Source organism: Rhododendron vialii, chromosome 3a (genome assembly GCF_030253575.1).
Source record: "Rhododendron vialii isolate Sample 1 chromosome 3a, ASM3025357v1".
In the NCBI taxonomy this organism is placed as follows: Eukaryota; Viridiplantae; Streptophyta; class Magnoliopsida; order Ericales; family Ericaceae; genus Rhododendron; species Rhododendron vialii.
The window spans coordinates 14713899-14858077 of NC_080559.1; the positions used below are offsets into that span (position 1 = coordinate 14713899).

General features: G+C 38.6%; 7 protein-coding genes and 3 pseudogenes across 8 annotated transcripts; 5 read left to right on the forward strand and 5 right to left on the reverse strand.

The window, feature by feature from the left end:
- Nucleotides 1-7103: 7103 nt before the first annotated feature.
- LOC131319207 (probable pectate lyase 12) lies at nt 7104-20159 on the forward strand. Its single transcript, XM_058349367.1, has 5 exons — nt 7104-7806; nt 8387-8844; nt 9251-9693; nt 11793-11998; nt 19825-20159. Exons 1-5 carry the CDS (start codon nt 7676-7678, stop codon nt 20087-20089), a joined length of 1503 nt encoding a protein of 500 aa, XP_058205350.1. The 5' UTR covers nt 7104-7675; the 3' UTR covers nt 20090-20159.
- A 1678-nt stretch (nt 20160-21837) lies between these two features.
- LOC131319323 (uncharacterized) lies at nt 21838-30253 on the reverse strand. Of its 2 annotated transcripts, none has more exons than XM_058349526.1 (2): nt 30115-30253; nt 21838-23588 (listed from the first exon to the last, which is right to left on the reverse strand). In XM_058349526.1, the coding sequence occupies exon 2, from the start codon at nt 23473-23475 to the stop codon at nt 22210-22212; it is 1266 nt and encodes a 421-aa protein (XP_058205509.1). In that variant the 5' UTR covers nt 23476-23588; nt 30115-30253; the 3' UTR covers nt 21838-22209. The 2 variants fall into 2 exon arrangements, with proteins under 2 accessions (XP_058205509.1, XP_058205511.1); XM_058349528.1 differs by lacking the exon at nt 30115-30253 and adding an exon at nt 29034-29054.
- Nucleotides 30254-32373: 2120 nt separating this feature from the next.
- LOC131321130 (methyl jasmonate esterase 1-like) lies at nt 32374-35808 on the reverse strand (annotated as a pseudogene).
- A 4-nt stretch (nt 35809-35812) lies between these two features.
- LOC131318579 (protein RNA-directed DNA methylation 3-like) lies at nt 35813-44886 on the reverse strand. The gene is made up of 18 exons (XM_058348464.1): nt 44584-44886; nt 43689-43942; nt 43448-43603; nt 43146-43304; nt 42937-43020; nt 42335-42435; nt 41890-42255; nt 41726-41777; nt 41505-41660; nt 41267-41410; nt 41060-41162; nt 40819-40968; nt 40677-40731; nt 40521-40579; nt 40073-40142; nt 39389-39425; nt 39262-39304; nt 35813-39130 (listed from the first exon to the last, which is right to left on the reverse strand). Exons 1-18 carry the CDS (start codon nt 44780-44782, stop codon nt 36105-36107), a joined length of 5214 nt encoding a protein of 1737 aa, XP_058204447.1. The 5' UTR covers nt 44783-44886; the 3' UTR covers nt 35813-36104.
- A 3550-nt stretch (nt 44887-48436) lies between these two features.
- Nucleotides 48437-49642, forward strand: LOC131321131 (uncharacterized). The gene is made up of 2 exons (XM_058352140.1): nt 48437-48794; nt 49448-49642. The coding sequence occupies exons 1-2, from the start codon at nt 48437-48439 to the stop codon at nt 49516-49518; spliced, it is 429 nt and encodes a 142-aa protein (XP_058208123.1). The 3' UTR covers nt 49519-49642.
- Nucleotides 49643-64879: 15237 nt separating this feature from the next.
- LOC131321132 (protein NUCLEAR FUSION DEFECTIVE 4-like) lies at nt 64880-69471 on the forward strand. The gene is made up of 3 exons (XM_058352142.1): nt 64880-65184; nt 66930-67588; nt 68443-69471. The coding sequence occupies exons 1-3, from the start codon at nt 64880-64882 to the stop codon at nt 69339-69341; spliced, it is 1863 nt and encodes a 620-aa protein (XP_058208125.1). The 3' UTR covers nt 69342-69471.
- Nucleotides 69472-80672: 11201 nt separating this feature from the next.
- LOC131319003 (protein NUCLEAR FUSION DEFECTIVE 4-like) lies at nt 80673-84338 on the forward strand. The gene is made up of 3 exons (XM_058349091.1): nt 80673-81169; nt 81867-82504; nt 83155-84338. The coding sequence occupies exons 1-3, from the start codon at nt 80862-80864 to the stop codon at nt 84012-84014; spliced, it is 1806 nt and encodes a 601-aa protein (XP_058205074.1). The 5' UTR covers nt 80673-80861; the 3' UTR covers nt 84015-84338.
- A 1079-nt stretch (nt 84339-85417) lies between these two features.
- On the reverse strand, nt 85418-86391 carry LOC131321133 (uncharacterized; annotated as a pseudogene).
- An 8367-nt stretch (nt 86392-94758) lies between these two features.
- Nucleotides 94759-111505, forward strand: LOC131321134 (leucine-rich repeat receptor-like serine/threonine-protein kinase At1g17230; annotated as a pseudogene).
- Nucleotides 111506-123828: 12323 nt separating this feature from the next.
- LOC131319104 (protein NUCLEAR FUSION DEFECTIVE 4-like) lies at nt 123829-132535 on the reverse strand. Its single transcript, XM_058349225.1, has 4 exons — nt 132165-132535; nt 125911-126566; nt 125498-125545; nt 123829-124859 (listed from the first exon to the last, which is right to left on the reverse strand). The coding sequence occupies exons 1-4, from the start codon at nt 132431-132433 to the stop codon at nt 124054-124056; spliced, it is 1779 nt and encodes a 592-aa protein (XP_058205208.1). The 5' UTR covers nt 132434-132535; the 3' UTR covers nt 123829-124053.
- Between the last annotated feature and the right edge of the window lie 11644 nt (nt 132536-144179).

Below are 144179 nucleotides of genomic sequence, written 5' to 3' on the forward strand. Positions count from 1 at the left end.
GAGGAATGGCTTGGTTATCCACGGAAAGGAGCCAATGCAATTGTGTGCCAATGGGAACCCGAGACGGCGGAACCATTGTGAAGATACTCGGGAGACCGGAACGGCGGAACCGAGGTTAGGTGTGTTAAAAACGATTTTGAAAATGTGATATGGTTATGAAAATGTTGATAAAATGTTGGCACGGTCTACGAGGAGTCGCGTAGGAGAAACCCAGAGAATCTTGGACACCAACACTAGTTGAATAATGAATGCGGTTGTGTCGTTGACTGACAAATATGTTTGATCTTTGTGAAAATCTTTGATTTTATGGTTTAATGTTTGTAAGTTAAGGGTTAGTGGGTATGAGTTACTCTATTGAGCTTTTGTAGCTCACGGTGTTACCTTTTGGTGACCCTGACATATTATATTGGTGGCGACGTCGGTATAATGTGTCAGACCTCATAGATGAATAGGGTGAGTTGTATACATTGGAGGCCTTCGGAGCCGAGGAGCTTGTTAGGATGGAAGAACAGGCGGAGCAGTAGTTAGGAACCCTAGTTTCTTCATTTGTTGAATAAATGTACTTTTGTGAGAATTATGATATAATAATGAGTCAGACTCTCTTTATTAATGTAATAAAATGGCTTATTAATGTACCCAAAATTGAGGGCGTTACACATTTTGCGAAAATGTTTGAGATTTTTCTTTATTAATCAACTTTTAGCCAATTAGAACGGAAAAATAGTGCTTAAAGGGGATTAAAACTATAACACATTTTTGTAGGATGTGATCGATAGCATGGATGACTTGTTATAATAAGCGATAAACAGGATTAAAGACCAAAAGCTGTCTGAATAAGCCAACACAGCACACTGTAAGAGATTGGCGTACACAAGGACAAACTTGCATGCACTGATCTGTTTCACGTAGATCACTGCATGTAAGCAGACCTGTGCGTGCTAACCTAAGACCGGTGCACGCGTGTTTGCTTGTTCGGGCAGACTCTGTTTTAATCCTCCTTTGGATTCTGGAAAGATCAGTACTCACTGAGGACAAACCAATCAATTTATATGGAAAGAAAAAACATATTGTTATAGGTCGAATAAATAATAATTGAACAATACCCCATAAACAGTGTGAGAGACAAAATAGTGCCCAAAGGCCAAGTTACCCATGCAAAGCCAACTACTGGAGGCCAGCTTGGACCCACACGCGCTAGTCAAGGGCACGCGCGCGCCTGTTTTGACTGGACTTCCAGTGCTTGGTGTTGCATTCCTGAGCTCTGAGACATGTTCAGAAGCAACCTAGGGGTATTCCACCACAACAGATATGAATATTGAAAGACAACTAGCAGTTTTAGCATGGATGTCACGCCCTCGATTTTTAACATAAATAAATAAACCATTTCAATGAATGATCCTCGCATATGATAAATAATATCTAAAAGAGTTCCCGCCTGATTAATTTATAAATCAAGTCTACAAGTTCAAAAATTTACAACATTGGCACCCTCACTCCAAAATAAGCTTAAGTACAATATGAACAAGTTATTAAGTTACAAAATAATTTAGTCAGAAGAAAATTCTTGAATGAATAGTTATAAACCCATCTTTATCAAAAAAAAATGGATTACAAAGATGATTAAGTAAGTAATGAAGTTAGCTTCAATTCCAAAAAGTCTTCACATCCAAGCATACGATGCATGTAAGTTACTATATAGCGTTTAACCTGAAAAGAAAGATAGGTTGAGCTACATTAGCCCAGTAGAAAAATCTTTCACCAATTCTATGTGCAAATATGATGACAAGTGTAAACGGAAGAAGACATGAGATTATAGTTCAACCAATGGGTAATAATCAACTCGTAGATGTGCCAACGTTCATTACGATCTTTCCAAGACATGCCATCAATGCAATTTACCCTATAGATCATAAACATTAACCGCTCCAACAAACTCGACATGACTCACTATTATCAATCTCCATCATCTGTATTTCACCCTTTGCGTTACAATATAACACCACAAGGGTTACCTTATTACCACCCATTGCGTTACGAAGAACCCTAACCACTTGGATCACTGTATTACCACTCATTGCCTTACGAGACTCACTTGAGTCTTCGTATTACCACTCCTTATGTTACGAGACTCTTTATCCCAACTCTCGACCCAAATAACTACTTCCTTATGTAATATGCGAATTAAAACTTTCTCATGATCATACTTGTACATGAAACATCATACATTATATCAACAGAGCTACCAATATGCCACAAACACTCTCAAGTAATCAATCAATCAACAAGTTATATTTTAATGTAGTTTTTAATCAAGTGAATTCATATTCGTTCCTTACTAACGGAAGGCCAACGGATCAGGGATAACATCAATGAATCAAATGAAGTTAATTGAACATGCTTGGAATAGATTAGGAGGTGTTCAAAAAGGTTTGGAAGTGATTGTGGTTCAAAACAGTCAAATCGGAGCAAACATGGGCAAAACTGCCCAGAAAGCGAAGGAGTATCAATAAAAAAATAATTGTATCGATACGGGAACGCTACGACAGATTCTAAAGCTACTGGAATGTAGATTCCTTTAACGTATCGATACACAAATACTTGTATCGATATGGGGACATTAAGAACGACGATTTTGTGCAGAAAACTTAAAAGTAAGTACAACAAACACAACCAATGATCTAAGGTACAATTTCTATACTTAATCAACGTATAAACACATAAAAGAGGTAAAGAAATCTCTACCTCGATTCAAGGAGCAAAACCCAAAAGATTCGAACGAGCCCTAGCTCCAAACTTTTGAAATCAACCAAGATATTCTTCCTGAGTCTCACCCAACGCGATATGAGTCTAAAATCGTGTAGAGAAGGTGAAATGAGGGTGGATCCTTGAGGTTTTGGTGAGATGGAGTGGAGTTTTTGAGAGAGAGCAAGAAAGAGAGAGTGAGCCGAGAGAGGGAAAGAGGGACGACGTGAGAGAGAGAGAGAGATACAAGGGAGAAAATGATCTCCTACATACCATACACCCACTATATATACTCATATATCCTATAATCACACTCACACCCCCTCAATATTTTATTTTCTCACTTAAATCCTTAATTCAATTAACCACTACAAAAACTATATTTTCTCAATTAAGCATTTAATTGAGCATTTCAAAAATTAAAATTATTTGGGTCTCTAGAATGCAAAACATCAACTGGTTATTTACATGATCACAGTGATGATCTAAAATGAATACAACATAAAAGAACAAGGTCCCTGTCATCGGGCAGATTTGCGCGCGCAGCCACAGAGTCGCGTGCACGAGCCAAGGACCGGCGCACGCAGGTCTATTGTTCACACGGTTTTTGAACCTTGTTATCCTTAGGGTCAGGACTGGTATTGATTACCAACCTTGATCCTGCCAGCCCCCTTTAGAGATCAGAACAGGAAGCAGCAGGTGTTTATACTTTTGTTTGAGTTTGAATGGATGATTGAGCTTTGATATTTGAGGTTGATTGAGGTGTTTGAAGGTGGTTGTGTGATAGATGATTGTATGCTTGTAACCTTTTTTTTTCCTAACCCTTTTGAAGAAAGAGTAATGGAGGTATTTATAAAGCAAACACCCTCCATTAATGGAAACCCTCCATTAATGGGAAACCTTCTAGAAATCTTCTATTAATGGAAACCCTCCAAAAATAGAAACCTTCCAAAAATAGAAAGTATAAGATCGGCTGCAACTTTAACCAGCGCGTGCGGGTCCAAATGACCGCGTGTGGGTCAACGGTCAAACTTTGACTATTGACCAACACTCAACACTTTGACTCGCGTGCTGGTTCTCAACCAACGCGTGCCAGTAGGGTTCTGGAAAGTTTATTGGGGTTTCAAAACGCTCAAAACTCAACCACTTATCATTCCGGGAGTGTTCTTGATCCATTTCATCATCGATGAATCAAAAATCAAAAATAAAGAAAAGCAATCTGGAAGTCCAGATTGGGTGTCTACACTATCTTTTCCATGCTCTGCAACTTTTATTTTTGGAACAGAAATATAACTTCAAATTTCAAAAAAAGTCAATTTTACGGGCCTTGCCACGCACCTCTCACTAGTCAATTAATTCCATTAATTTTCTTCCACCAGAAAAAGTAAAAGAACCATTTCATCTCTTTTTCTTTTATTTTTTTTCCCCCTCTCTTCTTTATGGTATTCTACGTCTCATTCAGCCGCGATTTTGGAAAACGTATCAAAATTTACCCTTTTGCTTTCCATTTAATTATTTTTTTATTAATACATACATATCCTGGGCTACGTTTTGCATCATGTAAGGAAATCAACACGGCAACACCTACCATTTCTATAACAGTAGAACAAAAAAAAACTACAGTATACTGTTAGACCTCTGAGATAGTATATATTAACCATGCATCCAAAACCGTTGAACCTCTGAGGTGCTTTGTCCAGATATAATGAACCAAAGAGAATCTGTTTGGTTGCCTCGAAAGATCCTCCGAATGCCAAAATTCATGCACTAAAATTTCAAACAGTAACTATGTACGAAGGCTTGAATCTAAACATTAAATAACTTCAAATAGTTTCGTTTAAAGGTTTTGAATTTTGGATTCTAATAATTATCTTATTTCCTTTCAATCATTATTCTCTTTATTTATTTTTCAATCATTATCCCTATTTTCAAACATTACTCTATTTTTTTCTACATTCATTACTTACAAATCTAAAATTTCAAAACAAATGGGGTAAATCATGCCCTAGTTAAATTGGCATGGCAGATTATGAAGTTTTATAGGGGTGGAGGTGCAAATTAAATAAGCTAAAAGTTGCAATGAGTCACCAGGCGGGTCACATGTAGAGGGTTGCTAGCATGCCATCTAGGAGCTTATTCTCCATCAATTTGAAGCATAGGTCGGCAGGGATCAGATCCTCCCATATGTCAGAGATCTCACCTGATTGTGATGCCAAATGAGCTCATAAATGCTTGGTTTTAATTATGTATGTTATTAGAAAAAAATCAAATGAATCAAATATGACATGTACTAGTATCATTTTGTCTTAAATACTTTTCACGTCAAAAAATCGTTAGTAAATTAGATTGAAGTAGATTCATTGTCTTATCTCTATTGAATAAGAAAATGATTTTGACACTTCGTATTGAGTCATTGACACTCCATTTTTTTGTCATTATCCTATATATAAAATTACCAAATTATTATTTATTTTGTTAGTGTTCTCCACTTTAATCTGTATTGTTGTACTTAATTTCAAATAGGAAAAAGACAAAAAATAGAGTGCCAAATTGCCAATAAATAAAAGTGGAGTGTCAAAATCAATTTTCTATTGAATATATATGTACTATGTAATAAGAAATCACTTGGAAAAATCTTGTAATAAGAAATCACATGGAGAAATCTTGGTCGCAACAACTCCTCCTCCTTTCGGACAGTAGCCTCGGAAACTGCAATTTATTTTCCATCTTTTCCACAAGGCAGGCCGGCTAGCAGCAACTTCGCATATATATCATGCTCCAGCGACGCTTCTTTGGGCTGGTGCTCCATAGTTCGAATGCTAAAAAGATGTAGAGCTAGCTACAGAGGTCAGTAAATGCAAGAACTTGTCAGTTGTTTTAAGTTTATAAGTTATCGATATAATAGTGTAATTTTCCTAATATCATGCATATTAATTGTGCTCTTTGTGTTCATCTGTCAAACGTGATTATAATAACTCATTTAAGTATATGTTTGGAACTTGAAAAAAAAAAAAGGTTTTGTAACACAAAATTAAGTCGTAGCTATTTACGTACGGGCCGGCCATGGTTATGCACGATAGGAATTGCCTAGAAGTGTGACCTTGATAAAGTTTTCAGAAATAGTATTAGTGTCGCCATAATTTTATATTTTAATTAGGAAGGCTATTTTAGGATACTAGTGCGTGGTGCAAAATTTTAAGAGGAAATAAATCTTGAGGATCCTAGATCACCTATAGGTTTCATCATTTGTTATATATGTTTTATCTCTCCGTGAAAAATATGGCCTATCTTCCATATCCGTGTCATTTCAATTTGTTTTTCATTTTGGGAACTTCTCAGACATAACAAAATGAATATTTTCACTTCTATTTTCATCCGTTTATTTCGTAAAGGCTTATGTGAAAAATAAGGGTGAAAACAGGGGAAGAAAAACCATGGAGTAATTTGCAGCCTTATCCCTAATTGAAAAAGGAGATATATGCTTATAGCTCCAGTGTCCCCAACACCATGAGATGAAACAAAAACAAAAAAAAAAAAAACTTTTATGGACTATTTCACTGTCAACATTTGGGTTCCAATTTACTATAGCGTACGTTCTAGTTGGATCTCATCTCTTGGAGCTCTTGAATTAGATCTGGATTGAGCTCCCTCTTTCCAACCTAATTTTGCAAAACAAGGAACCAAGTTATTGCCTAGCCGGCCGGAGACGACTAGTTAAGTAAGTATTCAAGAAAAGGAAGTACAGAGCTAGAGTGAGTAAAGACGATGTACCTCTCTAAGGTTTAGTATTATAAGGATATTCTGAGTTACTAGCCTTGGCTTCCAAGATAGCTCTAACCTTCTATGATTGCACAAAAACCATTTCTTGGTATGATGTCATGCATGGCGATGGTCGAGTGTCACTCTATTTGGCAGCATGTGACCGAGCCGTGTGGTGGAATGAAAACTAGTGCCACATGGCTGAACCGAACAACAAGGTCGGCCCAAGAGGCCGTTGCCTAGAGTCTCTAAATTTTGGGCAAAAATAGGGCTCTCTTTATATATATATATATATTATTTGTTCGTTTTTTAAACGCGTAACTTGTTGGTTAAGTGGTGAATTGGTTTCATGCAATGCATTGTAAGATTGTAACAATGTGATAGTGAAGATTATACATCTATCTAAGGGGAGAAATTTATTCACAGAGGTTTTGTAAACAGTTTGTTCACGGAGTGGTGCAATCGCAGTAGTTGTCAGCATTAAGGTAATCGGTGAAAGATTATCTAATCTTCATAACTTTCTCTCCGGACGTGAAAAGTAATAAAAAAGGCATTTGGGCCGAGTCTATAAATCAGCACATTGAGCCCAAAAAATGAAAAAGAATAAACAAGATTGCACAACGTAACTTGTGTCCAGCAAAGAATCATCCGCAGCCATTTGGGATTGAAGGGGAAGAAAGGGAGTGGGGGACTACCCTTCTCTCTCTGTTAAAATCTCTTTTTCTCTCTCCAAGTTTTCTCCTCTTTAACCTTTTCAGAATGATTTTCCCCCAAACCCCTAGAATGATTAGATTAGAAGGTAGGAATGTGAGTGACTGAGGAAAGCTCGCAAGGGAGAATTAGAGAGAACACCTACCTCTCTCTCTCTCTCTCTCTCTCTCTCTCTCTCTCTGTGCTTCCCCTGTTTTAATTTCTTCTTCTCCAAATAAAACATAAACTTTTGAAAACCCTAGCATCGAAGTAAACACATTTTTCCATTAATTACTTTGCTAGCCGCTAAACTATTGCATATAAAGACATCACATTTTCCCAAGATTTGCAGCTTCCAAAGTGAGCTGAGCATTGAAGAGGAAGACAGGCATATCTATCTATCTATCTGGATTTCCATTTTACAGAGAAGCAAACAACAGCAACCATAAACCACACACCATTATTGCTTTATCCCCCTCCAAGTATGCTTCCTCACACCTACATTCTCTTTTTCTGCCTCTTAACCTCTCTCTATCCCCTTATTAGAGCCACTTTCAATCTTACCCTCCCTCATCAGCACCCCAACCCTGAAGCTGTGGTTCAAGAAGTACAAAGGTAAATACAACACATCCTCAACATTTGTGAGAAATCCCTATCTGGGTTTCTCCCATTACAGCATTTTCTCAACTGGGTCACCCTTTTTCCTCGCTACATTGAACTAGAGCAACAGGAAACCCCATCCTGGATTTTGTTCACCGAGCTACTGCATTGTTTGTTTCAAAAAAATGGGGGAAAAATCATCTGGGTTTTGCTCATTATAGTAATTTTAAACTTTCATCTATGTTTTTGGACAGAATCACCAAAATGGATTTTGCCCATTTTAGGGTCTTGTTCATTGGAGCATTCTGCAATCTGGGTCTCTCTTTTGCTCTACACAGGCCCTCTAGATTGCTCTCATTTTGGGATTTTTACGATCTAGCCAGCTCACTTTTCCTTATTTTTAGAAGGGAAAAAAAATAAAAGAACGGATAGAAAAGAAAAGAAAACCAAATCTGGGTTTTGCTCATTGGAGCATTTTCCAACCTGGGTCTCGCTCTTTTTCTATCAAATCCATCTGGGTTACCCTCATTCTTGAATTTTCAACAAACTGACACACTTGACTTTTTTTTTCTTTTCCCCCCAAATCAAACGACAGGAAGCTAAATGAATCTATATCCAGAAGACACATGCTGTCGACGGGGTCCCCTTCGTCGTCGTGCCTCACCGGGAACCCAATCGACGACTGCTGGAAGTGCGACCCAAACTGGGCCAACAACCGCCAGAACCTAGCCAACTGCGCCATTGGCTTCGGCTCCCACGCCGTCGGCGGCAAGGGTGGCCAGTTCTACGTCGTGACCGACTCCTCCGACCATGACGCCGCCAACCCGACGCCCGGCACCCTCCGCCACGCCGTCATCCAGACGGATCCCCTCTGGATCGTCTTCTCGTCGAACATGATCATAACCCTCAAGCACGAGCTAATCGTCAACAGCTACAAGACTATCGACGGGCGTGGCGCTCACGTGCGGATTACGGGGGGCGGGTGCATTACGCTCCAGTACATTAGCAACGTCATAATCCACAACATCGAGGTCACCCACTGTGTTCCATCTGGTAACTTTTCTCTCTTCCATTATTATTATTTTTTAAATTTTACGATACTGTTTTGAATCAACTTGTGTGTTTGAATCAGCTTGCGTGCACATCGTGCACATAAATAATCCCGAATCCGTTTAAAGGTGAATCAACCAGAACCAAAGAATTCATAAGAAATTGAGAAAGTCAATAAACACAACTTTAAAACCCTCAGCACGCAGTTGCGTTAATAGCATTGTTCAAAAAATCACTATCTGTTCTCAAAATGAGAAATTAAAAATAGTGCATTACTTTATGAGTTAAAAGAATTTGATTGATAGTTCTCACCTGGACAATCGTGTGGCAGAAGCACACCTACCAACTACCGGACTAACCGGTTAAAAAAAAAACTACCGGACTGACCCTTCAAGTTGTTTTCCCTCAGGTAACACTAACGTACGGTCGAGCCCAACGCACGTTGGGTGGAGAGGCAAATCGGACGGTGATGGGATATCCATCTTCAACTCTCGCGACCTGTGGATCGACCACTGCTCGCTGTCGTACTGTGCGGACGGTCTGATTGACGCGATCATGGGGTCGACGGGGATAACGATATCAAACAGCTACTTCTCGCACCACGACGAGGTGATGCTGTTGGGGCACGACGACAAGTACCTGCCGGATTCCGGGATGCAGGTGACCATAGCCTTCAACCACTTCGGTGAGAAGCTGGTGCAGCGTATGCCTCGGTGTAGACGCGGCTACATACACGTGGTGAACAACGATTTCACCGAGTGGCAGATGTATGCTATCGGCGGTAGCGCTAACCCCACCATTAATAGTCAGGGGAATCGCTATACCGCCCCGGTGGACCCTAACGCCAAAGAGGTACTCTCAATTTTCTACTATTTTTTTCCCCTTTTGTGGCAAAAATTTTACAACCACCTCCAAAATTACATTCCTTCTCCCACAATCACTTACACAAATACATATACAAACTCATTCACAAAACATACACCGGATCTGTGTGTGACCGATATCGAGTAATCTGTGGGGTAGATTTTTATGTATACCGGGGATACCAACCCCCTATGGTATGTTTCTCATTTTTAGGCCATTTTTCGATCAAATTCTGATGATCAATTCCATTCATTTTACAGAGTTCGGTGAGAACCTTTATCATACCAAAAATCGCGTTCATCGAACTTTATTTGATACATGATCGGCACACGTGAAAATCGCAAGAAAAACAAAAAATGGGTTCCGATTCAGTGTGTTTTTTGACTCAGTTTTGATTTTCTTCAATTTTCACGCTTGTTGATCATGTATCTACTGAAGTTCAATGAATACGATTTTTGGTATGATTAAGATCTTCGCTGAACTCTACAAAATGAAGAGAACCAATCATTCATATACAAAATGAAGAGAACCAATCATTCATATGTGATCAAAAAATGCAAAACGTACCGGAAGGGATATCTCCGGTGTATAGAAAAGTTTCTCTTTTAGTGGTAGAATGATTGTTTTACGGTATGTTTTTGATAAAGAAACGACAGAATCTCGAGGACCACTAATAAATGGAGTAATTTTTCTAAAATTATTGATTCGTCATGTCAAATTCCGCGTCTGCGATGTGGACTTTTTGACTTTTGTCTGGATGGTATGGGAACCGTATAATGGGGAAGGAAGGGTTGTTCTACTTGCTTTGTTGGCACGTGAGTTGTACGCGTCGATTAACTCTTAAAACTTGCTTAGGCCTTTGCTTATTACTGTTGAGTTTTGACTTTATGAGTAATGCCAATAATTTGTTCACTAAAACACGGCGATAAAAACATAAATTTTTTTGACGAACAAGTTGAATGCATTATATTAAAACCAAAACATAAACAGTACAAAAGGGGACACTACCGGTTCCAAATACAAAAACTAACAAAAAGAAAATACAGGAAAAAACAACAGAAAACAAAAGAAAAAATCCGCATGGAACCACGACGCCAGAGCCGGACCCATCGAACACACTCGTGAGGAGGGGTCGGAGAGATCGAAGTTGAGAGGCCTGCATGACATAAATTGGAAAGTGTGGATTTCGTCACTAAAATGTCCTTACCTGACTTGCATGTGCTGATGCATGTGCGGTAGCCCACCAATTGGGTTTTGGAAAACACAGGGTCCGGCTCCTCTCCAATCTAATGGTTTGGACTGGATGAGACAGTCCAGATCGAGACCATCCAATGGTAGATTCAATAATTCAGATTTTCTCGTACACTTTTACAAGTCAGAATGCTCTTTTATTGATAAACGTGTAAATACATCCAAACCGTTTACTGTAGCAAATGAAAATGGTTCAATCAAGACCGGATAGGATCCATTTCCAAAACAAAACACTATTTGTTTTCTTTATGAGGCCAAAATATGTGTACAAATTTTTTGGTACACTTTTTCAGATGATGAAGCATAATAGTAGTATTTTCTAAATTTGCATAATACAAGACGAAATAGCGTATCATTTAGGAGTAGATTGATTTAATAAAATTTTCACTAAAAAATGTACGAAGAAAATAACATGTAGGGAATGACTTGGATATCCCCTTGTCTCCTCCAATGGTGTCCCTCCATTGTGCCTCTGTGTGAGAATGGTTATGTCTATTTGTATGAGTTGTTATGTCATTTGAGAGGGCACTGTAATAAATGAATAGTAACTTTGTTTGGGGGACACCATAATGGCATAACAATGCCATTTTGAGAAGTGTTATGCCATTTTTGAAAAGTATTATGCTATTTTTACGGTGTTCTCCCAAAATTAATAAATGACGTAACATTGTTATGTCATTTTTCAACGTGTTATGCCTTGAGTGATATGGTATCCTCCAGACAAGAGGGAGGATACCGTAGCATTATCGTGATACCTTGTGTCCACCAACACGCGCTATTGGGTTCATGGGCTTCAAATTCTGACCCTTTACGTGTGAATTGACATTTTTGGACAGGTGACGAAGCGCGTGGACACGGACGAGGGCCAGTGGTCGGACTGGAACTGGAGAACGGATGGGGACATAATGGTAAATGGAGCATTCTTCGTGCCATCTGGTCAAGGGCTAAGCGCCCAGTACGAAAAGGCCTCCAGTGTCGAGCCCAAGTCCGCTGCGCTCGTGAGCCAGCTTACAATCAACGCTGGCGTCTTCGGTCAGGCCAGGTAATTAATCCCCTTGGCCCGCCACTTTCTTGTTTCTCTGTAATTTTTTTTTATAATAAAATTATTCAATGCTCCTTGGGGCACTACCACCAAATTCTTTCTCCACCACATATTTGTGTGATTTCGATTACAAAAAATATGTGATAGAAAAGAATTTGAGGTATCGCTACGTGGTGGCCCAAGGACATGCAATAAACCAATAATTACTCATAATTTTACAAAGGTTTTGATGGAACGCTCCAAATTTGAATCATGCATTGGTATAACCATAGTCCTTAATTTTAGATGAAAGGGACGGTTCAAATCTCGATCGGCTATTTCTACAATTATTCAATTAATGGCAATCTTACCGGTAAAAGTTTATTATCAAATCTGAACCAATTGCATAAGTGGACTATCCGTATTTGGACCATCCCGCCCGGTTCAGATTAAGGACCGTTGGATACATTTCCTTTTTGCAGCGGCAAATGCCTGTCCTGATTCAGGGGCATTCTCGTCGTTTCGGACGTATGTTCACCTGGTTCTGTTGTAGAATTACCAAACTACCCCTATTGTTGGACCACCCTTTTCTTTGGTGCCTTTTCCTGCATGTGTCAGGCCAACTGGTTTCAACTTTCAACTGGTATAAATCACAATGGGTCCAGAAGCAGAAATGATTCGTGCACAGCAAGCTGTGCACAGCAGCCTTTTTCTCCCGCCTTGGGTCGCATAAAGATGATCGGAGCCGCTCATTTTGTTCAAAATATATCGTTTAAGGTCTGTAAAAAATGATTCTGAAGTGATTTTGGGTGTTTTGTTAACTCCTCAAACAATATCGAACGAAGCTCATTTTTTACAGAGATCTTAAACGATATATTTTGAACATGAGCGGCTCCGATCATCTTTGTGCGACCTGAGACGGGAGAAAAAAGCTGTTGTGCACAGCAGTCTGTGCACGTAGCACAGCTCGTCCAGAAGGACCGTCCTTTCGGCCTTGATTTTGAGGATCGGAGAAGAATATCTTAAGCGCTCGTCCATATTTTATACTACTATATATATTTTTGTATAGGTAACGGTTAACGTCAGTGGTTACTGGTTAGATTACAGCTAAACTGACCAGGTCCTGTTCTAAGATTTTCGAGGTTCTGGGCAGGATTTGAAAATTGGGCATCTCATTTTTTAGTATATTGGAGGCTTTGCCTTGTGGTTCAATGGCAAAGTGCTTGTAACATTTTTTAAATTCATAGGATCATGGGTTCGAGACTCCAAAAGCTTTGTTTTAGCAACCTTTTTGTTGTACACATTCCAAAACTTTTAGATGAAAAATGAACCAGCCAGGGATCAAACTCAGGAACCCGTGCTCCATACACGCACCTTACCACCATGCTACACTAATCTTTTTGTAAAATTGTTCAAACACATAATATTTATTATATTCTACCATTTTGGGAGCCCTATTATTTGGCCCAAAATGAGAGGTCCTAGGTGCCTGGTGGGCTTATGCCCTTAGCCGACCTTGAAGCTGACCATAAATTCATTTACCTGAAACCTCACACGTCATGGCACTTAGGCAACGTTATATATGTTAATCTTTTATTAATGCAGATTTAACAAAAAAAAAAAAAACCAAACGATATATAATCAACATGATTTTTTGCATGAGTGATCTTCTTGATGAGTTTTAAAAAGTACTACTACTAAACGATTTTTGTTAATTGAATTGCGGAGTCCCGAAGAAAATCCACAATAGGCGAAAAAGAGGGTCACCACTCCTAGACAGAAGATCATTTTCCTAGTTCAATTTTGTTTTCTGAGTTCCAATTCCAAACTTGCTGTTTCCACTCTCCGGAAAGTACTGGACCCCACTTCAAACCTTCATTGTGGAATTACTATTAGTAGCATGTAATGTCTGTGTGTAGAGACTTTCTGGAGTAGAATCAGTTTATTCATACAGACAAAAGTGTACAGATTGTGTACAGGTTTTTGATAAGTTCCACACAAACGATTCGAGCCGTTCATTAAATATAAAACACTTTTTGCAAGGGTCCGAATGAAAAACCAGTTCAATCTGATACCTAACAGTTCTTGACCCAATCATCTAACTTTTCATTGAGATTTTAGGAAAATGAAAAGTTAAATGATTGAATCGAGCACTTACAAGTATTGGTTCAAGCTGATTTTTCACGGAGATCCTTGAAGAAGTGTTTTACATTTAATGAACGGCTCGAATCATTTGTATGGAACTCATGGTGAGCCTCACAAAAAATTTGTGCATGTAATATCTGTGTGGAGAGACTTTCAGTAGTAAAAACGATTGATTGGAACTAGTGGGGTTTGTTATAGATACAAGTTTATGTATGTATGTTGGGTACATCGACCCACGTGATCGTGTGGGGCTTTTGAGAATCCAACCCAATCCAAGCAGACGGTTTAGTTTTGTCTGGGAGCTTTATGGACCTAATTTGCTTTAAAAAAATGCTAGTCTAGTCTCATTCTTGCCAGTAAAAATGGAGTAATCACTTTTTGGGGGCAAATTTCACTTACCCCCCTGAGGTTTCTGACAAAATCACTGACCTCCCCTAAGGTTTCTGAAATTTCACTGCCCTCCCTTACTTTTTTCTGACATTGTCAAGATACCCCCTCCGTTAATTTCTCCCCAAACGGAGTTAACTTTTGTTAGAAAATGACTTAACACATCCTTGCCCTTCCATATCTTTGCCTCCATACACACTTTCTCTCTGGCATACTTGAAACCGAGGCCCTTCTCCTCCTCCTCCTTTTTTTTAGTGGTTTCATTTCTTCTTCTCACTAAGGGTGGGTTTGGATTAAAAAGTCAAGTGACTTTTTTTGGGTCTTTATTCAAAAAAATTTGTATTTGTTTGTTTTGTATCAAACTTTTATGAATTATTGATTCGCAAAAGTAAAAAATTATGATCGGAATTCATAATTTTTTGAATAATGACAAAAATAAGTCAAAAATATAACTTTTTTTTTTATACTTATTTTTGTCTTTTTAAAAAAATTTATGAGTTTTGGTCAAAATTTTATACTTTTCCGATACTTGTCGCCGAGACAAATCAATAAGTCACAAAAGTTTGACGCAAAACTAACACATGTGAATTTTATTTTGAATAAAAAAAAAAAGTTACTATTTGACTTTTAAAGTCAAATCCACCCTTAAATATCATTGCCATTTTGCACCTCTACCACAACAACTACCAATCTACCAACAATACAACGGCTTTGAAGGATATTATGTGCTCCACATTAATACAAGTGGTTAACAAACACTTAGGATATAATATGCCTTAACCGGCCAACTTGTGATTTTACTTTTTTCAAAGAACAATCAAGCTTGAATTCCATGTCTTACGTACTTAAAAACTTTGTATTGGTTTTATAGTCCAATAAAATAATTCTTTATTATCTTACAATAAAGCTACTGAAATTAAAGTTTTTATGAAGTGATATAACGGAAAGCATACTAATATATCTTAGTTTCTGGGGATGCCAAAAAGGATGGATAATTGTTGGAGCTCAACTGATTTCGGCTACCAAGGAGTGTGCATGGATCGGGATGAGCGGGTTTAAGGGTGTATTTTTCAACCAACCTGTACTAGGCGAGTTGTAAATTTTTGTACCTATCGCCCACTTATCGACCTTTAAAACTAGCGTGTTGGTTGATTTTTGTGGTGGTTTGACTCACTTGGTTAAGCGGTTTGAAAAACATTCACTCTTTGAGCATTTTTAGAAAAAAATTCACAACTCGTTTAATAGAAGACGGGAGAATGGAATGAGGTGGGTTTAATGGGTACGCTTATTTTATTTTTATTTTCTATAAATAGGTGGGGTAATAAAGTGTGGTGGGGACCTTAGCATTGTAATAAAAGATTTTCAAAGGTGAAAAAGACTTGAGACGGGTTGTAGGATTAAGGGATTCGAGTAATTAGTTCAATTTTTCCCGAGTGTAGGTCTTCTTTTGTCCAGATATTGTGACTTGTGGTGCTCATATTCTTATGATTTTGTTTTTGGTTTTTTTGATTTGCTTCATCTAGGACTTGATTCTTGTAGTTAGTTTGTTAAGGTTCTTGAGATTATAACTTGGTCTTTTGTTTTCGGTATATGTTTTTTTATATTTAACTAAAAACCAAAAAAATTTAGTTTCTTTGTGAAAAAAATAATTTATTTTCTACAAGAACTAGAAATTACAGTATTTTGATTCTTTAATCAATTATAATATAGTCATCATAAGCAAGCTTTTTAGTTATAAAAGTTATTTGATAATAAAATATCAATTAGTTCACTCATATTATTTTGATGTAAAGACAACCAATCAATATTATTGTGGGATAATTAAAAATCTTGACTGCATTGAGAAAAAAAATGAGGTCCATGATTACAAGAGAGGCCAAAAGTGTATTTTGGACACTTTCAAGATAATAAAGCATGATGTCAGCATGAATCATTTAATTCTGTGAGAATATTTAACGGCAATGTAACAGAAGGGGGTATCTTGACAATGTCAGAAAAAGTAAGGGAGGGCAGTGAAATTTCAGAAACTTCAGGGGGAGGTCAGTGAAATTTGTCCTTAATTTTGTTAATAATATCCCAACCTGAATATCCGCCGCTCTGGTCTTTAAAACTTTTTTACTGTATAAAAATATTACTAACACATTGAGGGGATTGGTGCCATTTGATTGTTTAAACCCCCTCATGTTTGACCTTTTGAACACTGAAACTATATATATAAAACCAGTTAACTGCCCACTTCCCTTATTTTTTTAAGGGGTCATTGAAGGGAGGCTCATGAATAACCTTTTTTGGACAGCATACATAATAATGCCCTACTTTACCAGCTTATGATATATTTGTCCTATCTAATGCAAAGTATTGTGCACACAATACTAGGAGTAGATCTGGTTGTTTTGAAGAGTCTAATTGTATTTATTACACAAGACTACTCCCACCTTGCCTGTTTGCCGGGTGGATAAGGTTTTAGGTGAACAAAGAAAAAAGATTGATAAGGGATGGATATGTTATGAGGAAATTAGTTAAGAAGAGGGGTTTAGCTTATACTTGGTCTGAATGGTAGTTTTTTTAAATTTTTTTTGAAAGGTGTCTGAATAGTAGTTGATATGGGTGGTCCAGGGTGGAAAAGAGTGGATAATTTGAGAAATTACTTAATTGCCCTCATTAAGTCATTGCATTGAGAATACAAAAAAGGTTTGAGGGGTATTTATGTCTTTTACTGCACCCGGATAAGGTAATCCTAGGGCGGGGCTGTGTCAGTTGAGAATCGTGGTGGGGGGATAAGCTCTTCCCCCCTTCTCCCACCACCCAGTACCTTTCTTCCTTCTCCCACTCTCTCCCTTCTCTTCTTAACAAACAGGAACGTCCTTTAACCATAGAATGGTTACATATGAAATACCTAGGCAATCCAGTAAATCAAAACTTGCCATTACAGGTAACAATAGATCAAATAATAGTTGGTATTGTAGTTTACCACTTTGTACTCATTTTACAAGATTCCTCCGTACAGTAGATGCCGAGGAAAAAGAAATACCAGAACTTCTCCCTTCGTCTCTTTAATGTCGTCGGTCTCTTTTGGGAGTTTCGGTTTTCTACGGGGACACGCACTAGCTTTGATTTCTAGTATTGCCCTTTAGTTTTTACTTTCAAGACTATATATTTTATTTTTGTAACCATATCATGCCAACCCTAAGCCAACCAGACAAGTAATTCTGAGTGCTACCCAATACCCATCAGTACTATTGTTACAACCCCTAATATTTCAAAGGAAAATGCAAGCGACTGCCTACATACATTGGTCGCATATATCCGTGAATAGGGTAGCGAGGTTTATTGAAAAATTTAGTTTTCCGACATTATGTGAGTATTATTCACCACTCATTGGGAAAACCATGCTTGAGGCTTTCATCTCACTCGGCTCCTAAATGAAAGAAATTTTTTCTTCTTGCGCCAAAGATCTTTATCTTTTTCGAAGGAACTCCATATAAAGTAGTGCTAATATTTTACTTCTAAGAGATGAAAGGGCAAATGTTGTGTTTGTACGTAGCTGGTGTCTGTCTCTTTCTGTGAAAAGTAGACCCAGGTGGGTTTTCCATAAGTCACAAGCCATGCACCAAAACAGTGAGGCATGTGTGTGTGGATCCTCTGGATAAAAAAAGAAGTCTAATTACATAACTGTAGAAGCGGCTGTGGGTGCCCATTTTTTTTTTTTTTGGGAAAGATATCATAGAGTTATAGAGTATAGGACTACCCCACACCCCTCAGCTCATTTAAGGTCTGTATGCTTGAGAATGTGAGTAGTGACTCACTTATATTCTCTACATTCTGCTTTCCAGCCAATTTTTGGGGCCCCCCTAGCTATTATTATTATTAATTTTTTTTTTTTGGACCAACACTTGGGCCCCAGCTTCTGATATTCAAACAACTAACCTTGTCTGTTACAGCAAAAGGTTCCCTCTCAATGACCCATTTGCTGGGCCCCCTTAAAGTATTGTAGAATTACCTTTTAGACCTTTTGCATCTTTAAATAATCAGAACACCAAGGTTCTTTGGTAAAGGTTTGAGGGGGAGGTTTTGGGTTAATAAGTGGAAATACAACTTATTGCAAAACATGTTGAGAGAGGGGGTGGTTCTGGGAACCCGAAGTGAACAAAGAAGGTTTCCTCTAGAGTCTCGTGTGTTTTTAAATCGTGTGTTTTTGCTTAGGAGACTCTCGTAAAAATGCAACGAAAATGATCTAAAAAGTTTAGAAAATCCATCTAAAATCATGGTATAGTAACATTTTTTTGAAATTATATGACCGAATTGTGGCTAATTTAGTTTGGGGAGGGAGAAGGGAAAGAAAATGGGGTTGTTCCATGTGCAGAGTTACATGGAAAAGAATGAAGAGAAGATAATGCATTCAAAGTACTCCTACTTGAGATATGAATAGTCTAACATATATTCTTTCCTTCTTTTGAGCTATGACCAAAAACACAATTGAAAACATCCTTTCTGCTCACCTTTTTTGCCCTTCCATATCCCTCTGCCTAATCCAAGTTCCAAACAAATAAGCCAAACTCTTAGTATATCTTTCAGAAGAGGTCATCAACTAAATAAACAATGAATATGGTCCTAACAAACAGAGCATAGGTGCCATAAAGAGATGAGCTAACTACATTTGACTGCTCCTTTCATATGGGTCCCATTTTTCCCTCAATTGGATCACTTAGAGCTGTTGCTGTTAGTTCATAGACTTGGCACCCTGGAAAGGTTCTTTCTGAGCATGCCAGCATGTGGTGGGAGGCTTATTGCTAACACAATTTGAACAAATTCCTCTCTCCACTTGCTTTGTTAGTTCCACCTCAATAACCACTTGGACTTGGTAAATCACTTTTGATATTGAATCGTCGGGACAAGATCCTCTGTCTCAAACTCTAGTTGCAAGTCGTGCTGATGATAGTGCATTTCAGAAACAGACAAAGATATTTGAGGACAGAGGATCGTTCTTCGATTCTTATAGGTCCCATTCCACTCTCTCTAGAATGTGCCCTTCCTAGAGCATGATTTGATTCTTATCTCTCCCAAGAATATATCTCCCTGTCCTGATACACTTTTAGTCTCAAAATCGTACCCCGAGAGTCTGGTTTTTATGTAGTGCCATTCTAGAGCAGATGAAAGTGTATTGGACCAAGAGCGCAAAGATATCTTATGTAACAGAATAACCTGATTCATTTGAGCCCCATGTCTTCTGCAAAGTTAAAATTATGGAGTAGTTGTTTTTGGTTTTGCTTTCAAGTGTTGATACTCTTTCGTTGGTGTAACTACCATTCTACCAGGGAGAACAGCGTGAGCATATCGTACCCTGGATTCAGTGGCGGTGGCGGTGGGACCAACACGGGCAGCTCCGGAAATGGGAACGGTGCGGGGTCCAGTGGCGATGGCGATGGCGACTACTTTGGAATGATATTCGGGAGCGGCGCGCCACCAACAGCTTTGTGTACAACCACCACCACCACCGTCCTCTTATCTCTTTTGATTATCTTGACTTTATGTATTAGCACCAACCATGATGGTCTATTATTATTGTTACAATTATTATAGTTATGATAGAGATATTTGGAAAACGAGGAAATTGAAATTGAAGGAAATGGAAATTTCAAAATTCGATTCATTGCGAAGTCCCACTATTTTGTTAGCATTGATGGCCATCATGGACTTTATTGGATGAGCTTTGTGGGGTCATTTGCATGTTAAGGTCTTTCACATGGATCTCTTTTTGCTAAGCCTTTTCACATGGATCTCGTTATAAGAGCTTGATGCATGCATTGTACGAGCATATTTCAAGGAAAATGACTTTTACACCCTTTTTTTGTCTTTATTTGGTGTGAATTTACTCCATTGTCCCTTAATATGTAAAAAAGTGAACTTATGAAAGGGTAAAAAGATAAATTCACATGAATAAGGACAAAAAAAAGAGTGTATTTGATAAAAAGAGAAGTGTAGAAGTCAATTCCCATATTTTAACCGTCGGATTTGCTGACCTCTTTGCTTTGACTTTATTTGCTTCGAATAGAATTGGAATTTGGACGTATATATAGAAGGAAAAGGAAGGAAAGAAAGAAAAGGATAGGGTATGGGTGGATGAAATGGCACTTTCGCATCCTGCGTCAAATTCAGAGCCTTTGAACACTTTAATCATCATGTAATATAGCTTTCCATACTTAATAATGTCATTAATAACATGGGGATGGTCCCCTGGTGGCGGATATTGCCAAAACCGTCCAAATAGATTTGATTACTCTCTCTCTCTCTCTCCATGTATATGCACAGCGTAGCATTTGCTGTTTACTGTTCAAAATGAATAGGATACAACGAAGGTCAAGTATAACGAAATTGGTGATTGTTACAGATCAAAAACTAAATACGAACGTAAAGGCACGGGCAAATTATAGCCATGGAGGAATCGGGTCCTCTACTGTTACCGAGAAAACCTGTAAAGTAAGTCTACAAACACAACATGAGGTACAAGGCCCCATGCGTACATGTTTTATGTATGGTTGTGTTAAGATATCTTGAGGTTGAGATTCGAAAGAAATGAACAGCATAACAGCCACAGTTCTGCTGAAAGGGCAGAAATCAGTTGCACTTCGTTGCTTTATGTAAAAGATGCAACAATAACCTAATGAAATTCCAGTCAGGCATTCAAACCTTGTAAACAAATCCTCACTAGAAACCGAAGTATGTCAAACGTTATCAAATGGTGCGCTTACTAACAAAGAGTTGTCCCTCTCTTCAAGTAAAAACCACTACTGAAATGATTGTTCAGATACTTGCCCTTAGCAATAAGAGTAACAGTTTTTATATTAAGCTAAGAACTTGATCGTCAAAATCAAGGGGCAGTCCAAACATATTAATGCTGCAGAGACAATGATAAGGGTCAGAAAGGTAAATTACACTCTATATGAGTGTACCCACAAATCTAGTTCACAAAAGTATGACCATGCAATCCAATACCCCTCCCTACTTCGGAGACCCATTCATAATTCATGCGGATATGTTCGAAAGGTTACTGACCCATAGCATTTGCTTAGCATAGTGTGAAGGGACCATGCAAGTTTTGACCACAGTCGAAATATGCTAAGCACAACTTAATCATCAGTTCTCACTATTCCTGAGTGGATGGAAATTATTACTCAAAGGCTAAACTACAATTTTCTTGAGACTTCTCATTTGATTTTTAAATAGTCCAGACGGGAGAATGATGTAACTCCCCATATCTGCACAAATTGCAATATATTGCTATGCATCTTCATTCCGTTGCACCAAAAAAACACAAAACAAAAAGAAACTCGGACATAGAGCTTATGGCACCCAATTGAACACATACATCAACCGATGGTGGTGAAACAAAATGAAAGTAAACACAATGCGCTACCAGACAGTCTCTAAAACAATGAAGTACAAAAAGTAACCTGCTTCTTTTTCTTCTTCCAAAATTAAAAAAAGTAGGGACAGAGAACCATGGAATTTCGCACAATAACTGAATACACTGGATGGGATGTTCATCAACAATAAATAAAGGCATCTTCTACTCAATCGAACTCTTTCATGGGATCTACTGAAGCATGTGAGTTTTAAACTCCTATGTCTTCATCATACTAGGGTTAGTTAATCCAAAAGTCGGGAACTAGCATCTCAGCAATTTGGATAATAAGGTTACCTCAAGAGATGAGGCAAATTTGTGGATCGAAATCTGTGTAACCTACATCAACAAGGCAAAGGCCATCAGGTGGTGCTGGTGGAGCGGTTGCACGTCTGCATGTGGCATCCATTAGCTTTATCAATGCATCATCGTCTGCACCAGCTGCTGCTTCCCTAATTGCTGTTGACACGAGAACTCGAACCATCCTCCTTAAAAAACGGTTAGCAACCAACTCAACACACATTGCCTTTGTGTATCCTCCATCCAAATCAGAAAACGGTAATCTGGTTTCAGAAGCACGGGCGTGATAGAGGAAGCACTCAGTCGGAGGACCAATGTTTCTAGAAGCTTTAGTATCTCGTGCAAACACCTTATACGATAATAATTTCCCTTCTAATTGATGCAAAAGTTGGTTCACCTTGCTTATTTTAAACGTCGTTGGTTTCTTCTGGCATTCAACACCACCGACATCATCTTTATGAAACTCTTCAATGATCTCCTCACCAATGTGTTTACAAAACTCATATATTTGATTGCCTTGAAAGTCTCTGGAATTTGTATACTCAACATCCTCCTCTCCATCATTTAAAGGGAAAATATACACATAGCGCCTCCATTTGGCACAGAAATTAGGATGAAACACTCTTGACATTTCATCAACAGATACAACCCTTAGCTTTCCTGGTGCAGCTTCATTAATGGCAACAACAATATCTTGAGGTTTAATATCCTTCCTCCAAGTATAGAAAGAGCAAACTTGTTGAAGAGCTGTCACTCCTTTGTCAGTGCGCCCAGCAACTAAAGACGTCCCTTCTATTGGTGATCCCTTGTCCTTCAATTGTTGAGCTTTCTTGTCATCAACAAATCTTCCAAGAGATGTTTCAACTAAACCTTGAACAGTATTCAAGCCAGGTTGCTTCTGCCACCCATCAAAGGATCCACCATGGTATGACACAATTATTTTGAATGTTACTCTAGCCCACCTTCCAGTTCTGTTTTCAGTTGGAACACTAGTAGATTCAGACTCCACATCACCATCATCATGAATAGAATGAATCACAGTTCCAAACAATGTTGACAATGACATGTGACCATTAACGATATTTGAATAGAAATCAAGAACTCGTTGCCATGGCCTAGCATGCATGAATTCATAAGATTCCCTAGCAGTCCACCTAGAGTACTTGCAAGCATCGGTGTGATCGTAATGTAAATGGGCCTTCTTTTGAGTCTGGTTCTCCATCATCTCTCTTACAATCTGTACTAACCTTGAGTTCTTTATCATACACGTGGTCCTCTGGCTCGGCTGTAATTTGACTATATTGCCAAAGCCATACTGTTGGAGAGAGCCAAAAACGTGCTGCTTCAACTTTAGTGCAGAGGCATCAAAGCTTAAACCTAGATTTTAACCCAACAGAGATGTCAAACACAGTATAATGGCAACAAAACATAACTACTCTTGATTAAGTCTTGTTGATTAGAGAGAGGAAAAATGCTTAGGGTGCTAATTAACTCCAACACAAATGTTATACTCTCTCACACACACAGATATATATTGTTAAAGCATCTAACTCAAAACTAATTGACAATAAGTGGAGAGGCCCGCCCAGGCTCATATATTAGTTTTGGAGGTTATAATTTATTAGCCAATGGGGGGCAAATTCTAACACTCCCTCACACGTGGGCTCCTGACCAGCATGTGGAGAGGTAAACAATAGGTCCATAACTTGGGGATCGCAACGAACAACGAAACAAGGTGTAATTAAGGCACAAACATACGGGGTTACTAATAACAAAATCTTGTTCAGAAGCCTCTGAAACCCTAGCGCTAATACCATGTTAAAAGCATCCAACCGAAAATTAATTGGTAATGAGTGGAAATGCATCACAGGTCATATATAGGGGTCGGTTCCATGGACACAATGAATAACACAATATTTGACACAACAATATTCGGAGCCATTCAATTTGTTTAAAACATGTTTTAAGAGTTCCGGTAAAAAATCAACTCATTCGGATATTGGAAAGGGCTTGATCGATTCATTCAATTTTTATCCTGTCAAATTTAGGGACAAATACCAATCAAGCCCTTGCCGATATCTGAATGAGTTGATTTCTTACGGGAACCCTTGAAAACATGTTCTAAACAAATTGAACGGTTCCGATAATTTGCGAGGGACTCCAAAATGGATCCCACCCAAAACTTGTGTCACATGTTGTGTTATTCTTTGTGTCCATGGAACTGGCCCATATATATATATATATATATATATATATATATATATATATATATATATATATATATATATATATATATATATATATATAAAGTGCTTTAGCTCAATGTGATTAGAACGTGATTTTAAGGATTTTCGCGAGATATCAACAAAAATAAAAGACCGGGAAGAGCTTCATCCGAGCAGTTTTCATTGAACGGATCTAAAGGGGGGCATGCGGGGGCATGTGCCCCCACTCGAACGTGTGCCCCCACTCGAAATAAAATATATATTTATATATTTTGTATAAATTAGCATAATTATGAAAGTGTGCTAATTTATAAACATACACAATTGCATACATCTTAAAAATACACATATAAGATTAGTTTTATGCTCGAATTTCATCATATGGTGCATTTATATTTGTTGCTTTACGAGCTGTTTGTCTATTTAGAGCTACTCTTTTTTTATTCTCTTTATTTTTAACCGTTTGGGAGAAATATTTTAAATAAAGTCATTAACAAAACTAACTCGATCATTTTAAAACTTGTCGATGTTCATTTGAAACATATTTTAAATTTGTCTGAGATTTTGTGCTCAATTTTACCTAATTTAACTTAAAGTACGCGTTATAAACTTTTTTAGGTAGTAGTAATGCATGCCTTAATTTTGTACGATCTTACTATGGTTGACTAAAAAAAAAGAACTTTCGCCTTTATGATTAAAAGGTGCCCTCACTAGGCTATATTTCTGGATCCGTCCCTGCATCCACTCATCATGCAACTATACCCACTACATGCATTTCACACTTGTTATATATAAAATGCATCTGTATGTACTTAGGACTCATCATGCAACTATACCCACGACATGCATTTCACAGTTGTTATATATAAAATGCATCTCTATGTACTGAGGTGAGTTGTCATAAAGCTTGAAAGTCAACCACTCAAATACTATTCTTTATATTGTCCCTTTCACAATCTGCCATTCCTCCCAACATTCCTTCCTTGGCCTCCTTTCCGAGGGCTTTTCTTTTTGGCCAGTTATGGTTCTTATTTATCTGCATGCTTCTCACACATAAATGATGTGTATGTAGACAGAGAAGGCAAAAAAAGACACTCAGCTTCTCCATTTCTTAATATTTTCGAGGATCCTTTTCCTCCAACCCATCCTCTAAACATCTTCTTCATTTTAGAGGATGTGTGGATCCTCCCACTATAGAGGAACGGAGGAGAAATAGAGGATCATACAGCAAATATAGAACATAGAACTTAAACCTTTCAATGCAATAAAGTTTTAATTTGTACTTTTAGAATCCATTTGCTGTGGTCTTTAACTTTTTGCGATGAAAGTTAATTACGTAAAAGAATTTAGCCAAATCTTATTTGTTCTTTATAAAGTTTCAAACTAGTTATGGTTGGGAAAACATAATTTGTCTACTTCAAAGAACGATAAAAGACAGATTAAGAAGCAGGAATACTCGCCAGATTTATATGCTGATGTGCTTCAGGATTCCAAATCATAGGGTCTATTTCTGTCCATTTCATGAGTTATAACAAAAAACCCTCGTCATGGTTACTTGTAAGTAATAAGCAACTTGCAAGTAGCTTCTGAGTAGTTCTGACGGTATAAATGTTAAAACCATGTCAATACATGTACAGTCGTTAGGGATGGCATTCGGGGCATTCGGGGCGGAAAATGGGTATTCCGTACCCGATCCCCGAACCCGAAGTATGTTCCATATCCGCCCCGATCCCCGAACGGGGAAGGAAGAATGGAACCATTTCCGAGCCATTCGGTTATCGGGTAATCCCCGAACCGAATGGGTAACCGAATGGAATCAGAATAATATGTTTACCCGAACCGACCCGAACCGAACCGAAATATTTTCAGTTTTCAAGCACTAAAAAAAACTGGCCACTATTATCAATATTGGCTTATCAATATTATCAGTTTTCAACCGAAATATTATCAATGGTTATAAAAAAACTGATCACATCACAAAAGATGGTGAAAATTGGGACAAAGCCCTAAAACGTATGGGTATATATATAGGCAGGGGTATTTTTGTAATTTACTACTACTTCGGTTCGGGGTTCGGGTTCGGTTCGGGTCGGGGTTCGGGTTCGGTTCGGGTCGGGGTTCGGGTCGGGTATTGACTGAACCAAAACCGAACCGAAACCTGTTCGGGTATTCTCTATGCCAACCATACCCGTACCCACGGGAAAAATTTCGGTTATGGTTCGGGGATAATTTCGGTTATCGGTTCGGGTACCCATCGGTTCGGTTCGAATTGCCATCCCTAACAGTCGTCATCTGTCATTGACTCATCATGGAATTGCTACATGTAGGTCAGGACTCAAAATTCACTAACTTCTCGTTCATTTCTTGAGTAGGTACCATGTTTGCACCTAGGAAGTCATAGGTTTTGTATTCCTAGGTACTTACCCTTTTAAGTAACCTCCTTACTGCTCAAATACAGGGCTGGGATCACTCTTTCGTAGGAACGTCTTAAGAAATCGGAATTTATTACTTCAGCCAAGGAAATGTAGCATTATTTTACTACTTCCTAGGGCCTAGCTCATGAGCTTGCTTGTTGAATTTGCACAACTTGAATAGTTTGATTTCGTACTATTTTGAACCCAAAACTGTTTGGTCCACCTTCAATTAGGTGTTCAAACTTCCAACCATGTCAATGCAGGAGACCTGGAAATTCTATTTGGTGTGCTCCAATCGTCCTTGTTGAAAGACTATGTGATAGAATTAATTACTACACATGTCCGGCATTAAAATGTACGTTACATGAGTATGCTACATGCAACATCGCAAGTGTCTCGCTAATATTCTCAAGAGTACACAGGTACTAGGAAATGGCCGGATCTTAACTTTCTTGCACACCTATGTTGCTTTCGTAGGTAAAATTGTATTTATAGATGAATATAAAAAATGCCATGCATGAGAAAGAAATTTTACGCACATTTCTACTTGTAAATTCGACTATTTATACTCGGATGCATATACTCAAGTTGTGTGTCCACTACATCATAAATTTGGAGTTCATGCAATAGAGATTATACTTCATTTCACCCAGTTTTCTTATTCTTTGGTGGTAATGGTATTGGGCCATTGGCTTGTGGGGTAATCCATACTTCTAAACTACAAAGATCTTTGTTCTGTGTAAGTCTCTACTAACCTAAGGCTGCATCATGCAGTCAACAATGAAATCAAGGCAAAGGGTTCACAGGTCAACATCCGAATGCAGCAGGTCCAAGGCAGATTACTTTAGACTTATCAAAGCTTACCCAAGATGTGCAATTTAACTGAAAATTGGGAATGAAACCTGTGGAAGCTATTCCACCAGTAGAGAAGGATGGCATAACCCAGCATATAGAAGTTGCAAGGTAACTGTTATATCACCAATTTCCTAAAGGCGATTTTAGGAAATGGGTGTTATATATTAAGCTATACAATCGCATCCCTCGCATACAACCCTATGCAAACATCCAACCAGGTAGAGAAACAGAGTGCAAATAGAGAAGCATAAGACAGACCATGAGTCCCAAAAGCTTAAGCTATTACAAAACAGTCCAACTATGTATATCAAGTCACCCATCGAAAACAAGGTAAAAGAGAAACACAGGAGAACAAGTTTTACAACTGCCACCAACTTCAAAGAATTCAATCGTTGATGTCTTTCGTAATTCCAGCAGAATGGAATGACAGTACTACAAGGCAGGAGATTCCGTTCTCCCAAAGGAATCGATTCTTGTAAGGAGTTCAAATTGAATTGGGATTGAAAATTTCTTGAGGAATTAAGAAGTGGACAGTTGCAACAGTTGCAAGTAGATATGCACAGTTGCAAGCTGGGCAACAAATGATAACCTAAATGTTGCAGAAACGGACTAACTGCAAACCTAATGCAGTTCTAGCACCACTCTATGGTTGATGTTTCCGTGTTCGAAGTCTACCGTAGAGATAAGTAAATGCATGTAGGGCTTTGGGCCATAACTACTAAAAGAATGAATCTGATGCCTGAACTTGGAACAAGCCTTAATATCTTAATGACACAGGTCAACCATACTTGGGAGAAAAAAAGAGAGACAAAAACAGGAGATGGGGAAGAAAAACGATTTTTGTTTAGTACAGTCGTGCGTATGGTTTAGAAACAAGAAAATTCATGAAAACAGTAAGACATGATGGCAACTTGAAAATAGTGGTTTTCCTTTCTAGGAGACCCTAGATGCAGTTCCCTAATTGTTTTAGATTTCATGTAATTCAGTAATTCCAACCAAGGCGCACACTGAAATATCAAGCTGACATTTGATTGTTGACTGAATCCCCTCAAACCTACTTTCAGTAACTCAGATACAACCATTAAGGTACACTCTTATATTACTGATTGGCAACAAAAAAAAAAGGTACACTCGTATGAGTAATTGGTAAACAAATGGGAGAAACAGAGGAAAAGAGGACACCAGACAAAGAAGTTGACAGACTGGTGAGCTGCCAAATCAAAGTTATCCACAACAAACAAGAACAAACTGTGCTGCATATCACCTCATCAACAAAATCTAAAACCAAAATTTCAAAAAAAGAAAAGAAAATTATAAAATTAACTAACAAAGTTGGACAACTTGAGCTGGGGACCTCAATCGCTCTTGTTGACCCGTAGGAATGACTGAAAAAAAAAACTGTGTTATCCTTGTTTACTCTACGTAAAGGAAGCCTCTTTAATGCCTAGCAAACCAAACAAGTCAGCTCTCCAGGATTGATTGAGGAATGGCAACAATAACTCTTTCCATGAAATGCATGAAATTGTGTACAGATTATACGTACAGGTCTACAAACACTACCACTCTCGTAGATCCTCGGAATCAAACAAAATCAATTGCAACAAGAACAAGATGTCAAGGTATCGCTTTGGAACCCTAGCGTCAGCATCACATGACACCATAGACTTCAAAAGCAACTCATTCAAGTGTCCATCTACTTTCAAGTCAGACCAGGCGTAACCACTGAAAAATGTTCACCGAAACCACCCTAAACACCTCTTCTTGCAGAATTCGTTCAGCTTATACGACCCTGATTGCACCAAATCAACCAATTGAAGAAGTTTTTACTCTCATAATCTCCTTCCTCCGAGCTGACTTCACTGAATCCAAGAATCAATAGAGAAACAACAGCTTTGAAACTTTCAGAATTACAAAACACGGGTCAGACACAGACACCAGAAGTGGGTGGAGCAGCCACAGATAATTTTTTTGATGGCTAAGAGGTGTCCGGGTCGGCTTACGCACACCTTGACTAATCCGGGGACCAATCCCACCATCAATACCGCCTAGTCATTTACCGGAAACGGCTGCGTGACAGAAGTCCGAAATATGGTTCACAAATCAAACCCAATAGTGGTGCATTAGACGGAGGGAGATCAATGGCTCTACTGATTTAGAGACCTGACAATGTCCTCGTCTGAGATTTAGCTAAACTTGATTGAACTTTTGATACACCGTTTAACACTAAACCTAGTCTATGTATATACTCGTTTCACGTTGTTGTTGCTACGGAGAATCATCAGAGCAATTAATCAACCAATTAAAACCCTAGAAATCGATCGATGTATAAGGCAGCAACTGATATACATGCATATATAAATATAAATGTGTGTGTGAGAGAGAAGAGAGAGAGAGAGAGAGACGAATTACCTCATGAGAATTGAAACGATAACTGACAGATTCGGGAGGCCTAAACCATCTGTCCGAGGTCTAGGAGAAATGAGAAACGACTCCAACGAGGAAACACAATCGGTTTGTTGGTTTTGGGTATTTTAAAACCCCTATCAATAATCCCTAAGCTTGAACTAAGGGACCGTAAATACTTTTAGTTTTCAAGAACGAAATTTCAAACTCAAAATTAAATGTGTTTACGGAAATAATTTTTCTAACGATATAAATTTTATTTGATAGGTCTTCTTAAAATATTTGTACGGTGCAAAAAAAAAATTTAAAAATTATTTTTTATTTACATTATTATTTTTTAAAATGTGAAATAAATATTTATTTTAAAAAAAAGTGCTCTTAAACAAGACCTAAAAGTGCTTGAATAGTTGAAAGAAGGCGCTGCTATTTGCAGCCTTTTATTTTCTCCTATAGTCCGTTAAAAATTTTCAATTATACTCGACAGTTAGTTACCAAAATTGAGATATATTTTTATCATCCAATTACCGAAATATAATATTTTTTTCAACAGCTATTTATCGAAAATGTATGTTTGGCAGTTGTTTACCGAAAGTTGAATATATTTTCGACATGTAGTTACCAAAATATAATCTTGTTTTCAACAGCTATTTACCGAAATGTTTTTTATGATTTTCAACAATTATTTACCGAAATATAGTAGGTTATAGAAGAAAATAAAGGGATGCGAATAGCAACGCTTTTCAATGATTATGTTATGTGAACAAGGGCATGAACTATTATCCCTTGAACTAATTATACCCCGTTGAACTATCATCGCTTTCCATTTTACCTCCTTAATCTAAAAATCCCTACAGATTGCCCCCTGAATCTCTCTTTTAGCATCCCTTAACTCCTCCCTCACGCTTCCGTCCAAATTTGGCCTTTAAACTCTGTATATGCACCTGTTAATAACCTACAACAAAAATACTTTTTTGCACTGGAATATTGCTAGATATTCATTTTTATGACTCATCCATAATATATTTATTAATTTCACGTTAATTCTTTTTCAAGGTATGTCCTACAATTCAAGAAGCATGACTCTATTTGATAATTATTTTTGTTGTGTGGGAATTTACCAGGGCTCTAATTTTGATGATCCTAGTATTGATCACCCATGATGTGTAAATTATTCGGAATTGATTGAATATTAATTGGTGCATGTATGAATCAGATTTTTTAATTAAAAAATAGAGGGTAAAAATTAAGACTAATCGTTTGTTCTAGATAAATGAAATATAACAGGTAGTTAGATATGCCTAATTAAGTTGATTTTTTTTTTTACATATAAATAACCTAAACTTCAAAGACATGATAATCACAATGGGACCCAAGAAAGTATCACGGGACAAAGGATTTATGGAGACAAACACGCTCTTTGAATTAAAAGGGCATTTGTAGATATATTGAGTATGAGTCATAAGAGCACATCTCTCAAACTCTAAAAGAGCCACAAAGAGCCACCACACTTTCTCTTCTTCTTTCCCTCCCTCTTCTTTGGGTTTATACCCAACTTTGGGCGGCGGGAGGAGAGGAATCAATCTCTGCCTTCGGATCTGATTTTTCCTTTCCCTTCTCTATCCAAATTGCTAGTCGTTCATCACCCCTCCGATCGCCGCCGGTGGCTTCTTGAGTCATCGGATTCAGAGTTTTGATTGGAATGGGGTTTAGACAAGAGAATGGCTCCTCAATCATGGAAGGAAGTGTATGTTTTATTTTATTTTATTTTTGTCCGGATTCATTCCGATTTCTATTCAGATTCAATCCAGTTTTTGTCCAGATTTAGTCCAATTACTGTCCAAATTTAATTCGGTGGGTGGTTGATTTCCATCGATTTTTGATGTTATCTTTGATATAGAGCTCCGCCATCCTGAGGCGTCTGGTGTCTAGGTACTATACCTCCACTTATGCCGATTCTTATTGATAATGGTATGGAATGAGCGATGACTCTTGCTTACGCTTTAGACATCAGTTTCGTCTCTTTAATTGCTTTTAGTTTTAGGGTTTGACTATGTCTCTGTATCTCTGTATTAAGGAGGTGGGAATCTGTTACTGCCATATGACTTAATCTGTAGATGTATGGCTTTTATAAATGAGTATGCGTCTTCTGTTGAAAAAAAAAAAAAAAAGTATGAGTCATATAACCTAGAATTTTGATAGATTCAAAATTGGGATTTTTTTTGGTCTTGGTAATCAGTTAGTGGGTTAGGACTTGGGAGTTTAATGTTAGAAGGGGGATGAGAATTAGGAGGGCCAAAGTTGAACCACGACCTCATCCGTCATCGATCATGCATGAGAGTATAAAGCGACAACAATGTGGGGGCGACATTCCACTTGCTCGAAAGGGAAATTCACATCCAGGTGAAGGATACTAATGTTTAGGTATTATTCCAATTATGTTCCAAATATTCAAAGTAACAAAAGAAGATTCCTCTCTCCAGTTATAAAAACTTCACCCTCTTTATTCAAATTTCCCAAGTGATAGTAACTTATTTACTAGTAACATTTAACCGTGTAATTTTGGCACAAAATATCCGTTTCCCCTTAATGGTAAATTGTGATCAAGAATACTTTCCAGCATTTCTACTGAGAAGAAAACAAAGCTCAAGTGGCTTATCAGACATCCTAACCATGTGATCACTTCCTCTAATCTCTTCAACTTCGTCAGGTGGATTTTTATCGATCATCCACCGTTGAAAATCCTTCTTCCCCACCTCGTCTTTCTCAGAAACAATGGAAACTCGCCTAACCGAGCCATATTCCTTTCTCGAGAAAATCAGCTCGTTCGACAGGTTTTCTATGTCGTACAAGCGCTGGCCACAGAGGTCTCAACAACGTTGTTGACAGGGTCACATCCTGCCACAAGCGAGGTAATTGACTTTTTGTATATATCAAGACATGAATAAAAGAACAAGATTTATGTGATTGAATTGAAGCTTCTCACCTGAGTTGGGCTAAGTTGGTATACTTTTCTTGCCAAGTACATTGGCACAACAATGTAAGTTCTTGCAGGGTTCTTAGGTCCGTCATCATACGGATATTGGCTATCTAGTACAGATTCTTGTATCCTCAATGACTGTAATGAACAGGGTGAAATTTCAACTTATGTTAGGGTTGGTTTTCAACGAATTAGCAACAATTTCACTATTAAGCAGTTAAGAGGTTAAAATTTTGGGTTCAAAAAGTTTTGTTTAGTCAATTTCGTGGTCTAGACAAGTTCATTGTAACCTCAATTTTGTTTAGAAACTTATTTCTTTCTGGATTCTTGATTTTTCAATAACACAGTTTATTGAAGGTAATTTTCAACGCCAAACACAATGGTGTGTATGTAATTTTACCTACCTCTTGAAACAAGGTAGAAATGTTGAGGCTTGGACCAGGCTTAAGGCAGTGACAAACACAGCCACTGAAAATCTCTCTGGAAAATTCTCCATGGCTTGAGATATGGCTAACCTGCCAAAGCTATGAGTATCACTCTTTCATTTGGTTGGTCTGAAGTTGATGCTATGAATTCATTCAGTGGCTTAAAGTAATCCGAGATTGATGGGATATCTCTCACATGAACGGGTGATCCCAGAAGCAGCTAAATCTAGAGCCGTGACCTTGTGCCCCAATGATTCTAGTAGGGGCACAACCTTGTACCAAGACCATAGGACAAAGTGGTAATTCTAATTGCCTGATGGTGTTCTTGTGACATGAAAAAGGGCCAAGATCACAAGAAAAACTAACTTCATTTGCTTCTTCCCAAACTTTACTTTCTCTATGTTCTGGTTATACTCAGACAAACGATCAAGTTGTTATTAGTCTGTATTTGTAAGGGCTGGAGGCTGGCTAGAGGGGTTTGACATGAAGATGCTTCTAGTTAGCTGAGTTGGTCTGGGCTTGTGAATCCTGAATGGAAGGTTACCAATCACAAATCTTAAACCCGATAATTGAGTTGACATATGAAGAATGGAGGACGTATGTACTCGAGAAGTAACTGCTTTATCCCAGGAAAAGACTTTGACAACCTCATTAGTAAGAAAAAACAAAACAAAAAAATATTCTACTAGTCAGGTCGTGATCTCATTTGTCTAATCTATTGCATCTGCAGCTCATCAAGTGCATCATGGCACTTTGACAATGTTGTCATTTGTATCCATTCTCCTCTGAATTTGACTGCAGGTACAAAATAAGGACATTCAACCCATGAAAGATACAATTAAGCCTTTAGCGAGGAGGCCAATCATGAAAATTCATTTCAGAAAAGATAAAAAGGGGACCTCATTCGCCTTATTTTTCCAACCCAACCAAGTTTGGGTGTACATTTAGCACAAGTAGAAACAGGCCGCGGTCCTCTATGACCAAATTTGGGTGTACATTTGTGTCGGTGCATTTTTAATCACAAATTATGTCTCGAGACCCAATATTTCTTTGTTGAGAATACAAAGGCTCCATTTGTTTCAACGTAAAACAATTTCTAAGAAAAATAATTTTGCAGAAAAATAATTGTTAGTATTTTGTTTTCCCGTGTTTGGATGGCAATTACAGGAAATTTTTCCAGAAAACAAATAATTTCAAATAAATACGTACAAGTACATCACAGTAGGCTATAGCCTATATATGCATACAGAAACTTTGAAGTTTGAAGTCTTGGAACTACTCTACCTCTGGGTTGGGAATCGAGATAATGGAGAGTCTCCCGTTGACTGTAGGTGATACGAAGGAATTGGCCTTCAATATCGAGAACGACACGGTAAAATGACTTACGACACATTTGGAATGATATCATTTGTGCCCCTATGATGGAAAAGATTTTGCTATAAAAAATGTTTCACTCTGTTTTTGTCCAACCAACAACGAAAACTGGAAAAGTATTTTACGGGATAACAAACGGAGCCAAAAGTCACATCCAAATTTTGTGAAAATGTCAGTAGGTTTCATTACAGTGGAATTCTCTTAGAGGACCAGTACCCAACCCTCCAAGTTCAGCAAACCCGAACCTAATACACATGCAAGTAATTCAACAGAACACAAAACAAAGATGCACTAGCAGGCCATCACTTAAGATGCATTAGCAGGCCATCGCAAAACAAAACAAAACAACAAAAGCTTAGAAAATTTTACTGATGTTATATATCCAGAAGAAATCAATAGACCAAAATGTCAGAAAACTCGCACCATACCATAACAACAAAAGCTTAGAAAATTTTACTGATGTTATATATCCAGAAGAAATCAATAGACCAAAATGTCAGAAAACTCGCACCATACCATAAAAAGTCGGAAAACTCCCACAATAATTCTTAGACCTCCTGTCCTGTTTGGACTAGTTGAACAAACAAGATATTGAGAAAAGATGAAAAGTAATAAATACTTGGTGCAAGTAATGTTACAAAACTATGCTGATGCCAGTAATCGGAGTCTACCTGCAAGAAATTATCCAGACTGAGATATTATGCTAAATGAGAGTGTTATAACGATTACAATTTACAAATAGCACAATAACACAAGGAGAAACCAAGAAATATATTGTACAAGTAAACACTGATGCTTTCATGGACAACAAGAATGCACATATGTATATGTCAATGCGTGTATGACAGGATTAGCATCAAGCTCTAAATAGTTCTCAGTTATATAAAATTCTTTTTGATGTCCACCAGTGTCTTTCAACTCCATAATCACAGCAAGCTAAAAACCCCTTGTCTTCTCATAATTATAAACACCAATTTTCACAAAGCACAGAACGAAGTAGAAGGATAACAACCACCCAGCATAAACATCTGAGTCAACTAGAACAAGGAGTTGATAACTACAATTCCAGAAAAAAAGAAAAAGAGAAGATGACCATGTCTAACGTCCCACAAAATCTCATATGGTTCTTAAACATAAACAGAGAGAGTAATAGAAACTAGACACAGAAGAGGGCAGAATAATGAAAAGATGCGCATTTCGCCTCATTTTTCCTATCCATGTCAACGGGAAGAGTTGGGGCATTCTCGAGCGAAATGCCCTTGCTCGCCACATTTGTAGCAACCACCTCCTCCGCCACCACCCCTCCCACCTCCACCACCCTGAGGGCATTCCCTGGCCATATGTCCCGTCTCCCCACATTTGAAGCAAGCATTGCCACCACCAGCCCCACCTCTCCCGCCGCCGCCGCCACCCTGAGGGCATTCCCTAGCCATATGTCCCGTTTCCCCACACTTGTAGCAAGAATTCCCACCACCTCCACTACCATACCTCCCACCTCCTCCGCTGCCACCCTGGCTACAGTCCCTGGCCATATGTCCCGCCTCCCCGCACTTGTAGCAAGCATTACCGCCACCACTGCCTCCACCTCTCCCTCCGCCACCGCCCTGTGGGCATTCCCTAGCCATATGCCCCGTTTCCCCACACTTGTAGCACGCATTCCCGCCGCCACCTCTCCCCCTTCCACCACCTGAACCACCAAATCCTTGATCCCCCCCAGATGGTTTACCCCAGCTGTCATTTTGATCTTTCTTCTCTGCATTGCTCCAAGAAGATCCTCCTGTCTGATTTCCCCAAGAAGATCCACCACCTTGTTTGCTCCACGAAGATCCTCCCCCATCCTGCTTACTCAATGAAGCTGCTCCAGCATCACTACCCCATCCTCCAGTTTTACTCTCTGGTGCAGAAGAGGTAGAACTATTCCACACTGATTTGCTTCCGCTTGCTGGTTTGCCCCAGGAATTTTCTCCGGATCCCATAACAGGAGTACTCTCCTGGGTATCCATGGAATTTCCCCAACTTATTGCCCCTTCCTTTTTGGTTTTTCCCCAGCTACTTAACTCAGCTTCTGATTGGCCTGACTTCCCACCTGAAATGCCCCATTCCCCAGTTTGATTCTTGGGTTCAGCATTGGAACCACCTGAGCCACCCCAACCCGCAGTTTGATTCAAGGGTTCAGCTTCTGATTTCCCTGCAGTACCCCATCCTCCAGTTTGGGATTTTTCAGCTTTAGACCCACCTGTGCTACCCCAACCTGCAGTTTGATTTAAGGGTTCAGCTTCTGATTTGCCTGCAGTACCCCATCCACCAGCTTGATTACTGGGTTTCCCAGACTTAGAACCACCAGCATTAGCCCATGGCCCAGATTTATTCATAGGTTCGGCATCTAACTGGGCCGAACTCCCACCTGTAGACCATCCCCCAGTTTGAACCTTTGGTTCTGCCTTAGAAACACCAGTATTGCCCCACCCACCAGTTTGATTTTGAGATTCAGCTATAGAACCACCTGTATTACCCCAACCCCCACTTCTATTCTTGGGTTCGGCGTTAGAACCACCTGCATTATTCCATCCTCCAGTTTGACCCTTCGGTTCAGCATCTGATTGGCGGTTCCCACCTGCACTACCCCATCCCCCAGTTTGATTTTGAGTTTCAGCAGTAGAACCACTTGCTTTAGCCCACCCTCCAGTTTGATTCTTGGGTTCAGAATCTGATTGGACTGAGGTCCCACCTCCAGTACCCCATCCTCCTTTTTCATTATTGGGTTCAGCCTTGGAACCACCTGCAGTACCCCATCCCCCAGTTTGACTTTTGGTTTCAACACTGGATTGGACTGAGGTCCCACCTCCAGTACCCCATCCTCCTTTTTCATTATTGGGTTCAGCCTTGGAACCACCTGCATTACCCCATCCCCCAGTTTGACTTTTGGTTTCAACACTGGATTGGGCAGAGTTCCAACCACCCATACCCCATCCTCCAGTCTGATTCTTGGATTCGGCAGCTTTTCCCAATGAACCTCCCTCACCGGCTCCCCCACTAGACCTCCAGCCTCCACCTCCATCGCCACCACCCTGACTGCAGTCTCTAGCCATATGTCCCGTTTCCCCACACTTGAAGCAAGCATTCCCTCCCCCACCACCATACCTCCCACTTCCACCGCCACCCTGACTGCAGTCCCTGGCCATATGTCCCGTTTCCCCACACTTGAAGCAACCATTCCCTCCGCCACCACCTCCCCCCCTCCCACCTCCACCACCTTGAGTGCATTCTCTGGCCATATGTCCTGTTTCGCCACACTTGTAGCAAGCATTCCCACCTCCACCACCTTGAGTGCATTCCCTGGCCATATGTCCTGTTTCACCACACTTAAAGCAAGCATTTCCACCACCACTTCCACCTCCCTGAGTGCACTCCCTCGCCATGTGCCCCGTTTCCCCACACTTATAGCAAGCATTCCCACCACCACCTCCCTGAGTGCATTCTCTAGCCATATGCCCAGTTTCGCCACACTTGTAACACGCATTCCCACCACTGCCACTGCCTCCCCTCCCACCTCCACCACCCTGAGTACACTCCCTTGCCATATGGCCCGTTTCCCCGCACTTGAAGCAAGCATTCCCACCTCCTCCTCTTCCCCTTCCCCCACCCGAACCACGACCTCCGTCAAATTTCCCTTCCCTCAACTCATCTTCTGTATTCGCATCAGATTGCTTACTAGCCCAAGAAGATCCACCACCTTGTTTATTCCAAGAAGATCCGCCCCCATCCTGTTTATTCCAAGGGTCTGACCCTCCAGCATTACTACCCCATCCCCCAGTTTGACTCTCTGGTGCAGCGTTAGAATTGTTCCAGGCTGCCTTGTTTCCACTGGAATCTTCTTTGCTGCCCCACATATCTGGTGCTGCAGGTTTGCCCCAAGAACTTTCTCCGGATCCCATACCAGCACTACTCTCTAGGGGATCTGCAGATTTTCCCCACGCTGTTGCACCATCCTTTTTCACAGCCCCCCAACTTCCAGTTTGAGATCCATCCATGTTGGTAGCTTTATTCCAGCCACTTGCTTCAGCTTCCGACTGGCCTGAGCTCCCACCTCCGCTGCCCCATCCACCGGTTTGATTCTTGGGTACAGCTGCAGAACCACCCCATGCAGACTGATCTCCAACAGCTTCCTCATTAGCCACAGCATTACCCCATGAAGAGTTCTGTTTTTTAGTTGCTTTAGTCCCCCAAGGGCCATCATCTTCAACATCTTCACATTGTAAAACAAGAACAATCAGAATCAAAAGAGCACTAGTAACTAAAATTACAAACGAGTTCAGATATGGTTGGTATAGAGGTCATTAATGTTTTTCCAACACAGTCCGGTGATAATACCCTTACTTGAATTATTGTCAGCATTTGCAGAACTGGACTCAGGCTGAATCTGGAAATCAAAGACTCATGAAAAAAATTGGCGGAGGAGAAAAAACACAAGCCAGGACAAAATAACACGCAGATATTAACTTACCGTAAAACCTGAAGATGGGAAAGCAGGCCAAGAACTCCTGAACAAAAGTGCCACCAATATCAGCTCAATTTTCAGAGTAACCAAAATTCAACCAGAACACAATATATACACACATTGATAGAAGGGGGGGGGGGGGGGGTTGGTGTTGGTGTGGGGAAACACAGAAAATTGTCCAACTGCAATCCAGTGAACCCTTAAATGCCATAGGAAATCTAATGGTAGGATGGAAACTTAAGCATCACATGCCAGCTACATTACCGGCAATAGATTACGATTCATATTAGTCACTACATATGTATTGATAACTTCTACCTTGCATGATCTTCGATCAACATATTTGAATCATTTGATAGAATGAGATACCTATGAAACACTAAATCAAGATACAAGTGATCCCTCAATCCCTCCCGAAGTAAAAAGGGTATGATTACAATCCCCTCTTTTGTTCTATTATCTTAAATTAGGTAATATGTTTCCACCCTGTTAAAACTGAAACAGTTCAAGCACACAATTCACATTTAAAGTTGTTTGGACATAACAAAGTCCAAACATGGCTGGACATTTGTTGGATTATATGCCTACCATTCTGCTTAAGAAACACAGGCACACAACAAAATCAGAACCCTCTACAAGATGAGAATGAGCAGAAGAGAATTGAAAAGTGATATGAAAAATTATTATGACCTTTCTGTAGACAGCCCTCCAGCACCCCATCTATCGCCCTCTACTGACGTTCCTGCTCCCCCCATCCAATCTTCAAAATGTCACAGCAAATGTTATCACAACACACAACACCCCTGAGAGAGAGAGAGAGAGAGAGAGAGAGAGAGAGAGAGCAACTCTCCCCAACAACTATATTGACTGGCAAAGAGGTACAAAGAACCCCAACAAACTTTTGCTAAGAGGCTGCAGTCTCATCACATAAAGTAAAGCATACATCCTTTGCCCCATCTAGTAACTGTTTTCAAGATACAAATAAAAGTTCTTGAAGATGAACACAAGTTGGTTCACCCTTCGTTTACGGGAAAAAAAGATACCCTCACAAGATAAAAGAATATCAATAACTGGAAACGTGGTGGTCAAATATAAACCAGCAGTACATAATACGGGCCAAAGTACCATAAGTTCCTACCTGTCGAGCCATCTTGAGTTCCAAGAAGATCAAATGGCTTTGCAGAGTCCACGTCATCACTTGAAAAGAAGCAACACCACATCAGAATGGTGCCAAGAGAACATTAACATAAAATCAAGGTTAGCAAACGCAGTTCAGAGTTATATAAAATGGTACCCCATGGAAATGGCAGAACTCTTCCCACGAACCTCAGCAAGATGTTCACTTTTAACTATGGAATCAACACAAAAGAAATTACAATAAATACTGAGCCTACGATCAAAAGAAAGCCACCAAGCATAGGCAACCATAACCAAACCTGTAAGAATTTTCTGCTGAGAATCAAGCTTTACAGTGATATCAGAACGACGCACAGCCAATACGCGGCAGAGATATCCCTTAAGAGGACCTACTCTAATTCTTAAGGACTGGCCAATAGAGAACATTCCATCTTTATCATCTCGGTTGACTACATTCATAAAAATAGTTTGTCAGGAGAAAGGTGTTAAAATCTTAATCAGTGATCTAGAATAAAAGGGATAAAAAACTTGTGAACATACAATTGCTGCTCTTTTCACTAGCTTGCCAAGCCTTTTTAGGGGATAGAGGGGATTTAGGAGATGACGAGATATCTTCAAAGCCTTGGAACCCTGATTCATCTTCCTGATAACACAGAAAATTACATTACACCAAATAAAAAACCAAAAAATGATGGAGAACCAGTAAAAAGAATTCTACTTAAATACTTGAGTAATAAAAAGTACAACCTTTCCTTTACATGCATCGACAGAAAGTTTAGTTTTCTCGCAGATCTGAGATTTACAACAGATGAAACCACCATTTTCCTGTTCATTTTCATCATATAAAAAGATTATTCCTCTATAAATTTGCTTAACAATCCCTTGACGACCCTGCAATGCATAAAAGATTAGAGTTAGATGCAAATCAGTATCAATAAACTCCATCATACATAGTCCAATTACTTGTCTAAAACAAGCTTCAAACCTGCAATGGGCCCTGTAAAATCCTGACTGTATCATTTACTGATATTGTCTTCATGCGGTGATCTAAGGCGTGAAACTTCTTATCAAAGGATGCATTCTTCAACTGACGCAGTTCAATAGACACCACCACTGGTCCTTCTGAACCCTCCTTCAAAATCTGGGATAAAACAGAAAGCGTTAAGACGCCAACAAGGAATGAAGCACACAAACTACGTCATATACCTTGAAATAATCCTCTTTCTCCGTGCCTACAATAACACCAAAATCCTTCCGCCTGCAATGGCAAAAATAAGAAAAACAAATAAAAAACAAAACAAAGCAATTTACCGTGCTCAGGTAGTACAAAACCTATGTTCTAAAACATAGAAGTGATGGGACGGACTTACCCAAAAACCACAAGATCATGCACTTCAAAACTACTTGCTGTGCCAGCGCTTGATGAACCCTCTCCTTTCCCACCACCTTTGTCCTTCCCACCAACTTTGTCATTCCCACCACCATTTTCACACCTTGTGCGCTTCTTTTTCTCACCAAAAAGCTGGGTAAGCCACTCTTGAGAATCAGGTTCTTCTTTCTTACAAGGCTCAAACTTCAGGAGTTCATCTTCAGAAGGTATTAAACCCCAGAAGTTTAATGAGTCAATTGCTACTTTTTTGTACAAGTAACCATCTTTGAGCATCATCCCGTCAAGAACCTCAAAAGCTTGGCCAGTATCGCGGTCACGCCTATATTGCATGAGAGGCCGGAACTCCCTACAGAAAAGACATGAACACATATAACAAAAGTTGTGGCACCCAAAACTCAATCTGGAAAAAGGAGTGTGCAGTTTACTCAAGTTCAGTAGAGCTGATCAATCTAGGTGTTGGTGTAGCCGTTTTCTTGGAAGCAATGCCTCCACCCTTAGCCGTCTTTTTGGACGCAACTCCTCCACCCTGAAAGCATTTATAAATCATGTATCAGGCATCCCATTAACATAGTGGCTTCTGTGTAGAGTCCTAATATATTAGCTGCTCCTATAGGCTTTTTAGAACATTGAATTGAAAAGAACGATATTTAGATTTTTTTCCCGCACGAATTTACAGTATCTTACCACCTCTAACAAGTGCAATCTTACTTCATGTCAGGCAAAGGAAGCTAGATAATTAAAGAAAACTAATTGAATCCTAGTCAACAAAATATAGTTTCTCAAACAGCAAAAAACACATTGTTCAAACCCGTCACGAAATTCATGATCTAACTCGATACTTCTAAAAATATAATAAACTAAAAAGAATCAATATCAAGTTCACAAAGTGTGCAGTTTCTACTTCTCCAATTTTCTTGGTCAAAAAAGAGAACAAGTTATGAGTTAGGTAATTCCTCCCACCATAAAAAATACGGAAAATGCGTCCATTAGAAAAAAGAGCTTGTCCAAGATAGAAGAATTTCATTACATATTTTTCAGCCAATGCTTGTAGATCAATTCTAGGTATCAGCTTCACTGTAGCTTTCTTCCGTGCATCATCTATAGATACGACCTACAAAAACATCATTAAAAAGCAAATGGAGAACTGAAAACCAGTTACAAAAGTTTAATCCGACAAAATAATAACCAGAAAACAATCTAGTAAAGAGCTCTATCAAATGGACAAACCCAAAGTACCTGTGCTAGATCCCCTTTATATTTCCCACTCTTCACCCGGGCCCAAGTGCCCACTGACACTTCATTGTATTTGCTTCGCACAGAGAGCAAATGAGAAATTTCATTACTTGGGACGGGTGTCACCCGGCTCGAATATATAGAACAGAGACCTTTGCATGCCTACATTTGAATTGACATGTTTCCACATTAGTTCACTCGCAGTAGCATCACCAATAAGAGCAAAAATACTTGCATACCAAGAACAAAGCTAAATATTTGTCATAACCAGAAACTAAAACGACAACAAAGAAGAAGAAAAGTACCTCATTAACATCGTTTTGCCTTTCTGCTTCGATGTAAATAAAGCCCTTCACATGGTCTAGCGCAAATGCAGAAATTATCTGCAACTTGGTTCCAAGGGCAACCAAGTCCACAAACTTCTGCATCAGGCAGAAAGCAGAATGCCTCTCACGTCCAACCTACACAAAAGAAGTTGCTCAGGAAAATAAAGGAAGAATGAGAAGATGTGGAAACATAACCCATGTTTATTTTCCTACACTATACCATGCATTTAATTTTCCAGATGGTAGGTTCCCTGGAAGAAGCTATGACTGCATCTACATCCATTGGTCTTTTAGACCCGTATGCATCTTCTGCATACGTAACGAAACTGGCACCTGGTCTGTAACGCTCTTCCATCATTTTTTCCAGTTCTTCCTCACTCATCTCCTCCTCTTTGGGAAAAAGTGGAAACTGATGGTCTTTTCCAAAATCATTTTTGCCTTTGTCAGTTGTTTTAAATTCATCTTCCAGGAAGCCTTTATTCAGTGGAGAAAAAGAACAAACCAGTCAGCCAAGGTTCAAAGCATAATCACAAATAAATAAAGCAGTTCTACAACCCACGCAAAAAAAGAAAATAGCATTTCACCACCACGTCATCCAAAACCAACAAGATCAGAAGTTTCAGAAGGACATAACAACAAAACGAGAAAACCCCACATGCAATGCAACCACAAAAGCCCCAGCAACGCAGACAAAAAAAAAAACCTCTCATAACTTCAAGTTGCATCAAAACATAGATTCAAAAAGCATTCCTACAGATTCCTGAAAAGCAAATGGATCAGAAAACCTCACATCAGAGCCCTAACCCTAAACACATAGAGTTCGATATCATCCAAACAAAAAACAATCGCACATTAAAAACCCTAAGTTCTGTAAAGATTCAATATCATTTCCGTTACAGAGATCAAAGATTCCTTCCATCAAAGCCCTAACCCTAACCACGCAGTTCAATAGTATCATCCAACTAAAAGCATATCGCACTCAAATAACGACAAACCCACCACACATTTCCCCCAATCCCTGCGTCCGCCAAAAATAAAACCCTAATTCCTTCGAAAACAAAAATGCAGGAACCACCCGACGGAAAACAGCATTTTTTTTTTAATATAATTTTTACCATCCTCGTCGAGGTCACTGTCGTCGCTGGACTCGTCCTCGTCCTCCTCGAGCTCGTACGCGTCGTCGTCGAAGAACTGGAGAACGCCGCGGTTGTTCCTCTTCCGGCGACCGCTGCCGGCCTTCTCGTTGCCGCCGCCGCGCTTCCTCTTCCCCGATGATTCCTCGCCGGCGACCTCTTTACCCTTCTTAGACGCCATCCGAGAACAACGCCAAGGTTGTAACGGAGAGGGGAGAGAGAGAGAGAGAGGAGTGAGTGTGGTTTGCTAATGTGGGAGCGTCATCAGGCGTAGTCTACAGGTGGAATCTGTACCGTTTCCTATGCCTTTTTTGCATCTAAGTCCCTGACGTTTCGTTAATTGCGATTAACTATGTGCTCTAGTGCTCGTTCCAAATTCTCTCTTAAAAAATAAATATTTATTTCTGTTTTACGAGACACGTTATTTTCTTACAATACATCATGTTTAATTCAAAAAAATAAGCACTTATTCTCAAATAAGTATTGTACTTATTTTGAGAATCCGGAACATGATTGTCTTATGTTTTAAGTAGAAGTTTTTAGAATAATGTTTGCACTTTGCAGCTGCTATGAAAAAATAACAATGCTATTATCATACACAAATACTTACACACAGTCAATATTGTGTTTGAGTGGTCATATATATTTATTTATTGATAAAAAAGACCCCTTTCATATGAAAAATACGTGCGCCTTTCAAAACAAAGTAAAAAAGACGTGCATTTTCTTATTTACACGCATCTTAACGAATCTAAGAAAAATTACTATGAACTAAATTTTATTGGAGGGTTATTTTTTAGAGGTTGTGTTAAATGGGTGATTTCGGTGAATTGTAAATATTATGGGTCTTGAATGAGTCATTGATATTTATATAATCTAACTAGCTAATTACACATACTAGACATAAAACATTACTCTTACTCTCTCTCTCTCTCTCTCTCTCTCTCTCTCTCTCTCTCTCTCAGTTTCACTCAAATCTATCCCCTTGATTTCGGCAAGATCTGACGTCGGCGGAGCGGATCGACGCCAAAGCAGTCCACCTATGTGCTCCTTTGTCCGATCTTCCTCATCATGTGCTCTTTTTTTCAATTATCCTGCAGTTCCATCAGCGCTTAGGGTTTTCTTAGGGGAGGGGTGACGCCTCCCCCCTTCTCTCTCTATCTCTATCTCTCTTTCTCACTCAAATCTATCCCCTTGATTTCGGCAAGATCTGACGTCGGCTGAGCCGACCGACGCCAAAGCAGTCCATCTATGTGCTCCTTTGTCCGATCTTCCTCATCGTGTGCTCTTCTTTTCGATTATCCTATAGTTCCATCGACGTTATCAAGTCGACTCTGTTCTTGTCACTTTGGGCATCGCATAAGTTCACACCCTAATGAGGGCGTAGTTTCTTGGGACGGATGTAGTAGTTGGTGGTGTTGTACGATGAGCTGTGGCTACTGTGGTGATCGAGGTTTCGTCCTGTGATCTTTGCTGTGTCTCGGCCAGCCTTGCGACTACGACGTTTTTAGGCAGCTGGACTTAGGGGTGTGGATCTGTTATTTGCTCGTAGGTTTTGCTTTTGTTTTTGTTTATTGTTTTTTTTGTAGGTTTTCTTCATCTGCGTGGGACTTTCTCTCACCTCCTTATGGGTGTGGGTGTGGTGGATTTTCTATGTCGTCTTGATGGCTTTTCAAGGTCGGGGTTGAGTCTTATCTATGTGAGGTCTTGAATGTTCGTTTGTGAGTTTATGCCTTCTTTGTGGTTGCTTTCCTCCGTCATTGGGGGTGGTTATCCGTTCTCAATGTATAATTTTTCGTATTAATGAAAGTCATTCTAAAGTTTGAAAAAAAAAAAAAATACTCGGGTGTGCACATTCAACGAGCTTGGCAAGATTTGGTCTAGCCTTGCACCACAAAATAATGGACCTTATGTGTATCCAAGATCGTCCAATTGATTCAAATTTTTTTGAAATTTTTTATTTCTACGAATTTTAAGGCAAAAAAATTTCTCTACCCTCAACTATTGCAAATATTACTTTGCTAGAATAAAAATAGAGTGGTGCTACAGTTCCCGACGACCAAGGGATCCCGATGCCCCGCCAAGCCCACTCCAGCCACCGGACGGCCGATCCGAGCCATTCAAAAATTCTATAAAAAAAAATCGAGTGGGCTTGCACGAGAATCAACGGCATCCTATGTATGTAGGTACACGATCCAAACACTCTACGGTTTTGTATATATATGTAAAACCATGGAGTGTTTTGGATCGTGCACCTATACACATCGGATGCCGTTAATTCTCGCGTTATAGAATTTTTGGACAGCTCGGATCGGTCATCTGGTGACCGGAGTGGGCCCGACGGGGCGTCGGGATCCCTTGGTCGGGAATCGTAGACTTTTTGAATAAAATATTACAAACTCGAACAAATTGTATAGATACTTTTGTTTCTCGAGTTTTTGATTTAAGTAATATAGATACAATTTAAGCAATATTGTGTGATGCCGATTTCCTCACATAAAAATTGACACAAAACTAATTAGAGTTCATGCAAATAATCGAGCCATTTAATTAGTTTAAAATAGGTTTTCAAGAGTTTCCATAAAAAAAGCAACTCATTCCAATATCGGTAAGCGCTTCATCAGTTCATTCAATTTTATCTTATGAAATTTGGCAGGAACCAACTGAATGAACCGATTAAGTATTTACCGATATCTGAATGAGTTGATTTTTTACGTGAACCCTTAAAAATATTTTTTAAATAAATTAAATGGCTCTGATCATTTGCACAGGACTCCAAAATCGGTTCCACAAAAAAATTGTGTTAAAACTTGTGTCAATTTTTGTGTGAGGAGAACTAGCTCATAGGGGCCGGTTCTACCCATACAAATTGTGACATTTCATCTCAGCCATTGAAACTAATGGCTGAAATTAAAACTTAACTAATCTCCCAACACATTGCCACACACTAAAATTACTCATTTCTTATTCAAAATATTCCCACTGAATCCCACACTGCTACAACCAAACCCTAATTAACCACCACCCTCATACCCTAGATTCACCTTCCGGTTGCCCTCCCTGCCCGGTCTCATCCTCCACCATCACCACCACCGTCGGCGTCTCTACATTGAACAAATTAAACAATTAATAAGATGAGGAAAGTTGCCGGTTCTACATTGAACAAATCTACAAACAATTAAAAAGATGGGAAATATGATTCTAATCGATATTGCAATTTTCATTTAGATCCAACTGAACTGGTTTTGCAATTTCCATTTCGATTTAAGTTTGGCAGAGGGACAAAGTGAGAGAGATAGGGAAGCATCAAGTGAAGACAGAGCAATTTTGGAGCAGTAAAAAAGAGGGACATGGCTGGATCGAAGTGAAAACCAACAACCATGGAACCCAAGTCGTTTAGCAGTGATGTTGATGCCACAATCGCCTGCCTTCGAATGCACGTTGACAGAGAAAGGGGCCGACAGTAGTGATGGTAGAGGATGAGATCGGTGACCACAAAGGGGCGAGGAGGCCGACCGAAAGGTGGATATGGGGTATGGTGGTGGTGGTGGTGGTGTGGACTTCGGTGGAAATAGAAAAGACGAAGAGGGAGGGAGGGAGGGAGGGAGAGATTATGTGTAAGTGAGATAGAGAAAAGAGAGTACAATATAATCTTAGCCATTGATTTCAATGGTTGAGATTGAGTGTCGAAATTTTGTATCAAAAATTGTGTGAGTGGAAATATCTATATAATAAAATAGAGTTGTGTTTGAATCCAAAAGACAACCAACGCTCTAGATTTATCCCTCTTTGTGCATAAATCTAGACCCTTCATTCTACAATGGCAGGCCCGTAAATGCCTGTAACATCCAAGGGTTATCCTGAATGGCATTTTATGGGAAACCTAGCCGCACCATTATTCCTATCCCTCACCCTCCCTCTATCTCCCTTAGATGCGCTCTCTCTCTTGATCCGCATCTCTCTCTCCCTTCAATCGACCCATCACCACAGACCACCGCAACACCGCATCCCTCTCTGCTCTCCTTCTCCCTCCGACCCACCGCAACACCGCAAGCCCTCGGAAATCGAATCCCAGTCGCTCCTCTCTGGTGATCCTGATTGGACACCACTACCACCACCGACCGACGCGACGAGTCACCACTTTTACCACCATCGTTCAATGGCATGTAGTTCTTCACCCCAAAAGGTTTATAGTTCTTCTTCTCACCGAAAAACTACGGGTCTAGGGTTTGTTCATTCCCGTGGTATAGACCTATAGAACACCGATTACATACTTGATTAGGGTACGAGTACTTCTCAGGTTAGGGTTTTTCTCTCTCCAAGGGATTTCTTTCATTTCTGAGCACTGCCAACTGTGGTTGATGTTTCTTTTTGTGGACGAAATTTGTGTACTTTTATGTATTTCTATGTGTATAAATTGGTTCGGTTCTGTTGCTGAGAAATTTGTGTATTGAAGTATGTATCAGGTGTGTAGCTGTGGTTGTTCACGATCATCTACGAATCACCTAGGTTTGTAAGAATTTGCTTAAAGCAAGGCTTTCTTTTTCACAGCCCTATTTTAGAGAGACAGAGAGAGTGGTATCGGAAGAGAAATGAAGCAATTCGAATCACGGCAATTTTCAACGTATTACCCTTTATTCCATGCTTTGCATCCCTTTATTATCTGTCTTCGTCTCCTCCTTTTACTTTCACGTGTCGTGAATAGTAATTTCTTTTTTAATTTGTATGTATCCTTATGCTGACTATCAACCTGAAAGGTTTGTTGATGTATTCGATCATCTTCGAGTCATCGGAAGTTCCTTTCGATCATGGCTAAATTATCCCTTTACCACTTTGCAAATTCCAGGAGCATTTGATCGTCGTTGGGACAACCCTTTGCGCTATCACGAAGAGGATCCAAAGCTTATGCCGCCTTAGTAGAGAACTGTGGGTTTCTTGATTCCAAATGGAAGAATCAATAATGAGTCTCTTTTTTTTCTCGGTAGAAGGTCCGAATGTGATTGCTAAGAAAAAAGAGTAAAAATACGAAATAGACAAAAAAGTATACAATACTTAAATCCTTTTTGTCCCCTATTTATGCAACGTGGGTAAGTTGAATGGCATAGTGTTCCTTGAGCTCCACAATTTTCAGTCCATTACGAGACCAATTAAGTTGCTGCCATTCGTCTACGCCAAGCCAATTGAAGCTTTTCTATTCCATCGGTTCACACCAGCAGAGTGCTCCATTGCCTTTTAGTACTCCATTTGTGAGAGTAAAGTGAGTATTATTATATTGTGCAGCACCCTACAAATGACTCCGTTTGGAGTCTTTGTTGGACTTGAAAGCTAGCATAGATATTTTGAACTGAAGCACCAACCAAAAATCACAAAGTTTGGTTGGGAATCGCATCTTTCTTTAGTTGGGTTTGAACTTTTAATCATTACCACAAAGTTTGGTTTTTATTGGTTGTTTGCGATATGGATGTAGGGGGATTCAATTCTGGTGTAGTGGTTGGATATGTGGTGTTGTTGGCTGTTTGTTAGGGGCTCCTATTCTGATTAATGGAGCTCAGCTAGCACGACCAAGTTGGTATTGAATTTATGATAACATCTGATGCTTGGTGCTTCTTCTGGAACTAAAAAATCTGTTGCTTCCTGTCAACGGTGCTCAATTCTACCATACAGGTGTTGGGCTCCTATTCTGCTAGCACAACCAAGTTGGTGCTAAATTTATGATACCATCTGATGCTTGCTGCTTCTTCTGGAACTAAAAAATCTGTTGCTTCCTGTCAATAGTGCTCAGTTCTACCATACAGGTGTTGGGCTCCAATTAAGATTTTTGCTATTTTCTGCTAGATATGTTCTTGCTGATGGTATTTGTTGCTGCTCATATCATAATTGTTAGGATGTCAATGGGGCAGAGCGAGGGTGTTTTGTTTGAAGCAGTCATGTGTTATGATTCTTAATAGGGTACGACGAATTAGAGACAATGGCTAGCAAACAGAAGCCAACACATGTGGCCAATGGAGAAGAATATTCATGGGTATGACCCTTTGGTGTACCTTCTATCTTAATTTCGGGAAAAAAAAATGGAAGTCAACTAACTGATAAGTTTTGGGACAATATTGTATGACCCATTGACCTGATTTGGTAGACAGAGAATTTTTGTTCTACTTTCTTAAATAGTATTGGGATTACAATAATTAATCAGAGTTTCTACACATACTTTTAGGCACAATTTGGTAAAGAGATATCAAAATCAACTCTTGCACAATGTGCACGACGAGAATGAGAACGAATTCTAAAGCAAAGCACTGCGATCAGTGGAAAGTTTAGCTTTAGAGTTTTGTGGCCTAAAAATATAAAAGGATAAAATTCAGCTTCAGAGGTTAATATTCTTGGTTAAATCAATGTGTCTCTGTGTCTATTTCTTTTAGGTGTGAACCAAATTCTCTCTTTTGATGGTGAGATTTGATTTCAAGTTCTAGGAATTCATGTTAATTTGAGTTCTCTCATAATTTTATTTGAATTACTTCTAGGCATGATTAAGTGGTAGCATCGACGACGTAGAGCGGTAGAGGTCTGGCCTTGAATACTTTTCGAGGGTATGCTTCCACTTCTATTTTAAAAAAAATGGGTGTACTATCTACACTAATGAGATGCTATTTGCGTTGGAAGCTAATATGTCTGTAGCTTTCTTACAAAAGCTTTGATTTGACTATGATAGGATGAAAATTTCACGGATGTAAGTTGGAGTTATTTTACCATTGAAAGCAACTTTGTTGGAGCTTTGAAGATAGACAAAGCTTCATAGTGAATGTGGGTGTTTGTTAAAAAAAAATGTAACTATTATTATGCGATTGGGAATCTACAACTTATGGATTCAACTATACTATGGAGTACAATTGTTTAGTTCTCCATATTGATGTTACTAGCGCATGCCCGTGCCTGAAGGCACGGATTGAACATTTAGCACACGCAATTAAATATTGAACCAACTAAAACGCATATAACAAACTTGAATGCTTAAAACTTGATCAAATCAAAAAATACTATCCAAAACACCGATGATACTAAAAAATGATACACATTAACGAAAATGCTTATAAATTTGATTTCTCGTGTCAATGTACTACTCTGCAGCCCTATAAGATGAACGGTTCAAGTTATGGAAAAAAATGCACGATACAGCCCGCAATGCATTTCCACATAATCTAAAATCTTTGTAGCACCAAGTATTTACATGTTTTTTTAATATCTATCCCGTTTATGAACCTCATATGACTCGATAGCTATGCGCGATTTCGATGATGGCAACTAACTGAAAGTCATAGAATTCCACAACATAATGGACAAAAATATAGTAAATTTCAGCAAGTTCATTAGTGTTCGATTATGAGCACTCCGAAGGACTTTTGTAGTAAAAAAAGAGACAAAGAAAGTAAGACACATTATATCATGATGATAGTATTTCCCACATTCGTTAAAAAAGTAGCACATCAACAATATTGTCTATGCATATAAGACAAAAGCCCTAAAAATAGTTAGCCTGGTCCTCAATATTTTTTTTCAAATGGAAGAAGATATGTGTCAACGTGTGATACCTGTGAGTTTTCCTTTCCACTATCTATGTACACTGCCTTCCCTTTCTTAGCTATCGATTCTATTCTTTGTATTTCCTGTTAAAAGTTATGCAAAATGCATTAGTGTACTTAATAGGGTTGGCAGAAAAATCGGTATTTGTACGGAGACTTACCTCATGTACATTGACGGAAATGTTGTTGTCTCAGAGAGATTGAACCTTTATGTATAAATTCATTTAGGAAATAAAAACTATTTAAAAACATGGTTAGTAATAACAAATATTTAAAAAGTAGCCGTATTCACAATGTTGTGTCTATGCATATAAGTCAAATTTTAAAAAAGTAGCAGTACCACTAATTTTTAAAAAGTAGCAATGTATTTTGTCTTATTTGTATTTGTATGGAGACTTACCTCGTGAACATGGATGGAAATATTGCTGTCTCAGAGAGGTTGAACCTTTACGTATAAAAACATGGTTAGAAGATGCAGATAGTTGACCATGATTTTGATTGATAAGAGTCTTACACTTGTATCTACATGCAACTGTTGTTCTGATTGTCGAGCAATACTTTGCTTTAAAATTCGGGCTCTCGTCGTGCACGTTACGCAAGTGTTCCTTTTGATAGCTCTTTTCCAATTTGTGCCTAAAGTATGTACGGAGAAGAAAACCTTACTACCAAACTCCTAACAAAATTAAATCACTATCAAACTTTAGTTGAGTTAGTTGACTACGAATGAATTTTTCAAAAGAAAGACAGTAGATATGCCAAAGAGTGATACCTGTGAATCTTCTTCTCCATTGCCAATATGTGTTGTCTTCCTTTTCTTAGTCATTGCCTTTAAGTTTTTCTAATGCAAGGGTAAGGACCAAACCACAAAAAAATCACAACCGAAGGATCCATACATGGTTACGGAGATAATACCCAAAAATCTCATTCAAATATTTCAATTGGACAGAAACCTTACTAAATTTCAATTTCAGAAACTTTCTAGCCGAAGGGTACTCGAATACTTTTTTTTTTTTTTGAAGGATTTTCAAGGGATATAATTTTGTTTCAATAAAAGAAAGTATGAAACCTCATTCAAACATTTCAATATTTCAATTGGACAGAAACCTTACTAAATTTCAATTTCAGAAACTTTCTAGCCGAAGGGTAGTCGATCCATACATGGTTACGGAGATAATACCCAAAAATCTCATTCAAATATTTTAATATTTCAATTGGACAGAAACCTTACTAAATTTCAATTTCAGAAACTTTCTAGCCGAAGGGTACTCGAATATTTTTTTTTTTAAGGATTTTCAAGGATATAATTTTGTTTCAATAAAAGAAAGTATGAAACCTCATTCAAACATTTCAATTGGACAGAAACCTTACTAAATTTCAATTTCAGAAACTTTCTAGCCGAAGGGTACTCGAATACAATTTTTTTTTTGAAGAATTTTCAAGGATATAATTTTGTTTCAATAAAAGAAAGTATGAATGGCACGTAGGAAGGAGAGAGAGAGAGAGAGAGAGAGAGAGAGAGAGAGAGAGAGAGAGAGAGAGAGAGAGAGAGAGAGAGAGAGAGAGAGAGAGAGAGAGAGAGAGAGAGAGAGAGAGAGAGAGAGAGAGAGAGAGAGAGACCTACCTGGGAATCTGAGGATAATGTTCCCTCAAGGAGTTTCCAATGCCTACAGCGTCCAATACCCTTCAAGCATTGGTCCACAGAGTAAGAGCAAAACCCGTAATTCTTAAGCTCTCTGATGATTCAAGCACTAATTGGGACAAAATGTTTTCTGCAGAACCCGTAATTCTTAAGCTCTCTGATGAAAAATGATCTTATTGTGGTTATAAACTTTGAAGAAGGATAATCTAATTAAGGATTTGTTTTCTCTTTAAGGGGAATCTATCAATAATTATCTCGTGAGAACTAATGAATCAATAATTCCTTTAATGAATCCGTAATTGATTTCCTTAAGTAAGATTACTACTTTATAGTTTGACCGGATCATTCCTTTTGATTGATTAGGATATTAATGGGAATCTATCAATATATAAATGTGTAGCTATTTAAATAAATTGGGAGATTAGGATATTTAAACTGATTGAAATTAGTGACTAATTTCCAAGGATTTCTCATCCAACGGTTGAAATTTATGTACTAATCCAACGGTGAAAAATATGTACCGCTCTCTCATATTATATAGATAGTTAAGTTTGTTAGTTCTGCATGTTGTGTTACTCTATTAGGTGGATGATTTATATGGTTGACCAATTTTTATTTTTCTTCTTTTGTTCTTAAACAAAAGTACTAAAATTCTAGCAGAAGGGATTAGAAAATTGTTCGTTCTTTACTTGCTGATTCAAGTTAAATAGGTCAATGAATATGTTTAGGTTATTGTTTTTCACATAGTTGGATTCGTTGAGCAGGAGTTGATATATTGCACGTGAGTCAATAATTTATTTGCATGAGTTGATCGTTTGAGCGCACGGGCATTCGCTAGTACTACATATAGGGGCCGGTTCTAGAAACAATACATTTTTTGGAGCCCCACGCGAATAATCGAAGCCGTTCAATTTGTTTAAAACATATACTTATATTGATTAAAAGTTTATATTGGAGATAAAGTCATTGGATGCCTGTTTGATGCTAGCTCCCTTGGTCATTTTAGTCAACAACCTTCTCAAAAGCACCAAAAGTAAGGACAAACCGCACATACTTGTTAGCACCCTTGGCACTATTGATATTTAGTCAATAATTTTTTTTTTGATCATTTAACAAGTCCGCAGGCTTACAAAGAAGAGTCACCTACTAAAACATAAAGAAGAGATAACGGGGGTCTAGACACCCAATTACAAGGTAAATTCCCTGACTTGGCTAATGCAGCAACGGCATGGACAGCTTTGTTGGCTCTGCGACGAGCCCAACTGAAGATGATTCCACTAGCTCTGGCCAACTCCCTTATATCCAGAACCACTGCAGCCACCTCCCACGGAGGAACAATTTCTGAAGTGCTAAGATGGATGGCTTCCCTACAATCTGATTCCACCGTGATTCCTTACCATCTTGAATTGGAGACCATGATACAAGCTTCCCTGATAGCTACCAATTCCCCATGGAGGACTGAGGAGATATTGGAAGTTTTGGCTCTACCATCCATGGTAGCCCTTGTATGATCTCGAATCACCACTGCCACATTGTTGTTTGTATCCCCCTCTTTGAAAGCCACATCACAATTTGCTTTGAATTTCGATACGTCCGGAGCCACCCAACTAGATGCAACATCTGCTATGGGTTGGTTATCCATGTGGACAGATGGAATCATGCGAGTACTTGAGAATTCCAGCTAGGCATAATTTGCCCTAGCCATTACTACCATAGGATTCACCTTTTCATTTCGAAAAACATAATCATTTCTCGCCTTCCAAATGTTCCAAGCAGTGAAGGTGATCTTACCCAAAAAATTCATGGCAGTTGGTTTTGACATTGATTCCAAAATGTGCACAGCCCATTTGATTGTTGAATCTGGCCTCCCTATTACCCCTTCAAACACAACATTGCAACCAAACCACACAGCTCTCGCCCACGGGCAGAAGAAAAGCAAATGCTCAATTGTTTCCACCTCTGAATTACAGATTGGGCAGGTATTTGATTGCGCGCATTTCCTTCTAAGGAGATTCTCTTTTGTGGCCAAACCATTCCTACAAACTCGCCACCAAAAATTCTTGATTTTATTGGGGATTTTAAGCTTCCAAATAGCCCTCCAAAAGATGGCTCATGGTTGAAAAGACGAGCTCGGTTTGCAAGGGGATCTAGCAACTTGAGAATTGGTGGCAATATGATACCCAGATTTTACCGAATAACCTCCGTTCTTGCTGTGGTGCCAAACTAATTTGTCCTTGTTAAGACTAGGAAGAGGATTTTTTGGATCGCCTGAAGCTCCAAAGGACTCATCACAGGGGCTAGTTTTGGAGTATTCCATCCTTTGCCAGAATCAATGCTCCAAAGGACTCATCACAGGGGCTAGTTTTGGAGTATTCCATCCTTTGCCAGAATCAATCACATCTGCTATAGTTTGAATGTCGGAGTTTGGTGGTTGCGTTGACTGCACTTTGAAACCTTCCAGCGATGGAGTCCAACCATCTTTCCAAAAATTAATGGAAGCCCCATCTTGAGTTTGCCACCTAAGACCCTTCTCCAAGAGCCCCCTCCTGTGGAGGAGACTAAGCCACACCGAAGAGGCATGGCCTCCTCTAGTTGCCTGAAGAAATGAGGAGTCAAAAGAACACTCATAAATGTACCACCAAAAGCAGAAACAGAGTCATTGAATGCCAACCCCACTGGCCCTTCAGTCATCAACATAAACAATTGCTTTCTACTTCCCTTTCCTATATAAAGCAAACTTCACCATTGTATTCACACACTTTCAGACACAGAATTTTTTGCCCATTCTCCTCTAAAAAAACAAGGGAAAATGACGGCCCAAGACGTGTTTTGATAATTAATACCCACCAAGGACATGCTGAGAACAATTGTTAATGCTGAAAATGTCCTTGACGGATATTAGTTATCAAAATACGTCCTTGGCCGTCATTTTCCCAATAAACAATCTCCTACCCAGAGAAATATTGTAATGTATTTCCAAGTCATTGTAGTTTTCTGTAAGTTTTTAATTATACAATAAAAAGTTCATTTCAATAATTTCTATTGTTTATAAAATTTTGCGTTTACTTCATTACTAATTATTAATCTGTTTAAACAACAAAATTTCTGTTGTTTAATCTATCTTCTATGTTTATTAAAAGTAATTCTTATATATGCACTGCTTCCTCCACTGACACACACTATCTTATGTCGGCCGGTCGCACTAAGTTATACGGAGTAAGAATTATTTTCAAGTCAATCTCATTTGATCTAATTGGCTTAAACATTCTACCTAGTCCCACCTCAAGACTTGAATACCAATTTCAAGTACAGTTGACAATCGGATCAAAAAAAAAAGAAAGTACAGTTGACAATGCAGACTAGTGGACTATGCAGTTGTGTACACCCATAGAGCCCATACCCCAGCCCAATCTATTTATGTTGAGTGAAACCATTAAACACTTTTGTAAAATCATATTTATAACTTTATGTTAAATATATATATTTATGCACGAAAAAAAGTGATGCGAAAATTAATATAGGCTAAGTTTCAATTATTGTTTAAACGGGTTAAATGAACTAAAGCTAAAAAAAACACGAATATCAAGACATGTTATTTAACGAAAATAATTTGTCCAAAGTCCTTAAGTTATAGACAAATTTTTTAGGAGAACCCCACCCATAGTGTGGAGTCAATAAGTTTTGTTGTAGAGTTAGTAAATTTTGGTTTGGTACTAATAATTTTTTTTTTTGTTGCATCAACAATTTTGCTTTGTTGTGAGGGATTTTTGGTGCGACTTTAGCAACTTTTGTACGGGAAAGGTAAATTTTCGTGTGGCAATAATTAATTTTCATAGTGAACACGATACGATATAGTGAATGTGGTGAGGGTAATACTTCGTGGATTCAAAAGATCCATCTACCTCATCCATTATGACTCATCTCACAAGTGAATTGAGTTTAAAACGAATTTAGAATGTATGAGTTTAAGTAGATTCATGAGTTTGGGTCAACATAAATCGAGTAGGTTAAAAAATTATTCAATATATTGTAATTTGCAAAATTCACTTACTAGAGATCATCCTATTAAACAAGCCCAATCCTTTTTTTCATCGACAAAAAAAATTATTAGTGAAATCTTGCCAAAGGGAACCTAAGATCAATTATCACCTAAGATCAATATAAACACTCTTACGTAATTCCCGAAGTAAATTGATCAAATAAATTAAATTATCACTACTAGCAAATAGGCCCTATATTTTGGGAAGTTGTGCAAGACAATCTCTGTGTTTTATTCACACAAATTAGAACCCTCATGAATTAATAGAGTATGGTCTTCTTGCCAATTAGTGGTGAGAGTAGAACCTGCAAGTTGGGAAGGATAAACTCATGATTTAGTGTTGTAATTTCCCTTGACTCAAATTTCCTTGGTAGTTTGCAGATTTGATATTTTTGGTGAAGATTTATTTAGGGTTCGCAAAGATTTTACAACTATGCCTATTTAAATAGATTCCTGCTGTAATCATTTCATCAAATTCAGAATTACAATTAAAAAAAGTCAGAATTGAAATTAAGTCAAACCGAATTCTCAGTTCAGATTATTTGATTTTGGTGTGAACATTTGGTTCACAAAGGAAGTTTATGACTATACTCATTTGGATGGGTCGTCTACATATCCAATTCAGAAAATTTGAAATTAAATCGGAAACATTCAAAACTGGAATCAAGTTTTCGGAGTTCTAATTGGAAATTCAATTCAAATTTTCTGTTAACAAAAAATATTTTTGACTAAACAAAGCATTTTAAGGAAATTGAATTCTTCATGCTGAGCATGATCATTATGGATCAATATGTTGGGACACAAAAAGTTATTGAATTTTTGGTGAAAAAAAAAAAGTTCTTGGATATCTTATTTTGATGCACCAGAAAGAAAAAAAGTTATTAAGTCACCCTAATAATTTAATTCAATATGCTGTTTGAGGCTTTAATTGACACATTTTTGAAGGGCCACACGGGCTGTCCAACTCGTGTGATAATTTAGCCTTAATGCATGGCATTTTTGAAGGACTCAAATGGGCCTTGGAAAGCTTTTCTTTCGTGTTGTAAGCACCCATATGGGCTGTACATTTTCTTTCGGCTTTGAAAGGATATGAGGTGGACCCACGTAAGCTGCCCAATTGGAGATTTGGAGGGCCCGTGAAATAGGTGGAACTTGACGGTCCAAATGAAAATCTACTAAACTTCAATAACTTGGGACATTTGATTTGATGACATAAAAGTGCATTGCATGTTAGCTTATGTTGCTTTAAAAAATATTTAATGTAGAACCAGGGTTCCGTTTGTTTGGACGTAAAATATTTTTGTCCAAAATATTTTACTTATTATTCCTTGTTTGGTTGGACAAAAAGTTGGAAAACATTTTCCATAGTTAAATATTTTCCATGATCCGACTAAAAATGATTTACTTTCAAAATAGCGGTAAGTTATTTTACCACTTCAATCTTGTGCAGCTGTGCCAGTGACTATGACGTGTTTCCCTCTATTAAACTTCTGACTTTGCCGTTTGACTGTACCTCTGTGTTGCAATTTTGGATGCCTTCATGCCTAAACTAATTTTAAACTTTTGCCGGAAAACGTATTTTCTAATGGTTAAACAAACACTGGAAAATAACATGAAAAAGATTCTTTTTTGCAACATTATTTTATATGAAAAATATTTTACATCAAAACAAACGGAACCCAAATGAGCCATCGAAAACATGTACTTCCGTCTCTATATATGTAACGATAAGAGAATTGTTTTTTTTTTTTCTCTCCTAAACTTAAATTTAGTACGAACTGATAAAAATTGAACCCTTTGCTCGATTGGCTGATCAATTAAAACAAGTGTACCTAATACATTAAAAAATATTTTACATCAAAACAAACGGAATCCAAATGAGCCATCGAAAACAACATGTACTTCCGTCTCTATATATGTAACGAAAAGAGAATTGTTTTTTTTTTTTTCTCTCCTAAACTTAAATTCAGTACGAACTGATAAAAATTGAACCCTTTGCTCGATTGGCTGATCAATTAAAACAAGTGTACCTAATACATTGCCTACTAAAATTTGGAGACCTTTTCTGGGTCTAGGTTAGGGGTCCCGAAATGACCACTTCCTCGATTGGCCTCCCCTGAGCTGATTCTTCTCCCCATTGTGGAAATAGAACTGTGCTACATACACAGCAATTTGTGCACAGATCGTGCACAGATTTTATTGTGGGGCCCACCATGGGTCCCACACAAATCATCCAAGCCGTTCATTAAATGTAAAACATTTTTTCAAGGGTCCCCGTAAAAAATAAGCTCAATCCAATACCTATAGGTGCTTTATCCAACCATCTAACTTTTCATTTAGATTTTCGGATAATGAAAAATTATACGATTGGATCGAGCATCTATAGGTATCGGATTGAGATTATTTTTTACGGGGACCTTTGAAAAAATATTTTACATTTAATGAACGGGTCGGATGATTTGTGTGGGACCCATGGTGGGCTCCACAACGAAATCTGTGCACAATCTGTGCACAGATTGTATGTGTGTGTAGACTTTCTGGTGGAAATATCCTTTAGTTTTGGTTAGTTTATGACCTACCAACACTTTTTAAACTGGATTTGATAGGGGGCTGAGATGTAGAGACGGGACGAGTGTAGAGTAAATGGAATGTAGAGTGTATGGTTTTTATTCTTTCTTTCCGAATGAATGGCTCATTTGTTAGCGGGATATGATTTGGAGGGGAGAAGGTGGATATAATAAAAGGTTGATATATATAATTAGAGGTCAATATAAAAAGGTAATCAGAGCAGTACCAAAAAAAAAAAAAAAACATATTTTTAAGATCGAGATGATATATAACATACTTTTAAGGTTGAGATTGAATTGAACTAACATCCATAAAATAACAATGTGCATATATAAAAATGATTGGACGGCATCTTAAAACTTAAAATTATAAGTAAGTGTGATGTAACTGTTCAGATTATAAAAAAAATGGAAAATAAATAGAAGGCAGCAGTAAAATCTTACAAGTACTTAGTATCTTTTTCCGGTGCTTAATTATGATAATTTAATATCACTCTCACGGCATCTTTGAATCTAGTCTCCACTCCGCCCATGAGTATATTCTATTTGTCTGCTTCAACGACTACAACAACTATCGTTGAAAGTGAAATTGTGCGGGTGGGTTGCACCATTGTGTCGGAAAGGTATGGAAGCAACAATTGCAATTGATTGGATCTGTTTGTTGAAATTGATTTAAGGTGTGAATACTTATTTTTTAAATTAAAGATCATATATTGTGAGAGAATGACATGCCTCGTAAAACAAAAAATAAGTACTTAAAAAATAAAAATCTTAACGGAATGGGTTCTTAGGCCATCCACAGTGGCATAATCAAAAATGGATAACCAAAAGTTGACACATCAGCTTTTGATTATCTATTTAAGAGATTGTTAAGCTTAACAATGTTGAGGTTCACAATGGTCACTTCTAGTCCATAACTAAAATAAGAGATACACTACAATTACACACTCTCTCCCCTTGTGTTTTCCACCATTGATCACTTCCCTCCATTACACATTTTTTTTGGCAAAAATATATCAATTTTCTCCTTTAATTTTGGGAAAAAAATTGGTGACTTCTTTCCCTAATATTATGAATTTAGAAAAAAAATCATGTACTCAAAAAAAAAAATGTGTTCTTGAATTTGTAAAAAAATGTAAGGTTTTTTATGTACTCAACTACAGGGAGAGGAACGACAAAAGAATAAAATAAAAACGGAAAAAAAAAGTAAAATACCTTAATGCGGCGACAAATGTTTTCCACCATTGATCAATTTCCTCCATTACGATTTTTTTTTTTGGCAAAAATATATCGATTTTCTCTCATAATTTTGGAGAAAAAATTGGTGACTTTCTTTCCTCATATTATGAATTTGGAAAAAAAATTATGTACTCAAAAAAAAAAAAACAGATGTGTTCTTGAATTTGTAAAAGAATGGAAGGTTCTTCATGTACTCAACTACAAGGAGAGGAACGGAAAAAAAACGGAAAAAAAAATGAAATACCTTAATTCCGTGACAATGAGTTGAATTGTAAATGATTGAAAGATATGAGCTTCACTTTTGGAGGGAAAGAAAAAGAAAGAGTTTGTGGCCGAAGAAAATGAGATATAGAGCACGCGAAGAAAAGAAGAAAATACCATTTGAAGCATGCGTGTACATAAATTTTAGAACTAGTTAACTTATGTAGTGTGATATCCACAAATTTTGATTATTGAAAAAGGTTGCTAGTTTTGATTATCCAAAGCCCAAAATTTGATTATTTATAAGAATGTTGTTAAGTTTGATTATACCATTGTGAGCCATCTTTTACCCCAACATTGTTAACTTTAAAAATAATTTGCTTTTGATTATACTACTGTGGATGGCCTTAGTGATTTGCATTGAAATAAGATAGATCGAAGACATATAGAAGTATCTGGTGGGCCGAGAAGGAATTTTCAATGTCGACATTTCTCTCTCCCCTCTTCTTCTTCCATCTTTTGCTGGAATTTTTGTTCCACAACATAGAATTCAATGCAGGAGATGTGTATATCCTCCTATATTTTAACTACAAAAATTGGATTGGTAAAATGGGTGTTCCAAATTGCATTTTATTTCATGATGTGCTTAAATTAGATGGATTAAATAATTAAAATGACAGAGGTTGCTCAATTTTTCTCTGTAAATTTTGGGATAACCAGTAAGAAACCTTCTTTAATTTATATCGTAGAACTACGTGAAGAATATTTTATTCGATACGGGTTGTCAATGTTAGGACATGGTAATTACTTAGTACGAGTCACTTATATTGAGAAGTTTATGTAGGAGGCGTATAGTATTTGCTAGTATAAACAAATACATATGCCTACATGTTTTTAAATAAAATAAATGATAGCGGTATCTAAAAAAATATAATTGTCGCAAATTCAAGCGTTTAGAATATAACTTTTAAGGGTTTGGCCAGATGACGACCAATTTTGAGGCTAATTGAATCAAATTCAATCTAGTACTAAACAAACTTAAACTCATGATCCATTGAACAATCTGAACTTAAAGTTAAGAAAGTAAGTTCTTCCCTCCGATGAATGGACATCATGATATATTGAGTACGGGTACCGTAAAAGAGATCCCATTAGTAATTAATAGCATATATATAAAATGAAAAACATATAATATATTTCTTCAGGCTGTGCAAAGACTAGATTTAAAAATCACCAAACATCAAAATGTCTAATTAAATCCATATAGTAAAATACGAAGGCATCAAAAAACTATATTGGTGTCTCTAGCTAACAGTTTATGATATGTTTTAAGGGTTGAGATTACAAACACCTAGAGTATAAAACAAAGCGCTTTTTATTTATTTATTTACAAAATGTCTATTCATATAAACAAAGTAATACCGTTCATTCAATTGTATTTTCATAGTAAGTTTGTAAACATTAGATCATTTTTTTTCCCCATGAGATACATAGAACATTCTCCCAATAACTCTACCTCCTCTCTCTCCTCACGTTTTAGTCAATGTATCACTACTTAAATGTTGCATTTTTTTTGGTTGTCTTTTGATAAGTCAAAAATTCATATATTAACTTGGACGTTCGTCATGCTCTTTTTCAAAATAAAGGTCCAGCCTCTATATATATATATATCCACAGATTTCACATTCCAAGCTTGATTCACAAGATAATTTTCCATAATATCTCAAGATCCAAGCTCCATCGGGTTCTCTGAATAGGCCTCCAAAACCCGCTTTCTTGTTAGTCATACCAATTAACAACCGTATGTGTTGAGCTTGATAGTTCCTGCCTCTTATATGTAATCAACTTAGAACATGTCTCAAATTAATGTAACTGTCGCCATGTATAATCAACTTAGAAAATGCGTGTAATTAAGAAACAAAATGAACACAAAGCAAAGAGTGGAGGATTGTCAAAGTCCAATGTAACGTCACAGCTGTCTAATATACCAAAGAGAATCAGTAATGTCTAAAATCCTCTGCAGACCGCGGCAACGAAAAATAATGAGGGCCTGAGTAAGCCAAGATCAAAAAGACCCATTACGTTGCAACTAGCTAGTAGAAATCCCCCAATACGTATCTTTGACCTGATTTGGTTGTTTTTCAAACCAAAGCCATGGCACCAGTTGTACTGGGTTGAGCTCGCCGGAGTGGACTGCCGGGGGGCCGTTCACGGGAGTGGGGAGAGAGAGAGAGATGAATGAACGAGAGTAGAACTCCAGATTTATATGCAACAAGGGATTTCAAAAATGGTATTCATACCCCCGTAATCATGCCTAGCTTAGACCTACAACTCATTGCATGTGTTAGTCCTAAAATTCTTTGCCCTATATAAAATAAATAGGGGTAAAATGGGGTTTATTCAAATTTCAAGAAGAACAATTAATCATAAAAATTGACCGGATTGAAAACAATGTGGTATTGCCAAATAAGACGAGCGTATCGAAACAAATATAATCTCTCTTTCTCTCTCCTCCGATCACTATCAATGGGGCCACTTACTTATATTTATTACCAACTACCTCTATCTTTGTCTACTAAAATTGGGGTTTTGATTATAGAACATTATGGATTTCACATCATTAATTTTAGCAACGTACCCCTCGAATGAATAACCAAAAATGAGGTGACAAGTTTGATTATCTAATTTTGGTTATGCTATCGGAGATACCCTTAGTAGGAACGTGATATTTTTAGTTGGCTGGCTGGCTTACATTTTTTATTTCCCAATGTCATCTATATTTCAATTAAATATTTTTGAAAGTACGTGAAAAATTGCCGATAAAAAAAGTGAAAAATTATAAAACAACTACCTAGTTTCGTGTTTGCTTCCTAATCACTTGCACGTGCACGGCACGTAGATGTGAGCCACCCTTCCCAACCCCACCTCCCTCCGCCGGCCGCCGCCCCCTCTCGCTCTTACTTATTAAGCGAGCAGAAGCCCCAACTTAATTTCCATTCCTAAAACTAAAGAGGAAGAAATGGCAATTTCTGACGGCAGTGGCCGTTTGGCTAACATGAATAGCATAGCCATGCAAGTGCTGATGGGGCGGTGGTACATGGTGTTTGCCGCGTTCCTAATCATGTCGGCCGCCGGCGCCACCTACATGTTCGGAGACTACTCCGGCGACATCAAGTCTGCTCTCGGCTATGACCAGACAACTATCACTTTGCTCAGCTTTTTCAAAGACGTGGGATCGAACGTCGGCGTTATAGCCGGGTTGATCAACGAGGTCACGCCCCCGTGGGTGGTGCTCTCGGTTGGTGCGGTGCTCAACTTCTTCGGGTACGTACGGTTGGATAATTAGAATTTTCATGCCATGGTTATCATCTTTTTCCGATATCTTTTACTAGTCGTTTTGTGATGATTTACTATTTTAAATTTTTGGTTATGTAAGAAGCATATCCTATTTTTAGGAAAAAATCAAACTAACAGAAAACCAAGTCTATCGTTTATGTTTATTTGCCTTTAGTAATGAAAATTCAAATATAATTCACAGATGTTTTTTCTATTTTATTGGATCTTCTAATTAAGATGAACAGAACCAGCTAATTACATGTATTATTCTAGGAAACAAGATCAACAATTTGGGACGGAGGGAGTTAAAAAAGAAGAAGAAGAAGACATATTATTACAAGAATTATTCTAGAAAGTTTAAGAGCTATGACTGTTACGAAAATGAGTCCAAAAGACAAATCTGAATTTATTAAACATGCTGAAAAATACATGCATGAGTGAAAAATACACTAACGATAATAACAAAGAAAATAAAGTTAATGAAACTTCACTTATATGAGAGGAATACCAACAACAACACCAAATATATATCCTCAAAACAAATATTGCGTGAATATAGACATACATCGATGGCTATACAAGCCTCAAGTTCATTAATTCTGGACTTGGGCTTGTGAGCCCATAAGTCTTGTTGTGTGACAAAATTATTCTGCAATGAAAGTGAAATGTCACGACTGTTCGATTCTTGAGTCATCAGTTGCAAAATCTTTGAGCTTCCCCATGTGAAGAATTACACCTCCATATTTATATGTTTCGTCAAGGTTCAATTTACGGTGATACAAATGAAACGTCTCCCTCCCTCCATATCTAATGATAATTAAATTGTGTTTCTTCCTTCAATTTTGAAGAACCCAAAATTCTTTAATTGGCAACTTATGAAGCAAAAGCTATGGTACATTTTCTTTCGTAACTAACCAAAAACATTCGTAACACACACCAAAATTATACATAACATATATACACCAAAAAAGCATGTTACACGAGTGAAAACTTTTTACATCATGGCTTTATACTTGTTTCAAAGCCTAATTTCCAAAAGAATTAAACTTGACTCAACACTAGTTTTTGACAGTCAGAACTATTTACTAAGGTAGAATCTGTTTTAAGAATATTAGGAAAATCATTTGTTAAAACAAATCTGGATTTACTAAACAAGCGGGTAAATACACGAGTGAAATTAAAATACATTAATGGTATAGAGTATATGACAGCCATGTCTTTGAAACTTCATCAATATGAGCCGAACGGCAACATAGTACTCAATATCCGTCAAATTTCACAGCTTCCAAACCCCGAAAACAAAGAACTGTTAGAAATAAAAACTAAACTTTTAACTTGTTCAAGAACATAATCTATAAATCAAAATGAGGCCCATGTTTGACATGTTGTCCACAAAGCAAATTTGCAGTCTCCTGAGTGGTGCGCGAGATATCAATCCGTGTCTAGTCCCATGATATAGTGGTTTCACACAGTTCAATGCACACAAGATGAGACTGCCCAATGAATTGAACCATATTCGTACTCTCTTCCGAAGAATAAAGTTGAAACTCAGTTGCGTTTGTTTATCACGCAAATCAATCTTAAACAAATTTTTACCGAGAGGACAAAATTTAGTGTAGTTTATTTCGTTCATTTATCAGCCTACGCGATGTTATTATCATTTTCCTCCCTCTCCATATGATTATATTTCACATATTCAAGAATTGACTTGACAATTTTCTAAAACGCAACAGGTACTTCATGATTTGGATGGCCGTCACGAAAAAAATCTCCACGCCCCAAATATGGCAAATGTGCCTGTACATATGCATAGGCGCCAATTCTCAAACCTTCGCCAACACCGGCGCTCTAGTCACCTGCGTCAAGAACTTCCCGGAGAGCCGCGGCGTCGTTTTGGGGCTCCTCAAGGGCTTCCTCGGACTCAGCGGTGCCATCATAACTCAGCTCTACTACGCCATCTACGGCAAGAACTCCAAGTCCCTCATCCTCTTCATCGGCTGGCTCCCCGCGGCAATCTCCTTCGCATTCCTGCGTACGATTCGGATCATGAAAGTGATCCGACAGCCCAACGAGCTCAAAGTGTTCTACGATTTCTTGTATATATCGCTCGGGTTCGCTGGGTTTCTCATGATTATTATTATAGTGGAAGAATTGACCCAATTTAGTGAGGCCGAGTACGTCGGAAGTAGCATCCTGGTGTTTGTATTTTTGTTTCTTCCGCTGGCGATCGTGATTCGAGAGGAGTATGGTATTTGGAAGAGGAAGAAAGTACACGGGGTGAACAAATCGCCGAGTCAGTTGAAAATTGTAACCGAGTCGGAGAAGCCGAATGCAGGCGTGGTGGCGTTGTCGCCATCGTCTTCCATCAATGGTGTGGCAACCACTGAACTAGGTATTGCCAAATACTCCAGTTTAATTTCTTCAACTTTGTTTTTTTTTTTTTTAAAGGTAAATTTTAGAAATGATGCCTCTAGTTTCAACCGAGTTTCAGTTTCATCTCCCTTGTATCAATTGCGGCATTTTTAACTTTGAAATTCCGTTAACGTATCTATTAGGTCCAATAAATAACATTTGCTTCCAAACTTATGAAAAAGTGCATAGTGAACGGCAGTTTTGACATTTAAGGGTCCCATGTCTCTCATTTCCACTCCTTAACTAAGCATGTCTCCCAATTCAACGCATTCATTAGTCACTTTTTTTTGTCAATATGGGAAGCAAACATTTACTTATTGGACCTAATAGGTACGTTAATCAAATTCGAGGGTAAAAACGTCAAAATTGATACAAGGGCGACGAAACTGAGACTCAATTGAAACTAGAGAGACCATTTCTAAATTTTGCCCTTGTTAAAATGATTCCCCACAAATGTAATTAGAAGGGTTAACTACTTTCACTAAGATCTCAGTTTGACGTCTCAAACTTGTAGGTCAATTACTTATACACTTTATGGTCAAGATGTGCATAAACTCGTTCGAATATCCATAACCGTCGAAAACTCTAGTACTGCACATAATGTGTAGGTGGGACTAGCAAAACTGAATTGATCTCGAGGTTAATTATTATAAGATTAAGTAAGGCTCATTATATTAACTGAATTTCAGCTAGTATTTGATTGAAGCAAAAATATCGAACACTATTTCATTAAGTAAATCCTACGTTTAATTCATGCATGTTTCATATCTTTTCTTGTTTCTAATTTCCCTGATCTTTTGGCTCCTAAATAGTAGTATTACTGTTTGTTTACAGCTCAAAAACTACCCACCTCACAAAACCAACAAGAACAAGTCTCTTGCTTCAAAAACATGTTCCGCCCACCAAGCAGGGGCGAAGACTACACCATCCTCCAAGCCCTCTTCAGCATCGACATGCTCGTCCTCTTCTTCTCCAGCATCTGCGGCATCGGTGGTACCCTCACTGCCATTGACAACCTCGGCCAGATCGGCACCTCCCTCGGCTACCCCAACAAATCCATCTCCACCTTTGTCTCCCTCGTATCCATATGGAACTACCTCGGCCGTGTTGCCGCTGGTTTCGTCTCCGAAATCTTGCTCACCAAGTACAAATTACCCCGCCCCTTATTCCTCACCCTCATCCTCCTCTTCTCTTGCATCGGCCACCTCCTAATTGTCTTCAACGTCCCCAACGGCCTCTACCTAGCCTCTGTCATCATCGGATTCTCCTTCGGCGCCCAATGGCCGCTCCTCTTTGCAATCATATCAGAACTTTTCGGACTCAAGTATTACTCGACGCTGTACAATTTTGGAGGCGTAGCAAGCCCAATCGGGTTGTATATACTCAATGTTAAGGTTACAGGCCACCTGTATGATAAAGAGGCTGAGAGACAATTGGCTGCGGCCGGAATTGCTAGAAAGGCCGGGGAGGAATTGAATTGCAATGGGGTACATTGTTTTAAGCAGGCTTTTGTTATTATCATGGCGGTGACGGTTATCGGAGCAATTGTGTCGGTGATTTTGGTGGTTAGGACTAGGAAATTTTATGGGAGTGATATTTATAAGAAGTTCAGGGAGGAGGCGAAGGCGGCCGAGATGGAAACGGCATTGGATGGGGGTGGCGGCAAAGTGGTGGTGGCTGGGAGTTGTGGTGGAGATATGGGGATAGAGGAAGAGGGGGATGGAGATTTGTAGCTGGGATGTATAATGTGTTGTATATTTATTGTACAAGAATATTTCAAAACACTTTTTAGGCCGAATATTCTTAATTGGACTTTGGGTAAATATATGTGATCATTAAATTAGGCCCATGTGTAATTGAATCTTGTTTTTCTCAAACCCACTTGAATTTGTTTTAGCCCAAAACAAATTTTTGGGAAAATTCCTGGCGGGTCCCAAATTTTACATAGGGTTCCATGCAAACCCTTTTTTTTAAAGCTCTATCCCATCTAGACCCTTTTTAAAGATGCTTTTACTATTTCGCCCCTATCACTTTTCATACCACAAGAATTCACACCTCCGAGAATTCACACCCCCTCAGAATTCACACCTCCAAGAATTCACACCCTCAAGAACTCACACCTCCGAGAATTCACACCCCCCAAAATTTACACACCTCTAAGAATTCACACCTCTAAGAATTCACACCCCCAAGAATTCACAACTTCGAGAATTCACACCCCCAGAATTCACACCCCTCCGAGAATTTACACCTCTCAGAATTCACACCCCCAATAATTCACACATTCGAGAATTCACATCCTCCAGAATTCACACACCTTCGAGAATTCACACCTTTTAGAATTCACACCTCCAATAATTCACACCTCCGAGAATTCACACCCCTCCGAGAATTCACACATTCCAGAATTCACACATTTCAGAATTCACATATCTTTGTAAAATTCACACCTTTACGGAATTCGAACCCCTAAAATTCACATATTTTTTTGCAGAATGCACGCCCCATCTGCACTATTCGCACCCGAGAATTCATACCTCTTAGAATTTACACCCATTCGCAAGAATTCACATTCTTTTGCAGAATTCACACTTCCAAAAATTCACACCCATTCACACTATTCACACTCCCGGAATTCGCTTCTTTAAAAAAAGACACAATTCACACTTAAATAAATAATTCACATGTTCGTAAAAGACACAATGCACACCTTAAAAAAGACAAAATTAGCATCCCATCTATACTTTTCACATCCTCGAAAAATGAGATATCAATTGAGAGACTCGTGATCTTTACGGAACAAATCAATTGAATCCCAATCATGCAAAAATTGAACAAATCAATTCACACCAAGTGAAGTACAACAATCTACTGTATAACAATACAAGAACGAAACGATTACTAGAGAAATCAATTGAGTGACTCATGATCATTACTGCAACGATCTCAAACGTATCGACGAGCGTAGCTGCAAAATAAAATTAAAAAAACACAACAATAATCACAATCAGATTAATTAAGAAAAAGAAACAAATAAACGTATATATTTATATCTATTTACGAATAAGAACTTACCGAGGTGGATTTCTCCGAATGATCCGCTACCGATCTTTTGCTCGAGCTTATGTTTGCCGCCGACGATCCCGGCAAATACAAGTTTTCAGTTGCCGGATTTTCCATTACGAGTTCATCAACCAGATCTACGAACACGTGGTCAGTTCCTAATGCACAGATCGAGTTTTCAGTTGATTATTCAGATGTTTCCATAGAAATAATAGCTCACTGTAAACAGTGGTGTTCGAAATTGAGGAGAGGGACGAGAACGGCGTCGTTAGTGAAATGAGACGATTGGCGGCGGCGGGGAAGAGGGGGGGCAGCGGTTGCAGTTTCCGGTGGGGAGTTGTTCGGAGGGTTGGATCGGATTATGTCGCCATATTACGGGAGAGGTAGATGCGTATTATGACGACGAGAGTCCCAGCGAGAGGGATATTTTTGGTAGTTTACCTAGAACAGGGGTTAGGCGGAATAGTGTTGATAGGAGGTGGGCTCGGACGGGAAGCGGGTGACGAAAAGGGGCCGGCCAGTAAGAAGCCCCAAATTTTTACTGTTACTAGCCGGTGGGTATCTGCCCGTTGCTTTTCCCGTTGGGCATTTTTGCCCGTTAATGCCATCAGTTTCTAGCTGCTAACAGCTTACACTTGGAAGACTTGGTAAAACTAAAAATTCTATATATATACATGTGTCTTCCTCCTCTACAAGTTTCTTTTACTACTCTCACATTCTCTGTCTCTCCGGAAAAAACAGTTCACTCCCAACCAAAATCCTTTTCCTTCTTTTCAAAGCAATTGTGTTATTTGTTCTAAAAAGAGGAACCATCAAGAGGGCTTGTTTAATCCCCTTCCGACTAGTGCGAGTTAGGAGGAGAAGGCTATATAGTTAAATCCTGAGAGGTTGCGTGCTACGAGCCTTACGCACCGAGTCATTGGTTCTGAGGGAGTGCGAATCAACCTTTAAGGACAACGCCATCGGCATGCTCTATAGCTCGGTGAGATTGTTCTTTGATTTACTTTATTGAATATTTTAGTTTGCTAGAAATTGTGCATTATACTACTAATTTTTCCAACATAATGGATATGTATATTTGTAAGGGGAAGTGGCATGGATTGATACCTACATATGAATAAGTGGAAATAATGGTTGGAGCAAGTGGTATGGTACCACGGTTTCAGAATGTGATTAAGTGATGGTTCGGTCTCTTTTTACATTTCTTGAATTGGATTGGATCGCTTTGTAATTTTTTTTGTTTTTGTTTAAAGAATTTTGTTAATATGTGCCCCTAAGGCACATGTTAAGATACTTATTAGGGCTTTATAAATGAAGCCAACTAACCCCACTAGTATAGGAAATAGTTATAGTAATTGTAATATTGGGCAAAGCGAGAAACTTATTTGATGAGACAAAAATACCCTTTACTTTCTACTGCCCTCCGTTCAGTTTTTTTTCCTCTATTTTTTTTTTTGGTGAATGTTTTTTCCCTCTATAATTCTTTGTCCTTTCAACTTTCCTTCTAACCTTTTCAACTCTCACGGGCAATTGCAGACGTGCAGCAAGAAGTATTTTATTGTGTTTGATTTTTATTATTGGATGAATACATAAATATCGTATTTAATTCATTAATTCTATGATGAGTGAGTAAAGATGGCAATTTTTTAACACTTTGCCGCTGCATCTTTCACTACCAAATTCTAATAACTCCTTAACCTAATTTCCTTCTTCGTGAGAATTTTTTCGACCTGAGTTTCTTCGAGAATGGATCTCCTTTTTTATTTGGCGTATTTGAGTCCCTTCAATGATCCTCCACTTTATCGACGTGCCTATTCTCATGGTGAGTTCACGCTTATTTTGGGTATTCTAGTCATTCTTTTTGAATTTTTGCTAAATTCACGTTTTATTTTTTAGATCAATCATTCGTCTCAAGATGAGTCTGAAAAGTAAAAAATTATGACAAAAAACAAAAAAGGTTCACTAAAAAAGACGCCTAAAATGTCATCGTATATGAAAATTTTCAACTTCGGTCCAAATATTGAGAACAATGATTTAATTCAAAAATAATGATGAAAATCTGAACAAAAATTACAAAATATAAGTTTTAATAAAAAAAATTACAAAAAATAAGTTTTCATCCAGCAAAGGAATTGAATGGATCTTTTGTATCTTGATAAGAAGGGAAAAATGAAAAAAAAAAAAAAATTGTTCCAACGCACAGGTGTTGGGGCTATTGTTGTCTAATGAATTATAGAGGGAAAACAATATTTACCAAAAAAAAAAAAAAATAGAGGGAAAAAAATTGAAGGGAGGGCAGTAGAAAGTAAAGGGTATTTTTGTTTCATCGAACAAGTTTCTTACTTTGCCTAATATAACAATTACTGTCACTATTTCCTATACTAGTGGGGTTAGTTGGCTTCATTTATAGAGCCCTAACAAATGCCTTAGCCTTAGGGGCACATATTAACAAAACACTTTTTTAAAAACTTGGCTTATCAAATCGCTCAAGATGTGGCTCTTGATTGTACCCTTTTATGCTTCCCATAAAAGTGACGGCTGCAGAAATATATTGAACGTGTTTGCAATAGCTATGGATACTGATTTTAGATTATAACTTTAGATTCTGCTGCAAATTTTAGATTTTGAATTTGTTAGAAGTTGAAAAAACCTATTTATTGTAGCTACAGAATTATGAAAATTTAATATTTTTTTTGGGAATTTGTGTTGCAGATGTTAGATCAAGAGAACACACACAAGTGAAAAAATAAACAAGCAATCGAAAAAGCAAGACACGCATTATATGTGGTTTCGACTTAAGCAATTTGCCTAATCGTACTCCACGGGGTGCTTTACTATGATGAAAAGATGAACAAATTACATAAGGGGGCTGCCCTAACTTTGCTTTTATAATTTAAGCAAACAAATACATCAAAAAATTCTAAAAAATGTCGAAACACGCATTTTTTCTCGCCCCCGACCGGCCTGGCTGGATTTAGGGTTGCCCGTGTGGGATTTTCGGAGACCACAGCCTGCTCATCTTGGCACGGGCTTCCAACTAGGTGGGATTTTCAGAGGCCTCAGTCACAATCAGTTCTTCACAGCTCAACAATTCTCCCACTTGAAGACTAATCCGCAGCGCTCCCCCAAATTTTGACAGTTATCAACAAACACCATTAGTCATCAACAGAACACCCATAACAACTATCTCCACAACCTCAAGTTTGGAGACCAACTAAAGCTGCAAAGCTTCAACTTGTCAACCGTCACAACCTTTATCAGTATATGTGCAGGATTCTTAGCACCACAGATCGATCTTTTCAAGCAACAACTCTCCGGCCACTATTGAGAAGTGAACGAATAAAGTGATACCTCAACTGTATGTGCTTTGTTCTCAAGTGATAGGATGGATTCTTGGCAAGAAATATGACACCCTGATTGTCACTGTGCAATACCCCTTTCTCTACCGTCTTTCCCAACTCGTCCAGAAGCCCTTGCAACCATACCATCTTCTTTCACTACAAGAAAATCGTTCTATAGCAACGATCGAAAGTGTCGCTAAAGACGTCAAAAGGCGCTGCTATAGACATTGCAGGGGTATACCAATTGTTTCCAAAAGCGTTGGGAGATCCATGTCGGTAAAGCCCTATAGCAACACTTTTTTGAAGAGCGACAGATATATCTATAGTGATGCTGGTTTCCAAAAGCGTTGGGAGATCTGCTGCGGCAATTTTTTTTTTCTTTTGATAAACTATATATTTATACTAATTACTACTGTTAGTAGTAATACGCACATATTTTTATCTACAAGTAAGCATTCCACGACAATTCTATCAACACATTGAAAATGTATTTTTATGAAGACATCAATTTACAAAATAGAGTATCAAGCACTAAAGTAAATTTGTCACAACACTTTGAGCGTGTATTACATGAATTTCTAACCTTAAAAAAAAAGAAAGATTACTCAATGATCCTATTGCATTCCAGGAATGCACAATTCAATACTTGATTGAATATTCAACTAAGCTCTATGAAATGAAGTCCTTCAAGTCCTCCCTCTTGTCCTTTCTGAAGCATCTAAAAAAATGTCTTATCGTTGTGCTCTTCCCAACGTGTTACTATATATATGCAAAAGGCATTGCTATAGATATTGATTCTTGTAAAGAGTAAATGTGGGCTTTAGAACTCTTGTGTCTAACTACATTTTGGAAATTAAGATGAAAACAAATGAATATGATAATTAACAAAAATGAGGAAGGAATATGAAAATACTTATGGAATTACTGTTGTGTGAGATGACACTTGATTCAACAACAACAAGCTTTTTGCTAGTTTTTTCGTCCCTTGTGGGGTTACTGTTGTTCAAGATGACACTTGATTCGATAGCAAAGCCCGATTTTGAGGCTCTAGCGAGTGATCTTGGATAGCTAGGTCTCTTGTTTGGTTATTTACTTATTTATTCTCCTTGGGACGATATCCAACTTTGTTGTACTTGTCTGCTTATGGAATAATAATACAAACTCCTATCATTTTGAAAAAAAAGGGACACATAATATACAATTTTAAAATGATTAATTTTGTTTTCCGGTGCAAAAAAGAAGAAGATTGATTTAACATTAACCAAAAAGCACAAAGATTCAGAAAAGATTAAATGTTATTTAATAAAAAAAATTTACATTTTAGGCATGCCAAATGAGTCTTGACTTACAGTTTTTCAATGGAATAGAGTTCTTGTATTGAATTCTCATACTCTTTTTTTTTGTCAATCGATAGAAGAGATCATTGTACATCAGATATGAAGTACATAATACAAACTCGGGACACTACATCAATTGTAAGGGTCCACGAGATAACCAAGCCCAACAGCTCAACTAACACAAGAAATAAACCTATTATAGGGTAGAAACAAAAAAAGAAATGAAAAGCCCTCCAAGAAAAGAATACCTACACGCAAGTAGGGAGACTCGAACTCTTGACCTCCTAATGAAATATAAGAGTCCTGGCCAACTGAGTTAGCCTCAGTTGATTAATTCTTATACTTATCTCAGTGTATTTTTTGCAATTGATTATTAATTTATGACAAACTCATTACTCTCCTTTTTTTTAAAAAAAAAAAAACTATTTTTGACAAACATATTACTCTTTGATTGGTTGAAAGTAACTTCTACGTACCTTCCAATTTATTACTGTAGTATGTTTAATATAAGTTCAATTATGCTCTCTCATATCGCATGGACAATGCCACGACACAATATACGTACTTTGAGTGCCACGACATATTTTAGTGTTTATTTAAAACCTCAATATCCAATAATAACTAGTCTAACCGATTATTTAAGTGTCTTCTCTCTCTCCCTCGGCCCTTTTCTCTAAGCATTGACCGTATCTGATTACACCAATAAAATAAATCAAACGGAAGACTGAGTCTTCCTTAATACATGTGACTGTCCTAATTAATTCCTAACGAATCGTCCACCAATAATTTAATATCGCCCACATGTATGCATGCCATCCTTAAAAGAAAAAACAACGAAATTATAAAAAAGGCTATAACTAAGCTGGCCTTAAATAAATTTATTGCATTTTTTGCAATCACCGTATGGTTCGTTTTTTACGTTCTATTGGTTGACGAAAGCAAATCTATTTTAACAAAGAGATTAATATCTCTTTTTAACAGGCAAAAGAGTAATATTTTTTCTCGCTATAAAAATGTACCGTCATATTCCATCACCAACTTTCTTATTAGCATTTTATTTACTCTATTTTTCTCCCTTCTCCCATAAAAAAGCTTGTGATTAATAAGCCTAATTGTTTGAGTTTCTACAGATGTTACAACTTCTCTACAATCACCAATCCTGTTGTCTAATAAAAAAAATCTCGATCATCTGAATATCAGAGTATTTAATGTTACATGCAGGGACGGACCTTGGATTTATCATCACTGGGGTCAAATATCTATAGCATGAATGAGTTTGTATTAACACATGATAAAAGGAAAAAGAATATTCAATATAATAATACACAAAAAAGATCTATTTATAATACATAAACAAAAAGCGATTTGTCAATCCATTAAACATCATTTCACTTACAATTGACCCCGAAGATTTTTCATAATTGGTGAGTTAAACAATGACATAGTACGTAGAATAATGTGACCAAAATTTTTCCTAATTTCTAATTAACAAAAGAGGGTCACAAGATAAGTTCGCTGAGGTACGTAGTTAGGTTGGATTAATGATAGAGCTTAACTTAGTACACAAAATTCAAATTCCTAAATTAGAATTGGCCAACGTGGATTGAAAACATTAAACAATCTAATAAATACTTCCTCTCTTCCATTTTGTTTGCCCATTTTCAATACTCTTTTTAACACAAACAAGTATTATTGTTAGCAAAATTATCTGAAAAAAGAGATCTGAATAGTTAGAGAAGTTAGAAAAAGACCTGGGGTCAAGTATATTACTTTTCCAGCAAGAACCAAAGTATAAAATATATATGGGGCAATTATATTTCCTTTGGAGCAAGAACAAAAGGATCTAAATTTATGGGGCAAACCCCACTGAAATTTCCAAAATATTATGTATATCCCTAGGAGTTTTCCATCCTCAGTGGGGTCAATGGACCACCCTTTCCCATTGGTAGGTTCACCCATGCTTACATGGTCTAAAGGGATTCGGGGAGCCCACTGGCCGCAAGGGTCAGCAAGGTGTGCCAACCTCTGAAATGGTAACTTTTGAGGGGCCCAAAGTTTGGTTGCAAAGTCTCGTTTGGCAGTGAAACAGATTAATAATATTTTATTTTTTGTGGGATCTATTTCACGTCCAAAAGGATGATTTAAATCGTTCATTAATCTTAAAATGATTTTATGGATTAATTTTTGCAAAAAATTAGCTCAATTCAATATCAGTAAGGGCTTTTTCAGAATTCATAGCACCCTAAGAATTCTAAAAAAGCCCTTACCAAAGTCGAATTGAGCTAATTTTTTTTGCAGGAACATGCAAAAAATATTTTAAGAATAATGCATAGTTTGAATTATCCTTGTTGGACCCAAAAAAATAAACAATCTAAAATTACATGTTTCACCCTACGAATTCTTAAAACCCATCATCGATATTGGATTGAGCTAATTTTTTGCAAGAATCCATTAGAAATAGTTCAAGAATAATGAGTGATTTTAATTATCTTTGTGATATCCAAAATTAGGCCACAAAATTCATTATTCTGTTTTGCTTCCAAACAAGGATTTAGCAACCAAACTTTAGGACCCCTCAAAGCCCTTGAAATGGTGTCACCCATTGCTGACCGTTGTGGCAATTTGACATGTTGTTGTGGGCATCCTTAAGATGTCAAATTCAACATGTCAAATTGCCACGTTAGCCTTCAAATATATTTGACATCCTCAAATTTGAAGTTAAGGTTGGAGATGCTAAAGCTGACGTGAATCTAGTAACAGTAATTTCTGGTAGCAATGCAACATCCAACCAAAGTGTCTTCCCATATGCCAAAGCTCATATGGATTTGAAGGGAGGATATGCCTACCAATTTTGACAACAACCAAACCTCATGTCAATTATCAAAAAGCTACTGACCGTTTGGATTTAAAAATGAGCATGCCGTTTGAGGTTTTGTTTTTTACGTAAGGCTTGGAAAGGGAGAGCTTGATGTCAAAATACCACGTAAGAGCATCTCTAACAGGAGATGCCAAAGCTGAGATGACATCTCCAACGGTCAGTTTTGGTATCAATGGACAATCCAAAGCTCAGGTGGTTTTGACATTTCCAAACCCCCATGCCAATTTTGAAAGCTTCTTCTCGTCATGCCATGTTACAAAAAATAATGAACGTTTGACATCAACCAAACCTCATGTCAATTTTCAAAAAGCTACTGACCGTTTGGATTTAAAAATGAGCACGCTGTTTGAGGTTTGTTTTTTACGTAAGGCTTGGAAAGGGAGAGCTTGATGTCAAAATACCACATAAGAGCATCTCTAATAGGAGATGCCAAAGCTGAGGTGACATCTCCAACGGTCAGTTTTGGTATCAATGGACAATCCAAAGCTCAGGTGGTTTTGACATTTCCAAACCCCCATGCCAATTTTGACAGCTTCTTCTTGTCAGGCCATTTTTCAAAAAATAATGAACGTTTGACAGCAACCAAACCTCATGTCAATTTTCAAAAAGCTACTGACCGTTTGGATTTAAAAATGAGCACGCCGTTTGAGGTTTGTTTTTTACGTAAGGCTTGGAAAGGGAGAGCTTGATGTCAAAATACCACATGAGAGCATCTCTAATAGGAGATGCCAAAGCTGAGGTGACATCTCCAACGGTCAGTTTTGGTATCAATGGACAATCCAAAGCTCAGTGGTTTTGACATTTCCAAACCCTCATGCCAATTTTAACAGCTTCTTCTCGTCATGCCATTTTTCAAAAAATAATGAACGTTAAATTTAAAAGTTGTTTGAGGGGCCCCCCCCCCCCCCCACCCCATTTAAAGCTCTTTTTTTTTGACATAAGGGAGAGCTTGATGTTAAATTAGAGATATCAAAATACTACATATGCCTTCATAAAAATTTGACATCTCCAATTTGAAAGCCATGAGTTGGATGTGCTAATAAATGATACTAGAAACTCTCCTCATTTATGTAGGAAAGGATAGGGATTGATCTGTAAATTCAAGATACTATGAGGATTAAAAGTGTAAGTTACTCTAACCACAAGCCATTTTTGTCGTCTCACCCCTTGGGTGAACACTTCATGTGGAAAATTTCTTCAGAAATGCTATGGATAAAGAAAATTTATCCCGAAACTATTCCGAAAAGATCAATTAATGGTTGAGATTTACTTTGATGTATGTGATACAATCATCAAAGTGATTTTCAACCATTGATTGCTGTTTTCGGAATACTTTCGAGATAAATTTTCTTTGTACCTAGCATTCCCCAAATTTCTTAGGTTCCGACAGGGTACCAATATGGAAGTCATGGTATCAATGACCAATCAAAAGACAACACCTGCGCGTGCTCCTCGTCAGCTGGTGTTAAGTTTCTCTCTATTTGCACTCTCTTTCTCTTCTCTGAAAAATTCAAAATATAATAATGAAATTCACTGATCAGGTGGGAAAAAAAACAATGAAATTCAATTTTTTTTTCACGGTTCCTCCTCCTCCTCCTCCTCCTCCTCTCTCTCTCTCTCTCCCCGCAGTTGTTCAATCACTCTCCTAAACCAGTTCCCAACCAACCCAAATCAGAAGACCAAAACGATAAATTAATCAGAGACGACACGAACACTTATGCCTTGTTCGGATGAGTTTTCAAATTTTCTTGGATTTCGTTTTTGGGTAATGAGTGGACATAAAAATTAGGATAATAATTAAAGAGAAATAAAGAGAGAAATGAGAATAATTAGAGATGAAGGTAATGAATGGAGAGAGATATAAAAGCGATGATTAAAAGAAATAAGGATAATGAGTGTTTTTGGAGTTCAAATTTTTTTCCAAGTAGCTATCCGAACAAGACATTAGGCTAACTTATCTAAGTGATTATTTAATTAACAAACGCAAAAAAAATTTAAATAAAAAAATAAAAAAAATCCAAGAATTTCGAAAAAGCCCTTAGCAGAACTCAGGTAACTTATATCTAAGCGATTATTTAACTCTCTTCTCTCCCACCCTCAGCCCTTTTCCCAAAGGATGGACCATATAGTATAGTACTATTGTTTAGACCCAAAAAAAAAATACTCAAAACGAAAGACTAAGTCTTCCTGAATTTCTGTTTGACCAAAAATAAAATAAAATAAAGTCTTCCTGTAATACATGTGACCGTCCCAATCCCCACCGGCTTCATCGTCTACAAATAATTTAATATCTCCCACATGTATGCATGCAAATCCTTTTAAAAATAAATAAATAAATAAATAAAATAAAATGCCTCAACATGCTGATAAAAAGGCTGTAAAGTAAGGTGGACCTAATTAAATCATGCACCAAACCTTGATAGGATGATAGGAGCACGTTCAATATCCACACTCCCCCGTAAATTCACTCCCCGCAAGGCTAAATTGCATCAAGTATTTTAACGGATCAAGTATTCACCGATAAGTGCATACATTCTACGATTTCTTTAAATCCAGCATAAGCCCCCACTTTCTATTTCCACATCCCCATCCCCAAAATTAATCAACAAAGGAGCTACCAAGGGAGAAATTAACATGGCGTTTTCCGGCAGCGAAGGCAGTGGTTGTGCTAACACGAACAGCCTAGCCTTACAGGTGCTGACGGGCCGGTGGTTCATGGTGTTCGCCTCCTTCTTAATCATGTCGGCAGCCGGCGCCACCTACATGTTTGGAGACTACTCCGGCGAAATCAAGTCCGCCCTCGGCTATGACCAATCAACTATCACTTTGCTTAGCTTTTTCAAGGACTTGGGCGCTAACGTGGGCGTTTTATCTGGGTTAATCAACGAGGTCACGCCCCCGTGGGTGGTGCTCTCCATGGGTGCCGTCCTCAACTTCTTTGGGTACGTACGATTTGGACTTTTTGGATTCCAGGCCCTTGAATTTCATCTTTTTTCTCTGAAATCTTTGGTCTGTACTTTTTTCCTCATTTATTGTCTTTCAGTTTGTGGTATATTTTTGTTATTTGTTCCATTGCATTTGGAATTGAACAATTCAAGAATCTAACCAACGTATCAAATTTATCGTACTCCACTGTCCCGCAAATTTAGTCCACTACGAGGTAGTCGTATAATTTTCAAATAAAGTGTACTAGTGTCCAGTATATTCTACTATCTTCGTTACCGTTAGTAAAACATATTCTTTTGTTTTTCGAACTACAGTAAAACATATTCTTCAACCCATTCATTTTAATTTAAAATTACAAATTTCCTCATATTTGGTTTTCGTTCCCATTCCACTTATTTACAAATTTACTTTGAATCTCATGTCTTATGATCAACATTTTCATTGTCTTTTATTAGTTGCGCAACGTCAAGAACCTATGCGATGTTTACGGACTAGTATATCTTATAGCACATATTTAATTTACTTTTCATGACCGTTGTCGATATCGTAACTCTCATTAATAAAAAACAATTATTGAATTATTTTCAAACGAAAAAAGGAGGTTATTCGCAAATTAAAATATTACTAGTTGGTTACCATGATAATTACATTTATTTCACGAAGCGGAATTAATGAATTTCGAAACCCAAACAGGTACTTCATGATTTGGTTGGCTGTGACAAAGAAAATCTCCACACCCCAAGTGTGGAAAATGTGCCTATACATTTGCATCGGCGCCAATTCCCAAACCTTCGCCAACACCGGTGCTCTGGTGACGTGCGTCCAGAACTTCCCAGAGAGCCGCGGCGTCGTTTTGGGACTCCTCAAGGGTTTTGTCGGGCTCAGCGGCGCCATCATAACCCAAATCTACTTTGCCGTCTACGGCAACGACTCCCAGTCCCTCATCCTCTTCATTGGCTGGCTCCCGGCGGTCATCTCCTTCGCTTTTCTCCGTACGATCAGGGTCATGAAAGTGATCCGACTGCCCAACGAGCTCAAAGTGTTCTACGATTTCCTGTACATATCGCTCGGGCTCGCTGGGTTTCTGATGATTATGATTATAGTGGAGGCAAGGTATCAATTTACTAAGGCAGGGTATGACGGAAGCACCGTTGCGGTGTTCATATTGTTGTTTCTGCCGCTGGCGATTGTGATCAGAGAGGAATATAATTTTTGGATGGGGAAGAAAATACAAGCGATGAATGGATCGACAAGTCAGTTGAAAATCATAACCAAGTCCGAAAAGTCGAACGAAGATGCGGTGGCGTCGTTGCCATCGTCTTCCGGCAATGGTGCATGCGCCTATAGTTCTCTAAAGTTTTGATCTGCTACAACTCCACCATTCCCATTTTTTTTCCCCCTTGCTTTATCCTAATTGGATAGAAAATCAATTATCATTTTTAATTGATAATATTTTTAACATGAAATATGAATCTTGTTTGATAAAATTTAATTATATTTTTTAAACAAAAGTTTTTAAAATCACGTAAAAGATTATAGATTATAAAATATAACCAATTGAAAAGTAGTAGGAACTCTCAAAAAGAATTAAACAATTGAGACTGGGGGAGCATATTTTTAGATAGGCTTAGGCCCCGTTCCGGAAAGATAAATAAGTACTTATTTTTTTAGAAGGCAATTTCAAGCTCAAAAATTATGTGCTTAGGTAAATAATTTTCCTATCATTATGGATCTTGTTTGATAGATCTCATTGAGATCTTTAATACGGTGCAAAAAAAATTGAAAAATTATTTTTCATTTACATTATTTTTAAGTTTGAAAATATGAAATAAATACTTATTTTTTAAAAAGGTGTTCTGGAACGGGGCCTTAGTTACATTTTATTAAAGAATTGAGACTGGTGAAGGTGTCATAATATTTCTTGTTATTTCCAATTTCCCTCTTTTAGCTCCTAAATTGTACTATTACTGTTTGTTTACAGCTCAAAACTTACCAACCTCACAAAACCAGCAAGAACAAGTCTCTTGCTTCAAAAATATGTTCAGCCCACCAAGCAAGGGCGAAGACTACACCATCCTCCAAGCACTCTTCAGCGTCGACATGCTCATCCTCTTCTTCGCCAGCATCTGCAGCATTGGCGGCACCCTCACCGCCATTGACAACCTTGGTCAGATCGGAACCTCCCTCGGCTACCCTAAAAATGCCATCTCCACCTTCGTCTCCCTCGTATCCATCTGGAACTACCTTGGTCGCGTCGCAGCTGGCTTCGTCTCTGAAATCTTGCTCACCAAATACAAACTCCCCCGCCCCTTATTCGTGACGCTCATCCTCCTCTTCTCCTGCATCGGCCACCTCCTAATTGCCTTTAACGTTCCCAACGGGCTCTACATCGCCTCGATCATCATTGGATTCTCCTTTGGCGCCTGTTGGCCACTCCTCTATGCAATCATATCAGAACTTTTTGGACTCAAGTATTACTCGACCTTGTACAATTTCGGAGCGGTAGCAAGCCCAATCGGGTCATATATACTGAATGTTAGGGTTGTAGGCTACCTCTATGATAAAGAGGCTAGGAGACAATTGGCTGCGGCAGGAATTGTTAGAAAGGCAGGGCAGGAATTGAATTGCAATGGGGTGGAATGTTTTAAGCTGGCTTTTCTTATTATTACGGCTGTGACGATTCTCGGAGCGATTGTGTCGGTTTTTTTGGTGGTTAGGACGAGGAAGTTTTATAGGAGTGATATTTATGAGAAATTTAGGAAGGAGGCGACGGTGTTGGATGGAGGTCCCGGCGGAGTGTTGGTGGCTGGTAGTGGTGGTGGAGAGGAAGGGGATATATGATTGGTGGTGGCCGGATATATGTGTACGGGGAGATATGGTTGGAGGAAATGGTATGGTATCTTGTTTAATTTGCAATTCTTAAGTTGAATTTGCAGTTGTTATCTCCTCTTCTTTTGCTGGCCTCGTCTCCGTTAGATGTTTTTCGGAATTGTATGCAAACATATATAGTTCTCATTCAGCATATTATAACAGTAATCATTTCGCCACTCCGTAATTTGGAGTCGGTGGATGTATTGGTGTGAAATGAAAATTGATACGAAATGACAGCGTAGGAAAGATGTATCAGATACTTCTCACTGGTTTTAGTTCATTAAAACTAGTGAGAAGGGGGTATACTATTCATATACTTTGGGAGTATTGAATAATTACACAACATGATATTTTTGCATCTTGTAGAGAAAAAAAAAGGTAATAGAAGCAAGAAGTTCCGGAAATGAAAATTTTTTTTTATTGGCTTTTTCGTTTTTTCAAAACGCTAACTCAAGTAATCCAAAGGGCCCACTAAGGTTCCGTTCCGCTAAAAAAAATAAGTACTTATTTTTTAAATTAAAAATAATGCATTATGAGAGAATAACCTGTCTTATAAAATAAGAAATAAGTACTTGAAAAATATGAACCTTATGAAACGGGGTCTAGTAGTGGTGCATTGAATTTTTTTTGCTTGTTTTGCACCCGGAGGAAAAAAGGGTGCATTGAATTTTCTTTAGATAATGGCAATATATTTTAGACATTACAACAATTCATCTAAAAAAGTCTTTAAGGTTTTTGGTTGGGGTAGAGGGTTGGAGGTTGGAGATGGGATGATTTGTAGCTAAGTTTCAAAAATACCCCTGCCTTTAACGGTCAATTTGGATGGAGTTAGAGCATCTATAATGGGTGTGCTAACTAGTGTTTTAATTGTGTGTGTTAAGACTTAGAAAAAAAAATGTATTTTTTGTGCCACAATACTTGTGTTCGTTTGTGTGTTAAATCTTATAGTGTGCTAGCATGTGTGACAAGTTTGACAACTATGTTAGCAAATATAAGTGAGTCCCACTTCTATAATTCAAACTTCAACCATAAAATATAAATATCAATTACTCTTAATACACATTTGTGGAACTTATTTTTATCCTAACAAATATTTTAACACACAAATTTACCAAACTCTTTGTGGATGTTATAATACACTTCTACGTTATCAATGTTTAACACACACTTGTGGAACCCATTTTTATACTAAAACACTAACAAATATTTTAACACACAAATATACCAAATCCCATTGCTGATGCTCTTAGCTTTGGGAACCATTTAAACGTGTATTGTAAACGTTGGGGATGCAATAAACGTGATTTGTATATTGAACATCAAATTGATATTTTGCTAATACTTTGGAGACCCTCTGTACAAATAAACCGCCAAAAAATTGCTTTAAAGTTCAAGGACAAAGGATTATACCATCAGGAAATTAATAACACTAAGAAGCCGAGATATACCTTTTAGTCACCATATCCCTATCACCCCCCTTTCTACTGGCCCGCCATTCCTCCCGCACCTCGATCTACCACCATCTCTACCGCATTCGCTTCCTCCCTAAACTTCTTATAAATATCACTTCTATAAAACTTCTTTGTCCTAACCACCAATATCATTGAAATAGTCGCTCCCAAAAACGTTACTGCTGTAATTTTTATAAAAGCCAACTTAAAACAATCCGCATCGCTAAAATTCAAGTCGCTCGATCCCAGCCTTTTTAACAGCCCTTGAGATGATGCCAATCGTTTGCCAGCCTCTCTATCATACAGGTAGCCCGCAACCTTAACATTCAGTACATACGACACTATTGGGCTTGCCATTGCTCCGACATTGAACAGGGTTAAGTAATACTTGAGTCCGAACGCTTCAAATATGATTGCCATGAAGAGAGGCCATTGGGCACCAAGGCAGAATCCGATGATGATTGAGGCAATGTAGAGGCCGTTAGGGACGTCGAAAGCGATTATGAGGTGGCCAACACAGGAGAAGAGCTGAGGGTGAGGAATAAGGGGCGAGGGAATTTGTACTTTTTGAGGAAGATTTCGGAGGCAAAACAGGCAAAGATGTGGCCGAGGAAGCTCCATATCGAGATGAGGGAGACAAAGGTGGAGATGGATTTTATTGGGTAGTTGAGGGACGTGCCAATTTGGCCGAGATTGTCAATGGCAGTTAGTTTTCCGCCAATGCCGCAGAAGGTGGTGAAGAAGAGGATGAGCATGTCAATGCTGAGGAGGGCCTGGAGAATCGTGTAGTCGTGGCCCCTGTTTGGCGGACGAAATACGTTTTTAAAGCTGGAGATGGATTGTTGTTGCTTTTGTGAAGTGGGTAGTGATTTATCTGAAAAACTGTTTACACTCATTTTTGGCCAAAAATCAGGAAATGAATTTACGGGTTAAAAGGTAGCCTCGAGGGTCGAGGCCCTAGCCTTGAAAGACCTTACGACCAGTTGCCCACGAATTAGGGCCGGTTCTTAAGAAATGATGGGCCTTCCATATAGGCCTAAATCAGTCAAAGACCTAAGGCTTGAATCAGTCCACCAGGCCTGAGTATTTCGTCCAGGCCTAACCCAAATTCCTAGAAGTAACAAAGGCCTAAGAAATGGGCCCAAATTGGTAGAAGCCTTGGTTTTCTCACCAGGCTTGGGCTCAAAAGGCTTACATTGGGCAAAGGCCCATGATTTACCAACAAGTTTAGGCCCAATTGATGAAAGGCCCACTGCTTTAAGAGCATCATTAAAGCCTTTAAGGAGCAATTAGGGGGCCTTAAGCTGCTCACAAGTAGCTCAAAAGGCCTTAAGCTGCTCACAAGCAGCTCACAAAGAGTTCAAAGGCCTTAAGCTGCTCCCAAGCAGCTCACAAGTAGCTCAAAGGCCTTAAGTTGCTCACAAGCAGCTCAAAGGCCTAGAATGTTCTTGTTTGGCAGAGGTAAGCTGCTTACAAGCAGCTCAAGATCTGAGTCTTTACTATCCTTTAGCATGAAGCAAGGCTTGGGACACGTGGCAACCATGCATGGAGACATCCCAAGCAGCTCACAAGTAGCTTAGGCCTGGACAAGCAGCTCAAAGGCCTATATCTAACATCATATAAGCTGCTCATAAGCAGCTCAACCAAGCCTGCGTTTTTGGCCTTGGTGGGCCCAAATATCCATTTTTTATAAACATCCATGCTCATAAGCAGCTTAAAGGCCTCAAGCTGCTCATAAGCAGCTCAAAGGCCTAGAATATTCTTGCTAGACAGATCTGGGTAAGCTGCTCACAAGCAGCTCAAGGTCTGAATTGGTGGGACCCCATTCTTCAGCATGAAGCAAGGCCAGAGACAGGTGGCGCACATGCAGCCCTTGGAGCTATTGGTGAATGATTCATGCAGACCTAAGCAAGCTGCTCACAAGCAGCTCATCCAGGTCTGGTTAATCCTTTGTTTCTGGATCCTTCTTCCGTGAAAGATGAACCTCAGAGGATTTAAAGGCCCACAAGGGATGCAAGGACCAATAAAATGGTGGGAAGGCCTGAAGAAGCCTTGGTCTTCAGCATTGGTGGGCCCAAAAGACGTCCAGTCAAGCAGTAGCTGCTCACAAGCAGCTCAAAGGCCTGGATGCTGAAATTCCTTTTACTCTTTTACAAAGTTTTATGTAGAAAAGAAGGGCTTTTCAGGCCTTTACCATTTCCTTGGAGTAAAGGGCACGTTTTTATCAAAGAATAGCCTCTCATTGGAGCATTTTGAAGCAGCTTAAAAGGGACACTTGGCAGCCATGCATGAAGGCCCGTGGAAGCAGCTTGAACAGCTCAAGACCTGGAACATCTGCCTATAAATACCAGAGTTGAAGGCCTTGGCAAGGGTCCACGACCATCAAGCCCCCGGCTTATGCAAATTTATGTTTTAATTATCTTTTATCTTTCGATCCACGACCATCAAAGCCCATGGCTTATCCAAATTTCATTTCAATTATCTTTAACTATTTTTATCTTTCGGTCCCCGACCAAACAAGCCCACGGCTTATTGTTCAATTACCTTTACTTTCTAGAATAGTTTGTACTCAATCTAGCCAAGCCTAGATTTTATTTCATTTCATTATAATCAGACTTTGTTAAACCGTTAATAAAGTCCATTTATTTCTGTTTTAGGCCTTGCTCTACCTTTCTTTCCATTTTTCACACGATTAGGAAATTTTAAGTCCTTAGCCCGCAAAGGCAAACCACGAACCTCCTCACGGTCTCCACCCTTAGGCCGTGCACTTTCGTCCAGTTAGAAGTCAGATTGAGGCTTCCAGGCCTTGATACGAATTTGGGCAGCAATCCTGCCCTGGCACGCCCGCATCAGGCCTAGAACTGCACTACTCGCTGTTCCTAGGCCAAATTTTTACATTTTCGGAAACAATCATTGGCACGCCCGGTGGGACCCTAATCGTTTTAAGGGGTATGATCACGCCGATTCATGTCGATTCAATACATTGAATTGGATGTTGAGATTCGGCGTCTTGAAGAAGAAATTAGTTGGCGCTATGATAAGGTCGATGAACTTGAAGATGAGATCAACCGTCTCAACATGGAGAAGTATCGACTCAATCCTACGGAGGGTTGGTTTCTCGACGCACAACACTACTACAACGATGCAGTTAGAAGGCTTGAAGACGAAATTGGCAGACTTGAAGATGAGGAATGCCAATTATGCAATGAGGTAGCCTATCTCCTCAATGCTAAGTCACGTGGCTATTCAAGTATCATGCATTCAGGCCTGCCCGAACAGCCTGAATTCCAAAATGGTGGCTTTGGTGATCCTCATACTCAGACCTTTGGAGGCCAAGTTGAGGAAAATATGGGCATTCAGACCTATACCGTTGCATCCAACGAAAAATTCTCGCTGGAGATTTCTCATCCCTTGGATGCATCTTTGCTTAAGATTGAGGAATGTCTAATCAACTGCAACAAGGCCACTATCAACTGCAATAAGGCCATTGACAACTTCAACAAGGCCATTGATAAAGCGATGGCTAAACTCAAGGATAAGTTGTCAACTCCTCTACCACCGGTATCAAGGTTTGACACTTTAGGCTCGACTTCAGGCCTAAATGTGTCTAAACAAGCCTCTAACAAGTACACCAGGCCTCCAGACTTCTCTCAGGCCTTAGCTTCCGAAAGCCCTGCACTCGGGGGGCAAGGAGGCCAAGAAATTGCACTCGGGGGGGCAAGATTCTCAGTTCAAGCCTTTGAGGATTCCCGACCAGCGGCAAGGCCTGGGTTACAACAGCTTCATGCCTGAACGCAGCAGCGAACATTCAGGAGTTTCTCAAAAACTTCTAGATGAAAAGCCAGTTCCAAGCCTAGAGGAGCCAAACGACAGGCCTGTTTCGACGCAAATGGAGCAAGATCTCAGGCCTGGAATAAGCCAGAACATGGGAACTCCAATTATGAGGCAAGATCAGCCCATTTTCTCCTCTCAAGAGCTTTCTGAAGTCTATGAAGGGCTACCACATCCAGATTCAGTCCTAGGTGATGAGCAGATCATTGATGTAGGCTTAGAACGATCCAGGCTTGCCATCAGCTCTATAGACAGGTCTGAATTGCATGTTGCGGTCGTTCTAGAAGAGGAGGAACGACATGAAGAGGAGGAAAACGGTGACACTCCAAGGCTTGATCATGATTCTTTTGTGATTGGAGATCCCCCTCCTCCCCCGGTTAACGAAGGCCTTTTTGGCATTGTCCGACCTGCCAAAAGGCATTACAAGCGTAGGCCAACTATAGGCCTAAAAGCTGTGGAATCGCGCCCACATTGGATTTGTGGGGCACATCAAAAGCGAGTGTTATTCACTTGGCTTACACAAAAACATCATGGTTGTGGGAAGGGCTAAGTAGAGGAAAGCCCTTCAAAGGCCGAACATGCATCTTTAAGATGTTTGGCCAAGGCCTACCAGTCATTGAGTAGGCCTTATTTTTAAGTTCATACCAGGCCTTTTCTGCAGAGGTGGAGGCCTTTTATTTCATTTAAATAGGCCTTTTTGCAAGAAATGAGGCCCTTTAAGCTCTTTCTTTCGGCCTGAGCCACCTTTTAAGGCCTTTCAACGTATTTCCAGGCCTTGTTGCACACCTTTCATAGGTTTGGAGCTGCTCTGCAACCGGGACTGAAAAGAGGCCTCGTATCGGTGTATGAAGGCCTTTTTCACAAAGATGAAGGCCCTTTGAGCTCTTTAAGTAGGCCTGAATCTTCATTATAAACACTCTAAGTGGAAGTTTAGGCCTTCCAAACATGGTTTCAGGCCTGAACGCATAGCCTCTATTGGCGTAAACATGGCTAATAAGAGGCAATGAGCCTTGAGATTCAACTCTAATATAGGCATGATCATCATCCAATTGCTCTAAACAGCCCTAAAGGATGCAGATTGAGGCCTTTTATCTTTAAGAGAGGCCTTTCACAAGCCTGTCCAACAAAAATATGGTTGGCAGACTCATTCCAAGGTCTGAATTTAGAGAATATTGTCAGAGAGGCCTGAAAGCATGTTTGAAAAATGTCTAATGCCTACTAAGTCCATAGGAAAGGCAATCAAAAGAATACATGCAAAAATAAGAATCGAGGCCTGTTTGGATGCCAAAAAATGGTTTTACTTTTTATACATGCCTTGATCCTAAACGTAAAGAATCAAGGCATGGGGGGGCAATGTTTACACCCATTTTTGGCCAAAAATCAGGAAATGGATTTACGGGTTAAAAGGTAGCCTCGAGGGTCGAGGCCCTAGCCTTGAAAGACCTTACGACCAGTTGCCCACGAATTAGGGCCGGTTCTTAAGAAATGATGGGCCTTCCATATAGGCCTAAATCAGTCAAAGGCCTAAGGCTTGAATCAGTCCACCAGGCCTGAGTATTTCGTCCAGGCCTAACCCAAATTCCTAGAAGTAGCAAAGGCCTAAGAAATGGGCCCAAATTGGTAGAAGCCTTGGTTTTCTCACCAGGCTTGGGCTCAGAAGGCTTACATTGGGCAAAGGCCCATGATTTACCAACAAGTTTAGGCCCAATTGATGAAAGGCCCACTGCTTTAAGAGCATCATTAAAGCCTTTAAGGAGCAATTAGGGGGCCTTAAGCTGCTCACAAGTAGCTCAAAAGGCCTTAAGCTGCACACAAGCAGCTCACAAAGAGTTCAAAGGCCTTAAGCTGCTCCCAAGCAGCTCACAAGTAGCTCAAAGGCCTTAAGTTGCTCACAAGCAGCTCAAAGGCCTAGAATGTTCTTGTTTGGCAGATCTAGGTAAGCTGCTTACAAGCAGCTCAAGATCTGAGTCTTTACTATCCTTTAGCATGAAGCAAGGCTTGGGACACGTGGCAACCATGCATGGAGACATCCCAAGCAGCTCACAAGCAGCTTAGGCCTGGACAAGCAGCTCAAAGGCCTATATCTAACATCATATAAGCTGCTCACAAGCAGCTCAACCAAGCCTGCGTTTTTGGCCTTGGTGGGCCCAAATATCCATTTTTTATAAACATCCATGCTCATAAGCAGCTTAAAGGCCTCAAGCTGCTCATAAGCAGCTCAAAGGCCTAGAATATTCTTGCTAGACAGATCTGGTTAAGCTGCTCACAAGCAGCTCAAGGTCTGAATTGGTGGGACCCCATTCTTCAGCATGAAGCAAGGCCAGAGACAGGTGGCGCACATGCAGCCCTTGGAGCTATTGGTGAATGATTCATGCAGACCTAAGCAAGCTGCTCACAAGCAGCTCATCCAGGTCTGGTTAATCCTTTGTTTCTGGATCCTTCTTCCGTGAAAGATGAACCTCAGAGGATTTAAGGGCCCACAAGGGATGCAAGGACCAATAAAATGGTGGGAAGGCCTGAAGAAGCCTTGGTCTTCAGCATTAGTGGGCCCAAAAGACGTCCAGTCAAGCAGTAGCTGCTCACAAGCAGCTCAAAGGCCTGGATGCTGAAATTCCTTTTACTCTTTTACAAAGTTTTATGTAGAAAAGAAGGGCTTTTCAGGCCTTTACCATTTCCTTGGAGTAAAGGGCACGTTTTTATCAAAGAATAGCCTCTCATTGGAGCATTTTGAAGCAGCTTAAAAGGGACACTTGGCAGCCATGCATGAAGGCCTGTGGAAGCAGCTTGAACAGCTCAAGACCTGGAACATCTGCCTATAAATACCAGAGTTGAAGGCCTTGGCAAGGGTCCACGACCATCAAGCCCCCGGCTTATGCAAATTTATGTTTTAATTATCTTTTATCTTTCGGTCCACGACCATCAAAGCCCATGGCTTATCCAAATTTCATTTCAATTATCTTTAACTATTTTTATCTTTCGGTCCCCGACCAAACAAGCCCACGGCTTATTGTTCAATTACCTTTACTTTCTAGAATAGTTTGTACTCAATCTAGCCAAGCCTAGATTTTATTTCATTTCATTATAATCAGACTTTGTTAAACCGTTAATAAAGTCCATTTATTTCTGTTTTAGGCCTTGCTCTACCTTTCTTTCCATTTTTCACACGATTAGGAAATTTTAAGTCCTTAGCCCGCAAAGGCAAACCACGAACCTCCTCACGGTCTCCACCCTTAGGCCGTGCACTTTCATCCAGTTAGAAGTCAGATTGAGGCTTCCAGGCCTTGATACGAATTTGGGCAGCAATCCTGCCCTGGCACGCCCGCATCAGGCCTAGAACTGCACTACTCGCTGTTCCTAGGCCAAATTGTTACTTTTCGGAAACAATCAAAAACAACATTAAATTATTAATTCAAGGTTTTAACAAACAGAGAATTCGAAACATCACCAACACAACACTACTAGAAGAGTAGAAACAGGAAGTATGTTTTTCATTTTTCTCATCCATTTTTTACTCAACCACTCCAACATTACTAGTGACTTACTAGTGAAAGCCCATTTCAATAATAGCTACCCATGTGATGTAGAACAAATCTCTACAGAGTGTCTGGAAAGATTTGATAGGATCAAATCAAGGAAGAAGTATTGATCAAAGACATTCAAGTTATGAGAACTTTTAATTCTAGAGTTTTATTTTTAATTTAGGCCACTTGTTTTGGCAACTTTTGTTACGGAATAATAATTGTAGGGGATCTTATTTAGTACTGCCTATTTTGCACGATTCTAGTTTCCTATTTAGCTAGGTGTACTACTAGTATAAATAAGGGTGCAGCCCTCCTTGTTATTCATTCAATCATTCAATAAAATTCGGAGTTCCATCTATTGTGTGTTTATCTCTTTCTTGTGGAGTCAAGAAGCTCGTCTGTTAGAATGACATCTAACCCCCATTCGTCTACTAGAATGATATCTAGTCTCTCTTCTGCTACAACGCTGCATCAAGTGGTATCAATGTGAGGACCACCCTTGTCTCAATGTCTGCCGACGAAGTGAATGGAGCGAACCCTAACAAAGGTGATCACAGTATCGATGCCTTGTGGGGTGCATTCGAGAAGCAACAACAACAATCCGAGAAGGAACAACAACAGTTGACGGAGATTCATAACCTGTTGGCTGGAACGAATCTCAACTAGCCACTAATAGGTAACCCTATTAATCCTCATGTCTAGCAAGCACGTGAGACAAGGGTGCACAACAATTTTGTCCGCTTAGGGAATCATCCTAGGCGCATCGCAAACTTCCCAGCTTATGATGGAGAGTCAAGTGATGACGACATCGAGAGGATTGCTATGCATGAGAATCCCAAAGAAGCTTTCCAGAATAATAACGACCGTATGAAGATGGATCTTCCATCTTTTAACAAGCAAGTAAACATTGAAGATTTTCTGGATTGGCTGTATGAAGTTGAGAGGTTCTTCGATTACATGGATATCGAAGAGGGAAAGAAGGTCAAGCTGGTCGCTTACAAGTTGAAAGGCGGTGCTTTTGCTTGGTGGGAGCAGTTGCAACTCTCTCGACTGCGGCAAAACAAAGACAAGATTCCATCATGGCACCGGATGAAGCAGTTGATGAGAGCACGTTTTCTTCCTCTAGATTATGATCAAGTTCTATTCCATCAGTACCAAAGGTGTCAGCAGTGTACCAAACTAGTTCATGAGTATGTTGAAGAGTTCCAGCGACTCTTTTCCCGTAATGATCAACCAGAAATGGAAGGGCAGTTGGTGACACGATTTGTGGACGGGTTATGTACTAACATATAAGATATTGTTACTATGCAACCAGTTCATACCTTGCAGGATGCCATCCAATTGGCAACGAGGGCTGAGTCGCAATTGAGCCGCAGAGGAGGTGTTCGAAGCCAAGCTCCTACTCGAACATTCAACTCTCAAACGCAGAATCCGATTGAGCAGGTCAAAGGAAAGGCAGTCGCTGACACAACTTCCAATCAGGCCTCTCAGAGTCAAACAAAGCCCCCATGTAAAAATCAGATGAATACAAGGCAAGCTGTAGGCAGACTTGCTAGATAGAATAAACCTTATGCGCGTCATCGAGGTGATAAATGTTATCGTTGTAGAGAGGCAGGTCACCACTCAAATAGTTGTCCACAGAGGAAGCGTGTCAATCTAGTAGAACATGGAGATGAAGAAGACTATCAACAAGAGGATGAGGTCGAAGAAGAAGATCCAACAGAGTGGACCCATGAGGATGAGGGTATATCGCTGGTGGTGCAACGTTTGATGTACACACTGCAAAAGGAAGACATGCAGAGACACAACATCTTCAAGACTCGTTGTATAGTCAACCAGCGAGTTTGTGATTTGATTATTGATGGAGGTAGCAGTGACACTACAACAAATATAGCTTTTAATAGCATAATTTTATAGCATTTTTTTAAAAATGCTATAATAGAGATGCAACAATAGCGGTCCTTGCTTTGAAGACATGGAAAAAAGCGGAGGATAAAATTACAGCGTTCCATTAAATCTGCCACAACGTTCCACCCAAAATCCAAGCACCAAATCTCTTTGCCCCCCAAAATTGCTGGGCGCACTTCTGAAATTTCAATCGATTCCACTGGTTCCCAACTCTTCTTTTTAATGGATTCATCTCCAGTTAAGCTAGGGTTTCTATTGCGAGTTCTTCTTCCACCCAAAGTTTTTTTCTTCTGTCTTTTCCAAAATCTGTTCATACGCACTCCCTACATCCACTCCCTACCAACATTCACGTTTATTCAACTCCCTCTTTCCTGCTCGGAGAAGAATCAAAAGCTATTTTGTGATTTGCTGCACCAGTTGAAGCAAAGAATCATTCTCTAGGGAAGCCCTCACCAGGTTTGATTTTTTTCCCGTAATTCTTTCCTAAAGACAAAACTAGGGTTTTCATTCATCCATTATCTTGTGAAAGGTAATAACGGTTAAGGATTTGTACAGATTATACGCTTAAAGGGTTTGAATTAACTTTGATTGGGGTTTTTTGTTCTCATTCGAATATGATTATTGGGACTTATGTTTTGCCTATAAAACATGAGAATACTAATTTGGGGTTTCTGATTTTTTCCTTTCAGAAAGAGGTGGTCTGATTTTCATTAGTTGAGATCTGATTTGGCTTACTTTTGTAGCAAAAGAGCAGTAAACCTTTGATATCCTGCCACCATTGTTGAACTAGAGCACTTTAAACTATCATCAAAATCCAAAACCAAAATCAGTAGAGATTGTTTTTGGTCACAGTTTATATCTCTAATAAGATTTAATGAATCCTTTACTAGAGACCCACCAATCAATAATGGTGTAAATAGAAGAAAATGGCTGTCTTTTAGTGGATAATGACTAGAGGAGATATAGTCCTGTTGTAACGCCCTGATTTTTCAGGAGCAATTTAAAATAATTTCTTAAGAAAATTTTGCTAAATAAATATAATTTTCCAAAATAGAGGTTTAACTATTACAATTCCAAGATACATTTACTGATTCAAAATACATCAACTTCAGAGCCAACTCTAGTCTTGATACATATCCCAAGCATACTCAATCTTCGCCCCTGGTATTCCTCTTGTGTCCAACTGCTCCTCCATTGAATCCGGCCCCCTCTGGCAAATTGATCGCCGAAGCAACCGATTTACCAAGATACAGACTTATCCGTGAGTGACACTACAACAAACATGGTCTATCACGACGAAAACAGGCGACGAAATCCAAAATTCGTCGCCAAATGATACTTTTGGTGAGGAAATCAGATTTTGTCGTTAAATGGGACTTTTTTCGCGAGAAAATTGAATTTCGTCGCCAAACGATACCTATTGGCGACGAAAAAAAAAATTCCTTGTCAAATGGGGCATTTTTGCGAGGAAATTAATTTTTCGTCGGTAATTAGTACAATTTGACGAGGAAATTAATTTTTCGTCGTTGATTGGTACAATTTGACAACGAAATTAATTTTTCGTCGCCAATTCTTAAAAAAATTTAAAAAATTTAGAAAAAAATAAATTTATTTAAATGAATAATTCTCTTTTCTGTGTATATTACATATATTTCACACATTGGTTAATTTGAAAATTCTCAAAAAATGTCTATATATATTTGATTTTGCATAAATATCAACAAAGTGTTGGTTGGCCGAGTGGGTTGAATCATTGTTCAAGGACCCGTGGGTCTCGAGTTCGAGTCCGTGCAACAACAAAGTGGAAAAAGTTTTTGAGTTTGGGTGTTTTTGGCGACGAAAATAAATTTTGTCAACGAAATGTACATTTGATGACGAAAAAAATCGTCGTCGAAGGGGCCAACCCTTTTTGCGTGAAACAAAAGACGATGAAATGGGGTGACGAAATTTTTCGTCGCCAAAAGCTTTAGCGATGAATTTGGCTTTTTTGGCGACGAATTTTTTTCGTCATCCTAGACCTTTTTTGTTGTAGTGTGATAAATCACCCAGTAAAATAATCCAACCCGACTACCCCTCTTACTTTACAGCTAGCAAGCAAATAATATAACAAAGATTTTTCACATAAGCCGGTTTTGTTACTAACTGTAACGCCCCGATTTTCGGACACGTTATTTAAATCATTTTCAACTGATTTAAAAATTCATAAAAGCTGAGATATAAGAAATGAAATTTTATTAAATAGAGTTTAGCAGCCGAAACCTCAAATACCAAATTCAAACCTACTTAATAGTCTTACAAACCAACAAAATGAAATAGAGTTTGACAAATGTGATAATACTTATGAAAAATTTAAATAATAACACTTCAAATTAACAGAGCTTCTAAGGGTATGGCCTCCAAGGCTCAACAAACTCCCCTTCCTCAGTTGGGAGGTCCTCATTCTGGTACGGATCATCTTGCAGCGGATTCTGCTCTTCGGTCTCCTGATTACCTGGCATGAAAGTCCAACGGCACTATAATGAGTTTTGAAACTCAGTAGATAATCCTAACCCTACTACCCCCTTACCTTACAATTAGCAGATCAACAATATAATAATTCATAATATACAGAAAGTACAGAACAATAGCACATCGTCTTTTTCTTTACTATCCATCATCTTACATGAAATCTAAGGATCATCTCCACGAGATCCTTTCCTCCCACATCCACTAACTACAACCGTCTCATGGGCCCACCCTTCCTCTTACTTATCCTGCACCAGGGTCCTAGGTGAGCGCACCTAAGTTATGTACCGAGTATGTTCTCACTTAAGACCATAACAGGAGGATCGAGTCATCTCATGACGTATCGTACATTAGGGTCGGACATCCACTACCCCACGCTAACTATAACCGTCTCATGGGATCCATTCTCTTTCTCCAAGAGAAACTTCCCATGACGTATCATACATTAACGTCTCACTAACTATAACCGTCTCATGGAACCCATTCTCTTCCTCAGAGAGAAACTTTCCATGACGTATCATACGTTAGCATCACAACACCGGGCCCCGCAAGTAAACCATTTCAACACAGGGCCCCATAGGTTACCCTTGCCATCGCCATGGCTCAAATCACAACTCACATACTCACACTTCCAACACTTTACCAATTTCCATTTACTTAACATCGTCTATATGAATCACTACTCGTAACCACCCTGTGAAACCTATTTGTCCAATCTACAATTACAACAATAATACTTCATAATAGCTTAATCAACAAACAACATGTATCTCAAAATGAAAGCAAGCATAGCAATTGGTATTGTGCAAGTATGTAAACACATAATATTTTATGATTGGCCGATGTCCTTAAGGTTCGTTGACAAGTAAAATTGATATTAGTTTTTATTAATCTCTTTTTAGGGTTGTTAACAATAAAAATAATAACACCAAAAATAATTTTATTCTTTTCTAAACCTAATACTTTTAGTTACTAAATCCTTTCGAGGTTAACATATATCGCAGATCCCAAAGAAATAGTCATAGGTGTATCCTAAAAGTTTAAAAATTTAGCACAAGTGGTAAAATAATTAATTTCACATAGTTTAGGATCATATTTTAGTACAAACCAAGACACAGGGGGTAAACTGTAATTCTTGATGGATGGGTTCCTATTACGTCAGTGTCTTCCACCTGGTACTGTACGCATGCAGTTATATATATATATATATATATATATATGGTTTAAATCCGGAATTTCAAACGGGTCGTGTGATCAATCCCGATATCGAAAATGAGCTTATTATACCTTTCCGAAATCGTCTCGACAAGACGAACAAGATGAACGGATCAGATTTTTCATTTGAATAGTTTCACAAAAAAAAACAGATCTGAACAGAAAACGGGAATTTTCGATTTCTTCAACGCACATGCATGGATTTGTTTCTTTTCAATTCCTATCATTACAACTAATATAATAGCACATTTATATACTTAGGAAAAAGTAGGGGAGCGATTATACTACCTCGAATTCGGTTACAAGCGAAAAACGGATTCTGGATGGTTTCAGAAAAAGGAAAAAGACGGTGGCGGCAGAGAACTCGGGGCTGACTTTAGTCGAGCGATGGGTGTTTCTCACCACAATTATGCAGCTACGAAAAAGATTTGGCTATCAATTTTTGGATTATAAGAGGTGTGGGTTTGTATAGAGAAGTGAGAGAGAGGGAGTGCAAGTGTAGAGATAGTAGGAGTGTGGGGGATAAGTGTGGAGGTGATGGAGTATGAGAGGGAACTAAGAGAAGGAGAGAGAGTGAGAAAGAGGGCTGCCTAGAGTGGTGAGAGGAAATCCCATAATTAATGGGATGGAAAAATGTTAGGGTGTGGGTGAGTTAGTTAGGAGAGAAATACAAGATAAGTATAAATGTATTATATAAGGTTTAGAATTATCTTGAATAAATACTTATGATTAATTCTAATTATACATTTAATCAAGTAGTCATATTTATGAATCTAATTAATTAACGAATTAAACATTAACATTTCAAATTTTTATTTATCTAAAAGTTAGGAATGTTACAATCTACCCCCCTTAAAAAAAATTTCGTCTTCGAAATTAAAGTATACCTTATGGTGGAAACAGATACGGGTAGTTGGTGCGCATAGTATCAGCTCTCTCCCAAGTTGACTCCTCTATACCCCGATGTCGCCATAAAATCCTGACGAGTTTGATCGTCTTACCCCTGATATTCTTCTCACTATAATCTTGTATCTCGACAGGTTGTTCGTCGAAAGTCGTGTCTTCGTTAAGTGTGACCTCCTCCCAGTTGAGTATGTGAGAGGGGTGTGACATATACTTGCGAAGCATAGACACATGAAAAACGTTGTGAACTCTGTCAATTTGAGGTGGCAGGGCTAGGCGGTAGGCGACCTTTCCAATCTTCTCCAAAATCTCAAATGGTCCGATATACCGGGGTGATAGCTTCCCCTTCTTTCCAAACCGAATAACTCCTCGTCGAGGTTTGATTTTAACGAATACATGCTCCCCCGCTTGAAAGGATAGTGGTCTAGTCCTCTTGTCAGCGTAGCTTTTCTGTCGGCTCTGAGCAGTCAAAAGTCGTTGGCGGATGATTCTGACTTTTTCTGTTGTCTCTCTAACAAGTTCTGGTCCCAATAGACTTGCTTCTCCTAGCTCGGTCCAACAGATAGGGGATCGGCAGGGTCGTCCGTATAGGGCTTCATACGGAGCCATCTCAATGCTGGCCTGATAACTGTTGTTGTAAGCAAATTCGACTAGCGGTAAGTGACGTTCCCAATTTCCCGTAAAGTCTAAAGTACAGGCACGAAGCATATCCTCAAGGGTCTGAATCGTCCTTTCGGTTTGTCCGTCTGTTTGAGGGTGAAATGCTGTACTCAAACGAAGATCTGTTCCCAATGCTTTCTGTAGACTTTGCCAGAAATTTGACGTGAAGCGCGGGTCTCGATCGGATACAATTGATACCGGTACCCCATGCAGTCGTACAATCTCCTGAATATAAAGTCTACTGAATGACTCCATAGTATCCGTCATGCGTACAGGGAGGAAGTGTGCTGACTTAGTCAATCGGTCCACAATTACCCAGATGGCGGTGTTGGATTTAGGTGATCGAGGTAGTCCTGTGACAAAGTCCATAGTAATGTGCTCCCACTTCTATCCAGGTATCGGTAATGGTTGAAGTGTTCCTCTAGGTTTCTGGTGTTCAGCTTTAACTTGCTGACAAGTGAGACATGTGGACACATATGCTGCTACATCCTTCTTGATTCCGCTCCACCAGTACTGACGACAAAGATCTTGGTACATCTTTGTACTTCCTGGATGTACGGCAAAGTTGGAATGGTGAAATTCCTTCAGTACGGCTTCTCGAAGTGTACCAATGTCAGGTACAAAAATTCGCTCTTGGAAACGGAGACTCTTGTCGGAGTGAATTGCCCATCCGGCTGCTGCGTTTCCAGATGACAGTTGGTATCTGATGAAATCGCACTCCTGTTCAAAGGTTTGGGCCAACAAAATTTCTCGATGTAAAGTAGGGGTGGCAAACAAAGCAAAAAGGCAGGCTCCTCTGCATTTGCAGTAGTTTGAAGTCTAAACTCATTAATGGCTTCCATCATTTTCCACTCCTTGATAGCCATACTTGCCACCTGTCCTCGAGTTTTGCGACTGAGAGCATCAGCAACTACATTGGCCTTCCCAGGGTGATACGACAACGTGAAACTGTAGTCCTCTATGTATTCCATCCACCTCCTTTGCCTCATGTTCAGCTCCTTCTGAGTGAATAGATACTTCAAACTTTTGTGATCAGTGAACACCTCGAACTGTTCTTCGTACAGATAGTAACACCAGGATTTAACGGCAAATACTACCGCTGCAAGTTCCAAATCATGAGTTGGATAATTCTTCTCGTGCGGCCTCAATTGTCGGGATCCATAAGCGATAACCTTTCCATTTTGCATGAGCACAACTCTAAGTCCATCTTTGGAAGCATCACAGTACACTGCGTATCCCACGTTCCATTCGGGAATGATTAGTATGGGAGCGCTGGTTAATCTCTTCTTGAGTTCTTGGAACGATTTCTCACATGCTTCGTTCCATTCGAACTTAACCCCTTTCTGGGTTAGTCGCGTCATTGGTTTTCCCAAAATCGAGAAATCTTGAATGAACCTTTTGTAGTAGCCAGCTAACCCCAAGAAACTTCTAATCTCAAACACTGTTGAGGGTCGTTTCCAATCCATGACAGCTTCTACTTTGCTGTTATCAACAGAGATTCCTTTCTCAGACACCACGTGTCCTAGGAATTTGACTTCTTTCATCCAAAATTCGCACTTGCTGGCTTTTGCGTACAATTGATTATCTCGAAGTACTTGCAGTACAATTCTCAAATGCTCCTCGTGTTCCTTCTCTGTTGGCGAATACACAAGAATGTCGTCAATGAACACTACCACAAACTTGTCCAAATATGGCGTGAAAAGTTTGTTCATCAGACACATGAAAACGGCAGGAGCGTTGGTTAATCCAAATGGCATCACTACAAATTCATAGTGGCCATAACGGGTTTGAAAAGCTGTCTTGGGTATGTCACTGTCCCTAACTCGCAGCTGATGGTATCCAGACCGTAAATCGATCTTCGAGAAGCAGGTTGACCCTCTCAGTTGATCAAACAAGTCATCGATTCTAGGTAATGGGTAACGGTTCTTGATTGTGACCCTATTGAGTTGGCGGTAGTCGATACAGAGTCTGAGTGTTCCCTCTTTCTTTTTGACGAATAAAGCAGGGGCTCCCCACGGTGATGTACTGGGTCGAATAAAACCCTTATCCATCAGTTCTTGTAACTGAGTCTTCAACTCTTGTAGTTCCGCTGGTGCCATTCTGTATGGTGCCATGGATATTGGTGCCGTGCCTGGCTGCAACTCAATCGTGAAATCTAAGTCTCGACGTGGCGGTAGTCCAGGTAGCTCCTCAGGAAACACATCCTCGTATTCGCACACAATGTGAGGAAGACCGAGTTCCAAACGATCTATCTCCTCTAGCTTGAGGCTTGCAAGCCACCCTGAAAGCTTATCATGCCACCTTGATCGGTGTGAGGTTGTTGCAGAGGGGTCTTGTCTATCCCCTTTAAATTTGAAACACGTACCGTCTAAAGAATACGCTGTCACCATCTTCCGATGGCAGTCTACGACAGCGCGATGCGCAGATAGCCAGTCCATTCCAAGTATGATATCAAAATCCGTCATGTTGATTACTCGTAGGTCGACAGTTAATCTCAGGTTAGATACTTCTAATTCACACCCCTTACAGATTAATCCCACAGAAATTTTACCTCCTAATGGTGAGGTTACATGCATTGTCATCCCTAGAGGTTCTGTTTCTAGTCCAAGAGTGGAGACACATGCAATAGATATGAAAGAGTGCGAAGCTCCTGAATCGAATAATGCTTGAACACAAGTACTATATAGTTTAAGAGTACCTTGTATCACCGACGGGTCATACTCCTCCTCAGTATCTTGCTCAGTGCCTTGCAGAGCAAAAACTCTGCCTCCTGTTGGCTTGTTCTGTCCGCCTGCATTGTTCTGAATAGGACAGGATTGTTGCTGATTCCATCCAATCTTCTGTTGGTTTGGATTAACCGGATTTTGGTTCCCAAACCCTGACGGCCTAGCCTGAAATTGTTGTTGTCCCCCTTGTCCAAAATTTCCAAATCTAGCAAGCTTTGGGCAGTTGTTTCTGAAATGGCCTTCTTGGTTGCAGTTGAAACACCTGCGGTTCTGGTTCTGGTACTGATTTCCTGCCTGAAGTGAAATTTGGTTCTGATTTGGGTTAGGGTTGGAGTTTTTCCAGGTCTGAGTAGTTTGTTGCAGAGGGTGAGGGTTGCTCTGGTAATAGGGTGTTTGAGCAATGAAAGTCCTATTGTTGTTTGTTCGGATTGGTCCTCCAGACGAGGGGCCATTCTTCTTTTGCGCCTCCCACGTTGACCTTGAGTCAGAGTTCTCGCGCTCTATCATGAGTGCACATCTCACTACCTTTGCGCCTCCCATATTGGGTTACTGTCAAGGAACGCTGCTTCAAGTCTATAAATTCTTGGGCCATGGCTTGTTTCACAGGTGCTGGAAAGTATTTTTCGAGGAAAAGGTTTTCGAACATTGGCCAGGTCATAGTTGTCAAATCATGAGTGGTCTTAATCAAATCCCACCAATGATCTGCTTCCCCTTGCATCTGGAATGTTGCTAAGGCAATGCGATCGCCCGCATTGGTCACACTAAGTACTTCCAAGTACTTGGAGATTTGTTTAATCCATGCTTCTGCAGCGCTAGGGTTTGCTTCCCCATAAAAGATCGAAGGACGACGTTCGCAAAATGCATCTAGAAGTTGATCTCTACTCCTGGTTAATGGCCCACGTTGTTGTTGTGGTGGTTGTTGAGGGTTGGCGGCAGCAGCAGCAACAAATGCTTGCATCAGTTGAACTAAGTCTGGTTGTGCTCCTTGCCCATTGGGTTGTGGTCTGCCATTCTGATCATTGCTCGATTGGGCTCCGTTTCGTGTTCCCACCATCTAAATACAAAATTTTATTTATTTATTTATTTAGTCAGGGGGTTTTCCATTTTTATACTTAAAGAGCGTAATATAGTGACGAACACAGTAATACTGATGTGACGAAGTCATTTTTATTGATAACAATGAGACAAAACACATTGGGTCCTAATAGAACAAACGAGTACCATGAACACACGAGAAAAGAAAACGATACTACTAAAAAAAAAATGATACTAATAATAAAGAATAGTAAAGTCAAACTATTAGGTCACGCTACACAATCGTTCTAGACTACTTATTCCTTACTACCCTACTCTTCGACTCTAAGACTACCATATTCTATTCATCGAATGGTGGTTCTTCTGGATCTTCGTCCTCCGAATCCGAGGATATGTCAATGTACACTGGGGGTGGTGCTGATGGTCCAGGGTAATGAGATGTCACGCTCTTGGGTGAAGCTTGACGGTAGGAAATATATGGCTGAGCCAAAACCTCTGCCCTCAATTCGTTGTACTTCACATCATCCTTCAAAATACGATATGCTTCCTCGTACTTCTGGATATGATTCCTTATGCGGTGGAGCACCAATTGCTTCTGTTTCCCTTCATCGACCACCGCGGAATCCTCGATCACCTTCTTCATGTCATATTTGATACTTTTTTCGGCTTGCCATGTCAGTCAGTCTCCCTTGGTGTTCACGTTCATCCCAGGGTTTGATATGACGTCCTCGCTGAGTATAACGTCCATAAGTATCGAAACTTGTACCATATGGTTCTGGAGAAGAAGAGCTCGACATCCTACATTTTAAAATTTTATGTTTAAATGATATAATCTTCATATATAAAAAAAATATGACAGTAATAATTTGGTGCATGAGAGGGCAGTATGTTTACTATACATTTAAATACATATACTTATGAAACCTAGTGCTACCCAGTCTACCCAAGGCCGAAGGTTTGAACCTAAAACTTTGATACCAAGTTGTAACGCCCCGATTTTCGGACACGTTATTTCAATCATTTTCAACTGATTTAAAAATTCATAAAAACTGAGATATAAGAAATGAAATTTTATTAAATAGAGTTTAGCAGCGGAAACCTCAAATACCAAATTCAAACCTATTTAATAGTCTTACAAACCAACAAAATGAAATAGAGTTTGACAAATGTGATAACACTTATGAAAAATTTAAATAATAACACTTCAAATTAACAGAGCTTCTAAGGGTATGGCCTCCAAGGCTCAACAAACTCCCCTTCCTCAGTTGGGAGGTCCTCATTTTGGTACGGATCATCTTGCAGCGGATTCTGCTCTTCGGTCTCCTGATTACCTGGCATGAAACGCCAGCCCAACGGCACTATAATGAGTTTTGAAACTCAGTAGATAATCCCAACCCTACTACCCCCTTACCTTACAATTAGCGGATCAACAATATAATAATTCATAATATACAGAAAGTACAGAACAATAGCACATCGTCTTTTTCTTTACTATCCATCATCTTACATGAAATCTAAGGATCATCTCCACGAGATCCTTTCCTCCCACATCCACTAACTACAACCGTCTCATGGGCCCACCCTTCCTCTTGCTTATCCTGCACCAGGGTCCTATGTGAGCGCACCTAAGTTATGTACCGAGTATGTTCTCACTTAAGACCATAACAGGAGGATCGAGTCATCCCACGACGTATCGTACATTAGGGTCGGACATCCACTACCCCACGCTAACTATAACCGTCTCATGGGACCCATTCTATTTCTCCAAGAGAAACTTCCCATGACGTATCATACGTTAGCGTCACAACACCGGGCCCCGCAGGTAACCCATTTCAACACAGGGCCCCATAGGTTACCCTTGCCATCGCCATGGCTCAAATCACAACTCACATACTCACACTTCCAACACTTTACCAATTTCCATTTACTTAACATCGTCTATATGAATCACTACTCGTAACCACCCTGTGAAACCTATTTGTCCAATCTACAATCACAACAATAATACTTCATAATAGCTTAATCAACAAACAACATGTATCTCAAAATGAAAGCAAGCATAGCAATTGGTATTGTGCAAGTATGTAAACACATAATATTTTATGATTGGCCGATGCCCTTAAGGTTCGTTGACAAGTAAAATTGATATTAGTTTTTATTAATCTCTTTTTAGGGTTGTTAACAATAAAAATAATAACACCAAAAATAATTTTATTCTTTTCTAAACCTAATACTTTTAGTTACTAAATCCTTTCGAGGTTAACATATATCGCAGATCCCAAAGAAATAGTCATAGGTGTATCCTAAAAGTTTAAAAATTTAGCACAAGTGGTAAAATAATTAATTTCACATAGTTTAGGATCATATTTTAGTACAAACCAAGACACAGGGGGTAAACTGTAATTCTTGATGGATGGGTTCCTATTACGTCAGTGTCTTCCACCTGGTACTGTATGCATGCAGTTATATATATATATATATATATATATATATATATATATATATATATATATAACGTATATATATGGTTTAAATCCGGAATTTCAAACGGGTCGTGTGATCAATCCCGATATCGAAAATGAGCTTATTATACCTTTCCGGAATCGTCTCGACAAGACGAACAAGATGAACGGATGAGATTTTTCATTTGAATAGTTTCACAAAAAAAAAACAGATCTGAACAGAAAACGGGAATTTTCGATTTCTTCAACGCACATGCATGGATTTGTTTCTTTTCAATTCCTATCATTACAACTAATATAATAGCACATTTATATACTTAGGAAAAAGTAGGGGAGCGATTATACTACCTCGAATTCGGTTACAAGCGAAAAACGGATTCTGGATGGTTTCAGAAAAAGGAAAAAGACGGTGGCGGCAGAGAACTCGGGGCTGACTTTAGTCGAGCGATGGGTGTTTCTCACCACAATTATCCAGCTACGAAAAAGATTTGGCTATCAATTTTCGGATTATAAGAGGTGTGGGTTTGTATAGAGAAGTGAGAGAGAGGGAGTGCAAGTGTAGAGATAGTAGGAGTGTGGGGGATAAATGTGGAGGTGATGGAGTATGAGAGGGAACTAAGAGAAGGAGAGAGAGTGAGAAAGAGGGCTACCTAGAGTGGTGAGAGGAAATTCCATAATTAATGGGATGGAAAAATGTTAGGGTGTGGGTGAGTTAATTAGGAGAGAAATACAAGATAAGTATAAATGTATTATATAAGGTTTAGAATTATCTTGAATAAATACTTATGATTAATTCTAATTATACATTTAATCAAGTAGTCATATTTATGAATCTAATTAATTAACGAATTAAACATTAACATTTCAAATTTTTATTTATCTAAAAGTTAGGAATGTTACACTAACCATTAACCCTACGTGAAATCTAAGATCTCATCCATGAGATCCTTTCCTCCCATATCCACTAACTATGACTGTGTCATGAGAAAATCCCCCATTGCTTGTCCTGCACACAGGGTCCAAAATGAATACACCTAAATTATGTAGTTAGTATGAATTCATTTAAGACAATAACAAGGGGCACGATTACCTTTTGGAACTTCCCATGGCATACCATACGTTAGGGTCATCACCATTCTTAAGACACTAACATGACCGTGTCATGGGACAATCCCCCCTTGCTGGCCCTGTAAGGGCACGATTACCCTTTGGAACTTCCCATGGCATACCATACGTTAGGGTCGCCACCATTCCTAAGACACTAACTATGACCGTGTCATGGGACAATCCCCCCTTACTGGCCTTGCAAGGGCATGATTAACCTTTAGAACTTCCCATGGCGTACCATACGTTAGGGTCGCCACCATTCCTAAGACACTAACTATGACCGTGTCATGAGACAATCCCCCATTGCTGGCCCTGCAAGGGCATGATTACCCTTTGGAACTTCCCATAGCGTACCATAAGTTAGAGTCACCACAATAACATCACCGGACTCCGCAAGTAACCCATTTCAATACAGGGCCCAACTGGTAACCCTTGCCATCGCTATGACCCAAATCATAATTCACAATCTCACAACTCCAACACTTTATCCTTTTTCTCATTAACTTGGCATTGTCTATGTGAAATCTATTTGCATACCACCCCATGTCTTTAGGGTCCAATCTAGCACGTAGATCAAGAATCAGAGCAATATATATAATTGATCAAAATGATAATTGAAACAATAACAAGAGAGGCAAATCATGTAACTTTTTATGAACGGGCCGTTGCCCTTAGTCTTGTATGTCCAAGAAGTTAATAAATATGCAAGAAACTTTTATCTAATTATTAATAAAAATAAAAATATTAAAAATAATAATTTGGTAAAAAGTTAGTAAGCCTAGGCTTATACAAATTTAATTTAGGAAATAGATAGATTAATAACCATAACAAATACAAAAATAGACAATAATATTAGAATAAGTAGCATGGCCCTAAAAGGAGTCCTATGGTCCTACGCAACATGTTCGAGTATCAAAAAGTGGGTCTGGAGGGTCGCAAGATTATTTTAAATAAAGGTATGTCCGTAACAAAATAATTAGGAAATAATAATTTTATAATTAAAAACATGGGTTGAGGTTAACATGGTTTTATCTTAGGAATGCAGGGAGTCTAAGAAAAATTATTCGGCATCAATAACATGGTATATAAGGTCGTAAGGATTTTTCGTATGTAAACTTTGAATGAAAACAAGTAAAAATTTAATAAATAGATATAAAAATAAAAAAAATATGATTCTAACAAGATACGATCTTTGAAGTGTGAGGAGTCTAGGAAAAATAGTTTGGGTGCCAAAAATAGTGTTCGGAAGGTCGAAAAGTCATTTTGAATCAAAACCGTTCAAACCGCAAAGCTGGACTGAACTGAACTTGCGGCCCGCAAGGTCTGGAACCTGGTTCTTGCGGCTGTGGAGACCGAAGGTCGCAACTGGAATTCATTTTTTTTTATTTGTTCGGCTATGGTTTCGTGCATAGGTTCGCATGGGCTATATCTTAGGCTTAAAAATACATAATTATACTTAGAGGAGTGGTTGGAATGGATTATAACACCTCGAATTGGATTGGATTGATTCAAAAGCGAATTTGGAGTTTTGGAGAAGATGACTTCGGAATTTGGCGACGAGGGAACCTTGGGGCCGAATTGAACATTGTTTGGTGATGCTAGGGGTTGTAAGAAGTGTTTGGAACGGTCAATTTGGGTTTCGGTTGATTTTAGAACACAAACTCACTTTTCTCTCTCTCTCTTTCTCTCTCTAAAACTCCATGGATTGGAGCTTCGAATTCTTGAAATTTTCTCTTCTATTCTGACTTAGTGGTGTGTGGGAAGATGGTGGCATGCTCGTGGGTCGAATTGGTAGGATATTTATAGGAGAATTTTGAATAAGGTGATAAGATGGCATTTAATGAAGGCTAGGTTCATAGTACTTGGAATGGACAAATTGGAACTGTTTCTGGGGCTACAAAGGAAATGGATATGAACATATTGAATTTCGGATCATGCTTGGTGATGAAGAAATTTTTGGTTTGGGGCAAGGGGGATGAATTTTGTTTTTCTTGGAGAGAAAGGAAATGGGGAGGGAGAGAGAGAGAGAAGGACATTGCAGGAGAGTGAGGTGAGGGAGATGAGAGTGTGTGCATGCATGCCCGGAAAAAAAAGAAGAATGCATGCATGTTTGTAAAAAAAATAAGTAATTGTATTAAGAAAATAATCCTAATAATATTATTATAAAAAAATTTTGGTCAAAAATCCAGGTCCTTACACCTGTGTTCTTCCTAAATGTGACATACCCTTGTGCTCTTAATTTTAGTTGTAAACACCAAAAAAGATCCAACCTTAGTGGGTCAATCAATTAAATGGATTTTGTCCTTGTAGAGAACTATTTTTCCCCACCTTGCTAAATGACATTGTGACCATTCCACCATCATGTAAGTTGCCTTGTTACATAATTTGAAACTTAAGCCACTTTTTTTCCCCCCCTAAATGCAGGCCAAATTTTAATCTTTTAGGGGATGAGGAATTGGAAGAAGGTAATGCCTGCTGTTGTTTGCTTGGTGTGGATGTCTATTATAGCTCTTGCTGCAATTGTTTTAATTGTTGCTTCAACTCTTGCTAGTGAACTCTTTCAGATGATGTGATGTTGGAAATCTTGAATAATATTTGAGAGTTTCTTTCCCCCATGCCCTATCCTTTTTGTTCCTTTGGAAATGGAGAGGGAGTGGAACTATCTCATTCAATTGCATTTGCATTTGCATTTGCTTCTAATTGTTTGGTGCTTGTTCGTACCCGTTGAATCGTTGAATGAAGAGGGGGCTTTTCTTTTGGAGTTCAAAAAATTCTTTGTTGATCCCTCTAATAATCTTCAAAGTTGGAACTCATTAGATTCAACTCCATGCAATTGGAGTAGCATAGGATGTGCCAATAACGTTAGGGTATCTTTCATCAATCTCAAGGCCTTTAATTTGTCTGGTAATCTGTCCTCATGCGTTTGTAAGTTGCCTTACTGGTTGAACGTGTCGACCAACTTCATTTCTGGTCACATTCCTAGTGATCTTGCTCATTGCCATAATTTGGAGGTTTTAGACCTATGCACTAACAGATTTCATGGGGAATCGCCAACCCAACTTTTCAAAATGGCCTCCCTTAGAAAGCTTTCTCTGTGTGAGAATTACATCTATGGTGAAATTCCAGGGGAGATTGGGAACTTTGCTTGAAGAGCTTGTTATTTACAGTAACAATCTCATGGCAATGATCCCCTCGTCCCTTAGTAAGTTGAAAAGGCTTGGGATTTTAAGGGCGGGTCGAAACTTTCTAACAGGTCCGATTCCAGCAAAAATCAGCAAATGTGGGAGGTTAGAGGTACTTGGGTTGGCACGGAATAGGTTAAAGGGTTTTTTTTCCTATAGAGCTTCAACGACTTAGGAATCTCACTGACTTGGTGCTTTGGCAAAACCTTTTGTCTGGTGAGATTCCTCTTGAAATCGGAAACTTCAGTAGCTTGGAGCTGCTTGCTTTGCATGACAATACTTTCATTGGAAGCATTCCCAAAGAGATTGGAAAATTAACCCAGTTGAAAAGATATTATACCTTTATACCAACCACTTAACCAGCTGAATGGAACAATTCCTAGGGAGCTAGGAAGTTGTCTTAGAACAATTGAGATCGGTCTTTCCGAGAATCAATTGAATGGTTTTGTTCCAAAAGAATTGTGCAAGATTCCAAACCTCCAGTTGCTTCAACTTTTCGAAAACCTCCTTCAGGGAAGTATACCCGAGGAGATAGGATAGTTAAAACAGTTGTGGAGATTGGATTTGTCCATAAATAATTTGACGGGAGTAATTCCCCCCGAGATTCAAAACCTGACGCTCTTGAAGGATTTACAACTCTTTGATTATAATCTTCAGGGCACAATTCCACCTCTCATTGGAGTTAACAGTAACCTCTCTATTCTTGACATCTCTACCAATGGTCTTATTGGTAGCATACCTCCTCAACTTTGTGAATTCCAGAAGTTGTCATTTCTGAGCCTCGGGTCGAATAGGTTGTCCGGAATATCCCTGATGGTCTGAAAACATGCAAGTCCCTTATGCATCTAGCGTTGCGAGATAATTTACTCACAGGAAACCTCCCCTTGAATTTTCTGAACTTCACAATCTATCTGCTCTGGAGTTGTATCAGTGTAGACACCCCAATTTGGCCTAACGATTATTTCAAGTCCCAGCTTGGGGACCATCCCGATGATGATATGGATACAATGATTGCTGAATGACTTCTTGTGAACCTTAGGACTTATGGTGAGAACTTCTAGCCACGTAAAGGACCCAATCCAGAGCCAAATAGCCTTTCAGACAGAAATACAGTATTCTAGGAAAATATATCTTTTGGCCGTAACATCGATCTCACGGCCTTAACATCATTTTTTCACCCGTGAAACTTGTTGCTTGAAAATCTCCCTGAGAGATTGATCTTTCAACCGCCAGGTCTATCCTTCGGCCGCTTCATCGCTTCTACGGTCGCCAAATCTTTTGCCCGGCCGCCAGATCGCCTATTTTCCAGATTTTGAAATGTTCTGTCGATCATTTGATCTGTTCAACAAAACCTTAGCAGCCTTTTTTCGATGCGTTCGGGCCACACAGCAGATTACGTTTAGAGGTCTTTGAACCCTATAATTCCTTTTTGATTCACACCATTTGATTGGCCGAAGTGAGTCATCAATTGCCTATATAAAAGGGCCTTTGGGTTCCGAAATTATACATAGAATACACCCTCTCTAGCCACGAAATTCTGCCATTATACTCTCTCAACTCCCCACTACAAAAGCCCTAACCTTCCGAAGGCAGCTGCTAATCCGACGATCAAACCTTGAAATTCAAACCCTAAACCTAGGGTTTCGAGGAGCAAAATCAGTCAATCACACTCAATTCAAAGCAATCAAGCAACTGAGGGATCAAGGTGGTGAGGCCCAGAGGCCTTTGGTTCATTTTACTTTCAGTTTATACATGCTAATCATAGGATTTTGATTATCTATTAATCGTATAGTCTGGTGTGAGGAAGAATATCGGCTGGGTCATCGATCCATCGGCCGGTACATCGAACCAGGAGGATCTTTCGGCCGTGACATCTATTCACCGGCCATGGGATCCATTTCCCTGGGACATATTTGTTTTATTTCTACTTTCCGATGGATGTTTTAATTATTGTTCTGGCTCACCATATCAACTGTTAAAGGCTAATAACCAGTTTGTGTGATTAGAATTAAATAAAGCATGAGTTAATCATATATCGAACAACTATGGGCCAGTCTCACGATTGGGCAAAGAGGGGTGCTTAACACCTTCCCCTTATTGTACTTTTGGCTCCCGTACCCGGAATCTCTATTTGTTTTTCCTAGTTTTTATAAACTATGTGGCGACTCTATTTTGATGATAACCGTTATCGTGTGACGATATTACTAGCCATGGAAATATCCACGATCTTGGTTTAAGAAGTGAAAAGCAAACAAACAAATGATGATCAATCTGTATAGCGATGCCCCGTTTGGGAGGTGTCTACAGTTTTTGGCGACTATGCTGGGGACTTGAGAGCCATAACTAGAAAGTTTGACATAGGACTAATACATGCTTTATTTGATTCATTTATCATTTGCATCGAGCGGGCAACCTCGTTGAGTTCACCTAATATCCCAGCATGACACAGACTATGTTACGGGTTCTAGCAAACTCCACAGTCACTTGTACCTAGTGGTATATCAAAAATGAAATCACCCAATCACCGCTTATGATGGGCTGGCGAAAGGACGGGTGCCCTTTGACAACGGAGCACCCTTGAGACTACACAAACCTTACATGTGTTAGAGAGCCATAGAACTTATCAAAATAGGGCAGGATCCCGCAGGTTAGGAATCTAATTGCATCTTTTCTAGAACTTCTTCCTCACACCTTGTATATGTTGTTGTAACATCGCTTTCTATGCAGAAGGGTTGGGGCTTGAAGTAAGAGCCCTAACTCTAAGTCTTTATAATCGAGCACTGAGGCGTAGCATTGCCTGCAAAGTATGTTTTTGGTAAGTTGAAAGCACCACAGCTTACTTCCTTCTCCTACTTCACTTGAAGCACTGCGAAGCATGGATTTCTATAACAATATCAAGTGATGACAACGGCACAAAGCTGCTCGCCAGTAGTTGAATTGGGGTTCTTCTAGCAATCTCTATCTTGCAAGACTAAAGGGAAGGAGGAGTGCGAAGTAATAGAATAGGTTGTGGATAATGACATGCAAACTTGAGGATATTATGGATATAACTGGAAATACTTATTTCTCCATGGATGATTCAACATGACAAATTTTGGGCTTTAATTCCTTTTCAAATCAGCCTAGCAGCCCATCTTTTAAATTCAAAATTTTGAGCATGCTTACTGCAGCAAGTCGGTAAGATTTAGGAGTTTGTCAATATACTGGCAAGTAATCATGTGGATCCCAATTACCTCAATCATGTTTGAGAAAGAGAAAGAAAAGAAAAAAAACTTGTCGAATGTGTTTCCGAATGATTTTTCTTAAAACTAAAAGTTGTGAAAGGTGAAACATTCAACTAGCTGCTGGCACAGCGGTGGACTCCGAGTCTATTCTCCGTTGTAGTCATCTGCTCAGTTTTTTTTTGATGGATTGGCTTGGAAGCAGGATCTTAAGTGTCATGTAGTATTTTTAAGCAACGAGTCTTAAGAATCATCTATATCAAAAATTGCTAGTTGTCTATGGAATCCAATAAACTCTACATGGCTCATCCATAATCTGTACAAGTAGCTGTGGTGCTCATTTTGCTTGCCTCTATGCAAGGGCCAAACCAAAAGAGGAGTCCATCACCCTCATTTCCTTTCTTTGTTCATACATGTCGTTTGGTTGCACCACCACTAAAGGCAATTTTCATATTAGAGAATGAGCCGCATGGACAATTAGTTTTGGATATCTCAACTTGAGCATGATTAGGTTTCTCCTTCTCCTAGATTTGGGGTGTGATCTTAAACGTGATGGTAATGGCTGACAAGAAAATTGAAGTTTTAATCCAACCAAGTTTTGAGCAATGGTAGCCATGTCCATCACATCTTGGCTTAGATTTTAAAACAATCTTTCAATAGAAATCCTGTCTAGCTGACTTTCGCCGCCATTTTGGCCCATGCTTTGCTTCTCTTGAAAAATTGATATCATTTTGCTTTCTGGCTAATTGTCGCACTCAGCATGAAATGAGGATCTTATATTTAAGTCTCCTTTGACCTAAACTACGAATGGCTTGATTCTCTGTTGGGATACATAGGCACCTTTTGGTCGGCCACAATTTTGAAAATGTTTCCTCTTGTGCTAATTTGCTGCCATGGAATACTTATGATCACATCAAATGTTGAAAACAATCCACAAGGGTTTCAAAGTAATCTTATGGCATCTTTTGGAACACATCATAATCACTTGAATTGTCGAAAGCACAAAAAGAATTTTTCAAAACTATGACTCACGTCATTTCTGCTGAGCTAAGGAGTTGGAAACATTTTTGCACCCTCACAGAGATCACTTGTAAGCAAATTGTGCTGTTGAAGATGAAGAGTAGAAAAAAGGAGAGAAAAAAAGAGAGGAAAAATGAAGAGGAAAAAATTATGAGCTCGCTAGATTGAAAACCTGCAAGGGCGGTCTAGGTAAAAGTTAGAGTACGAAAAAAGTGAGAAATCAGCCATGTTTCCATGCATCTACTATGTGTCTCAAAGGCTTGTCCTCAATCTTAGAAAATCCACTTGGTTAAACATCGAAGCCCCTAATCATCTCTTGGTTAGGATCCTTGCCACTTTGTCGTGTGTTTCAAGATGAAGAAAGACATTCATTTCTCTATCCCAAACACTTATTCCTTTCTAGCCACGTTGAACCTCTGGATAATTTCTTTGAAAAGCCTGCTAGGCAACCATCCCCTACGCTGAGGCAAATAAAAAAATACAAGGAGAGATGAAAGAAAAATCAATGAAAAAAATAAGTACCCCATCATACAAGGGGCATTTTGAAGGAAACATTTCTTCCAATTCATACAAATGACATTTTTGAAGAAAACAACTCTTTCACACAAAGTGAGACAAGAGTTGTTAAAAATGTTGAAGATGGCTGCTAGCTTTTAAAACCCAAGCGTGAGTAGAAATTAGGTTTGAGCCTTTACATTCGCTTCTTTCTCAAGCCAAAACCCCAAGCCTACATTATGGTCCATAACAATGTCCTCTCAGATTGGGGAACACGACTTAGTAGCATGGCCCTGGACATTATGGGGATCACCAATGTGGGACTTAACACGAAGGGCAAGAATCCTGGAGTTTGCATCATCTTGGCAAATCACACAACATGTAGAGTTACGTGAGACAAGGGGCACGACTATGTCCCCCTTTATGCTTCTCTTGAAAGTATCCAACCTTTTATGAGGGTCTCAGTAGGTGCTTATCAATCCAACTCAAGTCAACAAAATCAAACTCGAAGCAACAAACTCACCTAATTGACTAAGGGCATGGGTTTGCAAAATAGTTATGTGTCCTTTGATGATTGAATGATGTGAGTGTGGAACATATAGATGAAATGATATGATTTTGAAATCCTCGAGGAAAAGTTTTCAAAGTTGATTTTATCCTAAGCATTCTTAACACAACAAATACAAGCGCAGTCACTTTTTGCAAATAACATGGGTCTTTCATTTTATGAGGAGTGCAACAATATGGTCTCTAAGCCAAACAATATTTTTAGCAGTGCTGCTAGAGTATTGCGGTCTTTCAAATCACCTGGCTAGTGTAAGCAATAAGTCATTGTCAGCCTCCATAAGGTAAGGGGAAGCATTGGATCAAATACGTGAAAATTGAGATGTCCAGAATACATTGTGGATATACATGTTTCACCCTGTCTTTTGCATTGATCTCTTGATCCTAGTATTTCATATGTATATCATTATGGCGGCTTTAATGGAAGTAGTTGTCTTGGTTGCACGAGCTTACTCCAAATATGAGGTGTTCTTATGCTCAAACAAGGCAGGTTCATCAAGGCATCATGACCATCTTCTCTATGCAAGGAGTAAAGTGAGCCGTGGACCCAATTAGGCAAGCTCCCTGCGACAGCCAATCCGCCTCGCCTTCATTGCTGAGTTTACTAACAATTTTGCAGGGGTAACAAAGGGATGCACTGTAAAGTCTGCCTCTTCGCCAACACACTTAGCCTTCCAAAAGAAGAAAGCTCAGCCTGAAGAGTGTCATATCCTAGGAGAACACCTCAACTCTTTTGTGGAATGTTGTCACACAACATTGTCAAGGGCATGCCAAGATCTCTGCCAAACAAAAAAAGAAACATTGCACTCACATTCATTGCTATTTACATGGCATGTTTCTATGCTAGGGGCAATTAGGTTGTCATTATCACGCACAATTGAGCTAGGATCAAGCATCCATTACCTAAACAGGGGGCTTTTATTTCTTTCCAAATGTTCAATTCAATATGCATATGTGTCATGGTTGCAAACCATATCACCCAAAGTGGTTCAACACTTGGACTAGGGTTCTCGAAGTATGGTGGTCATGCCCCTGACAGTCAACATAAAAGGATTTCAGCCCGTGGTCGACTCCAAGCCTGTTGCATGTTGATTTCCTATCCATTGTTGTTTTCTAAACTATTCAAATGTGGATTGTAGGATTCTCTTAGATTTCGGTCCTTGAAGTCATTAGGACCAACCACATCAAGCTTTGTGTCTATGACCGACAGAGCCAAGTCAAAGAAGGTGGAAGATAGCCTCATAACTAGTCATGAGCCAACTCTACAATTGGCACCAAGTGAGCAACATTAAAGTGGCTTCGCACTTCACATCTCCATAGCTCATTGCTTCGCGCTTTCATCTCCATAACTCCAACCAACTTCACACTCAGGCCTCACCATATGCACAGCCTTGTGCTTAGTAGGCCAGCGAAACAATCCTGTGGCTTCCACTTAATGCATTGAGTGAACAGCCAACAAGAAAAAGCACATGTATAAAGCTTGCAATAACCTAGTGCACACTTCAACCCTTCAGAAGCATCTATATGGCTAAAATCCTCCAAAAAGGGCATCCATGTTGCTAAAGCCCTCCAGAAGGTGTTTATGTTGCTAGCTTCCAGAAAGCATTCAACCTCCAGAAGGCATTTGTGTTGCCAACTTGCAGAAAGCATTTAGCCACCAGAAGACGTTTGTGCCTCCGGAAGGCACTCCCAGCAGTTGAGGTGATGGAAATCTCCCAAATAAATGGAGGCAGTGGGAATCTCCTAGAGTGCACGTGTGAATCACTCCGTTAGTGGAGGCAATGGAACTTTCCTTAAAACACCAAGTTTGAAGAGGCGATGGAAAACTCCAAAAGGCAACCAACAAATTTTGCCCAAAGCTTTTAACAAATCATGTGGAATATACTTAGAACTAGCCTTGGGGACAATCCTGAGCATGTGGAATCTAGCCTTGGGGACAATCTTGAGCATACTCAGAATTAGCCTTGGAAACATCCCGAGCATGTGGAAACTAGCCTTGCAAGCATCCCAAGCATGAGGAACAAATCAAACCCCGTGGAAGATGGAAAATGGAATACTCAACAACTCTAATCTTAGTAGTTCTACGCTTGCGTTCTTAAGCTCAGCCGACTCCATGCCACAACAAGATATCATCAGTTCTCAAGCTCTATGTTTGAATGCTCAAAGTTCCAAAACTTTGAATGCTCGAAGCTCTTCGAATGCCCAATCACTGTGCACTGGACGCTCAAGTTCTACACTTGAATGCTCAAGCTCTATGCTTGAATGCCCAACCACTGCGTATTGGATGCTCGAACTCTATATTCGAATGCCCAAACACTGTGTACTGGATGCTCAAAACTTGTACTTTGAATGCTCGGATTCTACCCTTCGAATGCTCGAACTTTATACTCCGAATGCTCAAGTCCAGAACTTGAAAGAAGCTTTACGCTTAAAATAAATACACACGCACGGGCCCGTGCACCTATTACATCAATCACATCGAGTCTGCATAACCATCAGCATCATCATATCTGCTTATATCTGACAATCATCATCATCACATATACATATTTTGCATATCTTTCTCTCTCTCACTCATGAAATAGGTCAATCCTGCAATCAACCGGCTTTACGCCTCGGTTTTATTGATCGGTCCAGCGCCTCGATCCTTTGGCTCTACGCCAAAAATTTATGATCGAAAAGCTCCGTGCACAGACCTTCAGAATGCAACCGGCTCCACGCCTCGGTGCTATCACCTTAAGCTCTAAGCTCTATTTCTTCAGGCTCTCGCCTCATGACTACAACCGGCTCCACGCCTTGGTTTCCTCATCTCACGCTTCGTGCTCCAGTTACTAGCCTCATGCCCCCATATCTCAAAACTGGCGTCCGATTCATCCTCAGCAGATGGTTTGGATTCCACCCCAATTACATCTATTCCATCCAGCTCATTCGCAAGGATAAGCTACTCTACCGAGCTCCCCTAAGCCAAAGTAAGGATGATCAAGAAAAGCAAAAGACTCACCCATTTTGTATTGGTCTACCCCAAAATACTAAGGATGCTCTTCAAAAAAAAAAAATTTCCCGGCAACCCCGCGCTTCTTCAACTATTCTCTGCCAAAATCCTGGCATTACCCAGTTACGTTGCACTACGGCTTTTTAAGCCCGAAGGTACATCTTCTGTTTCTGACCCTCCAAACTTTTTATTTTTCTTTCTTGACCTCTGAACTACAGTTGGTCTGAATTTCCTTTGTGGAATACTTAGGCAGCCTCTCGACCTGACCATATCTAAAACCTTTTTCAAAAACCCCTTGGAATAGTGGTTGGACCAAATTGAGTTGCTTTTCATAGCTTTGACTCTTACTTATACATGTCTCGCGATCCGTCTAAGTTCAGTCAAAGAGGGGCATCTGTAGACACCTCAATTTGGCCTAACGATTCTTTCAAGTCCCACCTTAGGGACCATCCCGATGATGATATGAATATAGTGATTGCTGAATGACTTCTCGTGAACCTTAAGACATATGGCGAGAACTTCAAGCCACTTAGAGGACCCAATCTAGAGCCAAATAGCCTTTCAGACAGAAATACAGTATTCTAGAAAAATCTATCTTTCGGCCGTAACATCGATCTCACGGCCTCAACATCATTTCTTCACACGTGAAAGTTGTTGCTTGAAAATCTCCCCGAGAGATTGATCTTTCAGCCGCCAAGTCTATCCTTCGGCCGCTTCATCGTTCCTACGGCCGCCAGATCTTTTGCCCGGCCTCCAGATCGCCTATTTTTCAAATTCTGGAACGTTCGGTCGATTATTTGATCTGTTCACCAAACCCTAGCAGCCTTTTTTCGATGCGTTTGGGCCACGCAGCAGATTACGTTTAGAGGTCTTTGAACCCTAGAATTCCTTTTTGATTCACGCCATTTGATTGGCCGAAGTGAGTCATCAATTGCCTATATAAAGGGGCCTTTGGGTTCCGAAATTATACCTAGAATACACCCTCTCTAGCCACGAAATTCTGCCATTATACTCTCTCAACTCCCCACTACAAAAGCCTTAACCTTCCGAAGGCAGCCGCTAATCTGGCGATCAAACCCTGAAATTCAAACCCTAAACCTGGGGTTTCGAGGAGCAAAATCAGTCAATCACACTCAATCCGAAGCAATCAAGCAACTGAGGGATCAAGGTGGTGAGGCCCAAGGGCTTTTGGTTTGTTTTACTTTCAGTTTATATGTGCTAATCATAGGATTTTGATTATCTGCTAATCGTATAGTCTGGTGTGAGGAAGAACATCGGCTGGGTCATCAATCCATCAGCTGGTACATCGAACCAGGAGGATCCCTCGGCCGTGACATCTATTCACCGACTGTGAGATCCATTTCCCTGGGACATATTTGTTTTATTCTACTTTCCGATGCATGTTTTAATTATCGTTCTGGCTCACCATATCAACTGTTAAAGGCTAATAACCAGTTTATGTGATTAATTAAATAAAGCATGAGTTAATCATATGTCGAATAACTATGGGCTAGTCTCACAACTGGACTAAGAGGGGTGCTTAGCATATGCAATTTACTGTCCAGTGTTTGAACCTAAAAGGAAAGATTAGGTTGAGCTACACTAGCCCAGTAGTAAAATCTTTACCGATTCTATATGTAAACATGATGAAATGTGCAGGTGAAATGAAGACAAGAAGTACGGCTCAATCGATAAATAACAATTGATTTAAGGGCATTCCAACGTTCAATATGATCATCCTGACGCATGCCTATAGCTCAATGTACCACCAAGTTCACACGATGTTAAACAACTCAAGTAACATCGACATGACTCACTATCGCCAATTACTTCCATCGATATTTCCACCTCTTGCGTTATCGTATAAACCACGAGGATTACCGTGTTACCACCCATTGCGTCACAGTGATCCCTAACAACTCGGGTCACCATATTACCACCCCTGGCGTTACGAGACCGCCTAAGTTTTTGTATTACCATCCCTTGCGTTCCGAGATTTTCTAAATCAATTCCCGACACAAACAACTATTTCCTTACTCGATATACAAGCTATGACTTTCCCAAAACCACAATCAAACATGAAATATGTTACGACATGCCAACTATATCACATATATGCCATAAACGTTCATAAACATTTGACCGATCAATAATATGCGAAATAACAAGTTTTAATCAATTAGACCATTATCATTTCTTACTAACGGAAGGCCTAAGGATCACGAATAACATCAATTAATCATAGGACGTCAATTAGATAAGCAAAGATGGGTTAGAGGGTATCCGAAAGGATTTAGAAGCGATTGGGGGTTGAAACGATTGAAGGAATACAAAACAGCATCGAAGCTGTCCAGAGGGTATTGATATCCCTGAGTCAGATATCAATACCTGGCAGGCTGGAAGTCCAGAGAAGGATGGGGTATTGATACCCCATTTTTGGGTATTTTTGGGCATCAATACCACGCTGTTTCGAGGCGATTTTCTACAGTTTTGACAGACATTCAAGCAACAAAAGGGAGCGATCAAAGCACGATTTCTAAATCATTTCAACATATATACACATAAAAGAGGTAAAGAAGTCCCTACTTCGAGACGATAACAAAGATCTCCGAGATTAGAACAAGCCCTAGCTTTTTTGAGCTTCAAATCTTCGATTCAAGCTTAGAGACACGATCAGAAGGCCGGAAGGAGGTTGATTCTTGAAGGTTTTTTGCAAGATTGAGTGAGGTTTAGAGAGAGAGAGATCGGCTGGAGAGAGGTAGGGACAACACATAGAGATGAGGAATGGAGATAAAAATGATCTCCTACTTCTCACACACCTCTATTTATTGGGGGAATTACCAGACAGTGGTAAGAGGGGCAAATAATGCCCAACTCATGGACCACTTTTTTTCAAATTCATCTAGACATGAAAAGGAGAAAAGAAATTGCCAATACATGGAAAGGGCCACCTAAAATGACTATTATGCCCTCAAGTTTTTGTGAAATTGCACATAAATGAAACGGAGAAAACAAAATTCTCAATACATGAAACGGAGAAAAAGAAATTCCCCATACATGGAGTCAATTTGTAGTTGAATCTGAGTTTGGATCCAAGTTGCCCCTTCTATAGACCTAAGTTGCCCATTATATAAATTTAAGTTGCCCCTTTTATGAACCTAAGTTGCCCATTGTATGAATCTAAGTTACCCATTGTATGAGATTATGAGTTGATATGTAGTTGAATCTAGGTTTGGACCTAAGTTACCCCTTCTATGAATCTAAGTTGCCCCTTCTATGGACCTAAATTGAATCTGGGTTTGGACCTAAGTTGCCCCTTCTATAAACCTAAGTTGCCCTTTCTATGAAACTAAGTAGCCCCTTGTACGAGATCATGAGTTGATATGTAGTTGAATCTGAATTTGGACCTAAAATGTCCCTTCTATGAATCTAAATTGCCCCTTCTATGAATTTAATTTGTCCCTTCTATGAATCTAAGTTGCCCCTTGTATAAGATCATGAGTCGATATGTAGTTGAATCTGGGTTTTGACCTAAATTGCCCATTCTATGAATCTAAGCTGACCCTTGTATAAGATCATGAGTCGATATGTAATTGAATCTGGGTTTTGACCTAAATTGTCCATTCTATGAATCTAAGTTGTCTATTCTATGGATCTAAGTTGAATCTGGATTTGAATTTTTTTTTTTTTTTGTTAAAACATTTAGTTTTATCCTTCTCTCAGAGCTCTTCAACGAGAGGTCTAGAGTTAAAAATTAATTATGATCCTTTTTATAAAATGATCAGAAAAATAAGATCTTTGCACTAATTCAAACGGATTAAAAATTGAAACACTTAATTTTTTCATTTGGTTTGTGGTTCTCTTAGGGCTTTTCAACGAGAGCCCTAGAGCTAAAACCTAATTATGCTCATTTAAGAAAAAAATTAATTTTATTTTTCTAATCATTTTATCTTAAAAGATCATAATTTAATTTTAACTTTAGGGCTCTGGTTGAAGAGCCCTAAAAGAACCATAAAACCAAATGAAAAAAATTAAGCGTTTCAATTTTTCAATCATTTTGAACCGGTGCAAATATCTTATTTTTTTTTATCATTTTATCTTAAAGGATCATAATTAATTTTTAACTGCAGGGTCTCGTTGAAAAGCTCTAAGAGGACCATAAAACCAAATGAAAAAAATTAAGTGTTCCGATTTTCAATCCGGTTGAACTGGTTCAAAGATTTTATTTTTTTGATCATTTTATTCTAAAGAATCATAATTAATTTTTAGCTCTAGAACTCTCGTTGAAGAGTCCTAAGAGAATGATAAAACCAAATGTTTCAACACCAAAAAAAAAAAAAATCCAAAACGGCATCATTTATAAGGTATCGGTGGAAATTCATTGACTTGGGAATCGTTGGACATAGCTTCACTGCTCTTTTAATCACATAATATTGCACTTTCAATCATATAATACTGTTCCCTGAGTGTGTGTACATTGCTCCTTGAGTGTGTGTTCATTGCTCCTTGAATGTGTGTTACAATAAAGAGGGATACTTTTGTCTTCAATACCATATATTGGGAATTATTCTTTTCCTTTCCATGGCTGGACAATTCGGAAAAAGTGTCTCATGAATTGGGCATAAATTGCCCCAACCCCCACTTAACATCAATTCCCCTCTATTTATACACATATATCTTTTATTCACACCTACACTCCATCCATTCTCTATTCTTTCACTTCAAGCCTCAATCTAATTAATTACTAATCATGCCATACTTTCTCAATTAGACATGTAACTATTGTTTCAAAAATTAAAGAAAATACGGATCTCTACAAATTTCACTTTTTTTTTTTTTAAAGCATTTCTTGCTTTCACCATGTGAGCCAATAGGCTTAATGCGGCGGTTATTTTATATCGGCTTTAAAAAATGTTTATTTATTTTATTATCTAATACTGTAGAACCCATTAATTAAGTGTAAAGGTTTGGTTGGCCACGCAAAATAAGGGAAAACACAAGGACAAGGACTATATATACGTCAGTACTAGCAAAGAGACATTAACTAGTAAATATCCCTTCGATCTTCTCCCCATGATTGATACACCTATATATGCATCCATCCTCCTTTTGTTCTTATTTAATACAGTACAAATATAAGTATCTCGGTTTAATCAATCTATCCATCAACCCCCTTTCCTCTCCCCCACCCCTCATCCACCACCTCCATATCTACATCTCCACCACCTTCGCTTCTTCCCTAAACTTCTTATAAATATCACTTTTATAAAACTTCCTTGTCCTAACCACCAATAGCATTGAACCAATCGCCCCCAAAAATGTCACCGCTGTTACAATAATAAAAGCCAACTTAAAACAATCCGCCCCGCTACAATTCAAGTCATTCCCTGCCCCTTTAGTGGCCCCAGATGCCACCATTTGTCTGCGAGCCTCTCTATCATACAGGTGGCCTGCAACCTTAACATTTAGTACATATGATGCGATCGGGCTCGCCATAGCTCCGACATTGAATAGGGTTGAGTAATACTTGAGTCCGAAGAGTTCGGATATGATTGCCATGAAGAGAGGCAGTTGGGCGCCGAGGCAGAATCCAATGATGACTGAGGCAATGTAGAGGCCGTTTGGGACGTCAAAAGCAATTAGGAGGTGTCCAACACAGGAGAAGAGGAGGCTGAGGGTGAGGAATAAAGGGCGAGGGAATTTGTACTTTTTGAGGAAGATCTCAGAGGCGAAACCGGCAAAGACGCGGCCTAGGAAGTTCCATATCGAGATGAGGGAGACAAAGGTGGAGATGGATTTTTCTGCGTAGCCAAGGGAGGTGCCGATCTGGCCAAGATTGTCGATGGCAGTTAGGGTTCCGCCGATGCCGCAGAAAGTGGTGAAGAAGAGGATGAGCATGTCAATGCTGAAGAGGGCCTGGAGGATGGTGTAGTCGTCGCCCCTGTTTGGTGGGCGGAACATGTTTTTGAAGCAGGAGATGGATTCTCGTTGCTCTAGGGAAGTGGGTAGTGTTTGAGCTGTAAAATTACATCAATATGATTCAACTGATTATAAAACAGAGAATTCGGAGCATCACCAACCCTATTTTAGATGCGATCTTTTGTTTTTTGAGTCTAATTAAACAGTTCAAAAATTCATTCGTAATGACATTATCCACTTTTTCCATAATGTTTTATTTGTGATTGTTAAAAAAATTTTACTTTTGTAACAGTCTATATATCAAAAAGTAAAAACTATAGAGGGCGTTTGATAACTTTTTTATTTTTAATTTTTGGTTTTATTTTTTAAAAAACTAATGAAGAAAACTTGTTTGGTAATAAGTTTCTACTTTTTGTTTTTAATAAACTTTTTTAGAGGTTTTGTAAATTATGAAAACTACAAAAAGGTTTTTTTTCCCCATTTTTTTTTTAGAAAACGCAAATATGGCACTTGTTTCTTATTTTTTTGTTTTTATAAAAACATAAACCTGTTTTTACTTCTAATTTCTTAAAAATAAAAAAACTGAAAAGGTTTTCAAACGCATCCATAGTGAATACAAAAACCTTCAACTGTTCTTTTAAAAAACAACGATAAGGTAGAAAGAAGTTATTTTTTGGACTTTTTCCTGCCTTTATTACCAAATACCAATATTCAAATGAAGTTTAAAAGATGATACCTGTAGTTGGCGCACCATTGATGGACAGAGAAGATGTCGATTCCAAAACTACACAAAATATGCAAAAACACATTAATTAATGACACTTAACCTCCTTAATGCTCTGTTTGGAATTTACAGAAAACGGGGGAAAGAAAATGAGAGGAAATAATCTGTGAAGCAATACTCTATTTTTTCTCAATTGACATCCATTTTCCATTTGGAACCAAACAAGAAAAAATATTTTTCTTCCTTATTTCCTCTCATTTTCTTACCAGAACCAAACAAGGGAAAGAAGCCCATTTTCTTTATAATTTCTCTTTTAAATATTTTCCCTTTCCCTACCACATGTTCCAAAGAAAGAAAATTTGCGTTAGGCCAACTCAGTCCAAATATTCACAACCAAGATTCTGATGAAGTTTAAAAGATGATACTTAGTTCACTTGTGGCAGCACCATTGGTGCACGGCGGCGACCGCAGCGGAGCCGCCGCCTCCCCACTTGGTTTCTCGACCATAACTTCCAATTGGCTCGTCGATTTGTTTATCGCTTGTGATTTCTTCCCCATCCAAATACCATACTCTTCTCTAATCACAACTGCCAGCGGCAAAAACAACAGAACAAGCACCGTGACGGCGCTTCCGCCGTACTCCATCCTAGTAAAATGAAATTGGTTCTCGAGTAGAATTATAACCATGAGAAAACCAGCCAGCCCAAGCGATATATACAAGAAATCGTAAAACACTTTAAGCTCGTTGGGTTGTCGGATCACTTTCATGATTCGAATCGTACGGAGGAAAGCGAAGGAGATCACCGTTGGGAGCCAGGCAAGGAGGAGGATGAGAGACTCGGAGTCGTTGCCATAGACGCCGTGGTAGATTTGGGCTACGATGGCACCGCTGAGACCGACGAAGCCCTTGAGGAGTCCCAGAAGGGCGCCACGGCTCTCTGGGAAATTCTTGACGCACGTGACAAGGGCACCAGTGTTGGCGAAGGCCTGGGAATTGGCGGCTGCACATATGTATAGGCACATTTGCCACACTTGAGGCGTGGAGATCTTTTTGGTTACGGCTAGCCAAATCATGAAGTATCTGTTGGAATTTTGAAATTTCGCATTGTTAAAATAAAGAGTAATGCAGAGACAATATAAATAAATTTCTATGGGTCAAGATAATAGAAATGAAAGTTGAATACTCTTTGAAAATACATTTCATAACTCTCACGAGACTGCGAAGTGTAGTGTGTAGGGAAACAATAACAATAACCATAACAACAATTTAGTACAACAATAAGAATAAAATAATGATGATAATAACATGCAACAGTAGTAGTGGTGGTAGTGGTAGTCGTTGCGGTAGTAGTAGTAACAATGACATTTTTTGATAGGTAAAAAAGATATATTAGAAACTCGATAATGGGTACATCGAGAAAGATAGGGCAAGCATCATTGAAAGGAAAAACCAATCTAATCATATGCTAGCCAATAATCCAAAAAGAGAACGAGAAAAGACCAACCAAGAGTTGGGAAAAAAACAAAAAAAGAGAATTACAAAAGGATTCAGATTTTATGCTTTCTAATGTCATCCAAATGGCTTCTGAAGTCTTCAACAGAATAGATTATAAAATTGCATCTCCCTTTAACCTAAAAAGTCACTCTTAGTTTGATAAGGTCAACCACTTTCTCAACAGTAAGAATGGAATTGTTAAAGACAATGTCGTTTCTTGCTTTCCAAATAGACCAAAGACCGGCATAAAGTGTGGTGTTTCAATAAATTTCCTCCAAGTTATGAAAAGAATTAGAGATCAGGCCAGTGATAGATGAAGGACAAATCCAAAAAATATTCCACTAAGAAAAGATATCGCACCAAATATTCCAAGCGAAGTTGCAAAGGAGAAGCAAGTGTCTCTGAAGTAGTAACAATAACATTAATATAATAACAAAACTAAAACTCCATCCATCCCGATTTGTTTGTCCCTTTTGTGATTTTTTTAGACCGTTTGACCTCTCAAAGAATTGGCGATAATTTTCAATTTGTAATGTTTTTAATATGGAATATGGATCTTATTTGATAGATCTCAATTAGTTTTATTATACAAAATCTTCAAAATCATAAAAAATATTATAAAATGTAAGATATAAGTATATTTTAGAAAAACACGTATTTTGATAATTAAACAAACAAATTGGGACGGAAGGAGTAACAACGAAGGTATATTTCACTGACTTCTTGTAGGTTTCTAACAAATGGACAGACTTCCCTTGAGAATTCTGAAATTACACTAATCTCCTTTGCTTTACAAACTCTTAATTACACAGATTCACCCAATCCGTTATTTGACATTAACGTCGTTAGGTTTTACTATAAAATACCCTTGATATTTGGCAAACTAAGCAATCAAGTATTCTTGTTCTATTTTTCTTCAAATTGAATTTTTTATAAAATTTAAAATAGAATTAATAATTATAATTGATCAAATTTGAATCATTACTAATACTTACATCTTATATTGTTATAATAGTTATTTTTATGAAGTTAATAAATTTTGCTTCATGTATCTTGTTCTCTTTTCATTCCTTTTCAATTTTTTTTTCTATATGCGTTTTTTCAAGGTAAATGCACTTTTATATTCCTAACCCATCAAATTCCAAAATAGGAAAAAATTAACTTGGTCTCTTCTTACGTTATGAAAGAAATCAATGTAGTTTTATCTTTACAATTTTCTTACTATATATATTTTTTTATATCTATACAAATTTTTTTATTTTTTTATTTTTTTCTTATCATTATTTTTTATTATATTTGTTGACAAAATAAGCCAGTATGAAATATCTTGATCTTTCTTTATTTTTTTCTTCTGATATATTCTATGTTAGTGTAACAGATGAAATGAAATAGAATGAGAAAGTAATTTCTTTTTGTAATTCTAATTATGTTTCATCACCAATAGGTAAATCATAATGAATAAAAACAAATTTAAAGAAGGATTAAAGGGTCAGTTACGTAAATTACCAAAATACATGTTTTAAACACATGAACGGCTCCGATCATTTGTTGTCAAAATAGGTGTTAGCGAATCCGCCCCCCATTGGAGCATTTATTCACAAACTAAACTAATTTACACTTTTTGTCATATTAACACATACAAATGGCTTCCATTCAGTTTTTAAACTTTGGTGTCATATAACAAGAAGATTTTAACTCCATAATTGGAGTAGTACGTGAACTCACTAAAGTGCAGGTGCAATAAGGAACTTTTTTATGGTGTTTGACTTTTATAGTGATCAGTTGAGCCAAGTGTGGTGGATGCTCTCTCGACTGTGACTGTAAAAGGAAAAAAGCGGATGGACATATAAGTGTAATAATTTAGTAGGCTAGGTGTACAGCAAGCAAGGATGGACATATCACAAAACAAAAAAAAAAAAAAATATATATATATATATATATATATGGATACATAATTACATTATGAAATTAACGATGTGCTAGCTGCATCGATCCGCATTCTAGGGGCGGCTAGTAAAAAGTACGTACTGAAAGGCTAGCTCCATTTGCGGGAGAGGAATATTACAGGAAAAACGTCGAATAAAAAGCTGGGGAGAAAGAGGAGGGAGGGGGGATTAAGTGGAGTCTGAAGGAGACAGAAACTGGGTAAATTAAGAGGAAAGGGTAATATATAGATAGATACTAATTGGCCGGGCTGTGAATGGAGGAGTACTTGTACGTAGTAATTGGTTGGTGTTCATGATCGATAATGTGCGATGCTTTTGAATTTGGTGGGTGGGTGGGTGCGGTGTACTTAATTAAAATCAAAAAAAATAATAATAACCTTACTTTTCCACATGCATCTTTTCTCTTGCATGTTCTTTTAGGAGTGCTAATTAACATACACGTGCGGGTCAATTTCATCCTCTCAAATTGGCTTATTCCTTGAACTTTGAATATTTAATTTGGATCTTTCGCTATTTGAAAACTTTTGGACGGACCTAGCGAGCAACAAGCTAGCTAGATTGGAATTAATATTATTGCTTCATTTTGTAAAAGCTTTCTATATTTGCAATCAATAGAGATATATTTTATTTTATTTATCCGAACCAACAGAGATTAGTGAATGTGAAATTAATTTGATGCAGGCATTATTCTAGCTTTGGAGATAGTTTGTTTGGTAAGATGTACGTGCTTGGGATTGAGCAACTCAGTACATATGTTTCTTTGGAGTTGGAGTAGTATTTAAATGTTTTTTACAAATAAAAAAAATTTTATGCCCGAAACAAACAGAATGCATGTAGACCCCGTTTGATATGTTTAAAGAGAGGATTTTTTTTTTTTTGAAATATGTGCCTTGCTTATAGAAGTGTTTTCTTCTTTTGATTAATTGATTCATTTATCTTGATTTGAATATATATAAAAAAAAAAAAAAAAAACTGCTACCTGTATTTCAAAAAAAGTTTTTTTTTTTTTTTTTGTCTGCAAAAGAGAACATAAGAATAATGCATTTTTCCGGAATAATCTAGAAAAAAATTATGTAACGATCCACTCCTAACTTGTATAATGTTGTCTGTTTCGGTTGCCTAAACTCCATGGACTTCCAGTAGGTCACCCATTCCCGCGTCGCTGCAGGGTGAGTACACTTAACTATGAAGTTTCAATGAGCTTCGACGCCTTCACGGCTTTAAAAAATATTATACAAAATAGAGGCATGATCTATTATATATAGCACTAAACTTTGTATTTATCAAGCGATGTGGGACCCGTCACCACCCATCCAAACATCTACCGAGACTCTCTAGCCCAGCCCAGTCCTAGCCTGGCTATGGAGCGTCACAATTAGGGGTGGCAAATTGAACCCAGACCCATTAACAAACCCAGACCCATCAACTAAAAAATAGACCCAACCCAACACATTTATTAGTTGGATAAGAATGGGTTCAAACCCAGCTAACCCATTATTAGTTGGGTCATAAGTGGGCATCAATTGGGTCAACTTAAATAACACAATGGGTAATGAAAGTAACCCACCAAATTCCATCTCTTAATTGGTCTCTTTTGCAATTGGGAAGTGGAGGAGTACGGCCCCCCTCTCTCCCTCCCCCGGCCCCCCCCCCCCCCCCAAATCTCCAGGAGCGCTCTCTCTCTCTCTCTCTCTCTCTCTTTCCCCCCAATCTCCAGAAGCATGGCCTTCTCTCTCTTTTATTCAATTATTTTGTGCTAAATCACACACGTCTAAAAATATTTTAAATGGTCCGAATTAAAAATCAATTGTAACCGGTAACAATTATTTTGATCAGTCAAAATTGAAAACACATCTCAACCATTAATTGCGTGAATGGACCTGTGAAATTGTGCTTCGCTATGAATAAATTTCTCTCATGGTAGTCCCGCAAAGGGTTTGGATTAAAAAATTGACTTATTTTTTTGTCCTTATTCAAATTTTTTTTGCATTTTTTTTGTTTTGTGTCATATTTTTGTGACTTATTAATTTGTTTTGATGAGAGGAATCGGAAAAGTAAAAAAATTTGATCAAAACTTATAATTTTTTGAATAAAGATAAAAAAATTACTTATTCTCGTTTTTTTGAAAAAATTTATGAGTTTCGATCATAATTTTTTTTTACTTTTCTAATTTTTCGATCATAATTTTTAGTATATATGTAATTGGGTTAATAGGCGGGTCGGATTTGCTTTAAAATAAATGGATCGGGTTGGGTATGGGTAATTAGACTCATAGTTAATGGATCTAAATGGGTCAATGACCCATTAAAAACCCAACCCACTAACAACTTACCCAATTTGACCCAAACCCGCCCGTTTGTCACCCTTAGTCACAATCTCCCACTTAGAAGCACACATCCTTGGGTGTGGGCTCGAGATTTTTCATATATTTTTGGTTGGTGCGGCACTGATACATACCATTTGGAACAACGTGCTTCTGCCTTGTGCATTATTGTTCGCTTTGACTGCTCAAGTTCCATGAGCTTCCCAGTTGATTACCCATCCCAACATTGCTATACGAGCACACTTAACTATAAAGTTTCGATGAGCTTTAACGCCCTCACAATTTTAAAAGGCTTTGTACAACATAGGAGCATGATCTATTACTCCCTCCGTCCCAAATTCTTTGTCCGGTCCGCAAAATGGAGTGTTAAAAATAATGCAATTTTTTCAAAAAATATTCAAACTTTTTTCACAAATTAAAAGTACTCATTGATATCTAGTAAGTTGTTGAAAAATTTTTGATTTTTCTTGCAAAAATTGTATTATATTTAACACTTCGTTTTGCGGACCGGACAAAGAATTTGGGACGGAGGGAGTATATATAGCATTAAATTTTGCATTCACCAAGCCATATGGGACCCCTGATCGCCCATCCAGACGTCTATCAAGACTCTTTGGCCCGGCCTCTTGGCCGTCATATTAAATATCTTGAGAAAAGAGATTATTAGATATGAATGCGTTCTTTTAATATATATCTTCAAAAAACAATTAATTTTTTTTTATCAGAAATGCTTTTTTTGGTTTTCTCTTTTTCCAAATTTCCAATTGGTCTGTTTAAAATGAAATGAAATGAAAAAGGGAAAAAAATAAACAAAAACAGAAAACTGGGAACCGAGAGAAAGACCAAATTGAAGATTTCGAAAAAAGAAGAAATGTAAATTAACGAGGGCATGAAACTCTAAAATTCCAATGGTACCCGAAGAAGTTGAGCACTGCGCCCACCGCAAGCACCACCCAGGGTGGAGTGACCTCGTTGAGTAAGCCGGAGTGTACACCGAAGTTGCCGCCTAAGTCCTTGGAAAAGCTGAGCAAATTGAGAGTGGTTTGGTCATAGCCGAGTGAAGACTTGATGTCGTTGGAGTAGAGTCCGAACATGTAGCCGGTGCCGGCGGCAGACATGATTAAGAAGGAGGCGAACAACATGAACCACCGCCCCGTCACCGCTTGTACGCCTAGGCTAGTCATGTTAGCCGAAACGCCACCAACACTGATGCTGGAAATGAATGGGATTGGAAAGTGGCGACTTGTGCTTATTAGAGAGAGAGAGAGAGAGAGACAACGCTTGAAATGAATGGAGCTGCAAAGTGGATGCTTATGCTTATATAAGTGTGTGTGTGTGTGAGAGAGAGAGAGAGTGTTGGAGTTTGGGAAGGTCACTTATTAAATGACTTGATAGTTTTGTTCTCTTACTAAGCAAAAGAAGAATTTTTTAATAATTAATGAACAGGTCGTATGAAGATTAAAGAAAGTGAGTACGACGACATTACAGCCAGGGCCTCAACCTGCTTAGCAACAAGGACTTGGGACATCATAGGCCACCATTACCACCCTGAAAGGGTCAAGAAAAAGTTGGGTAGAAGCCAACCTAGCTAGGAGACAAAGTAAAACCATAGGCACAAACGTATTAAATCAAAGCTACAAAAACTAGGCTAACAACTGGGGATTTGACCAAAACTGCAAAAACCAGTGCCTATCAAAAAAAAAACAAACAAACTGCAAAAACCAGCATAAACAAAAGCAGCAGACAAGCTTCAACCTTTACTTCATAGTTAACGACTAGCTAGTTGAGTCCTTAGGAGAGTTTGGAAAAAGACAATTATTAAGTGCATGACAAGTGATCTTCACAAATCTTCTATATATCTTCCATTTATATTTTGTGTCCTATTTTGAAGGGGTAAGGTGATTGTTGTTTTTTTTTTTTTTTATCCGATCAAACGGAAATTCATAAAACACTAAGAAACAGAGTTCCACATCACGCGAGAGTAAATAATAGCATACTTATTACCATACAAACCAGCAGCAAAAGCTAGTCCCATCTTGAACACCAAACTAGACCTGTCTTAACTGAAGGCTATCTCTAATAACAAACTCTCTAATTAAAATAGGTATGTGAGTTTCAACTACCAAGTCTTCGTTTTGTTCAGCCTCAACTTGCACAAGGTGGTCCGCACACTGGTTTGCTGAGCGGTAGATATGAGCAATCGAGGTGTTGGTACGGTTCATGAGGTAGTGAGCTTCATTAATTAGTGATTGTGAATGGACATGAAATAGGAATCTGAGAGAGAGAGAGAGAGAGAGAGAGAGAGAGAGAGAGAGAGCTTAAACTTGGCTACTGCGTTTGAATCTGTGCGTAGATAAGACAAACAATATGTATTATACCAACTAACTGTATATATATGGTCTAATATTAGCTATCGTTCTTACTTACTCATCAATACCTGCTATGTACGTACGTAATTCTTATGTATCATTCCAATTTTATTACGAATGTTAAAATCTATATAATTTCTTTTATATTGTCATTAATAAAGAACGAGCACCGAACACACATTGACGTGCGTAGAACACGGAGCCACACCACTAGTACACAATTTCAAAAACAACTAAGCGGAGATGGGCCATTAAAAAAGCAAAAATGCTACTTGCACAACCGTTGTGTTGGTTGTGTGGGTAATTCTGACCGTCCATATGTATTTGGATGGTCTAGATTTTAAACAAACTTTTTCAAGAAAAAGTCTAACTTTTATGAGAAAGAGTTTGAGTGAATCCTAACAATTTATTACAGCAATGGACGGCTAAATATTGGTTGTGTGTTGTGTTTTATACAACCGTTGTGTGTGTAGCACTTTTGTTAAAAAAGCTAGCCAGCAAAAAAAGAGACCACAGCATACTGAAGGTACCCAATCACTAACAAGCCGGCAAAAATCAACATAGGCCACAAACTACGAAGGACCAAATTACAATCACTTGGCATTCCAAAATTACCACGAAGTACCACCTTTTTCTCTACCCCGCTGCTTCGTCACCACTTCCTGCTGCCACCGCCGCCACTCCTCTGCCACGTCCATCCAATGCCATGTCTATCTCGGCCGCCTTAGTCTCCTCCTTAAGGACTCGTTTGGATGCGGGATTAGGTTTGGAGGTATTATGTAAGAAGGGGGGATTGGATAGTAGAGGGTATTGGTTAATAAGAGATGGCCTACATTGATGTGATGTTTATGAAGGGAGTATTAAATAGTACTTGGTTTGGATGAGGTATTAGAAAGAGGGGATAAAATAGTATTTGGTTTGGATGAAGGATTAATTGGGGGTATAAGGAAGGGGTATTAATGTAAAAAGCTGTTAAATGATTTTGGGCGCTGCTATTCGCAGCCCTCTATTTACTCCCATAACCCGTTAAAAATTTTCAATTATACTCGACAGTTAGTTACCAAAATTAAGATATATTTTCAGCATCCAATTACCGAAATATAATATTTTTTTCAACAGATGTTTACCGAAAATGTATGTTCGGCAGTTGTTTACCGAAAGTTGAACATATTTTCGACATGTAGTTACCGAAATATAATCTTGTTTTCAACAGCAATTTACCGAAATGTTATGTATGACTTTCAACAACCATTTACCGAAATGTTGTGGGCTACGGGAGAAAATAAAGGGCTACGAATAGCGGCGCCCATGATTTTTTTGCCCTTATGCAGTGTTTTATGACAAAATTTGTTAGTTTTATTATAATTAGAATAAATACTTGTTTTTTTGAGTTGCAAGGGACAAAAAAAAGAAAAAAAGTGCAAAGCGTGATTTGGGGGAAAGCTGAGCAAAAAAAATTAAGTGTTCCAAATTTCAATCCTTTTAAATGGGTGGGAAGATTTTATTTTTTTGATCATTTAATTCTAAAGGGTCATAATTAAATTTTGACTCTAGAACTCTCGTTGGTTAGCCCTAAGAAAGTCGTACAACCAAATATTTTAGCGCTAACCAACGAGAGCCCTAAAGCCAAAAATTAATTATAACCCTTTAGGATAAAATGATCAGAGGATTAGGATCTTCGTATCGGTTCAAACGGATTGAAAATTAGAGCACTTAATTTTTTAATATATAAACTGTATGTTGAAAAATTAAGTATTCCAAATTTCAATCCGTTTGAATGGGTGGGGAGATTTTATTTTTCTAATCATTTAATTCTAAAGGGTCATAATTAAATTTAGACTCTAGGACTCTCGTTGGTTAGCTCTTGTACAACTTTCTTAAGGCTAATTAACGAGAGTCCTAGAGTCTAAATTTAATTATGACCCTTTAGAATTATTGATTAGAAAAATAAAATCTTCCCACTCATTCAAACGGATTAAAATTTAAAACACTTAATTTTTCAACCTACAGTTTATATATTAAAAAATTAAGTTCTCTAATTTTTAATCTGTTTAAACCGGTACAAAGATCATATTTCTCTGATCATTTTATCCTAAAGGGTCATAATTAATTTTTGATTTTAGGGCTCTTGTTGGTTAGCCCTCAGATATTTGGTTGTACCTTGGAGTGAAAAAAAGGAATTACGAGGGGTACAATCATCCGAAATGGAGGCGAATTAGAGGGGATTCCACAGGTCCAACTCTACCCATCGCTGAGACCCCTCAGCCGGTCTTAGCTGGTGCTGTCGAAGAGGGCCAAGGACAAAACCCCTTCACAATACCCCATCCAACACCCATTTACAATACCCCATCCAAACAAGCCATAAACTTCATATAAATATCGCTTCTATAAAACTTCCTAGTCCTGACCACCAAAATTACCGAAACAAGGGCCCCGAAAGCAGAGACGGAGGGAGGTGTGGACATATGGGAGCCAAGGCCCCCGTGAGGTTTCGGGTTTTTTTTATTATATATATATATATATATATATATATATATTGGTTTGGTAAGAACATCTAGGTATTGTATTTTGTATTGGATATTATTTAGACATAAAAATGTGTTCGTTTTTTGTCCCAAAACTCAATTTCTCTCTCTGTGCACGGTCTCTCATAAGTTTTTCCTTCAATTATTGATCTCATTTCTTTTTCTATCTCTCTCTACTTACTATCCAAAAAAACATCCCTTAAAATTTAAACCAAACAAACTATTAGATTCCCGAACTTTCAAATTTTAAAATCGTGTTCATAGGTTAGCCCCCGTGTTTACAAGATCTTGGTTCCGTCCCTGCCCGAAAGCATTGCAGTTCAACTCCTCCCCTGCCTTCCTAACAGCCACCGTTTCCGACAATTGTCTCTCAGCCTCTCTATCGTATAGGTGGCCTGTAACCCTAACATTCAGTATATACAACCCAATTGGGCTTGCCACCGAACCGAAGTTGTACAGGGTTGATTAATACTCGAGTCCGAATATTTCGGATATGATTGCAAAGGGGAGCGGCCATTGGGTGCCGAAGGAGAATCCGATGATGATTGAGGCCTGGTAGAGGCCATTGCGGGAGCTGAGGATGATGAGGGCGAGGAATAAAGGGTGGGGGAATTTGTATTTCGCGAGCACTATTTCGGAGGCGAATCCGGCGGTGACACGACCGAGATAGTTCCAGATAGATATGAGGGAGACGAAGGTGGAGATGGATTTAGTGGGGTAGGCAAGGGAGGTGTCGATCTGGCCGAGGTTGTCGATGGCGGTGAGGGTGCCCGCCGATGTCGCATATGGTTGCGAAGAAGAGGATGAGCATGTCGATGCTAAAAAGGGCTTGGAGGATGGTGTAGTCGTCACCTTGGTTGGTGGACGAAACACATTATTGTTTTGCCTCAAATTTTTATAACTTATTGATTTGTTTTGAAAAGAAAAATTAGAAAAGTAAAAAAATTTGATTGAAACTCATAATTTTTTGAATAAAGACAAAAATAAGTCAAAAAGACGATAATTATTTTTACTTATTTTTGTCTTTTTTACAAAAATCGAGATGAATCAATAAGTCACAAAAGCTTAACACAAAATTAACAAATGCAATTTTTTTATGAATAAAAACAAAAAAATAAATTACTACTCCCTCCGTCCCTTATTTTGTGTCCAGTATTCCATTTTGGGCTGTCCCTTAATAAGTGTCCATTTTGTAAAGTTAGTGGGTAAAAGTTTGTGCATTGTCTATTTTGTCCCTAAAAGTATATTCCATTTTGAAAAGTAAGTGAGTAAAAGTGTGATGATGATGGGTAAGTAGGGAAAGTGGAGAAAAAAGTTGATGTGAAAGGTATAATGATGATGTCTTTTTAATAAGTTGGAGTTACGAAGCAGGACACTTAAAAAGAGACGGAGGGAGTATTAAACTTTTAAACCCAAATCTACCGTAGTATTTGAGCTGTCAATGAACATTTGGGAGTATATTTCATCAGGAGAGGAAATTAAAATATAATACCAACTACCATAGAATGAGAATTATGAGATCGAATTTAATTTGTAAAATAATTTTGAAACAAATAATTTCCCCATAAAGTATTTTTTTATTGTTTGGTTCACAAATAATTTTACTTGAACAAAACATTATAGGGGAAATAGGATAAGAAAGAATAGTGAAATTATACAATAGTCTTGTAGTACCGTCACGTGGTACCCCGAACCACTTTACAATGACACATTCCTGTGGGGTTTACCACTAACTGTATGGACCCCACAGGAATGTGTGATTGTAAAATGATCCGAAAGGGTACATCGATCAAGGGAAAGAATAAGAATGCAGCACTCTAAAAACATACATCCCAACAAGGTTGACACCTATGTCCTAATACTATCATGTGCATACCACAATCCCGGAGGAAGAAACAAAAAGAAAGACATCCAATAAAGTATTAGACATACCCCAAAAAATACAATCACAATATCATATCCATATACTAAATTTTGATCTTCCTGATTCCATCCAAGCTCCTCTTGAAATCCGCAATGGAATAATTCTTGATGTCAAACTTTCCTTTTATCTAAAAACTCATTCTAGTCTTGACCAAGTCACTTAGCTCTTCCACATCTTTTGAGACATTGTTAAAAATAAAATCATTCATTGCTTTTCAAAGGGTCCACAAGACTGCAAAAAAAAAAACATTTCTCCTAGCAGAACTTTTCTAAATTCTAAAATCTGTGAGAAAACCACCAATTCATGGGCAAAGTTAAAGAACAAGGACAAACCCATGTTGTGTCCCACCACCTAATGATTGAGGACCAAACCTGCCACGAAAATTTGCAAAACAAGAGCAAATGCACTGGTGACTCAATATGCAGAGAGCAAAAAGGGCACAGATCATTACTTGAAGCAAGGATTCCTCTACTGCACAAAATGGATCTTGTTGCTATTCTATTTTGGACGGCCTGCCAAACAAAAACTTCAATTTTGGGGGGACAAAAGTTCCTCCAAATCACACTGAGCCACTCATTTTGATTTTGCATTTGGTTTTCCCTTTCTGCAAAAGCTGAGCTTACTGAGAAAATTTTGTTAGCATTCCACCTCCATTCCATAATATCATCTCTGGACCTATCCATCTGGCATCTTGAAGTTTCTGAAGAAGCCTCTGTTTTTGCTCTTCTTGCCACACACGCAAATGTCTTTTGAAAAGGAGATTCCAGATAGGTTCTTCTCCCTCTTGTAGCATGTCTTTTATCAAGGAATTTTTCTGTAATGATAATAGGAACAGCCTAGGAAATTCTTGTTTAAGTGGTACTTCCCGAATCCAAATCTGGCCCCAAAACCTTGTTGAAGCCCCTGAGCAAACTCTGATTCTAAAACCTTGTTGAACTATGTTACAAAGTGTTGAGGACTCCTTACCTATGGAGCAAATGTCACTCAACATAGTTGAAATTTTTCCAAAATCTGGAGTTGGTGGCTTGATTTTTTCCAATTGAAAAGTTGAAGTCCTGGTCTATGACTTTCTTGTTAATGGAACACCAAAAAGTTATGAGAAAGATTATTTTCTCATCATCTCCAGTTTTCTGTACAATTGTAACGGAGTCCCTAGAGATTAATGGGCAGTTCGTACAGCAGACATCAAACACTTATTTGTGGTTTGCTGTTTTGAATTCGTGTTGATCTTAAACAATATATCGACATTCATAGACTAATCTAATAAACTAAGGGAATCTTCAGCCTTAACCCATTTTAAGATTCAAATTTAAAATTTGGGTAAAAACCACAAAAATTCTTCTCCAATCCTTTACCCAAACCCTTTCCTATTTTAGGTTTTATCCATTTTTTCTCTCAAATCTAAGACAACTTTTGCCTTGACCCATTTTTTGCAACGGCTAGTTAGAGAGAGAGAGAGAGATGGCTGGAGCTTCTGTATTTCGTCGGAGCCGGTCGACCTTTGCCGGAGTCGCTAAGTTGTTGACCGTTGAAGCTTTCTTCGCTGGATTTGTCGTCTAATCTTTGCGTTGCCGGAGCTATGTTTGTCGGAGATTTGTGCTATCTTTGTTCATAGAAGTTTTGTGTTGATTAAAGCTGGATGCCGATCATTGCTGGAGGTGCAGACAAAGAAGATGTAGAAAGAGAAAGTGGTGGTATGTGATATGTTTTGATTGGCTCTATTTACCATTTTGGCCATTAAAAAATTAAAAAAATATATATTTGGGTAAAATTTGAATTTGATGATTGGAAATGTACCTATCCAAAATGGATTTTTATCCCAAATTTGACTCAAATCTTGGGGGGTGTGTGGAATCGGTGAAGGTTGGAGATGCTCTAACTACTCCTTTGCCTAAAAAAAGAACTCAGGCCTCGATAAATAATGGACTCAGGGCCCAAAAGACAAAACTAATACAGCATGGCCTCATAGCCCTACGGAAGCCCAGTGGAAAAGGCCCACATAGAGTCGGGTTGTATGAGTGAGTTTTACCATGTACTTCTCAGAGTTCTGTGAAATTTCTCTATAAAATGTCTACTCTTCATAGATTCAATTACAAACCAGTTTATACGTTTTTCCGTCCGTTCAAGTAGTATTCAATTACATTGCGCCGACAGCTTACCTTCTTCTTTTTTTCCCTCCTTTTCTGTTCAATTTTTTTTTTCTTTTCGTGTTGAGCTGTTTTAGTTTGATTTATTGGCAATGTTATATATAGAGTTTTATTCAACATTAGATTTTGTATGGCCTTAAAATCAGTAGAGCCCAATAAATAAAAAAACGAAAGGCATGCATGCTTGATTTGGGTGCAGGGGCATTAAAGTTTGCGTCGACAAAGATTTCAGTTTAACCAATGCGTAACGAGTCGCTAAATTAAAGTTTGCGTCGAAAATGTTTTCCTCCAATGGGGGGATGGTGTCAGGTTTTTGCCAAAGAAAGTAGTTTCCGTTGCGAAAAGTATCTCTATTTTGGGTGTTTTACCGACGTGTACAACTTTTAGTCACTAGCTAAAAGCGTACATTTAACGAAGATAGAAGATAGCCTTCCGTCGGCGGAATTATTCGCCTAGTGCATTTTCTTGTAGTGATATCCAAACAGAGTGTACACAATTGACACCAAATTTGAATTATCAACTGTAGAAGTTGGAAATGATGACTTGACATGCTTGAAGGGCCTAATTAATTTTCAATAACCAATATTCAATATTCAAAAAGGTACTATAATCAAATAATCATTTTACTCAATAAACACAAAAGGAAGCCCCTGCGCCATGCTTTCTTCCTTAACATGCACCACAACAAAGAAATTAACGCGATTAGAGGGCATCCCTCTTTCTACCTTGGCAAATATAGAAAAACGATTAGGAATACAAAAATTACAGTTAGTTCCAACGAGACTTGAGCAAAAGGGGTCACAGATTAGTTTAAAAAACCAAACTTGACAAAATGAAAAAAAGCCTCATTAAGTACCCCAAATCTTTCTTCTTATACCACGAGGAACTAGGTAAATTGCATAGTACTTAAAAGGTTATCATCCGTTACAGCCAGATTGAATTTTCAACCGTAAATGAATTCTGGGAGATGGAACTAACTTAATTTTCCGATGCATCGTCAAGCTTTGGTCTCCATTCTACTAGCTCAATCATCATGATCATTTTGGATTTTCAGTCTCTTAGGTTCAACTGATCATAATTCGTTGACCAATCTTTCTAGTTCCAATGGGTAGTAAACCATGAGCTTTGCTATTCACACAGATTGAAAATCTGTACCTTCAAGTACAGATTCGATTTGGACCCATTTCGGGTCATAAGAAAATATTATGTTTAAGGTCCTTATAAAAAATCAGCTCAATAAAATAACGGTAAGGGTGTTTATGAAACATCCAACTTTTTCACAGAATTCAAACCTGAATTTTAAAGCAAAGTTAGATGTATCATAAATGCCTTTATCGAGATTCAATTGAATTGATTTTTTATAGAGACCCTATAAATTATATTTTAAACAACATGAACAGTTTAGATCATTTTCTTAGGATCCGAAATGGGTCCAAATCAAATCTATACTTGCTGGTACAGATTTTCAATCTGCGTGGATATCCTTTCTCGTAGATCATAGAGATGTAAATGGATATATAGAGACTTGACAAGTCAAACAAAACTATTTTTGTCTAACACGTACGAGGGTCGAGTCGACCATTGTTCTAAATTTTACTACTACTACTACTATTCAATGAGAAGAAAGTTCTGCTTTTTTATACTCTTTTCCAAAGCATGACTGGTACCCTCATGACTCGCCGAGGATCCCCTGTCCGAGTGAAATCCGGACAGGGGCCTGTCCCACTGCTCGGAGCCGTTGATTTTGCAAATCAACGATTGAGATCTGTCGAGCCAAAACGACGTCGTTTTGGATCAGAAAGTGTTCGGCAGATCTCAGCCGTTGATTTGCGAGATCAACGACTCCGAACAGTGAAACAGGCCCCTGTCCGGATTTCACTCGGACAGGAGATCTGGTCTTCTCATGACTTTAGAACAAAACTGTACGTATTCTGCCTTGTAAGGGTGATTATTTTGAAAAACCCGAACTGCATTCGAATTGAAGTTTAAACTTTAAAGGATGATGGGTAGTCAGTTATTTTCAGGATTAATTAATAACGGGAGGAATACTAATACAGTAATAAAAAGTTTCAATAGGGTGAGTTCATGCTATATTTTTGGTATTTTTGTTCGTCTTTTTTGAATTTTTGTTAAATCATGTTGTATTTTTTGGATGAATCATCCGTCTTGACACTACTACAATAAACCATAAAGATCAAAGCAATTGGCCGTGATTGTAAGTTTTTCATCACGCTCATGCTACCGTGATGGATCTGGGTGTGATTGTAAGTCACTCTCTTTTATCACGGTTATAAACCATGATTGAAAGAGAGAAACAATTACGGCTAAAAGGCGTGATTGTTTCTCTTTTATCACGGTTATAAGCTGTGATTGTTTTCTCTTGAGCATGATCATTTCTCTTTTCTAGGTGTGATTGTATGTCACTTTAGATACAATTTATAACCGTGATTGAAAGTTCAAAATGATCACACCACCATAAACTGAGATGAAAAACCATTACGCGTGATCTTTTCTACTAGACCATCTTTTCTTGTCATTACCAAGTTTCGAACCCATGCACCCTTAGTTGATTTCCCAATCCCTTACCACTAAGCTAGCTAAGAACTTCTGATACATTAGGAAAACAAAAATATTTATACTTATTTCCTAAAGTGTGAAAACTTTCTTTTTCCCCTTAAAATTTGTTGAATTTTTTGAAATGCAATTATCATGATATTAAAATATATAAAAATACTTATATAAACATTGTTTAAAAAAAATTTAAAATACGACAACAGATCTTTTGCCAATCAAAATTAGTTGTTGGTCACCAAAAGATTTTTTTGGGGAGAAAAAAAAAGTTTACCTAATGTGTCAAACGTATACTTAAAAGACATCCGAAATAACTAAATTTCACTACTACAATAAACCATAAAGATTACGGCTCGCCCAGGTGAAAATCGAATATTAGTGGAACAGTCCGTCCGTCGTCGAAGAAACAATTATGCACTAATGGAACCCAATTATGGGATTTGTCTTCTCTCTCTCTCTCTCTCTCTCTCTTTGGGCGTGAAGATGAAGATGAAATGTATAGATTTTTTGGGATGAGTATAATTAGGGCTTATCTTCTTACCTTTTGTAAAACAGAAAAGAAAAACATTTTAAAGTTCTTAAATGACATCGTTTTTCTCACATAACTTTTCAAAGTCTGCCTAAATGGGTACCAGTCCGTCCACGTGAAAATTCAGACTGCGCGCTTAAATAGGTAGGCTTTTTATCTCACTGCAAAAGTGAGATCATTTATCTCACTTTTTTTCGCGCTAAAGTTTTTTTATCACGCTACAAGGGTGATATCATTTCTTTTTTATCTCACCACAAGAACGAGATCTTTTATCTCATTCTTTTCCGCCCTAAAATCTTTTATCACACCACAAGGGTGAGGTCATTTCTCTTTTTTATCATGCCACAAGGGTGAGGTCTTTTCTCTTTTATCTCGTGACAAGAGCGAGATCTTTTATCTCAATTTTTTTCGCACTAAAATCTTTTATCACTCCACAAGGGTGAGGTTGTTTTTCTTTTACCTCGCTGCACGAGTGAGATCTTTTATTTCGCGCTAAAACTCACTTTTTATCTCAGCTTTGGACTTAAACTGAGATAAAAAAAATTTAAGCACTACTTTTTATCACGCTTTCACTAAAAACCGTGATCTTTGTGAATCTCCTTAGTGTGATGCATATCTATTATTGTAGTAGTGTGACGAGAGAAATCCATAAAGTAAAAGATTATGACCAAAAATAAAGAAAAATTGTTTATTAAAGATGAAGAAATACCAAATGAATGATTAACCCCAAAAGCACTAGGAAGAGAATGCAAGTTGGGAAGGATTAACCTAATTGATTGAGCCAAGGAAAGCAAGGAACTTCTAACCCTAAGGCTTATGGAACCGAGATCCAATGAGAATTTGCACGTAGCTTCTGGTCTTTGAC

What these genes read in the sequence shown, in the direction of transcription:
- LOC131319207 (XM_058349367.1), top strand. Translation starts at nt 7,676, where the DNA reads ATGCTTCCTCACACCTACATTCTCTTTTTCTGCCTCTTAACCTCTCTC. An exon ending in GTGGTTCAAGAAGTACAAAG is followed by an intron (nt 7,807 to 8,386) that starts GTAAATACAACA and finishes ATCAAACGACAG; the next exon opens with GAAGCTAAATGAATCTATAT. An exon ending in GGCGTCTTCGGTCAGGCCAG is followed by an intron (nt 11,999 to 19,824) that starts GTAATTAATCCC and finishes CCATTCTACCAG; the next exon opens with GGAGAACAGCGTGAGCATAT.
- LOC131319323 (XM_058349526.1), bottom strand. Translation starts at nt 23,475, where the DNA reads ATGATAAAGAACTCAAGGTTAGTACAGATTGTAAGAGAGATGATGGAG.
- LOC131318579 (XM_058348464.1), bottom strand. Translation starts at nt 44,782, where the DNA reads ATGGCGTCTAAGAAGGGTAAAGAGGTCGCCGGCGAGGAATCATCGGGG. An exon ending in CAGTGACCTCGACGAGGATG is followed by an intron (nt 43,943 to 44,583) that starts GTAAAAATTATA and finishes CACTGAATAAAG; the next exon opens with GCTTCCTGGAAGATGAATTT. An exon ending in TTTTACAGGGCCCATTGCAG is followed by an intron (nt 41,411 to 41,504) that starts GTTTGAAGCTTG and finishes TATGCATTGCAG; the next exon opens with GGTCGTCAAGGGATTGTTAA.
- LOC131321131 (XM_058352140.1), top strand. Translation starts at nt 48,437, where the DNA reads ATGCCTGTAACATCCAAGGGTTATCCTGAATGGCATTTTATGGGAAAC. An exon ending in TTCACCCCAAAAGGTTTATA is followed by an intron (nt 48,795 to 49,447) that starts GTTCTTCTTCTC and finishes TGCAAATTCCAG; the next exon opens with GAGCATTTGATCGTCGTTGG.
- LOC131321132 (XM_058352142.1), top strand. Translation starts at nt 64,880, where the DNA reads ATGGCAATTTCTGACGGCAGTGGCCGTTTGGCTAACATGAATAGCATA. An exon ending in GCGGTGCTCAACTTCTTCGG is followed by an intron (nt 65,185 to 66,929) that starts GTACGTACGGTT and finishes AAAACGCAACAG; the next exon opens with GTACTTCATGATTTGGATGG. An exon ending in TGTGGCAACCACTGAACTAG is followed by an intron (nt 67,589 to 68,442) that starts GTATTGCCAAAT and finishes GTTTGTTTACAG; the next exon opens with CTCAAAAACTACCCACCTCA.
- LOC131319003 (XM_058349091.1), top strand. Translation starts at nt 80,862, where the DNA reads ATGGCGTTTTCCGGCAGCGAAGGCAGTGGTTGTGCTAACACGAACAGC. An exon ending in GCCGTCCTCAACTTCTTTGG is followed by an intron (nt 81,170 to 81,866) that starts GTACGTACGATT and finishes AAACCCAAACAG; the next exon opens with GTACTTCATGATTTGGTTGG. An exon ending in GCCATCGTCTTCCGGCAATG is followed by an intron (nt 82,505 to 83,154) that starts GTGCATGCGCCT and finishes GTTTGTTTACAG; the next exon opens with CTCAAAACTTACCAACCTCA.
- LOC131319104 (XM_058349225.1), bottom strand. Translation starts at nt 132,433, where the DNA reads ATGACTAGCCTAGGCGTACAAGCGGTGACGGGGCGGTGGTTCATGTTG. An exon ending in GCAGTGCTCAACTTCTTCGG is followed by an intron (nt 126,567 to 132,164) that starts GTACCATTGGAA and finishes AAATTCCAACAG; the next exon opens with ATACTTCATGATTTGGCTAG. An exon ending in CAATGGTGCGCCAACTACAG is followed by an intron (nt 124,860 to 125,497) that starts GTATCATCTTTT and finishes GTAATTTTACAG; the next exon opens with CTCAAACACTACCCACTTCC.